General features: G+C 40.5%; 1 protein-coding gene across 3 annotated transcripts; it reads right to left on the bottom strand.

Moving 5' to 3' along the window:
• Positions 1-14347: 14347 nt before the first annotated feature.
• Positions 14348-104901, bottom strand: LOC143037863 (uncharacterized). Of its 3 annotated transcripts, none has more exons than XM_076206460.1 (4): positions 104671-104901; positions 73131-73249; positions 39070-39387; positions 14348-16459 (listed from the first exon to the last, which is right to left on the bottom strand). In XM_076206460.1, the coding sequence occupies exons 1-4, from the start codon at positions 104684-104686 to the stop codon at positions 16277-16279; spliced, it is 636 nt and encodes a 211-aa protein (XP_076062575.1). In that variant the 5' UTR covers positions 104687-104901; the 3' UTR covers positions 14348-16276. The 3 variants fall into 3 exon arrangements, with proteins under 3 accessions (XP_076062575.1, XP_076062566.1, XP_076062585.1); XM_076206451.1 differs by having other exon boundaries at positions 73122-73249; positions 104671-104900; XM_076206470.1 differs by lacking the exon at positions 14348-16459 and adding an exon at positions 38873-38911 and having other exon boundaries at positions 73122-73249; positions 104671-104900.
• Positions 104902-132468: the final 27567 nt, after the last annotated feature.

Genomic DNA, 132468 nt, shown 5'->3' with positions numbered 1-132468 from the left:
GACCTTCCCCTTTGCTGCTCCCCAGAACCAGAAATAAAGTGGATTTAAGTCAGGGCTGTGGGGGGCCCACTCATGATCTGTGTTGAGGCTGATGAGACGATTCCGGAAGAGTCCCCCGAGATGATCCAATGATGCGTGGGCTGTATGAGGTCTTGCACCATCCTGCATGAACCAAGCAAGCCTTAACTGTCCTTGGGTTAGCTTCCGAGTCAGGTCACCGTGAAACTGATCAAGAATGGCGATATAACGTTCACTGTTGATGGTAACGGTGCGCCCATTTTCCTCGAACCAGTAAGGTCCCAGCAGACCGTGCTTTGCATTGAACGCCGCAAATGCAGTGACCTTCGGACCTTTGTGGCGTTTCTCACTGATTTCTTCTGGCTTCTCTTCTCCCCAAAACACATTGTTGTGGTTATTAACAGCCCCATTAAGATGAAAGTGTGCTTCATCACTAAACCAAATGTGATTGAGCCAGTTGGGAGTTTGCTCGAGCTTTTCATTCAGCCAGTCGCACATCTCGATTCTCTTCTCTTTGTCCTGTTGCTGTAGCACATGGTGAGTTGAAATTCTAAATGGGAACAGCTTCAGGTCCTTTCTCATAACTCTCAAAAGTGTAGTTGGAGAGAGAGCCAGCTCTTGAGCGCGGATTCATTAAGATTTCTTTGGAGTGCTAACCACCGACTCATGGACTTGCTCCCTCTTCTCAGGAGTGATGATCAGTCGCCGGCCACTTCTTCCCTTGTGGACGTGATCCAGGGTTTTCTGTCTTTTCAAAATGCTGCACAATCCTCTGTATTTTCAAATTTGTAAGTGCTGCACACTCAGACTTAGATTTGTGACCCTGGTGTGTGTTGAACCGACGGCGGACTTCTGCGGGTGACTTGGTTTCATATCAGAGTTGGACGATTTTCAACTTCTGCTCTAGCGTGTACATTTTACATACAATCTGGAAAACAAGAAAAACAAAGACATGTTAACAAATCCAACCTAGTTGACTATGTAACCTATAAAGGAAAAGTCCGTGCGCGCCCCAACAGATTTATTATAGCCGATCAAAGTAGTTACATCTTTTTGGAGCTCCCTGTATTTATATATATACGATATATATATATATATATATATATATATATATATATATATTATATATTTATATAGATATATATATTTTATATATACACATATATATATTTATATAGATACATATATATATATTTATATAGATACATATATTTTATATATATATATATACATATTATTTATATATATATATTTTTATATATTTATACATATATTTATATATATATTTATTTATATATTTATATATTTATTTATATAAATATATTTATATAAAAATATATATGTATATATATAAAATATATAAATATATATATAAATATATATATATAAAATATATATTATATAAATATATATATATATAAAATATATATATATATATATATATATATATATAAAAATTTATATTAATATATATATATATATATATATATAGAAATGTATTATAATATATATATATATAAATATATATAAATATATATATATATATATATATTAATATATATGTATATTTACATATATATATATTATATATATACATTTATATATATTATATTTATATATATATATATATTATATATATATATATATTTATATTTGTATATATATATATTTATTTATATATATTTGTATATATATATATTTATTTATTTATAGGTATATTTATATATATATATACACATATACACATATATATACATTCATATATATATATATATATATATATATTTATTATATATTTATATATATATATATATATAAATATATATTTATATATATATATATATATTTATATATATTTATATATATATATATTTATATATATTTATATATATACATATATATATACATACATATATATATACACATTCATATACATATATACATATACATACACATACACACACACATATATATATATAAACACATACATAAATATATATATACATTATACAATATATATACATATTATATTTATACATATATTTATGTTCTCCATCATCCAAATAATATATACATATGTATATATACATATATATTATACATATATACATATATACACATACATATATAATACATATATATTATACATATACACTGAATGGTTCCCAGAGATCAATTAATATATTCCATGCCATCGCAGTCGAGACTGAGAATCGCTCGATGGAGTCATCCGTTGGAAATTGAAACGTGGACGAGCCAAGGATTCGAGCCCAGCTTACCCGTAGCAGTTACAGTGACGTAAACCAATACACTATCAAGATCGATATAATTTGAGTACGACTTTTATATTAGTATGCTCGATTTACGTACACCTACACGAAATATCGCGTTCAACCCATTTAATTTGCAGGTAATGATTTGCTAAGGGGATCTTCCATCAGAAAATCACGAAAAAAAAACACGAAATTCTGAAAACATTTCCTCTAAAAATGTTTCTCATGAGCTATCTCGTGACCGAGTATGGATATTGTATCTTGATTTTTACTATCTAAAAAATATATATATAATACAGTACCCCCCCCCCCTGTGTGGCTGGGTCGTGTGCGCTTCGTACTGCATATCACGTTTTGTGTTGTTACATATATTTGCTAACAAAAGAAGCTGCGTACTTTGCACAATATTTATGCTTGTGTGTGATAAATAATAGCATACGATATAGCAACAGGGAGACTGCTTAGCATACTGTCGTACAGTATGTGAACGTGACTTATTCATAGCTTGTCGTTCAAGTGAGACGTACTATTTTCTAGTTCAATTCTGTGCTAAAGTTGCAGTTCTGAACCACATCTTTGGTTATGAACTTGCATATATGCCATCAGCAAGAGGGACAATAACCAGTGCTGCCATAAAACAGCTTAGGATAGCAGATAAAGATCGTCTGTCGCCAAAGATGCATCGCGCCAAAAAAAGGAAAAGTGCACGCTTGGAACCGCAGCAATATAACCCTGGTGAATACTAACTGGATTCATCATATAAACCTGTAATTAATCAAAAGCTGGCAATAAAGAGTAGGGTGTTGCCTATGATATCCTTTCAACACCATAACATCCTAAATAATGAATGGTGACCAGTAGCCATGAACAAAAAACTATGACGCTCATTCCTGAAAAACTAGATTTTTGCACATTTAACTCGATTCATATCCAAAACGCCTTCACTTATTTTCAACTGCAAATCCTTTTTGGATTCAGCATAATTGGGAGAACATTTGGAGGCAGATTTATGTCCTTTTGTCAAGGACTAGTAGGATTTTTTCTTATATACATTTTTTTTTCTTTTTTCATCAACTTACTTTGGATTTTTTTCTCCTCATAACAGACTGATCAGATCATCATAATTTTGCCTCCGTTTCTTCATCTATCTTAGCCCATTATAAAGACAAAAAATAATCAATATCCAGTCAAAGGTCTATCCTCTGAACCAATTTCAAAATTACCCTTTGAAAAAGAAAAAGAAAAAAATCACAATAAAAAAGTATAAGCATAAATGACTTGAAAACTCGGTGGTATCTTCTCCGAGACAAGACAGTTAGGAAAAAATCTCAGCCACTTTCACCCCAAACAAAAAAGTTCGATTTTCTAATGGACAATCCCTTTAAATACAGATTAGGTTAGGTTGGGTTAGGTTAGTTTAGTTTAGGTTAGACGAATTTATCATCCTTTCATTTCTTCGACGTCGGCATCTATCATAAACGTACAATTCGTCCGGCGCGACTTCGTTACTTAGAAATCCGTTTCAGCAACTTTTTTTTTTCCGCCCACAAAACTGCATATTACGTTGATAAATTATAATTTACAAAATTAATATTTAATTTTCTATTGCTATACTGCGTCCAGGGGCGAAACTGAACATTTACCTATATATACAGTATATCAATCCGATAGCCAACCTATCGGGGATGCATCTTGATTTCACGAATTTGCACGAGATCGATTCTATTTCGAGTGTATACAACTAGTGCGTTCAAAATACTCAAATTTTTGTCGACGAGATCCAGTTGTACCCGTCAGGCCGTCACTACAGCAGAATAACCCTCCCAGTGTGAGGACAGAATGTCCAACCAATGACGCAGCCAAGGTGAAAAGAGAGGCTTTTCCTCGACCCAAAATGCGACAGAGCAACATGTGACGTCTCGCCAAATAAAGGGCAAAGTCGCAGCTGTTTAGTATCATTTATTGATCAACCTACTTCAGTACCAGGTCGAGGCACACTCGAAAAAGACGTTTGATAACGGAGTAATTATTTTGTACTGTTGATAACAACCATCACAATATCGATGAAGAGGCACCAGAAAAAGTCACTTTCGTTTCCTTGCAAAACAATCACCATCCGTTCACGTAACGCCTTCTTCGCCTATGAAGCAACAGTTTGGTCATGCAGAGATTAACCCAGTACAAAATATTTTGGTTATGTAAGGGAAGCAAAATTGTCAATCGCGGTCAAATATAGAAATACCCTCTACGGATTAGTCCCGCAGCAATATTTTATATACAAAGAAGATTGCCGACATTTTAATCTTCTACTATCATTCCGTTCTATTACCCTCCCTAAATCTCTCCCGTGACCACCTCTATGACTCTACCTTTTTGGTGTCATATCAACCCCGACGATAGCTAATAAATAAATATAATAAAATAAGATAAAATAAAGAGGCTTGTGCGCTCCAAGGGGCGTTCAGGGTGTGGCATACGTGATTTAGTACCTGCAGCACATAGTAAAAGCTGTATAGTACAACGAGTATCACTTTCTAGGAGTAACAATTATTCATCCTACCTCACCTGTGACACCTCGGCGTGGCAAAAAAAAAAAAGGCAACGTGACATACAATTTATTCAGATCGTTATAATACTGAAAATATACAGCTTCCTTTACTATGAACAGAATGGAAAAAAAAAACAGAACATAGATGGAAATTTTTAGTGAGAAGCTAGTACTAAGGTAAATTTGGCAGAATGGGAAGTAGTAAATCACATGCCACAGCCTGAACAGACACCTTGGAGTGCAGACTCTACCATCAACGAAATAGTCTCAACTGCTTTATCAACCTGGCGAAAATGCACTAAACCACCCTTTACCAGAGTAGACCGTCGGCGAACAAAGCAGACGACTCAAATCAGCGGGAGAACACACCATCAATGTGCTCTCCTTTATTGTATCCACTGCTCTGGAGCATTTGTTTTTGTGGGCCTGAATTCGCCTCCCGATGACTGATCCTTGCCCCCACAGTTAGAACAGTGTTCAAAAGCAGAGAGCTCCCAAACGTTTATCTATTTTATTCTATATTTTTAACGTGAAAACTACTGGTCCACTGCTTCGAGACCTTTGGATATTGCAGAATCCTGGCAAAGTTTTGAAAACTGAATAAAAAAGAAATTAGAAGAGATACTCGGTAATGCCCAGGTGCCAAACGGAGGGATTCCCGTCTCGGGTTTTCTTTGTTCATAGGTTGGAATGCATGTGGACTTCCGTTCCATTTTTGGTCAAGATCCGTTGAAACAATGGCGATGCTGTGTCAAACCCACAGATGTAGTCTTGCCTGGGTGCTGCCCAAAAGTTTTTTTTAGAGTGTATTACTCCAAGGGAACCAGGATCCGAGTAATATTTGACCAAATATTATTCTTGGATGCAAGTGCTTCGTGCCAAAACTCATAGCGATCCATTACAAAATGGCGACGTTGTATAAAATCTAGCAAACTTTTGCAAATATTTGACAGGATGCAATAATGAAATGATCGAATGTTTTGGGTACATAAAAGTAATTACTTCCTATCATAATAAACACGTCTGATAAGCTTTTGAACCACTCCCAAATTGGTCCACAAACTAATTTGCCTACGTCCACAAGAACAAAGGAACACCACCAGTAGTTCGTATAGCAAGAACTACATTCATTTTTTTTTTTCGGCTAGTGATCACTAACTTGAATATATTCCCTTACCTTGCGATTATTTTACATACTATTAATTCACCGTCATCCAGTTTATTAAGCAACTACCTAAACTGCCATATTCTAAAACCACCAAATTCATGTCTGTTCAAATTGAAACCTTCAATTGTCTGCATGTCACAATTACGAAAGTTATACATCGTAAAACCAATTATCATCCGTCAAGTATAATGCCTGCGGCTTGTACATCACTCCTACGTGCCCATGTCGCAATTGGTGCGACATGGCTCCATTGAGCAATATTCCTTGTTGCAAATATTCAGTTAAATTAGTTCTGGTATTTCTTCACACGGCTCGGCCCATGAAACACCTGTCAAGGTTCTTCAATGGAAACTCTCAGACGTTAGTAGCTCCCTTCGAAGCGCGTGGGCAATGTGCGGCATGCAATATCTAATCTCTGCAGGCAACTTTCCTCTAAGCTAAATAAAATAGTCTGATATCACTTGGAATAAAATATTCTGACCTGCCATATTAGACGCTAAACGCTATCCGGAGTTAGTCAAACGTTCACTACAAAAATTAAGTCCTTCAAACCAATTTGAAATTTAAAATCTCGGTCGACACGAATGGGCTCTTCGCCAGAACGGAACTGTTCTTGCAGGTGTGGCAGTAGGAGAAGCATAATAAACCAACTTCACGGATAAATTATTAGCTCGTGCTTGGGTACTCATTGCCACATGTAGTATGATTCACCACCATGGATGAGAGCTCGTGAATGGTCTTAGACATCTTGCCCATCAGATTTGGAGTGCCGGCTCGCAGTTCAGTGAAACTTTATGTTCAGCCATGGGCAGGGCATTCGTATCGACGAATTAAGCGGCCGAGAGCGATATCACTGCACAGACTTGTATTTGTGTAATTGTAATACAAAGCAAGCTTTCTTCCTAATTATCTTTTTTTCTCAAAATATATCTAGTTAAGAATTCGCTTATGGTTTTACTTTGGGCTACATCCATCACCTTCAGGGTAATCCTAACTGATGCATCTACACTATACCCTCATTATATCAACCTAGGGAAAACATGGGCAATATAGCCGGCGATTCGATAAATACGATGGTTGGATTTCTCAGCCTCCACCTCCATCGCCACTGACCGAACGTTCCGCCACATGCTATTGTTCGATATACCAGATAGATGGTCGGTAGGCCATCCCATAAATAGCTGTAACGGGGTTCGTAAGAACGACGGTTTACGGTATATGATAAGTTGATAACATAAGTGTGTCTGTGGTGTGTGTATTGTTATGGACTGTAGTTTCCAACGTCTCCATATTTGTAAACAATCGTGCAAGATAGGGTGGTAATTTCCAAAAAGGAGGACACTGCATATCGACGATTATAATATACAGCAATATATAACTGGAAGTGAATATTTTTCACTTCTAATGAAACCGACAAAAAACAAATACCTGTATTTCTTACCAAGTTACAACATAAACAAAACCTAGTTGTTTCCTCACATTGATTGCCTGGAGGTTTTCTTTTTGTATTTCTGCCCTCTTTCTTTTTGGCATTTTCAGACTCTTAACCTCATAAATTAATTCCCAAACCACACTGCACCGTGGCCACATCAGGACTGCAGCCCAATGTATGAGATGTGAATCATGCAATCACACATTCACATTGGTCCTGTGCAGTTCCTTTCTACGGCTGCAGAGTTCCGACGTTGACCTTGGGCTGGGTACTCCCACAATCTAATTTTACTGCATTATTGTATACCTAGGATTATTTACTTATTTATTTGTTTATTCATTTATTTTTGTCACCCCCCAAGAAAGGAGGACAAATGCACGTCCAGCGTGAGGTTGCGCCGGATGGAGGACAAAGTGCTCAAAAGGAGGACGTCTGGCCACCCTAGCTATAGACACGCCTTACCTTGTATTTCTTATATTGACTTAGTCGTGGGTCCCTTGTTCTCTGTTGGAAGTAGTGGCAATGACAGAGGTACTGGTGTTTTGTCGCCCAGGCTTTGTTGTTTGAGGAGTCAGATGTCAGTAGGTAGTTAACTAAGATGAAAAGAAGAATGCTGAGGACACTTCCTTGAAGAACTCTCCTGGATTCATGGTGAGGATAAGGTTGTTCCTAAGCATATTCAATACAGGAACAATTCATGGAGAATCCAGTTTCCAGGCTATGCTTTTTCCAAATGTGTGTGCATGTGTGTATATACATTATATATATATATATATATATATATATATATATATATATATATGATGATGAAGGTGGAAAAAGAAGTCACGGGTCTAGTTCAGAGTTCCTGAGTTTATTCCTGTCCGGGGTCGCTCTTGGGTTGTTATGAAGAAGCATAGAGCGAAACCGGTCAGGAATAAACTCAGGAACTCGGAACTAAACCCATGACTTCTTTTTCTACCTTCATCAACTTGTCAGGGATGACCCGTCATTCAGGAAGTGCTAAGATAAGAGGGAGGGTGGAGGGGTGTGGAGTGTATTCAGGGATGGAATGGGTGGGAATGATTTTATGCCTTATTCTTTTTGGCGACCCCCCTTGTAAGGGGGTAAAAGCCTTGGTATATGTATCAACTTGTCACAGTGTACCAGCATATATATATATATATATATATATATATATATATATATATATATACACATACAGTAAATACAGCATAGATACCATTTGTTGGGGGATGAAGTGAATATTGTTTCTCTGCATGAGAAGTGTCTGTAGTACAGCCAATTCAGAATCCTGTTTGAAGGGGTGATATGATAGCATAGCGTTCAAATTGTCATGAGTCAGAATGTTTTTTGTTTTTTTTTTTGCAGACAAATGCAATTGGACAGCACAGTTTAGTTCTATCGTTAGAGCATCTTCTTGGGTCCACATTGGTCTTCAAATTCAAATATTTCTCTTACTGGTTCATTGCTGGTAGATTTTACATACATATACCAAGGCTTTTTCCCTTCCAAGGGAGGTAGCCAAAAAGGGAAAGGCATAAAAACACTCCCACCCATTTCATCCCTAAATACACTCCACACCCCTCCCACCCTTCCTCTCATCTGAGCACCTCTTGGATGACGGGTCATCCCTGCACCCTGCCCACCGCCCTGGGTCAGAAGCAGTGTCGCAAGACACAGTACATCCACAGCAAGGCCGCTTCATTTAATCGGCGACCCCCCCTCTCCGTCCCCCTTTGCATATAAGGCGAGGACGGGGAGAAATCCCTTCGGGCTGCGTCAAAATTAACTCACACATACTACACCACCCCCCACCCCCCCGCCCATTCCTCCTCATGCAGTCACAACATCATCCATATACAACCATTCTCCACTCACCTCTGTCTTCCGTCCTCTCCCTTCCTTCCTCAACAGACATTCCCCTCTTCCCCAAAGCCCCCTTCACCCCATCCATCCACCTCATCCTAGGACGTCCCCTCATGTTCACTCCCTCCACATCTGCCTTCCATACCTCTTTTACTAGTCTTTCTTCACTCATTCTTTCCATGTGTCCAAACCATCCTAATATTCTTTCATCAACCCTATCTCCCAAATCCTTTTTCACCCCTGTTCTCCTCCTCACCTCCTCATTTCTCACTCTATCTAGCCTAGTAACCCCCACCATACTTCTCAGACACCTCATCTCAAACACATTCAAACTACTCCTCTCTTCTTCTCTTATGTTCCACGTTTCTGCCCCATACAGTGCTGTTGGCACAATCACTCCTTCATACAGTCTCCTCTTCGCATTACACTCTTTAAACCACCAAGGCATTTACTCGCTTCTCTCAATCTACATTCTACCTCCACCTTTTCCTGCTACACTTGCACCCAAGTATCTAAAACTATCCACTTCCTCCAGTCGCTCTCCCTTAATGTTCACTTCCAGTCTACTGCCACTTTCACCCCTTGTACATCTCATCACCTTACTTTTACCCACATTTATCTTTAGCTTTCTTCTATCACATACTCTCCCAAACTCTGCCACCAGCTTCCTCAATCCCTCCTCTGACCCTGCCACAAGCGCAGTGTCGTCCGCAAACAACAGCTGGCTCACCTCCCACTTTTCTCCATTTTCTTTAACCATCTCCAATCCCTGACTCACTACCCTAGCATTCACCTCTCGCACCACCCCATCCATGTATAAGTTGAACAGCCAGGGCGACATAACGCATCCTTGACGAAGTCCCACCTTTACTTCAAACCACTCACTCTCTCCATTTCCAATCCTAACACATGCTCTACTACTCACATAAAAACTCTTGACAGCTCCCAAAAGCTTTCCTCCTATCCCATAAATCTGCATAACCTCCCACAGTGCCTTTCTGTCTACCCTATCGTAAGCCTTTTCCAGATCCATAAAAGCCCAAAAAACATCCTTCCCCTTTCCTATAGCTTTCTCACATATCTGTCTTACCACAAAGATCTGATCTACACAACCTCTACCCGTCCTAAATCCACACTGTTCCTCACCAATTACTCCTTCTGTTCCTCTCCTAATCCTCTCAATTAAGATTCTCCCATAAGCCTTCCCTACTACACTCAACACACTGAAATTACTACATTCACACTTGTCCCCTTTTCCCTTGTAAAGAGGAACTATACAGGCACTACTCCAGTCCTCCGGTACTCTACCCTCTCTCCAGCAAACATTAAATAATCTCACCAACCAGTTCACCATCACTGAACCTCCCTTTTTCAGACATTCTGCATGACATCCATCCAGACCAGGTGCCTTACCTGCTTTCATCATCTTTACAACTGCCTTCACCTCATCCTTCCTTATTTCTCCTCCATTCTCCTCACTCATCACTCTCATTTTCTTCGTATTTCCCACTGCAGCTATCTTTCCTTCCCTATCCTCCTTCACATTCAGCAACTCCCTAAAATATTCTGCCCATCTTCCCCTCACTGCCTTCTCTTCCATTATCAACTCTCCATCTGTACCTTTTACCTTTTCTTCCCTACTTGATTCGCCTCCTCTTCCTCTCTTAATTTCTTTCCAAAACATCTTTTTATTACTTTCAAAATTTTCTGTCATACTCCTACCCCATTTCACATCTGCTCTCCTCTTTGCCTCCTTTACCTTTTGCTTTACTTCTCTTTTCTTTTCTTTGTACGTCTCATATGACTCCCCTGTCCTCTTTTGTAACCAATCTGTGAATGCTCGCTTCTTCTCTTCTACAACCTTCTTTGTTTCCTCATCCCACCATTCACTACCCTTTCTTCTATTTCCCCCTGTCCTTCTTGTTCCACACACCATCCTTGCACACTTTAAGACTCCCTCCTTGAACCATCCCCATTCCTCCTCCACACCCATCTCTGCTCTATCCTTTACTCCCTCCCACTCCTCCTTCAGCTTCTTTTCGTACTCCTTCTCCTTTTCCTTTTCATTCAAGGAGTTCACTCTAAGAACCTCCCTACCTTTTGTCCCTTTCCTCCTTCTCCATCTATCCTCCACTCTCAACTTACCTTCCACCAAAAAATGATCTGATATTCCCCCACCCTCTCCCCTTAGCACATGTACATCCTTAACTCTTCCTATCATAATCCTATTTACCACTACATAATCCATTAGCGCTCTATCTACCACCCTTCCCTCCACCACCCTCTCCCATGTGTACTTATGCTTGACTTTCTTCCGAAACACTGTATTTGCTATCATCAACTCTCTTTCTAGACACATTTCCACCATCAACTCTCCACTACGATTCTTTCCTGGAACTCCACACTTCCCAACCACTCCATCGATTGGACCATTTCCCCCTCTAGCATTAAGGTCTCCCAGTACTATTACATTGACATTTCTTCCTAAACCCTCTATGCACTCATTTAAATCCATCCAAAAAGCCTCCCTTTCTTCCATGCTCTTCTCACTGCCCGGCCCATATGCACTTACAAAGACCCACATCTCCTTTCCCAGTTTCACCTTCATCCACATTATCCTTGAGGAAACCTCCTTCCACTCCACTACCCCTTTACCTATCTCCTCACTTACTAGAATAGCCACCCCTTCCCTCCCTCGCCCTCTCTTCACTCCTGATAACCTCCCACTTACTCTCCCAAACATACACTCACCCTTCCCTTTCAACTTAGTTTCACTCAAAGCCAACACATCCAACTTTCTTCTCACAAACATACTACCTATCTCTTCCCTTTTACTCTCATCTGTACCACATCCACGCACATTAAAAGACCCAAACCTTAGGGTGCTGGCCCGAGGCCCGCCAGCACCCCTTATGCCTTTTCTTTTCGTTTTAGGAAATTGCCCCTTGGGGCTACAGGGAGAAGGATGCCTAGTCCCTCTCCCCGTCCCTTTCTTCTCGCCTCTTACGATCCAAGTGGGAAAACTTGGTGGCAGTATTCTTTTCCCCCACCTAGGTAGTCCAGTTCAGGCTCCACTTTGTCTTGATATGGAGTCAAATTGACAAAACCAACGGCAGCGATTATTACTCTGTTGTTAGCATTGTATTGTTCTCAGGTTTGAGGGCGGGCTTCTTTGTTTTGCTTACAGGGATTTACAACAGTGGTTTTAGTTTTGGGAGGGCTGTTGCTCCCTCCCTGCTGCTGCTGTTCCCATTATTATTATTCTTACTGCCTTATGGGTGACCATACTAAATTGGGGTGCTCAGTCAGGGAGGCTGCTCATCCCCATTCTTACACAAAGCGACCATTGAACCTACACCATCAGCAATGTGGGTTACCAAGTGCTTCCAGAGATCACAATTTCTTGCCCCCACCATCATCGGAGGACTTACAGTGGTAAGTTGGAAAAAATTAAGTTATTGTTAGTGGGAGAGACTGACTGAATATCCTGTTAGTCTCATTCACTGCCTCCTAGCAACTCCCAGGTAGAAGCAGGTCCCAAGAACACCACTTGGAAGGTGATGGGGCTGTACTTTGTCCCCTTTTTCCAAGTTTTCATTCCCCAAGTCACCTTGAGAGTCTGGTATCCACTTCTAAGCAGGGAGATGAGCTGAAGAAGGACCTCAAAATGAAATTTGTGACAAGTACAGATTTTGAGGAAGAGTTAACCTTGACTTCTCTACTATACATTTCCAACAGCCTCCAAACTCAGAACATATCCATACAAAAACATAACTCCATGATCACAAAGCATACACTCTAAGCCCAACTGAGAAATATTTTCCTTAACAAGAATAACATTTGCAGGACTGCATTTAGGCCACCACTGGATACTGATGCTATACCAGCATAGAAATGGCCTGGCTACAGACTTAAATTGACCCATATGCAGTCGCCATCCATACCTGTAAACCTCATCTTCTACTGCCCTGTTCGCTCTATCCAGACAACACATCACTTACTTGGAGTTACACCAATTGTTGCCTCAATCAATCCATTGTCCTGGTCTCTCTTGAAGATCTATAGCCTCCAGGAAACTGGCAACAGCCTCCAGTTGGGAGCATAAGAAGAGATATTGTGTTGCTGTTTGGGGAATATTAGTGTGGGGCATAGTAATACAAGGTGTTCAAGTCTTTTGTATGGTGGTTGCACCTGAGGCAGTTTGAATCTGTTGCCAAGCCTATTCTGTGTTGGTTCCATCTTCTTAATGGATGGAGTCTTGGTATCCTCAAATTTCACCAAGTTGAAAATCTACAGCTCCACAGCTGCTGGCAATGGTCCTCAGGCCCTCAAACTGATCTCTTTGGGGAAAAACTTTGGACTATTGTCTGTATTTTTGTATTGATGTGGGATAGTTTCTACGTCACTGAAATTATAGGGAAGGGAACAGTCACTGAATGTCAGCTCTCCACGTGTGAAAAGGTGTAATACTGTTGAAGTTGATGGATAAATATCTTGAGACCAATCCAGAGACAGAGTGCCCTGCATCTCCAGATGGATGTGATACAGTTGGCATGCTTTGAGAATGGGCAGTGTTGCTATCCATTTTGCAGGATACATGTGGGCCAAACCAGAGGTCATTACTAGTTACCTGACGACCATGGGTATCCTACAAGAAACTGGGCACAATGGAGTGAGTGAATATACTGTCACTCTCGTTTGCTTCTTCACTGTGGTTGATCTTCCTCCAGGTTGAAAAGTCTTGAAGTCCATCCCAAAGTATTACTGATAAGGTTCCCCACTGGTTGTCCATAATGAATCATCTTGCAGTGCACGGTTGGATTTCAAGTTAACCCTATCTATTACCCATTCCATTCCCATATTCCCTTCTTAAACTTCGAAAATCAAGCTTGAGCACATGCATCTGAACCCATTCACTAAAGACCCTGCACTTATGTGACAGCCACATCAGTACTATACTAGAAGGTGTCACATTGCCCTACAAGGTAATTTTATACTCATCACATAGCTAAAAAACACATAGGAAACGGTTACTCATATTATTGGGGTTTTCTTTATTGGTTATACTTGGTACAATGTCAAAACATTGAGAAATCAACTTAAGATTAACCTATCCTTAATGCTTTCTTCACTTTTAATCAGAATATTTAATCTAAAAACTGTGGCAGAAATTACAACTACACCTCTCTGTGTTTTAAATGAAAAAAGTAAAACAACCATCCAAGCACTTCTGAAAAAATGTGGTGTCATGCACTCTCCAAACTTGCAACTAAAATGGAGGTGCACACTCTTCAAACAGAAGAGGCATGGATTTGGAAGGCTTCAAGAAAAACTGAGCAATCGAAAAGACCATATATTTCTGAACAATTTGTATATGTATATTTATATATATGTATATATAAATATTTATATATATATATATGTATGTGTGAGGGATTATGCCATGAGCCAAGTTTGCAGATCTCATCTTTATTTACAATTTGCATCCAAACAAATTCAACTTGGAAGTATGAAAATTGGTTGACTGGTAACTGGGGGAGGTTGTTGGGGTTCAAAGAAACACTTCGATACCCCTACACCTCCCCCTCCCCCTGGTCTTGGTCCTAAAGTTCACATACACTATCCTGTTGTATACAAAAGCTGTACTACCACAGGCCATATACTTTGCATAAAAATAACCATCCTGATCTTAGAAAAGTGAAGACTCAGTTGAACATATTGCAAAATCTATTTTCATCCCTGTAGCAAACCTTAGAAATCCATTACTTTGCAAATAGAAATCAAAACTATTCATCCAGGCATGCATTTTATACAAGTGGAGACAAGAAATACCTTTGAGGATATCAGTGTTCTACAGGTGCCATATCAAATATCAATATACAAAGTGTCAACCTGGCTTAAACTTACTCCTTTACAAGGGGAAGCAGATGTGCTCACTACAAACCAGCACAGCCACTTCTTCCAACTACCTCCGTACATCTAGATATGGGCCAACTATAAAAGCCTACAAGCCAATAAATGTGGAGTAAATACACAAGTTGCACAAACTAGCCAACAGCAGCACCGTTATGTACATTCAAGCAACAACAGCTGCATTTAAGTCCGGGCCACACTCCAACAGTACCTCATCCTTATTGCCAGTATATTGTGCATCTAGTGGGTGTTGCAATAGGGCTTGATGTTCTATACGTGCATTCAAGTTTAAATTTATAAATAAAATAACAAAATATACAAGCAATGACAAACAAGGTCAACAACAATGATTATAACAATGGAAAAAATACTCAAGTCAAATCAAATGGTAAGACAAAATTTTCTTATTTCTCAACCCTAGGACACTACTACAACTGAAGTGAAAATAAATGAACAACAGCAGTAATATGCTGTGGTGCTACAGCCACCTTATCTCATTAGTTGAGCATGGGTTACTTTGTGAGAAGATCAAGCCCTGCAGCAGTAATGCCTTTGCCAGGGAAGCACAAGTCTCGAAAGACCACAAGACGACATACTTCATAGAAGTAGAAAGTCCCAGATATATACACAGGCGGAGCTTGCAACAGCAGAGCCGCTCATGTACGTACATACAGGTACATTGACACTTGGCCTATTGTTGGGGTAATGCTCCACCACAAAGATCAAATATCAAATTACAAAACAGTACAACTGGAATGGCATCATAGCTAGTATCACAAATTCCACTGACAAGATCATTACACCAAACATAAAAAGTACAGAGATATCTCCTCACCAGACATAAGAAGTACCATAGATATCTTCTGCCTTTTGCTACATAACTGTCCATCACTCATGCACATACAAGACAAATGCACTCTTTCTATGATCAACAATAACTGTCTTTCCTCCACTTCCGCAAAGCCCCACACAGATTAGGACCTGAAACAACTGAAGAACCTGAAGTACATGGAACGGTGCAGTCCGCTGGTGTGTTACCCTACTTCACCTACACATTACCAGAAGGTGTATCCACCTCCTGTACCCCCAGTGAGGAAGGAACCTTCCTTCTGAGTCAGAGAGACAGATGCACCAGCTGAAGCAGCCAGCTGGGCTGCATTGGGGGCTACACCAGGTGGTGGGGGAGGGATGCTGGGCCTGGCCACACCATCAAACCTGGCACCTGCATCAAACCCATTCTGAAAGGCAAACAATTTTGAGCATTTCTTCCTCAGTGGTACCACACAACCCATGCAAGGCTTGAAAGCATACATTCAAGCCAACAGGATCAAAATCTACCCCACCTTAATATTTAAAAGGCTGCTCACCTTCTGCCCTGCACTGATAGAGTAAAATGTGATTACACAGTCTCCCTACAACTTGGTCATCACACATTAGGAAAAATATATTTTTTTTTAACTATAGAGCAAAAGCATGACAGTACTAGAAGAGGAAGGAAGAAGAATAAAAAGGAGGAGAAACAGAAGCAGCAACAGCAGCAGAAGCACAAGAAGAAATGCATTCCCATCCTCCTCCTTCCTGACAGCAAAATAGGACTAAGAACTCCACAATAATTCCCCAAAATATCACAGGATTAATATTTCCTTATTACTTATCACCATACCATAAGCACATCTCCCTGCTATCACAATCAAATCTAACCTCTTAAAATAATTTACACATTTGATATTTCACAGCCAAGTAACCTACCTTATGACATCCATCTAAACACTTAATACCTCATTAACCTATTACAAAGCAATGAATGATGGGGGTACAGTTGGGGTAGTTGGAAGAGAATACGTGTCAATGAAAAGATTAAAAAGGATAATTTCATGATGCTCAACAATGCATGACTAATGATTTGCATATACCACTTGCATACCCAACACAGCCCCCATTTATTAGCCATACTCCAAGAGGATAATTTGGCATTGTTAATGACATTTCCCTAGTGCTTCTGTCCATATGGATGCACCACCACCAAGATATTTTAGATTCATGCCTCAACCAACCCATCAATCTATTGCCCCAGATCTCTCGCATGAGACCCATGGGTCACAGGTAACCAGCAACATCCACCAGACAGGCCCACATGTCACTCAAGGAAGAAATATAGTTTTGTTAAGATATAGTGGGGGCAGTGTAGGTGTAGGAATGATGCCATTCCAGTGTCCTCTATGTGATGGTTGCATCTAAAGTAGTTTCATTCTGTGGCCAGGCCTTTAGTGTGGGTGGATACTGCTTGTAGACCTTGTAAATCAGAGGATCATTGAGGATATGGAAGCAGGTGATGTCATGGATAATGTATGTGGTAACAACAAAAGCAAAGAGTTCTGCTGTGAAGTGAGGCATGTTTCTGTTGGGGACACTCGTGTATAACCTACTCAAAATTTTGAACAGGAGCTATTAACAGCCACTGAATATATAAATATGAGAGAGAGAGAGAGAGAGAGAGAGAGAGAGAGAGAGAGAGAGAGAGAGAGAGGAGAGAAAGAGAGAGAGAGGAGAGAAAGAGAGAGAGAGGAGAGAAAGAGAGAGAGAGGAGAGAAAGAGAGAGAGAGGAGAGAAAGAGAGAGAGAGGAGAGAAAGAGAGAGAGAGGAGAGAAAGAGAGAGAGAGGAGAGAAAGAGAGAGAGAGGAGAGAAAGAGAGAGAGAGGAGAGAAAGAGAGAGAGAGGAGAGAAAGAGAGAGAGAGGAGAGAAAGAGAGAGAGAGGAGAGAAAGAGAGAGAGAGGAGAGAGAGAGAGGAGAGAGAGAGAGAGAGGAGAGAGAGGGGAGGGAGAGAGAGGAGAGGGAGGGAGAGGAGAGGGAGTGAGAGGAGAGGGAGTGAGAGGAGAGGGAGTGAGAGGAGAGGGAGTGAGAGGAGAGGGAGTGAGAGGAGAGGGAGTGAGAGGAGAGGGAGTGAGAGGAGAGGGAGTGAGAGGAGAGGGAGTGAGAGGAGAGGGAGTGAGAGGAGAGGGAGTGAGAGGAGAGGGAGTGAGAGGGGAGTGAGAGGGGAGAGAGGAGGGAGAGATGGAGAGAGAGATTCCTGTTAAATGACTTCAGTTACCATTTTTTTCTTTCTTTTTGTAAGGGTGGCTAGAGTGAGATGGGGGAGGAAGTAGCCAGGGGCTCAAGTGGGTGCTGTCATGGGAAAGACTATGGACCATCTCCAACAATTTTTTTGAAGGTGAAAGAACTATATTTACACCAAACTTTCAGAGAACAGGCACAAGCTTCAGCCACTTCTTGGGATATATTTTAGAAATTGGCCAAATTTTCTAAATTAATTTTTGCACATTGGGTTCCCTTAAATCTCTAATCAGATGGTAGGAAGGCAAGGTGGATGAATTAGTCAGAAAAGAGTTCCTAAAGTGAGGTTTTCAGATAGGGAAAGATGTAGAAACCTGGATGGTTAGTGGGTGATATTGAAAGACTGGTTGTGATGACTTGAACTGAGGTATGAACTGTGATTGATAAGAGATACCAGGGTGAACCAGGATTGCTGCTCCTTGTCTAGCTTGAGAAAGATGAGGGGGGGGGGGGGTGTCAACAAAAATAAGTGAATGATAATGACCCGCAATATATAATATTCTGGCAATTTATCTTGTACTTTACTGAATATGTATTAGTTTAGAAGTCAGTTCATTTCTCAGCAAAAACAATCTTTTCATTGAAGATATATTAATATCTATCTATACATACATATATATATATATATATATATATATATACATACATAATGGAAGACTGCATTATACACAACCATGCACGCAAACAACACAACATACACTCTATAAAGGATTTGTGGGAAAACCCAGTTTTGGCTGTGGCATTCCTTGGGGAGACGGGACTGCTCAGACAAACAGTCAAGGGAATGAAACAACAACAACAACTCCCTTTCCAGGTCCTGGAGCCGCAGCATCTACGTCGTGGGGCCACCCCCCAACCCCAAGAGTTGGGGGCCAAACGGCGGCAACCAGCCCTGGCCACCAGCTCTATGCAGGTGGCACCGATCCCCAAGAGGAGCTACGACTGCCTTGGGGAGTACCACAATCCTTTTTCTCAACATGCAATGTTACGTTTTTTCTGCACCGAGGGGTGATTTTCCGGCGATCACCCCTCTTCTTCTACTTTTAGCCGGACATGTAGTGAGCAAAACTGGGCTCACCACAAAATACACATGCCCAACATGCTCTAAACCCATTACCTCAAGCAGACAGACAAAGGGCTCAGTTCAGTGCAATATATGCAAAAACTGGGCCCACCTCACTTGTACAACACTTGCTGACACAAACCAATACACAAACACTTGGATATGTTCTACCTGTCCTCCAGTAACCCCACTCCCATCTCCCCAACCATAGCCAGCACCCTTACCCACTCCCAATTTCCCTTTGCCCTTATCCCCAATCAGTACTCCCCTTCCTTTGTCCCCAATCTCTCCTTTCCCCCCCTCTAACCCAGTTCCTATACCTTCCCCATTAACACCCCAACCTCAACCCCAAATGGCAACATACAACACATACAGAACACACAACATCAACATATTACAACACAACATTGACGGTATTAACACGAAAAAACATGAACTCGAACACTTTCTTAAACAACACAACATACACATTGCAATTATACAAGAAACAAAACTAAGACACTCACACAAAACACCATCATTTCATAATTAAACCACCATCAGACAAGACCGGACCAACGGCAATGTCGGTGGACTCATCACCCTGATCCACCACTCCATCTGTTTTGTGGACACAAGTGCCACAACCAAAATTCTCCTCCCTACCACAGATAACACTACAGAAATCCAATCTATTCGAATCTGCACTGGCAACAAATCAACACTGACAATCATCCCCCACAGTTCCAAACACCTTCAGGCCTCAATTTACCCAACTAGCCTCAATCCCCAACCTGATCATGGGTGGTGACTTCAACGCCAAGTCGTCTGCATGGTATGTTGACAACCCTGACACAGACAGAGGGCTTGATATACAGACTCAGTTTGACTCATTGACTATCATGAACAACACACATAATCATACACATATCCCACACCAAGCCCTATACACTCCCTCCTCTCCTGATATCACCTTTTGCTCCCCCTGCCTAACCCCAACAACATCAGGGAGAGTGGTCGGAACCCTTGGTTCTGACCACCTTCCAATCATCACCACCACCAAAACAAGATGCACCCCAGTTGGCCACAGACACACACACACCAATTACAAGAGAGCTAACTGGGAAGCTTTTATTGAAGAGACAGAACAACATTTTGAAACACTTAACAGTACACCAATCAAACATAAACAATGCTGTGCACACTTTTAATACAATTACAGCAATGGTCTGAAAAGTGGCTAATGAAATTTAACACAAGTAAATGCAAGGTAATGCACATAGGTAAAAACAACAATAAGTACGATTACAAGTTATTTGGAAATTCGTTAACAAAAGTGGATAGTGAAAAAGATCTCAGCGTAATTATCAGTAACGACCTCAAATCATCCAAGCAGTGTATTTCAGCCTCTGAGAAAGCAAATAAGATTCTAGGACTGATTGCACGATCTTTTGATTTCAAAAGTCCATCGCTCATTAACGAGCTATATAAATCGTTAGTTCATCCACATTTGGAATATGCTGTTTCTGTATGGTCACCGAATCTCATTAAAGACATTGACAGACTGGAAAAAGTACAATGGTGAGCCACAAAACTGATTCCAAATAGCAAAAATAAATCATACGACAATCGACTAAAACATATGAATCTGTTTTCCCTAAAAAAGCGTAGACTCAGAGGTGACTTGATACAGGTCTTTAAGATTCTAAAGGGAATTGACAACATCAAAGTGACAAAAGTTTCACATTGAAAGAGAATCAGACAAGAAACAATGGTCTCAAACTGTCCGGAAATAGATTCAATTTGGAAGTAGGTAGAAACAACTTTGCCAACCGTGTAGTTAATGAATGGAATAAACTTCCTGCACAGGTAGTGCAATGTAGTTCAGTTCGAAACTTTAAGACTCATTTAGATAAACACCTAAGCAAGATGCTGTAATGATTATAATTTTTTTTTTTTTTTTTTTTTTATCACTTGTCTGTTTGATTTTCATTTATTATTAGTTATGTATCAATTTATTATTATTTACTGTTTACCTGTTTGTTTGTTATTCAACTATACCTATGCATTTATTTATGTATTTTGTTTGTTCCATACATTATTAGTTTTTTTTTATAATTATTATCTTATTATTAATATGATTTTTTTTTTTTCCACATCCGACCTAGATATGGACCAAAAGGTCTCCTGTCGGCATGCTCCGCCTTTGTAATCCTTTGTAATTATACAAAATGCAGACAAGAGATACATCCCTAGAGGCAACAGAAAATCACACAACCCCAACTTCACACCAGAAATCCAAAGCCTCATTAGATGAGACACATTTAAACACAATACCCCCACACCTATCCCTCAAAACATAGCAGACCAAATACAAACACTAAACACTGTGATTGCCAATAAAATACATGAACAAAAAACACACAATTGGCAAAACTTTATCAATACACTTGATCACAAACAAACACCAGCAAATTGTACAAAACACTCAACAGCATTACACTATCCAACAGTAACACAACACGCTCTCACGCAGCAATAATCACAACAACAGACAACAAGCAAACACACTCATAAATCATTTTGCAGACAAGCCATCTCACTTCTCACCCTGACGACCGACGCACTATTTGACTTAAGAAAGACTTTCCCACAGACTCAGACTATACACCCTTCATAGACAGTCAGACAAAACACATAATCTCAAGCACTCATCTGCCTGTGGCCCTGATAACATAAGTAACATCCACCTAAAACACATTGGACCACAAGGTATACACGCACTTGCAAACTACAGCTATTCACACAACACTATACCCGACATCTGGAAGCATGGTAAAATAATCACCATTCCAAAACCGAACAAAGACCCAACAATCCCAACATCGCACCACCCAATCACACTTCTCTGCACCCCCTCTAAAGTCATTGAATGCCTAATACTTCAACTTGTCACACTACATATTCCTCTTGCTGACGCACAACACGGTTTTAGGCCACTACACTCCACAAACACTCTTCTGAAAACCTCTCACAAAGAATTTTAGATGGCATCAATTCAGATAGGCCCCACCACAGAACACTTCTTATAACATTAGACATTAGTAAAGCTTTTGATGCTATCCCCCGCCACAACCTAACAAATAAAATATAACACAGACATGCACAATAACACCAAAAGATGGCTGCCCAATTATCTGGCAGGTAGGAATGCTTACGTGTCATATAATGGCCAATCATCGTACATCTGAAATATTAAGAATGGAGTACCACAGGGCTCTGTTCTATCCCCAACGCTCTTGAATCACATGCATGACTTACCCACGCCAGACACCTCAGAAATACAAATATCTTCCTACGCAGACGACATAACAATCACATGCACACATCGTAACACAGACAAAGCTGCAGAAATAATCCAGCCATACCTTGATACACTCAACACATGATTCATCACAAACAGACTCAAAATAGCTCCAACCAAATCTACAGCAACACTTCTCACCAACTGGACAAAAGAACACAAATACATACCTCATCTCTACATCAACAACACTCTAATACCACACACAAACACACCGAAAATTCTTGGTGTAACATACGATACATCCATGTCTTTCAAACAACACATCACAAACATAAAAAAACAAATGCACACCTAGACTTATCGCACATAAGTCAATCGCTGTAACAACATTTGGAGAAAACAAAGAAACTAATACAACAATAAACAAACAATGCATACGCTCAGTGATGAATTATGCGAGTCCTGCATGGGCTCCTAATCTCAGTGAGACACACCACAACACCCCTCAAATCATACAAAACAAAGCCCTAAAAACAATTACAGACTGCACAAATACAACACCTACAGACCATTTACACTATGAAACAGAAGTCCTCAAAGTCAAGGACCACCAACATGAGAGGCACACAAACACTTGCCGCAGCCACCACAAACACATCACACCCGCTACACTACATAGCAGAACACCCACACACACCAAGAAACATTAAAACAACTCCCAAAGACCTGTATCACACACAGATACTCTCTTCTCTTCCTCCACAACCACCAAATACCAGCCTCCGGAAACATATTCATAATCATATCACTCACCGCTCCATTAACACACTGAAAGACAACACACTGCTGCATGCCAGACCCCCTGATATCCACCCTTCTGAATCCTCTCTCCCACGAAAGGACAGAGTCCACCTGGCCAGACTGCGGTGCAGCCACCACCCAGCACTTCTAAGCTACCAGAAGAGGCTGGATGACCGCATTGTGAACAGCTGCCCAGGATGTAACACTTCACCCCATACCATACAACACATAATGGAAGACTGCATTATACACAATCATGCACGCAAACAACACAACATACACTCTATAAAGGATTTGTGGGAAAACCCAGTTTTGGCTGTGGCATTCCTTGGGGAGACGGGACTGCTCGGACAGACAGTCTAGGGAACAACAATAACAACAACTCCCTTTCCATGCCCATTCTCCTCCTCACCTCCTTGTTTCTCACTCTATCTAGCCTAGTAACTCCTATCATACTTCTCAGACACCTCATCTCAAACACTTTCTTATGTTCCATGTTTTTGCTCCATACAGTGCTGTCAGCACAATCACTCCTTCATACAATCTATTAGCATCCATTCACAAATGTCTTTCTCATTACACTTTTTAATCCCTCTCAATCTACATTCTACCTCCTCCTCCACTCCTCCCTTTTCTGCCACATTTGCACCCAAGAACCTAAAAATATCCACTTCAAGTCTCTCTCCCTTAATACTCACTTCCAGTCTGCTGCCACTTTCTCCCCTTGTACATTTCATCACTTTACTTTTACCTACATTTATCTTCAACTTCATTCTTTTGCACACCTTCCCAAACTCTGTCACTAACTTCCTCAATCCCTCCTCTGATTCTGCTACAAGTGCAGTGTCGTCAACAAACAACAACTGGCTTATCTCCCACTTTTCTCCATTTTCTTTAACCATTTCCAATCCCTGACCCACCTTTGCACCACCCCATCCATGTATAAATTGAACAGCCAATGCAACATAACATATCCCTGACAAAGTCCCACCTTTACCTCAAACCACTCACTCTTTCCATTTCTGATTCTAATGCCAAGCTCTACTATTGTAAAAACTCTTGACTGCTCTTAAAAGCTTTCCTCCTATCCCATACATCTGCAGTCCCTCCAACAGTACCTTCTTGTCTATCCTGTCATAAGCCTTTTCCAAATCTATAAAGGCCCAAAAAACACCCTTATCTTTTCCTAATATTTTCACATGTCTTACCACAAAAATCTGATCCATGCAACCCCTACCTGTCCTAAACCCACACTGTTTCTCACCAGTTACTCCCTGTTCCTCTCCTAATCCTCTCAATCAAGACCCTCCTATAAGCCTTTCCAACTACACTTAACAAACTGATCCCTCTGAAACTACTACACTCACACTTGTCCCCTTTTCCTTTGTAAAGTGGAACTATGCCCTCTACCCTCTCTTAAACAAACATTAATCTCACCAGCCAGTCCATCACTATACCTCCATTTTCTAGACATTCTGCATGACACCCATCCAACCCAGGTGCCTTGCCTGCTCTCGTCATCTTAACAACTGCCTTCACTTCATCTTTCCTGATTTCTCCTCCACATTCCTCACTCATCACTCATTTTCTTAGCGCTTCCCACTACACCTACATTTCCCTCCCTGCCGTCCTTCACATTTAGAAACTCCCATCTTCCTCTTACTGCCTTCTCTTCCATTATCATCTCTCCATCTGCACCTATTACTTTTTCTTCTCTACTTGATTCACCTCCTTTTCTTCTCTTAATTTCTTTCCAAAATTTTTTTATTACTTTCAAAATTTTCTGTCATACTCTTACCCCATTTCACATCTGATCTCCTCTTTGCCTCCTTTATCTTGAGCTGTACTTCCCTTTTCTTTCTACCTCTCATATGATTCTCTCATCCTATTTTGTAACCAATCTGTGAAACCTCGCTTCTTCTCTTCTACAACCTTCTTTGCTTCCTCACCCCACTACTCACTACCCTTCCTTCTATTTCTTCCCATCCTCCTTGTTCCACACACCATCTTTGCACACCTTGTGACTCCCTCCTTGAACCATCCCCATTCCTCCTCCACTCCCTCCTCTCAGTTTCTTGTACTCCTTTTCTTTCTCATTGAAACAGTTCACTTTAAGTACCATCCTACCTTCTGTCCTTTTCCTCTTTCTCCATATATCTTCCACTCTCAATTTACCTTCCACCAGAAAATTATCTGATATTCCCCCACTCTCTCCCCTTAGAACATGTACATCCTTAATGCTTCCTACTATACTCCTGGTTACCACTATATAGTCCATTAATGCTCTATCTACTGCCCTTCCATCCACCACCCTCTCCCTTGTGTATTTATGCTAGACTTTCTTCCTAAACACTGTAATTGCTATCATCAACTCTTTGACACATCTCCACCATCAATTCTCCACTGATTTTTTCCTGGAACTCCACACTTACCAACCACTCTATTGGTTCAATACCACTACAATGACATTTCTCCCTAATCCCTCTATGCACTCATTTAAATCTATCCAAAAAGCCTCCCTTTCCTCTACACTCTTCTCACTACCAGGCCCATATGCACTTACAAAAACCCACATCTCCTTTCCCAGTTTCACCTTCATCCACATTAACCTTGAAGAAACCTTCCACTCCACATGCTTACCTATCTCTTCACTTACTAATATAGCCATCCCTTCTCTCCCTCGTCATCTCTTCACTCCTGAGATCTTCCCAACTACACTCGTCCCTCCCTTTCAACTTAAGTTTCACTCAATGCCAACACATCCATCTTTCTTCTCACAAACATAATGCCTATCTCTTCTCTTTTACTCTCATCTGTACCACATCCACACACATTAAAAGACCCAAACCTTAGGGTACTGGTTGGAAAACACCTCCCACACCCTCTTATGCCTTTACTTTTTTTTAAGAATGTCTCCCTTGGGGCTACAGGGAGAATGATGCCTAGCCCTATCCCTGTCCTGTTTTTGTCACCTCATTTGACTAAGTGGAAGAACTTGGTGGCAGTATTTTTTTCCCCCACCACAGGATTCGGCAAAATGTGAAAATGAATAAGAAAAGGGGGGCGGGGGATAGCATAACGGAGGGACAGTCACAGTATAATAAATTATCATCATTTCTCTATAAATAGAGACTTCCTCTACCACAAAATGATGTGTGATTCTCATCCTTTCTTGGACACACACATCTTTAAATATGGTAACTGGAATTTAAAGTATATAGAAAATCCACTAACAGAAACGATTTAATTCATTTCTTCCCACCATGGCATTAGGACCAAGGGTAATAGGCTTTTTCCTTAGGGCACTCAGGATATGCAGTGCAAAATACTAAGAAGAGTGCAGGTTTATCAAAGAGACTTTTTTACAACTAAAATTTCTAGAATTTCTTTTGGATAATTGCAGAAAACAGGCTGCTAAGATTTGGGAAAGCCGTAGGCAGCAGGACAGCATAGAAAAACATCTCGTGTTGCCAACCAGCAACATTGCCACCAACCTGACTCATATTTTAAGAACCACCAATTTGGAAGTAGTGTGGCAGACCAGCAGGACGATAAAAGACATCACGAGGACGAGAACATACTACGACCAAACACCGGGCACCAAAGCCGGTGTTCATCATATTCCGTGCTCAGAATGTGATAAAGCTTACATCAGAGAAACGCCACACGACCTGAATACATGAACACCGTTACAACGTCAGGCATGATGTCACCACCAATGCATGTGTGACACATAGGAAGAGGGAAAACCATCTGATGGACTAGAAAAATGCAGAGCTGCTGATACGAGAACCAGACAAGATCCGCAGGAAGTGTTTGGAAGCAGCGATCATTAGAGGAACAAACACTATTGAACAAAATAGGGGCATGTTCAAAAATCTCACCCCACATAATTCCCCTAATACCCATGGCCAACAAAATTTTAAACCACTCTTTTTGAGCAATTTTCCCGTGGACATTTGGGCCAGCCTTCTCAGCCTCTCCCAGTATTCAATCCCCCTTCTCCTCTTTCCCCCTACTTCTTTCTTTCCCCATTCCCTCAATTGCTCTTATCTAATCTCAAGCATGTGTACTTGAAAAAACTGTAATAAGCGAAACGTCACACAAATAAAGGCTCCATCCTCATATGGTGTTTAACTCGTCAATCTCCTCATCTATGTAGTTGAAGGCCACTTTCATTGATCTCAATAAGTTATAAGTCTCTCTGAATAATTAATTGACATGTTTATCAGGTATCAAGTCACTTGAAGAGTGTAATGAGGAATAGACATTTGGGAATGGATGCTAAGAGGAGACTATAAGAAGGAGTGATTGTGTCAACAGCACTGTATGGGGCAGAAACATGGAACATAAGAGAGGGAGAGAGAAGGAGTTTGAATGTGTTTGAGATGAGGTGTCTGAGAAGTATGATGGGGGTTACTAGGCTAGATAGAGTGAGAAATGAGGAGGTGAGGAGAACAGGGGTGGAAAGGGAGTTGGGAGATAGGGTTGATGAAAGACTATTAGGATGGTTTGGACACATGGAAAGAATGAGTGAAGAAAGACTAGTAAAAGAGGTATGGAAGGCAGATGTGGAGGGAGTGAACATGAGGGGACATCCTAGGATGAGGTGGATGGATGGGGTGAAGGGGGCTTTGGGGAAGAGGGGAATGTCTGTTAAGGAAGGACAGGAGAGAACAGAAGACAGGGGTGAATGGAGAATGGTTGTATATGGAAGATGTTGTGATGCATGAGGTGGAATGGGGGCTGAGGTAGTATGTGTGAGCAAAATTTGACACAGCCCCAAGTGATTTCTCCCCGTCTTCTCCTTTTATGCATGGGGGCCTTGCTGTGGATGTGCTGTGTCTTGCGACACTGCTTCTGACCCAGGGCAGTGGACAGGGTGCAGGGATGACCCGTCATCCTGGAGGTGCTAAGATAAGGGGGAGGGTGGAGGGGGTGTGGAGTGTATTTAGGGATGGAATGGGTGGGAATGATTTTAGGCCTTTTCCTTTTTGCCTACCTCCCTTGTAAGGGGGAAAAAGCCTTGGTATATGTATGTATGTAAGTCACTTGTGATAATTACTCCTAGGTCCCCTTCTGAATAGACTTTTTTGACTTGTTTCCAATTCTATACTGTCCTGATACTCTGTTTTTACCCTTTTTTCCAAATTCCATTATGCTAAATTTTTTAATGTTGAAGTTCATCTCACACTGACTCCATTCCCATATTCTGTCTAGGTCATCTTGCAGCGATCTGCAATCTTCTTCTGTTCTTGAGTAATATGGCATTGTCAGCAAAGAAGTTCATGTGACAATTTACTCCCTCATCCATATATTTATATATATGGCAAACATTAATGGAGCCAATACAGAGCCTTGTGGGACGCCAATTATATCACATTTTCCCAGTTTGAATTTTTGTCACTAAGTACCACTCTCATTTTTCTCCCAGTTAAGAAATCCTTCATCCATTCCAGCTGTTTACCTTGTATTCGAATTATTTCAATTTTTCTTATTAATTTTTTATGTGGTACTTTGTCGAATGCCTTCTGCAAATCCAAGAAGGTGCAATCTGCCCAGCCATCTCTTTCTTGTATTGTCTCAACTAATCTCGAGTAAAAGCAGATTAGGTTTGTGGTGCACAATCTGCCACTTCTAAAGCCAAATTGTTTGGGGTTTATTATTTTATTTTCTTCCAAGTGTTTGGTCCATTTGTTTCTGATGACCTTTTCTCATATTTGCATCATTGTACTATGTTTGGGGTGAAAAGGGAGTTGGGAGATAGGGTTGATGAAAGACTATTGGGATGGTTTGGACACATGGAAAGAATGAGTGAAGAAAGACTAGTAAAAGAGGTATGGAAGGCAGATGTGGACATGAGGGGACGTCCTAGGATGAGGTGGATGGATGGGGTGAAGGGGGCTTTGGGAAAGAGGGGAATGTCTGTTGAGGAAGGACGAGAGTGGACAGAAGACAGGGGTGAATGGAGAATGGTTGTATATGGATGATGATGTGATGCCTGAGGTGGAATGGGTGGGGGGATGGGGGGTGAGGTAGTATGTGTGAGCAAAATTTGATGCAGCCTGAAGGGATTTCTCCACGTCTTCTCCTTTTATGCATGGGATGACGGAGAGGTGGGGGGGGGGGGTCGCCGATTTAATGAAGCGATATTACTGTCGATGTGCTGTGTCTTGCAACACTGCTTCTGACCCAGGGCAGTGGACAAGGTGCAGGGATGACCCGTCATCCAGGAGGTGCTAAGATAAGAGGGAGGGTGGAGGGGTGTGGAGTATTTTCAGGGATGGAATGGATGTGAATGATTTTATCCCTTTTCCTTTTTGACTACCTCCCTGGTACGGGGGATAAAGCCTTGGTATATGTATGTATGTTTGCATCTTTCCAATCTTGCGGCACCTTTCTCTCTTTGAGTGAGAAGTCAATTATCTTGTCTAGTTTATCTGTCAGTTTGTCTATACACTCTTTCAGTATCCAATTTGCGATTCCATCTGGTCCATGCGATTTCCTGACATCTAAGTTATCTGGTCTCTTATTTCTTTTTGTGTTACCTTTATTTTTTTTTATCATGGGTGATCTTTCTTGTTGTCCATCTTCCCAAGATTGTGAGCTCTCAAGTGTAAAAACAGATCTGAAATGTGTGATCATAACTTCTGCCATCTCTGTGTTGTCTTATATTCTTTATCTCCTTCACACAATTTCACTATTTCATGTTTATCCTTTAGTTTTGCATTTTTATACATGTAAGAGTTTAGGTTGATCCTTACATTTGTCTATATCTTTTTCATCATTTTTCTTTCCTGCATATATTCACATATTCGTTCCTAAGTTCTATATATGTTTACCATTTGGATGTTTTTTTTTTTTATCTTTTTTCCATCTTTTCCAGGCTTTGTCTCTCCTGTCTCTAGCCTCACTACACCTTTTGTTAAACCAACACTTTATGTAATCTCTTTTTTGGTTCTTTTTTGGTACATATTTGTTAATTCCTTCCTTGTACTTTTATTTGAATATGTTCCATTTGTCTTCCATCTTTGTTTCCTTTTTAGAGAATTTATCCCAGTTTGTGTTTTGGATTTTTTTTTTAACGAACCATGCCCTTGGTCCAATTCGCCAGTGGCAGGGATCAAATTGCAGTCACCTTGACCTCCAAATACACTTATGTCTCTTAAGGGAGTACGCGACACCTGGAGGTCATTTTCTAAAATATTTAGAGTAAAGAGCTGAAACTTCTCAGGTAAATAGGTATCCATATTGCCTACATTTTAGGTGAAGCAGAATGATGTATGTACACATGTACACATGTACGTATAACAGTAGCGACATTTAAAAGTGCACAGCACCATAATACGTGGACCAATTTGTTTTATATTTTGGCTATGATTAGTCAGTAGGCACACCTAGGGCCGGTCATTGAGTAATTGAACAATTTTCTTTATACTTTTGCATACAGGCATTCCAATTTTAATGTCTGGCAAAAATCGTGAAAAATACAATTTTTTTTGCTCGTTTCCAGTATTACTCCGAACTCTTTCATCCTATTCAAAATATTCGAACGATTGGCCCTAGCAGTTACTAAAAGTAATATTCCCTGTAAGTTTCATCTAAATCTGATGTATACTAGATTTTTTATGATTAAAAAAATGTAGAAAAATATCGAACGGAGATATGGCAACTTGAAATATGAATATATCTGTAACTTGCTTATAGTTTCACCAATTTGACTGATTTTTTCATGGCTTAATTCTTATTATATAATAAGTACAGTAAAAATTATCAACATATTTTAATTATAAGTACTTTAAATACTGAAAAACTAAAGTATAAGTATGTCACAGTAGTGACGACGCACAGACGACAACATCATATAATTTGCTTTTTTGCACCTTTGGCGGTTTCTTCATATGAAACCTCTCTGCTGGGGGTCTTCAGGGTATCTAAATCATTGGAAAGAGGTTTATTTTCCAGTAGTGGGCGCCTTCTCTTTCCTCATCAGATTCCCTTCGCCAATCTATGTTGGTAGGGCACCCCCTCCAGCATCATATGATGTCCCTTCTTCTTTCTTCTTCCTGTATAGCCTTGATCTTTTTCCTCTTGCTTTCTTCTTTGGATTTAATCTTCCTCTTTGAATTGTTTAGTCTAATGTTGTCCTTTACCTCTGTCACCGTCACAGAGGTGCAGGTGAGGGCGGTGGTGGAGTGAGAGGTGGTGAGATCTTTAGTCGTCTTTGACTGCTTGCCATCTTTAACTGCTGTTTTTTGTCATTGTGATGTTCTTTTGTTCTTTTTGCTACCCATGATGACTGTACTAAAGAGTAATATGTACTAGCTAAAGTAATAGATTGCAATGAGAGCTCATGAGACATGAGTACTTCCTTTTTCAGAGCTAGCCGGGAACTAACGCTTAGTTTCGCACAAAGTTGGTGAAATATTCTCCCTCCACCTTCCTCCCTTCCCCTCCACAATCGTATTGGCCGTTGATACACTGGGCGAGTGTAAATTCAATCAAATTTCAATGTTATTCGCTGCGCCTGAAGGTCCTAAGTGGCACGCCTCCCTCTGTCCCTTTAAACCTCACCCAGGACCTTTAAATTGCTTGCGGCTGGAAAATTATTTGTCGGGATTTATTTCTAAGTGGTATACGAACATTTTGAACACAGTTTTGAAAAATGCCATATCTTGACCAAATTCACCCCCCCAGGTGTCGCGTACCCCCTTAATCCAACACTCACTTGTCCAGATGTTTGGTCCCAGGACAAACTCACTTCTGGATTGGCCCAGGGCATAAAACACCAATTCCCAATGGGGGTTTTGGTGAGTGCTGAATTGAGTGACCTTGGTGTAAATAAATTTCTCTCTTTTAACTGAATAATCTATTCCCTTCAATAAAATTCACATGAGAGATAGAGCAAGACATCAAGCTGCTTTAAAGTCATAAAAAATAGTATCATACTACTGAAACATATAACAATCTACCATCAGTGCTGCAAAATACATCCACACAAAAACAAGTACATCCAGATCACTAAACAAGTTCTTCAAGATGACCAAATTCAATACTTCACCAACCCCCAGATATCACCTCCACAGAAAAAAAATCCATCTCAAAAGAATAAGAGCCACACTGGCATGCTTGCATTCAAGATGCCATCAAGCATGAAATCAGTTTCACCACCTACTTGGCTTGGCCACAGCATCAAACTATCCCAGACAACCATCACAAAGAGAACACTGAACACCTCCTATATGGCTCCATACAATCCCTAGACAACACAATATTTTTTCTTTGATCAATCTATGGGTCAACTACCTGTAGACAGTTACCTGGGAGAGACAGGTCTCCTGCAAGAGAGATGGCAATGGATTGACTATTCACCATCATCATCAACCCACCTCCCACGTGATTTTTTTCTGTCATATCTTTATTTTGTATCCACCATTTCCCAATTGTAAGTTCCTATTAATTAGTAATTTGGTCTTAACTAAGCATATAATATCTGGCTTATTACTATTGTTCCTTTCTTTGACTGACTTTGTTGGTACTTGTTCTTCCTTAGTTGCATCTCTCATGATCCAAATATCCTTAAACTTGTCCACAGCTGCTAGTTTCCATGTTCTACTGATTACAGGTAAACGTCGACTTACGATGGCCGCGACTTACGATTGTTCGACTTTACGATGACGACGACGACGACGACGATATGATAATTTAACCCCTTCCATACGGTGCCGCACACGTAGGCGTCTTGATTATATTTATTGTAGTCGCCCCTGTGTTTTTACATTCTCTCAAATGATTCATTCTCTGTGGTTTTCAAAATTCGCGGGTGAAAGAGAGAACGATCGATATAAGCGGTGACTATATTTTATGATGCGAGTATTATTACGTCACGTCGTACGGCTGGCATTGGCTGCTGCCCGCGAGATTTAAGTCCGTACTGAAAATACATATTATAGTGTTTGAATATGGTAAAAATGATAAAAATAATTAAATAAACTACTGTACATGTTTAATAGGCTATATTCAGTATCTCTGGTGGTTAATATACAGGTAAGCTAGGTACAGTGACCACGGAACAGAGTGGGGATCGACTTACGATGAGATCGTCTTACGATGGCTCTATCGAAACCTAATGCCATCGTAAGTCGACGTTTACCTGTACTTCATTTGTCATGGCTCATGACCCAAACTTAATCATTACCTAGCACTGGACTCTCTTCCTACGAGTGTAGATGTAATATTTCTAGCATTTGGCCAACTTGAATTAAAATAATCTGGAATATAATCACTACTTACAATAGTATATGGTTCCATACCACACATTTTTGTTTATGCACTGACAGTAGAAAATGGTTCCTACAATTAAATATGTAAATATATTAGATTTACAACCCACTTTCGATAAAGAAGAGACAAAAGTAGAGAGTTCCGTATATTTAGATCACTATCTGTGATCCTCTTCAGCAGATGGAATACAGAATTGAAAAGACATGTATATATACAAGGATGTGAGGTAAATATGTAGGAGCCAGGGAAGGACTCAAGTCACGTGGCCAACGCTACGCAAATATTCTCTCTTCTTTTTCGAAAGTGGGTTTCAAGTCCAATTTAACTGTGCTATGACATTACTTTGTTGTGATATAAATATATATACACTCATGCCTCGATTTAACGGACTAAAAGGGGGGAACACCGGTCCGATATACCCGATTGTCCGAAGTTTCCGATACTACTGTATTTCAATGATTATGTTACGAAGAAATGAGGAATGAATACAGTACGGTACTTTTACTTAAGCACACTATCCAATCTGTTAGTATAAATACCTGGGATCTGGCCCAAAATTTTCACCCCAAGAGTACCAAGTCCAAAATTTTCATCAACCGAATACTTCAGCGAATATTGGGTAAGTTGTTCCTTTTGTTTACGAATATCAGACACAGTTTGTTTCTTTACTCCATATCCTCTTCCATACTGTGCCGCCTACGTAGGCGGCATGAGGAGCAAGTGGATACGTGAGGCTGCCATATCGGCTTCTTGATTATATTTATTGTTGTTGTTGTTGTTGTCGTTCCCTAGACTGTCTGTCCGAGCAGTCCCGTCTCCCCAAGGAAGGCCACAGCCGAAACTGGGTTTTCCCACAAATCCTTTATAGAGTGTATGTTGTGTTGTTTGCGTGCATGATTGTGTATAATGCAGTCTTCCATTATGTGTTGTATGGTATGGGGTGAAGTGTTACATCCTGGGCAGCTGTTCACAACACGGTCGTCCAGCCTCTTCTGGTAGCTTAGAAGTGCTGGGTGGTGACCGCATCGCAGTCTGGCCAAGTGGACTCTGTCCTTTCGTGGGAGAGAGGATTCAGAAGGGTGGATATCAGGGGGTCTGGCATGCAGCAGTGTGTTGTCTTTCAGTGTGTTAATGGAGCGGTGAGTGATATGATTATGAATATGTTTCCGGAGGCTGGTATTTGGTGGTTGTGGAGGAAGAGAAGAGAGTATCTGTGCGTAATAAAGGTCTTTGGGTGTAGTTTTAATGTTTCTTGGTGTGTGTGGGTGTTCTGCTATGTAGTGTAGCGGGTGTGATGTGTTTGTGGTGGCTGCAGCAAGTGTTTGTGTACCTCTCATGTCGAGGTGGTCCTTGACTTTGAGGACTTTTGTTTCATGGTGTAAATGGTCTGTAGGTGATGTATTTGTGCAGCCTGTAATTGTTTTTAGGGCTTTGTTTTGTATGATTTGAAGGGTGTTGTGGTGTGTCTCACTGAGATTAGGAGCCCATGCAGGACTCGCATAATTCATCACTGAGCGTATGCATTGTTTGTATATTGTTATATTGGTTTCTTTGTTTTGTCCAAATGTTGTTCCAGTGATTGACTTAAGTGCGTTAAGTCTAGGTGTACATTTGTTTTTTATGTTTGTGATGTGTTGTTTGAAAGACATGGATGTATCGTATGTTACACCAAGAATCTTCGGTGTGTTTGTGTGTGGTATTAGAGTGTTGTTGATGTAGAGATGAGGTATGTATTTGTGTTCTTTTGTCCAGTTGGTGAGAAGTGTTGCTGTAGATTTGGTTGGAGCTATTTTGAGTCTGTTTGTGATGAACCATGTGTTGAGTGTGTCAAGGTAAGGCTGGATTATTTCTGCAGCTTTGTCTGTGTTACGATGTGTGCATGTGATTGTTATGTCGTCTGCGTAGGAAGAGATTTGCATTTCTGAGGTGTCTGGCGTGGGTAAGTCATGCATGTATAGATTAAATAATGTGGGGGATAGAACTGAGCCCTGTGGTAATCCGTTCTTAATGTTTCTGATGTGCGATGATTGGCCATTATATGACACATGAGCATTCCTGCCTGCCAGATAATTGGCCAGCCATCTTTTGGTGTTATTGTGCATGTCTGTGTTATATATTTTATTTGTTAGGTTGTGGCGGGGGATAGCATCAAAAGCTTTACTAATGTCCAATGTTATAAGAAGGGTTCTGTGGTGGGGCCTATCTGAATTGATGCCATCTAAAATTCTTTGTGTGAGGTTTGTCAGAAGAGTGTTTGTGGAGTGTAGTGGCCTAAAACCGTGTTGTGAGTCAGCAAGGGGAATATATGGTGTGACAAGTTTAAGTATTAGGCGTTCAATGACTTTAGAGGGGGTGCAGAGAAGTGTGATTGGGCGGTGCGATGTTGGGATTGTTGGGTCTTTGTTCGGTTTTGGAATGGTGATTATTTTACCATGCTTCCAGATGTCGGGTATAGTGTTGTGTGAATAGCTGTAGTTTGCAATGTTTGTGAGTGCGTGTATACCTTGTGGTCCAATGTGTTTTAGGTGGATGTTGCTTATGTTATCAGGGCCACAGGCAGATGAGTGCTTGAGATTATGCATTATGAGTTTTGTCTGACTGTCTATGAAGGGTGTATAGTCTGAGTCTGTGGGGAAGTCTTTCTTACGTCGAATGGTGCGTCGGTCGTCAGGGCGAGATGTAAGATGGCTCGTCTGTGCAAAATGACGTATGAGTGCGTTTGCTTGTTGTCTGTTTGAGGGTAGATTATCTGTTGTTGTGATTATTGCTGCGTGAGAGCGTGTAGTGTTAGTGTTGGATAGTGTGATGCTGTTGAGTGTTTTGTACAATTTGCTGGTGTTTGTTTTGTGATCAAGTGTATTGATAAAGTTTTGCCAATTTTGTGTTTTTTGTTCATGTATTTTATTGGCAATCACAGTGTTTAGTGTTTGTATTTGGTCTGCTATGTTTTGAGGGATAGGTGTGGGGGTATCGTGTTTAAGTGTGTCACGTTGTCTGATGAGGCCTTGGATTTCTGGTGTGAAGTTGGGGTTGTGTGATTTTCTGTTGCCTCTAGGGATGTATCTCTTGTCTGCGTTTTGTATGATTGTATTAAAAGCGTGCACAGCATTGTTTATATTTGTGATTGGTGTACTGTTAAGTGTTTCAAAATGTTGTTCTGTCTCTTCAGTAAAGGCTTCCCAGTTAGCTCTCTTGTAATTGGTGTAAGTGTGTCTGTGGCCAGCTGGGGTGCATCTTGTTTTGGTGGTGATGATGATTGGAAGGTGGTCAGAGCCAAGGGCTCCGACCACTCTCCATGATGTTGTTGGGGTTAGGCAGGGGGAGCAAAAGGTGATATCAGGAGAGGAGGGAGTGTAGAGGGCTTGGTATGGGATATGTGTATGATTATGCTTGTTGTTCATGATAGTCAATGAGTCGAATTGAGTCTGTATATCAAGCCCTCTGTCTGTGTCAGGGTTGTCGACAAACCAGGCAGACGACTTGGCGTTGAAGTCACCACCCATGATCAGGTTGGGGATTGAGGTTAGTTGGCTGAGTTGAGGTCTGAAGGTGTTTGGAACTGTGGGGGATGATTGGGGGGGAATGTACATGTTAACTATTGTTAGTGTTGAATTGTTGCCAGTGCAGATTCGAATGGATTGGGTTTCTGTTGTGTTATCTGTGGTAGGGAGGAGAATTTTGGTTGTGGCACTTGTGTCCACAAAACAGATGGAATGGTGGATCAGGGTGATGAGTCCACCGCCATTGCCGTCAGTCCGGTCTTGTCTGATGGTGGTGTAATTATGAAATGATGGTGTTTTGTGTGAGTGTCTTAATTTTGTTTCTTGTAAAATTGCATTGTGTATGTTGTGTTGTTTAAGAAAGTGTTCAAGTTCATGTTTTTTAGTGTTAATACCGTCAATGTTGTGTTGTAATATGTTGATGTTGTGTGTTTTGTATGTGTTGTATGTTGCCGTTTGGGGTTGAGGTTGGGGTGGTAGTGGGGAAGGTGTAGGATCTGGGTCAGAGGGGGGGAAAGGAGAGATCGGGGACAAAGGAAGGGGAGTACTAATCGGGGGTATGGGCAAAGGGAAATTGGAAGTGGGTAAGGGTGTTGGCTGTGGTTGGGGAGGTGGGATTGGGGTTACTGGAGGGCAGGTAGAACATGTCCAAGTGTTTGTGTATTGGTTTGTGTCAGCAAGTGTTGTACAAGTGAGGTGGGCCCAGTTTTTGCAGTTGGCCCTGTGTAATGACATACTCTCTAAACTGTCTTCATCACATTTTCTATGGTTATCAAAATTCACGGGTGAAAGAGAGAACGATCGATATAAGCGGTGACTATTTTTTATGATGCGAGTATTATGACGCAACATCGTACGTCCAGCAGCTAATGCTGTCCGCGAGATTTTGGCCCGGAGTGAAGTGGATATTCATCACACACCTGCTTCACCGACACTCCACTTTCCAACTTTTTAATCAACTCAAGCTTCTGTGATACTGTTTAATTGACTCTTTTCCTCTTTTCTACAGAATGTACAGGTGCCATGGTTAAAAAAATGTTGAATTATTTCACAAACAACACACAAAACAGGGCAAAAAAGGTCGAACAACACGGACCAAACAGCTCCACGTACAAAGCGACCATAGGTCATCTGGCGGTCAACTGCAGAAACATCGGACCGCGTCCGGTTGCTCCGGAAGCTACAGATTTTGTCCGTTGCATCCGAAATCCGTTAAAGTGAGGTCCGTTAAATCGAGGTATGAGTGTATATCATTCCACTTCCTGGACTGAATTCTTTCTAATGATAAAGTCAACCTGGTTCTCTTTACCACATCATAATTAGTTTTTCCAACATGACTAGCAGACTTTAAGTTCAAGGTCACACCTTTCCTAGATTTCCTTTCACATAAGTACTTAGGCACATCAACTGCATATAGAATGAGGAAGCCAAGACATTATACTTGTAACTACTAGAGTAAAAGATACATCCTCAACTACTGCAGAAAAAAGTACTAGCACATGCATGATAACACTTTACACCCAAGAGATGTTAGTAGGCTTGTCAACATTGGTTATTTACAAGATGACCCAAAAGCAACAACCCACATTAGCTTGTTGCCACTACCTGCTACTATCTTCGCTTATACATTCTTTCACTGTGCACCTGCAAAATAAAACCTCAGCCTTTTTTCTTTACAGTGAATTACATAACTGACTATATCTCATATCTAAGTACCATTACAAATATAATCATGGAGATATCCAATCTTCATAACATGAAGTAAATGGAATAGTAGTATTTTGAGTAATTCCCATACATACCTGTACTAAAACATGCTGACCAGGATGGAAGACAGCCTGAGGAGGAAGATACATGGCTGGAGACTGTTGAGGATATCCAGCTGGAACAGGAAAAGCAGCTCCATAGCCTGCCATCTGTGTGTAAGGACTGCTCTGTGCATACACCTGTGAAGCCTTACTGTAAGCAGCAGCAACTTGTGCCACTTGTGCTGCTTGCACATACTGTCCAGCAGCAGCTTGTTGATAAAGTTCAGCCTGTGTCAGTGCTCGGCCAGGTGGATAGGCACCAGATACTTGTGGGTACATTGCACCCTGTGGAGGGTAGGCATACGGGCCAGGCTGAAAGCAGAGAAAAGAACCATTATTTGACCAAATAAAAAATTAACTACACTTTGTTAAAACTGCAAGACTTCTCCCCATTCTATACATTTTTAACAAATTCCACAAACCTTCCATATCAACCCTAAAATAACCCTCCAAATCTCCATGAAGTATGCCGTCAATATTTTAACAACTTTAGTGGCATCCATACTGAGTCATTCAGCATCCTTTGTATCATTGCAAACTAATTTCCACTCAAAGAAAAAGAATGCTGCTTACTTTTAATTTCTATCCCTCAGTTTTTGTTACACTCCTTAATTTTCTACTTGATCACCTCTATGATTCCACCTCTATTGTGCAATAACATCCAAACACTGGCTCTCACATGCATTGAAAAAGCAAACTTGTTTAAACTTGTTTTGGAAGATGTTAGGATGTATAGCTTTCCACATAAACAAGTAAATTTATAGAACAAATTGGATAAAAATATAATCCAGACCAACAACAACAAAAATTAAGGCAATGTTTGATGAGATGAGGCACAGGTCCAACCTGTATCTGTATACAACTAGATACACACACACGAACGAACCACAAGCTGGAACAGACATCTAGAATGAGCTCTGAAGTGCAATGCTTTTTCCACAAGTTTGGAGGAAACACCTAGTTTTGTATTTGTATTTCATATTAGTGGTTAATACACAAAATGGAGAATGATGAAGAAAGACAAAAATATGTGAACCAACGAAGAGAAAACTGGATGTAAGCAGGGTGGAATTTCCATTAAGAGTTATACAAAAAATTGCAATATGGAAACCCCAAAATCGAATTACATACATACATATACCAAGGCTTTTTCCCCCCTTACAAGGGGGGTAGCCAATAAGAAAAAGGCACAAAATCATTCCCACCCATTCCATCCCTGAATACACTCCACACTCCACACCCCTCCACCCTCCCTCTTATCTTAGCACCTCCTGAATGACGGGTCATCCCTGCACCTTGTCCACTGCCCTGGGTCACAAGCAGTGTCGCAAGACACAGCACATCCACAGCAAGGCCACTTCATTAAATCGGCGACCCCCCCTCTCCGTCCCCCCATTGCATAAAATGAGAGGACGGGGAGAAATCCCTTCGGGCTGCGTCAAATTTTGCTCACACATACTACCTCACCCCCCATCCACCCGCCCATTCCACCTCATGCATTACAACATCATCCATATACAGTACAACCATTCTCCATTCACCCGTCTTCTGTCCTCTCCCGTCCTTCCTCAACAGACATTCCCCTCTTCCCCAAAGCCCCCTTCACCCCATCCATCCACCTCATCCTAGGACGCCCCCTCATGTTCACTCCCTCCACATCTGCCTTCCACACCTCTTTTACTAGTCTTTCTTCACTCATTCTTTCCATGTGTCCAAACCATCCTAATATTCTTTCATCAACCCTATATCCCGAATTACAGGTTTGAAAATAAGATTTTTTTTCAGGGTTAAAAGAAAGTGGAACACTGGGTAGAGGTTTAGAATTGGAAAGATAATCAAGGTATAAAAATATCCTAGGAAATCAGATTACAGAATTGATCAAATGAAATTATAGATCTGAAAGCTGAATACAGGGCAATGTACAGAGAAGTACAATGCTGAAAAGACAATGCTGAAACTAACAGAGCTTAATGATCTAAAAAAGGAATTATAGTCAAAAGTGAAAACAAAATAATGAAAAAGATAGTAACAAAAATGAGGCTTTATAAAAAGAAGTGAAAGAACAAATATAAGTGGTGACCGAGAAAGTTGGAGAAACAATACCAGAGACAGGTCTCCAAGAAATAAAAAATTAATGGAAAGTGGAACAAGAAAACCAAAAATAACTTTCAAAGAAAGAGTACAGCAACAAGTGGAAGAAAATGCTAAAGAAACAGTAATTAAATTAATTAAGGAGAAAGAGAATTGGGTCAGACACACAGTGGATTAAAAAAAAAAAAAAAAAAAAAAAAGGTGCAAAATAGTTTATGGTATTAAAGAAAACCATAATGTAGCTAGATACCAAAGAGAAAAAGAGAAGGATATTGCAAAAGACATTCTGAAAGAGATACAAGAGGAGGGACAAGTAATGGAAAAAGAAATTGAAGTGCATAGAATAGGAGTATACTCTAAGGAAAGAAATGAACCACTAAAAATTAAACTAAGGTCTCAAATGATAGAAATATTATCAAAAGCAGCAAAGTTGGCAAAAAGTGAAAATTACAAAAATGTATGGATAAAAAAACTGAGTAAAAAGAGAGGGAAAAGACACTAATAATAATAATAATAATAAGAATAAAAATAAAAATAAAAGAGAGAGAGAACAGACCATTTTTTTTTTTTTTTTTTTTTTTTGAGAGAGAGAGTACTGGACCTGACGCTGACAAAATGGACGGAAAAATATAAAATTACAAAGGCTGAGCATGCCGACAGGAGACCTTTTGGTCCATATCTAGGTTGGATGTGAAACAAATCATAATAATGATAAATGAATAAATAAAAAATTAATAAAGTAAACAATAAATAAAATACATAAATGCATCGGTACAGTTAATAAACAAACAGGTAAATAGTAAATAATAATGGACATTTAACTAATAATAAATGAGAATAAAGCAAATGATAATAAAGACAAATAATAACAAAACAAATAATATAAAATAAATTATATTACAGCATCTTGCTTATGTGCTTATCTAAATGATTCTTAAAGCTTCAAACTGAACTACATTACACTGCCTTTGCTGGCAGTTTATTATATTCATTAACTACATGGTTGGTGATGTTGTTTCTACCCACTTCCAAATTAAATCTATTTCCAGACAGTTGTTTTTGTTGTTGTTGTCGTTCCCTAGACTGTCTGTCCAAGCAGTCCCGTCTCCCCAAGGAAGGCCACAGCCGAAACTGGGTTTTCCCACAAATCCTTTATAGAGTGTATGTTGTGTTGTTTGCGTGCATGATTGTGTATAATGCAGTCTTCCATTATGTGTTGTATGGTATGGGGTGAAGTGTTACATCCTGGGCAGCTGTTCACAACACGGTCGTCCAGCCTCTTCTGGTAGCTTAGAAGTGCTGGGTGGTGACCGCATCGCAGTCTGGCCAAGTGGACTCTGTCCTTTCGTGGGAGAGAGGATTCAGAAGGGTGGATATCAGGGGGTCTGGCATGCAGCAGTGTGTTGTCTTTCAGTGTGTTAATGGAGCGGTGAGTGATATGATTATGAATATGTTTCCGGAGGCTGGTATTTGGTCCTGGAGCTGCAACGTCTACGTCGTGGGACCACCCCCCAACCCCAAGAGTTGGGGGCCAATCAGCAGCAACCACCCCTGGCCATCAGCTCTACGCAGATGGCACCGATCCCCAAGGAGGAGCTACGCCTACCTGGGGGAGTACCACAATCCTTTTTTCCAACATACAATGTTTCCAGACAGTTTGAGACCATTGTTTCTTGCCCGATTCTCATTCAGTGTGAAAATTTTGTAACTGTCACACACACAATAAACAAAAAAGGTGAAAGAATAAATAAAAAATCATGTATACCAACATAGATGACACGATTTCAGGACTAAACAAATTAGACGACTATCTGACATAAGAGAAAACGGATATAGTGGGAATTGTGGAGATGAAATTAAAAGGTCCACTACCACCTAATACTGTGGGACAAAGTTGATACAACCAATGGATGAAAAATAGGAAGTAGAAACAGGGTGGAGTCATGTTTTTGACTAAGAAAGGCATGTGACAAAGATAACAGAAGGAAAAAAATAATATGGAATTGGTTATGATAAAAGTTGAAAACAGTGACATGAAAAGTAGATAATTTGTAATAATATAGGTGCCCCCAAAAACATATTCTTGGACAGTGATCATTCCAAAATGTTGGAAGAAACAAAGCATGCATTAAATGAATTACTGAAAGGAGGAAACTTAGTAATTATGGGTCACTGTAACTCAAAAGAAATATGTTGGAAAGAGACGACAGTGAAAGGTGGAGAAAACCTTTGGGGAAATATACTACTGGATACGACCATTGAATACACAATGATTCACCATCGAGAATAGACTTAATTTCTATGTCAGAGCCTGAAATTGTGAATGAAATGGAATACAAGACTGTGTTGGCATGGTGTATATATATATATATATATATTGTATTATTTTATTATTTGTAACCATATTTACATTATGTATAATAGAATGTATTTTGTTTGTATAGATATGGCAGATGCGATGCACGTCTTCGCGCTCAAAATCTGTAGCTAGCGCGTCAGTATCGAAGACGGCCTTGCTGAGGGTGCACACATTTGTGTTTGTGTCAGTTTGTGTATATCTAAATATAATATTTAACTCTTAATTTTGCGCAATCATTAGCCACCCCAATACATTAAATGGTGGCAGCTCAAAAACAATCATTGTGCACGTCTCCACAGACTAAAATTAGAGTGCTGCGTGTCCGTTGTGTTCTTTTTCTCTCCCATTTTCCTTTCCACAGGCTGCAGGATTTGTTAATAGTGAGATACTAGTGTTTTCGCATTGTGGACCAGTGACTTTGTTTTTCCATAACCATAGCACCAAATACCAGCAACATTGTCAGGACCTTGGGTACAAGCCACTGTGTGATTTAATTTAGACAATGTTTTCCCCAGGAATCTTCATGGCCGGCCTTCTTTGGGACTGATATCGCTAGCTACGTTAGTGGGACGTTTGTCTCAAGTCACTTCGTGACTTGCAGTTAAATTGCTCCGTGGATGAAGAAGGATTCGTGGTTGCAGTCTCAAAATTCTCGGTCGAAGGCTCCCCAGCCTTGTGTATTGGAAGCGTACGCAGACATTGGTTACCTTGTTACCAGTTTTGTATAATTTTTGCCTTCAGCATACTTGTATTGTCCTTTTTTTTAGACTTTGTGAATATATTGTGAACATATACAAAAATTATCTATCCGGTTGTGCCTTGGGCGGCCATTTGTATGACGTTACTCTTTGTTTACCTTTTCAAATGTTATCCCGCAGTGAGTCGTGTGTACATTTACGTACGTATTAGTGCATTATACATTTTTATGTAATTTTGCTAATTACGGTCTTCCTATCAATTTTTCTTCATTATTGATATATGTATTGCATTGTTTCTGTGTTTCAATGCTTCTGTTTGTGTGAATTATATCATTTTCTTACGTTCGTGTCCCATGTCCATGTGATTTCTCTATATTTTTTTTACATTATTACATGCTTGTGCTAGTGTGTTGTATTTGCATTAATTATTGCTTGGTGTCAGTGTTTTCATATGCTCTTACGAAGTGGGTTACGATTGCCAGCTCCTATCATGTCTAAGTCAAAGAGGCCTTCGTTTATCAGTCCACTAAATTCATCTGAGACAATGGCTCACAAGTTGACGTTGCTCCATCAGAACCCGTCGGTGGTGCACTTTTCTGGTCAAGATCCTCATTATAGGGCGGCTGATTTTATCCGCCAATGTGAAGACGCCATTATCCAGTCCAATGTTTCGACGGGGCCTGAAAAGATCTCCTTTGTGAGGTCCCAGATTGTGCCAAATTCTCTAGCATTAGTTACTTTCGGCGTCGTGTTTAAATCCTAAATCTCTGGACTATAATTATGACACCTTTAGGTCTAACTTCCTTAAACTTTTTTCAGATACCCCTGGTGGTGGTGCGGTCCATTGGTGCTTCAAACTGGCTGATACTCTCGTATCCCGACTGGGCACTCTTGATTATAGACGGGCGCAAGCTCAGGCCAGTATCCTTGCTGTTGACGCTTTAGAGTCACTTTCACATTCTGATTGGGTAGATAATGGCAATATCACTTTAGATAGATTTCGTCTTATCATTGAATTTCTCTTCTATACCCTTTTTTGGTCCCTTCTGAGAGAAGAGCAGCATCTTCTCTCATGTATAAGCCTGATGAGACTCTATTGTCTTTTGCGTCACAGCTTTCTCGTAAACTGGGGGAAGTGCCATCTAGTTCCTTGTGTATTAGCAATGCTCATCAACATGGTCATGTCCCTTGTTCTCCTCAGTTCTCTCAGTCTACAGTTCCTACTCATAGTGCCACTCCAATATAAGACACCAATTGGGAAGAGTGACCACATACTAAGAGAGTTGGAACTAAAGAAATTTATTTGGGAAGAAATGAGAAACACAGAAAAGGAAGACTAATGTAAAAAAAAAAAAAAAAAAAAAAAGTCTTTCAAAAAGTAAATTGGGAAAACTTCTTAAATGAAGAAACATAGAAATGGAATATATTAAAATTCATAAAGAAGGAATAGATAAATATGTACCTAAGCAGAAGGAAAGGGTGTACATTAAGTGCTGCTAAAACAAAAAATAAGAGGGAGGGAAGAGGGTGGAAGGAAGTGAAGTATGTTCGGGATGGAATGGGTGGGAGGAGTTTTTATGCCTTTGTTTTTTGTTGGCTATCTTCCTTATAAAGGGGAAAAAGCCTTTGGTATATGTAACAACAACAAATGTAGTGAGTTTAATGATAGAAGAGACAAAGCTTGGAAAAGATGGGGGTAAAAAAGGAATGAATATGTAAAAATATGCAGGGAAGAAAAATACAAAAAAGACATAATAGACAAATGTAAGGACCAACCTAAACTGTTCTACTGGTATGAAATGGTAAATTAAAAAACAAAGAGTGAAACTGCTTCAAGGGAATGAGGAATATATAGATGATGGCTGAAATTATGAACATTTTAAATCTGTATTCACAACTGAAAATGCACAAAATTGGAATGAAAGACAGAAAGATCCCACCAATGAAATATTTGTGACACAGAAAGAAATAAGGGACCAAATACTAACCCCTTGGTGGGATTGCAAATTGGATACTAAAAGAATGTATAAACTAATGGACAAAAAATACAAGATAAATGATTATTCACTCAAAGACAGAAAGGTACCACAAGATTGGAAAAATGTAAATATAGTACCAATATATAAAAGGGGAGATGAGGAAGACCCAACAAACTATAGACCAGTGTCCCTTACAAACACAATAGCTAAAACTTGAAAAAATTATCAGAAGTAGATGGATTAATACATCTGGAAGAAGATAATATACTGAATACAAAACAATTTGAATTTAGACAAGGAAAATCATGTGCCACCAACTTGATTTATTTTAAATCAAGTCTAATAGACATAATGCAAGAAATGGATGGATGGGCTGATTGTGGTTTCCTACATTTACAAAAGGCATTTGATAAAGTACCACACAAAAGACTTAAGAAAACTCAAAATAGAAGGTGTACATGGAAAGTTATTGAAATGAATGGAAGACTTCTTGAACGGGAGAAAAATGAGGGTGGTACTTAGAGACAAAAACTAACTTGGGAAGAAATGATAAGTGGAGTCCCACTAGGTTCTGCATTAGCTCCGATAATGTCTGCCATATATGTAAATGACATGGACGAAGGAGTAGAATATTATATGAACTTCTTTGCAGATGACGCAAAACTACTACAGAAAGTAAGTACAGAAAATTACTGTGAATCACTACAGAGAAACCTGGATAAAGTCTGGGAGTGGAGTCAAAAGTCGGAAGTGAACTTCAACATCAAGAAATGTAGTATATAATGGAATTTGGAGAAAGTATATACATACATACATACCTTTACACGGGAGGTAGCCAAAACAAAAAGGCATAGAAACCACTCCCACCCATTCCATCCCCTACATACTCCACTCCCCTCCCTCTTATCTTGGCACCTCCTGGATGATGGGTCATCCCTGCATTTTGTCCACTGCCCTGGGTCAGGGGCAGTGTCACAAGACACAGCACATCCACAGCAAGGCCGCTTCATTTATTTGCCGATCCCCCCCCCCTCTCCATCCCCTCATGCAGAAAAGGAGAAGACAGGGAGAAATCCCTTCAGACTGCTTCAAATTATTTCTCATACATACTCCCTCACCCCCCATCACCCACCCACTCCCCCTCATGCATCACAGCATCCTCCATTCACTCCTATCTTCTGTCCTCTCCCATCCTTCCTCAACAGACATTCCTCTCTTTCCCAATACCCTTTTTACCCCATCCATCCATCTCATCCTAGGATGTCCCCTCATATTCACTCCTTCCACACCTCTTTTACTAATCTTTCTTCACTCATTCTTTCCACATGTCCAAACCATCCCAATACTCTTTCATCAACCCTATCTCCTAACTCCCTTTCCACCCTGTTCTCCTCCTCCTCATTTCTCACTCTACCTAGCCTAATAACCCCTATCATACTGCGTAGAGCTGATGGCCAGGGGTGGTTGCTGCTGTTTGGCCCCCAACTCGTGGGGTTGGGGGGTGGTCCCACGACGTAGACGCTGCAGCTCCAGAACAGCTGCCCAGGATGTAACACTTCACCCCATACCATACAACACATAATGGAAGACGGCATTATACACAATCATGCACGCGAACAACACAACATACACTCTATAAAGGATTTGTGGGAAAACCCAGTTTCGGCTGTAGCATTCCTTGGGGAGACGGGACTGCTCGGACAGACAGTCTAGGGAACGACAACAACAACAACCCCTATCATACTTCTCAGGCACTTCATCTCACACACATTCAAACTCTTCTCTTATGTTCCATGTTTCTGCCCCATACAGTGCTGTTGGCACAATCACTCTATACAATCTCCTCTTAACCCCTTCCATACGGTGCCGCACACGTAGGCGTCATGGACTTAGATCTCGGTGGCAGCAGCCAATGCCAGCCGTACGACGTGTCGTAATAATACTCGCATCATAAAATATAGTCACCGCTTATATTGATCGTTCTCTCTTCACCCGTGAATTTTGATAACCATAGAAAATGCGATTACAAAAGAATTAGAAAGAATGTCATTATGGAGGGGCGACTACAATAAATATAATCAAGACGCCGATATGGCAGCCTCGCGAATACACTCGCTCCCCATGACGCCTACGTGTGCGGCACCGTATGGAAGGGGTTAACATCCATTCCCAAATGTCTATTTCTCATTACACTTTTTAATCCACCAAGGCATTTACTCACTTCTCTCAATCTACATTCTACCTCCACCCCCACTCCTCCCTTTCCTGCCACATTCGCACCCAAATATCTAAAACTATCCACTTCCTCCAGTCTCTCTCCCTAAATACTCCCAGCCTGGTGCCACTCTCTCCCCTAATACATCTCATCACCTTAATTTTACCCACATTTATCTTTAGCTTCCTTCTTTCACACACCTTCTCAAACTCTGTAAAAAGTAAAAATAGAATATCAGGACTATATAAAACTGGTATAAAGGAAGCAAAAAAAAAGTTAGCTCAAAAAAGGACCTAGGAGTAATTATTAGCAAAGACATGTCACCAGGCAAGCATATTAACCTGTACCATACTTTAGAAACTTTCTTTTCCTGGAGCCGCAGCGTCTACGTCGTGGGACCACCCCCCAACCCCAAGAGTTGGGGGCCAAACGGCGGCAACCAGCCCTGGCCACCGGCTCTACGCAGGTGGCACCGATCCCCAAGAGGAGCTACAACTGCCTTAGGGAGTATCACAATCCTTTTTCTCAACATGCAATGTTACGTTTTTTCTTCACCGAGGGGTGATTTTCCGGTGATCACCCCTCTTCTTCTACTTTTAGCCGGAGATGTATAAAGCAATACTGGGCCCACCACAAAATACACATGCCCAACATGCTCTAAACCCATTACCTCGAGCAGACAAAGGGCTCAGTTCAGTGTAATATGTGCAAAAACTGGGCCCACCTCACTTGTACAACACTTGCTGACACAAACCAATACACAAACACTTGGACATGTTCTACCTGCCCTCCAGTAACCCCACTCCCACCTCCCCAACCACAGCCAGCACCCTTACCCACTCCCAATTTCCCTTTGCCCTTATCCCCAATCAGTACTCCCCTTCCTTTGTCCCCAATCTCTCCTTTCCCCCCCTCTAACCCAGATCCTATACCTTCCCCATTAACACCCCAACCTCAATCCCAAACAGCAACATACAACACATACAGAACACACAACATCAACATATTACAACACAACATTGACGGTATTAACACGAAAAAACATGAACCCGAACACTTTCTTAAACAACACAACATACACATTGCAATTATACAAGAAACAAAACTAAGACACTCGCACAAAACACCATCATTTCATAATTAAACCACCATCAGACAAGACCGGACTGACGGCAATGGCGGTGGACTCATCACCCTGATCCACCACTCCATCTGTTTTGTGGACACAAGTGCCACAACCAAAATTCTCCTCCCTACCACAGATAACACTACAGAAATCCAATCCATTCGAATCTGCACTGGCAACAAATCAACACTGACAATAGTTAACATGTACATTCCCCCCCAATCATCCCCCACAGTTCCAAACACCTTCAGGCCTCAATTTACCCAACTAGCCTCAATCCCCAACCTGATCATGGGTGGTGACTTCAACGCCAAGTCGTCTGCCTGGTATGTCGACAACCCTGACACAGACAGAGGGCTTGATATACAGACTCAGTTTGACTCATTGACTATCATGAACAACACACAATCATACACATATCCCACACCAAGCCCTCTACACTCCCTCCTCTCCTGATATCACCTTCTGCTCCCCCTGCCTAACCCCAACAACATCATGGAGAGTGGTCGGAGCCCTTGGTTCTGACCACCTTCCAATCATCATCACCACCAAAACAAGATGCACCCCAGTTGGCCACAGACACACATACACCAATTACAAGAGAGCTAACTGGGAAGCTTTTATTGAAGAGACAGAACAACATTTTGAAACACTTAACAGTACACCAATCACAAACATAAACAATGCTGTGCACACTTTTAATACAATCATACAAAACGCAGACAAGAGATACATCCCTAGAGGCAACAGAAAATCACACAACCCCAACTTCACACCAGAAATCCAAGGCCTCATCAGACAACGAGACACACTTAAACACAATACCCCCACACCTATCCCTCAAAACATAGCAGACCAAATACAAACACTGAACACTGTGATTACCAATAAAATACATGAACAAAAAACACAAAATTGGCAAAACTTTATCAATACACTTGATCACAAAACAAACACCAGCAAATTGTACAAAACACTCAACAGCATTACACTATCCAACAGTAACACAACACGCTCTCACGCAGCAATAATCACAACAGACAATCTACCCTCAAACAGACAACAAGCAAACACACTCATACGTCATTTTGCACAGACAAGCCATCTCACTTCTCACCCTGACGACCGACACACTATTCGACATAAGAAAGACTTTCCCACAGACTCAGACTATACACCCTTCATAGACAGTCAGACAAAACACATAATACATAATCTCAAGCACTCATCTGCCTGTGGCCCTGATAACATAAGTAACATCCACCTAAAACACATTGGACCACAAGGTATACACACACTCACAAACATTGCAAACTACAGCTATTCATACAACATTATACCCGACATCTGGAAGCATGGTAAAATAATCACCATTCCAAAACCGAACAAAGACCCAACAATCCCAACATCGCACCACCCAATCACACTTCTCTGCACCCCCTCTAAAGTCATTGAACGCCTAATACTTCAACTTGTCAAACTACATATTCCCCTTGCTGACTCACAACACGGTTTTAGGTCACTGCACTCCACAAACACTCTTCTGATAAACCTCACACAAAGAATTTTAGATGGCATCAATTCAGATAGGCCCCACCACAGAACACTTCTTATAACATTAGACATTAGTAAAGCTTTTGATGCTATCCCCCACCACAACCTAACAAATAAAATATATAACTCAGACATGCACAATAACACCAAAAGATGGCTGCCCAATTATCTGGCAGGTAGGAATGCTTACGTGTCATATAATGGCCAATCATCGCACATCAGAAACATTAAGAATGGAGTACCACAGGGCTCTGTTCTATCCCCCACACTCTTTAATCTATACATGCATGACTTACCCACACCAGACACCTTAGAAATACAAATCTCTTCCTACGCAGACGACATAACAATCACATGCACACATCGTAACACAAAGCTGCAGAAATAATCCAGCCATACCTTGATACACTCAACACATGGTTCATCACAGACTCAAAATAGCTCCAACCAAATCTACAGCAACACTTCTCACCAACTGGACAAAAGAACACAAATACATACCTCATCTCTACAGCAACACTTCTCACCAACTGGACAAAAGAACACAAATACATACCTCATCTCTACATCAACAACACTCTAATACCACACACAAACACACCGAAAATTCTTGGTGTAACATAAGATACATCCATGTCTTTCAAACAACACATCACAAACATAAAAAACAAATGCACACCTAGACTTAACGCACTTAAGTCAATCACTGGAACAACATTTGGACAAAACAAAGAAACTAATACAAACAATATACAAACAATGCATACACTCAGTGATGAATTATGCGAGTCCTGCATGGGCTCCTAATCTTAGTGAGACACACAACACCCTTCAAATCATACAAAACAAAGCCCTAAAAACAATTACAGGCTGCACAAATACAACACCTACAGACCATTTACACCATGAAACAAAAGTCCTCAAAGTCAAGGATCACCTCGACATGTGAGGCACACAAACATTTGCTGCAGCCACCACAAACACATCACACCCGCTACATTACATAGCAGAACACCCACACACACACCAAGAAACATTAAAACAACACCCAAAGACCTGTATCACACACAGATACTCTCTTCTCTTCCTCCACAACCACCAAATACCAGCCTCCGGAAACACTTTCATAATCATATCACTCACCGCTCCATTAACACACTGAAAGACAACACACTGCTGCATGCCAGACCCCCTGATATCCACCCTTCTGAATCCTCTCCCCCATGAAAGGACAGAGTCCACCTGGCCAGACTGCAGTGCGGCCACCACCCAGCACTTCTATGCTACCAGAAGAGGCTGGATGACCGCATTGTGAACAGCTGCCCAGGATGTAACACTTCACCCCATACCATACAACACATAATGGAAGACTGCATTATACACAATCATGCACGCAAACAACACAACATACACTCTATAAAGGATTTGTGAGAAAACCCAGTTTCGGCTTTGGCATTCCTTGGGGAGACGGGACTGCTCGGACTGACAGTCTAGGGAACGACAACAACAACAACAAAATAGTTGGAGAAACCTACAATTTACAATGGTCAATAAAGATGGCCTTTAACTACTTGGATGAGGTAATGGTAAAGAAAATATTAGTCACACTTATAAGACCAAAACTGGAGTATAGTGCAACACTATTATCACCCAGCACAAAAAAAAAAAAAAAAAAAAAAAAGAATATAAAGAAATTAGAATGAATCCAAAGAGCAACAACAAAGATGACACCAACACTTTCAAAATTGACATACAAACAGATTGTCCAAACTGGAACTACCAACCCAGGAATAAGGAAGAGAAAGAAATCTGCTGGCCATTTACAGAATCATGAAAGATATGGAAGTCATTGACAGAGATCTATTAAAGTGGGGATAAAAGAAAAACAAGAGGACATGAAAAGAAACTCATAAAAGATAGTTATATAAGAGATCTGAAAAAGAATAATTTTCCAGAGTGGTGGATGTCTGGAACAAATTGGACAAGACAACTGTGTGTGAAAAAACCATACAAGAATTTAAGAACAAACTAGATGCTGAAAGATACAAAGACAGGTCACTATATGCATAGCTCCCTTCCCGTATAATACAGCTAGGTAAATACACACATACAGACAAGTAAAAAATAAAATAAAATAAAATAAAATAAAACTGACCTTAGCTACAAAACTTCATGACATACTAAAACAGTATTATAATCAAACAGGTACACTGGTTTCTTCTGTTTTCAATATTCAATAACTTGTTCAGCTACATCTCCAAGACCTGGATTACATTTTTTTTTTTTTTTAAGGTATTTCTTCACCTTCTTGGCTATGAAGCAAGGGACATTCTCCTGAATTAAAAAAAAAAAAAAAAAAAAAAAAAAAAAAAAAAAAAAAAAAAAAAAAAAAAAAAAAAAAAACGAGCAACTGTGGATTTCAAAATCTAGACCATATGGTAACATTTCACATTTCTTGGTGTGAAAAGGCCTCTCTGTCCAACTTGATCACTGAAATATCCCCCAAATATTTACATGATTAGGGGTTTAAACTGTTTTTGCAGTCATCTTGCTGACCCCCCCCCCCCCAAGTAGTTCCTTTACCTGCCCTTGATGCTATGCAAAGGTGGCCTCAATTTGGATCACATGCATACAGACAGCAACCCTTCTACAATCAATGTGGGATGGTTGTCTGACACTTTCAATAACACTAGTATAAAATTTCTTAAGCTCTATTGCAGTCATGGGTTCTTAAACATTTCTCATCTCACAAGTTTATCAGTCACTTTATAATTTTTCTAGGCCATCTTGGGATAGGTTTCCTAGCAGGAAACCAAATGTTAGCGCTGGGAGCAGATGCAGAGTTGAGTAATTTGATGACAGCTATTCCATGTTTTGTACATTTTGCTATTTCTTCCTTTAGTATATGTATATATTCAAAAGTAAAGTTTTCACCTGTCAAGAATTAGTATTTTTTATTTTTATATATCAACAAGGTGCTTTCCTGACATCTTGAAACCTTTCAGGTAAACATATTCTGCTAGAAAGATGTGTGGGGCTAAACAGAAAATTTATGAACCAAGAGCATCAATTGCAACATCCTCCCCTGCCAAGAGTGACAAATCAGTGACAAATTTTATGTATCACAGACCCAGGGAGTGTCCATGGTGTTGCCAGATGTACAAAAAGCAACATATTCCTCTTAAATGTATTTTTCATGGCCTCCAAGGTGGCAATGAGATAATTTTCTAACATTGTGAATATCAAAGAGAAGGCACCTACATTGTGCCAGTCACATTACTGGAATGAATCGGCAGTCTACCAAAGAGGGCAATAGTGGACAGTATTGAAGGAAGAATATTTCTAGGACAATCACATACAAAATAGAAAATGTTTAAGCACTTGGGCAGTATTAGTAGTTGTCCATGAACAGATGACAGAAACACACGGCTGGAAAAACTGGAGGTGAGGGGTCAGCAAGTGGAGCCCCCTCCTTCACTGCTTGAGTGCAGCATGTTAAACATAGGTTTACACAACCCAGAAAGCAGGTATACCTTAGATAACACCTATTTGGAGAAAACTGAGTGCAAGAGAGACTTGGGAGTTCTAGTGCATACCAATCTTAAATCCAGGAAATGGTGCATTAGTGCCAGGAATAGAGCTAACAGAGCATTAGATTTCATTGCTAGGACAATTACAAATAAAAGTGCAGAGGTAGTTATCAAACTCTATCTGACATTAGTTAAACCCACCCTTGACTCTGCAGTACACTTTTGGTCTCCATCCAATACAATGGATATTAATTCACTAGAATCAGTACAGAGAAGAATAATCAAAATAATACATGGGCTCAGAAATTTACCTTATGAGGACAGGCTTAGGCACCTCAATTTAAACTTTGGAAAGATGTACAGTGTGGGGTGTTGAAATGAATCAAAGGGGATACAAAAAAAGGTCATCATATTAAGACAATTGGACAGGACTCACAATAATGGATTTAAATTGGACAATTTTAGGTTTAAGAAGGAAATAGGCAAGAACTAGTTTACCAATAGTGGTCAACAAATGGAACAGATTAGTAACCACGTAGTGAGTACTAAAACTATCATTTGTTTTAAGAATATGTTAGACAACTTTATGGATGGGTATGATAGGTGGTAATGGACATGGAACTGCCTTATGGTCTCTTCCAGTCTCCTTCATTCTTATGAGTGAATATCATTTGTTAAATACTTCTTACATAGGCACACAGTTCTATGTAAGACCCCTTAACCCATACCACCAATTCACTTCAACATCACTGAGCGTATACATTGTTTGTATATTGTTATATTAGTTTCTTTGTTTTGTCCAAATGTTGTTCCAGTGATTGACTTAAGTGCGTTAAGTCTAGGTGTGCATTTGTTTTTTATGTTTGTGAGGTGTTGTTTGAAAGACATGGATGTATCGTATGTTACACCAAGAATTTTCGGTGTGTTTGTGTGTGGTATTAGAGTGTTGTTGATGTAGAGATGAGGTATGTATTTGTGTTCTTTTGTCCAGTTGGTGAGAAGTGTTGCTGTAGATTTGGTTGGAGCTATTTTGAGTCTGTTTGTGATGAACCATGTGTTGAGTGTGTCAAGGTAAGGCTGGATTATTTCTGCAGCTTTGTCTGTGTTACGATGTGTGCATGTGATTGTTATGTCGTCTGCGTAAGAAGAGATTTGTATTTCTGAGGTGTCTGGCGTGGGTAAGTCATGCATGTATAGATTAAATAATGTGGGGGATAGAACTGAGCCCTGCGGTACTCCGTTCTTAATGTTTCTGATGTGCGATGATTGGCCATTATATGACACATGAGCATTCCTGCCTGCCAGATAATTGGCCAGCCATCTTTTGGTGTTATTGTGCATGTCTGTGTTATATATTTTATTTGTTAGGTTGTGGCGGGGGATAGCATCAAAAGCTTTACTAATGTCCAATGTTATAAGAAGTGTTCTGTGGTGGGGCCTATCTGAATTGATGCCATCAAAAATTCTTTGTGTGAGGTTTGTCAGAAGAGTGTTTGTGGAGTGTAGTGGCCTAAAACAGTGTTGTGAGTCAGCAAGGGGAATATATGGTGTGACAAGTTTAAGTGAGACACACCACAACACCCTTCAAATCATACAAAACAAAGCCCTAAAAACAATTACAGGCTGCACAAATACATCACCTACAGACCATTTACACCATGAAACAAAAGTCCTCAAAGTCAAGGAACACCTCGACATGAGAGGCACACAAACACTTGCTGCAGCCACCACAAACACATCACACCCGTTACACTACATAGCAGAACACCCACACACACCAAGAAACATTAAAACTACACCCAAAGACCTTTATTACACAAAGATACTCTCTTCTCTTCCTCCACAACCACCAAATACCAGCCTCCGGAAACATATTCATAATCATATCACTCACCGCTCCATTAACACACTGAAAGACAACACACTGCTGCATGCCAGACCCCCTGATATCCACCCTTCTGAATCCTCTCTCCCACGTAAGGACAGAGTCCACTTGGCCAGACTGCGATGCGGTCACCACCCAGCACTTCTAAGCTACCAGAGGAGGCTGGACGACCGTGTTGTGAACAGCTGCCCAGGATGTAACACTTCACCCCATACCATACAACACATAATGGAAGACTGCATTATACACAATCATGCACGCAAACAACACAACATACACTCTATAAAGGATTTGTGGGAAAACCCAGTCTCGGCTGTGGCCTTCCTTGGGGAGACGGGACTGCTCGGACAGACAGTCTAGGGAACGACAACAACAACAACAACAAATTCACTTCAACACAGTCCACTAAATGCAATTTAAGAACCTCATCAGCAATCTACTCAAATGGCTACAATAGGGCATAAGGTAAATCCCAAGCTCCAACAAAGGCATAAAAGCCTCCTTCACTGTGAGTAATTGCTGAAAAATTGGGAGGAAGAAAAAGAAACAAACACACACTGACATAAGACTTCTCCCTATTCCAGATTGCTAAGGAAGGAGAGGTGAATAATAATTTGGTTTAGAAGATATTTGTACAACTGAAGAAAATGCACTTCTTTCTTTTATCATTGGTTTGGTTTTATTATTTGGTTTGAAAGAAGGGAGGGAGGGGTGGTGAATGGAAGTGGAGTGGGTGGGGATGAAATGTGTGGTAGTGGAATTATGCCTTTCGACTTTGGCCATCTCCCTTATATGGGGGGGGGGGGAAAGCCCTTGGTATATGTATGTATCATTGGTTTGAGAAGAGCTTCAGGGGCTGATGGTATCTCAAACTACTTACTTTAAAAATATAAGGAGCAGCTGGCTGACAAGACTTAGTCTATGTATTCACTGAACAAAACAAGTTTCTGGGTCAAATCTGATCATGTTAAAGGAGCGAGACACACAGCTTCAACAGAAGAGCCCAACAACCCATGTTGGTTCACCCTTCTCCCCACCCTACTGCTTTATATGACATTCCCTCCTCATTCACATGAAATTTATGGAGGAGACTAGAACATCCTTTCAGTCCATGTAATTTCTTCATCTATTTAGTCTTTCTTCATTCACTCCTATCTTTTGCACTTCTTTGTTCAGAAGACATTTCTTATGTACCTAATGCCACCTTCACCCCATTCATCCACACCATTCTTTCTCTTCCTTTGAAGTTCACTCCATATACACTTTTTACTAGCCTGTCCACACCCTTCTTTACATGTGCCCAACTATCTCAGCACTTTGATCCACTATCTGCCAGCCCTATCTCTAACCACACTTCTATATAAATTCTCATAATACCAGCCATGCTTCTTAAGCACTTCATCTAACATATTCAGGCTCCTTCAAATTCCAAAGCTCTACTTCATAAAGTATCATGGGACCAATCAATCCCTAATACAACCTCTTGTCATCCCCAGATACTTGTTTCTCATTCCTCCCCAATATTACTTGATTCTGCTCCTTTATAATTAATCTCCACTCCTGCATTCATTGCCACATGCAACCCCACATTCTATAACTCTCCACTCACTGCTCCATCAACAAATTGAAAGACAATACACTGCAGCATGTCAGACTCCCTGATATCCATCCCATGTAATCCTCTCTCCCCCAAAAGGACAATCCACCTGGCCAGACTGCTAAGCAGCCACCATCCAGCCCTTCTAAGCTACCAGAAGAGGCTGAAATATAGCACTGTAAATAACTGTCTAGGATGTAATACGAGGCATATTTTTTTAAGTACTGTTTTGAAATAAAAATGAGACAAGTAGACTTTTCTTAATTTCATTTTTACATGAAAGCCTGTACTGTAATCTACTTTTCAACATAATTTCCACCAATATTAAGGCATTTATCATATTGTACAACCAGCTTTTGAATATCATCCTCATAGAAATCTGCCGTCGGTACACGTGATTTTCTGGGCTGAAATTGTTTGCTTCAACTTGACTTTCCTGAGTGATGATGAATGACGCTATTCCATGGATTGCTGCTTTGATTCTGGTGTAAAAATAGCCACCCATGGTTCATCGCCTGTGACAATTTGGCTTAAAAACTGGTCACCTTCCTGGCTATACCGCTCTAGGAAAGTCAAAGAACTGGCTGAACGTTTGCTTTTGTGAACCTCCGTCAGTATTTTGGTAACCAGCGTGAGCATAACTTTCGATAATTTAAGTGTTCTATCACAATTTCATAATCCACGCTTCTTGACACTTCAGGAAACTGATCAGATAATGACGAATTCGTAAAGTGTCTGTTTTCTTTCACTTTTTCATCAACTTTCTACAACAAACTATCAGTAATGAGTGAAGGTCATCCACTTCGTTCTCATCATGCACATTTGTAAGGCCATCTTTAAAAACTCTCACCCATTTTCGCACCATCCCATCACTCATAATGTTTTCTCCATACACTTCACTGATCTGACAAATTTCAGCCGCTTTCACACCTTTGGCAGTAAAAAAAATGAATCACAGCACGTATTTCACAGTTGGCGACATTCTCAATCGGAGGCATTTCAAATACTCACAAACAAACTTAAAAACGGTCAGATGATTCTGTAATGGTGGCTGTGGCTAGCCAAGAGATAGCAGTACACAATGCGCATGCGCCAAGTGCCAACCGCAGCGCCACAACAGCAGAATTTCAAAATGGTACTTACTTAAAAAACAAGCCTCGTATTTCACCCCATACTATACAACACATTGTGGAAAAATGCACTGTACACAATCATGCATGACAACAACACAATATACACTTTATAAAGGATTACAAAGAAAAAAGAAGATAAGTAAAGCAGAAGATAATGGAGGCAAAGAGGAGAGCAGATATGAAATGGGATAAGAGTATGACAGAAAATTTTGAAAGTAATAAAAAGATGTTTTGGAAGGAAATTAAAAGAGAATAAGGAGGCAAATCAAGTAAAGAAGAAAAGGTAAAAGATGCAGATGTAGAGATGATAATGGAAGAGAAGACAGTAAGAAGATGGGAAGAGTATTTTAGGGAACTGCTAAATGTGAAGGAGGATAGGGAGTTGCAGTGGGAAGCGCTAAGAAAATGACCATGATGAGTGAAGAAAATGGAGGAGAAACAAAAAAAAAGATGAGGTGAAGGCAGTTGTCAAGATGATGAAAGCAGGTAAGGCACCTGGGTTGGACGAATGTCATGAAGAATGTCTGAAAAAAAGGAGGTACAGTGATGGTGGACTGCCTGGTGAGGTTATTCAATGTTTGTTTGAGAGAAAGTGGAGTGTCAGAGGACTGGAGGAGTGTCTGTATAGTTCAATTTTACAAGAGAAAAGGGGACAAGTGTGAATGTAGTAGTTTCTGAGGGATCAATTTGTTAAATGTACTTGGGAAGGTTTATGGGAGGGTCTTGATTGAGAGGATTAGGAGAGGAACAGAGGGAGTAATTAGTGAAGAACAGTGTGGGTTTAGGACAGGTAGGGGTTGTGTAGATCAGATTTTTGTGGTAAGACATATGTGAGAAAGCTATAGGAAAAGGTAAGGATTTTTTGGGGGACTTTTTACGGATCTGGAAGAGGCTTATGACAGGGTACACAGACAGGCACTGTGGGAGGTATTGCAAATATATGGGATAGGAGGAAAGATTTTAGGAGCAGTCAAGAGTTTTTAAGAGAGTAGTAGAGCTTGTGTTAGGATTAGAAATGGAGAGAGTAAGTGGTTTGAAGTAAAGGTGGGACTTTGTCAGAGATGTGTTATGTCGCACTGGCTGTTGAGAGGTAAATGCAAGGGTAGTGGGTCAGGGATTGGAGATGGTTAAAGAAAATGGAGAAAAGTGGGAGATATGCCAGTTGTTGTTTGTGGACAACACTGCACTTGTAGCAGGATCAGAGGAGGGATTGAGGAAGTTAGTGACAGTTTAGGAAGGTGTGTGAAAGAAGGAAGCTAAAGATAAATGTGGGTAAAAGTAAGGTGATGAGATGTACAAGGGGAGAAAGCAGCAGCAGACTGGAAGTGAGTATTAAGGGAGAGACTGGAGGAAGTGGATAGTTTTAGATACTTGGGTGCAAATGTGGCAGGAAAAGGAGGGGTGGGGGTGGAGGTAGAATATAGAATGAGAGAAGTGAGTAAATGCCTTGGTGGATTAAAAAGTGTAATGAGAAATAGACATTTGGGAATGGATGCTAAGAGGAGATTGTATGAAGGAGTGATTGTGCTGACAGCACTATATGGGGCAGAAACATGGAACATAAGAGAGGAAGAGAGGAGTTTGAATATGTTTGTGATTAGGTGCCTGAGAAGTATGATAGGGGTTACTAGGCTAGATAGAGTGAGAAATGAGGAGTTCGGACATAGGGTTGATGAAAGAGTATTGGGATGATTTGGACACATGATAAGAATGAGTGAAGAAAGATTAGTAAAAGAGGTGTGGAAGGCAGAGGTGGAAGGAGTGAACATAAGGGGTCGACCTAGGATGAGATGGATGGATGGGGTAAAAGGGGCATTGGGAAAGAGGGGAATGTCTGTTGAGGAAGGATGGAAGAGGACAGAAGACAGGTGAATGGAGAATGGTTGTATGGATGATGCTGTGATGCATGAGGTGGAATGGGTGGGGGATGGGGGTTGAGGAAATATGTGTGAGAAATAATTTGACACAACCTGAAGGGATTTCTCCACGTCTTCTCCTTTTCTGCATGAGGGGAGGGAGAGGGGGATTGCTGATTTAATGAAGGAACCTTGCTGTGGATATGCTGTGTCTTGTGACACTGCTTCTGACCCAGGGCAGTGGGCAAGATGCAGAGATGACCTGTTCCCCAGGAGGTGCCAAGATAAGAGGGAGGGAGAGGGGGGGAGTATGATAGGGACGGAATGGGTGAGTGGTTTTTATGACTTTGTATTTTGGCTACCTCCCTTATATGGAGGGGAAAGCCTTTGGTATATGTATATATAAAGGATTTGTGGGAAAACACAGTTCCAGCTGTGACATTCCTCAAAGAGATGGGACTGCTTGGCTAGACAGTCCAGGGAACAACAACAAAAACAACTCTCCACTTCCACCAGCCTTTCACCCTTCAAGCTCATCTCTTCAAATATATACTACAACAATGGTCTGAAAAATGGCTAATGAAATTTAACACAAGTTATTTGGAAATTTATTAACAAACGTTGATAGTGAAAAGGATCTCGGCATAATTGTCAGCAATGATCTCAAATCGTCTAAGCAATGTATTTCAGTCTCTCAGACAGCAAATAACATTGTAGGACTGATTGCACGATCTTTTGACTTCAAAAGTCCATCTCTCATTAACAAGCTATATAAATTGTTAGTTCATCCACATTTGGAATACAGACGCTCCTCAACTTATGTTTTAGTTACGTTACGAACGGCCGAACGTAACGTGAAAATGAATGTAAGTTGTTACTGTACGTTCCAGTAATGTATGACCGTTCATACTGTCCTATACATCCATAAATTCTATTACTGTATCTTATAAAACACCCCTAAATCATTAATCATAAACATAACACTGTAAAATAATAACATTAATTTCAAATAAATTAAATTCAAGCAACATAAAGTGAGATGGTGGGGGAGAAGGAGGAGGGGGAGGAGGAGGCAAAAGCACATTCAGTCTGTCGTTTGTGCCATGTAAACAATGGACGCAGCGTCATGCATAAGTATAGTTTGAACGTCTCGTACTACGGAGAGCGCGCTAAACTCAAAAATTCACTCAAATTTTTTTTTTTTTTTTTTTTTTTTTTTTTACAAATATTTGTTTACAGTCAGTTCAAACGTAAAATCGAAAAAACGTAAGACGAATTAACGTAAGTAGAGGAGCGTCTGTATGCTGTTATATTATGGTCGAATCTCATTAATGACATTGACAGATTGAAAAAAGTACAACAGCGAGCCACAAAACCGATTCCAAATATAAAAAATAAATTATATGAAAATCGACTAAAACATATGATTCAGTTTTCCTTAAAAAAGCATAGACTCAGAGGTGACTTGATACAAGTCTTAAGATTCTAAAGGGAATTGACATCAAAATTGACAAAATTTTTATGCTGAAGGAGAATCCAACAAGAAATAATGGTCTCAAACTGTCAGGAAATAGATTTAATTTGGAAGTGGGCAGAAACAACTTTGCCAACCATGTAGTTAATGAATGGAATAAACTTCCTGCAGAGGTAGTGCAATGTACCTCAGTTTAAAGTTTAAAGATTCGTTTAAATAAACACCTAAGCAAGGTGCTGTAATGCCTGCCATTTATTTTATATAATTTTCGGTCATGTGAAATGGGGTCAGAGTATGACAGAAATTTTTGAAAGTAATAAAAAGATGTTTTGGAAGGAAATTAAAAGAGAAAAAGGAGGCGAATCAAGTAGAAGAAAAGGTGAAAGGTGTAGATGGAGAGATGATAATGGAAGAGAAGGCAGTGAGAGGAAGGTGGGCAGAGTATTTTAGGGAGTTGCTAAATGTGAAGCAGGATAGGGAGGGAAAGGTAGTTGCAATGGGAAGTGCTAAGAAAATGAGAGTGATGAGTGAGGAAAATGGAGGAGAAATGGGGAAGGATGAAGTGAAAGCAGCTGTTAAGATGATGAGAGCAGGTAAGGCACCTGGGTTGGATGGATGTCATGCAGAATGTCTGAAGAAAGGAGGTACAGTTATAGTGGACTGGCTGGTAAGATTATTTAATGTTTGTTTAAGAGAGGGTAGAGTGCCGGAGGACTGGAGGAGTGCCTGTATAGTTCCGCTTTACAAGGGAAAGGGGGACAAGTGTGAGTGTAGTAGTTTCAGAGGGATCAGCTTGTTGAGTGTAGTTGGAAAGGCTTATGGGAGGATCTTGATTGAGAGGATTAGGAGAGGAACAGAGGGAGTAATTGGTGAGTAAAAGTGTGAGTTTAGGACAGGTAGGGGTTGTGTAGATCAGATTTTTGTGGTAAGACATATGTGAGAAAACTATAGGAAAAGGTAAGGATGTTTTTTGGGCTTTTATGGATCTGGAAAAGGCTTATGACAAGGTAGACAGGAAGGCACTGTGGGAGGTACTGCAGATACATGGGATAGGAGGAAAGCTGTTAAGAGCAGTCAAGAGTTTTTACGAGAGTAGTAGAGATTCTGTTAGGATTAGAAATGGAGAGAGTGAATGGTTTGAGGTAAAGGTGGGACTTCGTCATTGATGTGTTATGTCGCCCTGGCTGTTCAATCTTTACCTGGATGGGGTGGTGCGAGAGGTGAATGCAAAAGTAGTGGGTCAGGGGTTGGTCCAGAGCAGAGTAAATGTAGTAACCCAGGTGGATGCAGAGCCAATGAGTCCAGAGCAGAAGAGATGTGTAATTACTATTCTCCAGCGACATTCTGCAGTGTTCTCTGATAAGCCTGCAGTCGCCAAGGAGGACTGGCACGAAATACAGCTGACAAGAGGCGTACCAGTCAGATTGAAGCCATACCCGATATAATTTGTCTGGTGGACGCAGTGAAGAAGGAGATCGATAACATGGAAGCTGCAGGCATCATAGAGAAGTCATCGTCTCCCTACTGCAGTCCTATAGTTATTGTACGCAAGAAGGATGGAGATGTACGAATCTGTGGAGATTACCGCAGAGTAAATGTAGTAACCCAGGTGGATGCAGAGCCAATGAGTGACCAGCAGGAAATATTTGCAAAAGTCACCAACTCCCAAGATCTTTTCCAAGATAGTTTTGGCGAAAAGATTCTTCCAGATTCCGCTGGAGGAGAGAAGCAAACAGGTCATGGCAGTTGCAACACCCAACGGACTCTACCAGTTCAAGATACTACCTTTTGGGCATACCAACTCCACAGCAGCTTTTAACCGTGCCATGCGACAAGTGCTGCATGGCATCCATGGAGTGGAAGCTTTTGTGGACGATATACTCATCCACTCTTCTACCTTCGAGGAACATCTGAAAATCCTCGAGACAGCACTTAAAAGACTTGGGTCAGTGAATATGACAGTCAAGCCGTCCAAATGTAAACTTTTCTAGCAGGAAGTACAGTTCCTGGGACATACCTTAGGCGAAGGACGATGTGGATGTTAGGATAGTAAGATAATAAAGATCAAGAATGCATCCTGGCTGACCATGAATAAGCAGGTCTGATTGTTCTTGGGACTTGCGGGCTACTGCCGCAGGTTCATTCAGAATTTCACTGTCCTCGCCTTGCCACTCACAGAGCTTCTCAAGAAGAATGCTCCTAACAAGTTGACATGGAGGCCTGATCAGGAGGAAGCATTTACGATACTTAAGAACCTCTTCTGCAAGGAGCTGATACTTCAACTACCGAACTTCATCCAGCCTTTCATCCTCTGGACCGATGCATCCCAAGAAGGCATTGGAGCTATCCTGATGCAAGAAAAGGATGGGGATATTTTTCCTGTTAGTTATCATAGTAGGAAGCTGAAGCCAACGGAGTTGAACTATAGTACGGTGGAAAAGGAGTTGCTTGCAGGTGTAGAGGGCGTCAAACAGTATTACTACTTTCTCTACGGAGATCAATTTATTTTAGAGACTGATCACATGCCCCTTTGGAGCCTCATGACCTCCAAGAACACCAACGCCCGAATCATGAGGTGGGCATTGCACCTCCAGCAGTTCAACATGGTCATCCGGTACATCAAAGGAAGGGCAAATGTTGGAACTGACCTGATGTCCCGACTGATCAAGAAGGATGTACAAGTGTAGTAAATGTACTTATTGTTGTGATATTATAGTTGTGCAATTAGATTTAAATTCAATTACATACCAGTGTCTATATGAATTTATTACTGAGGTAATTTGTTAGACATTGCGTGGAGCAATATCTTTGTGTGGGCAAGTGACACAATTTTTGCTGAATTATATATATACATAAACAGCTGATTAACTAATAAATAAATTACAGTTAGAAGGAATGGAATGGTTTGGAAGAGTATTACCAACTTGCGTAATTGAAGTTCGAAACTCTAAAGCTTCAAATACCAAGACTTAGTAACTCTGAAGCTTCAAACTCTGAAACTTCAAAACGCAAAGGGTGGAGGAAGAGAGAAGGACCACAAGCGAACAGTCAACAGTTGACAGACAGAGCTGGTGGAAATCGGGACTGCTGGAGCTAAAATATGACCTAGCCAGTATATCACTGTATCACCATCACAACTTCGTTCTACATCTGGGTGAGCTTGGACCAGTGGAAGAAGTACAGTCGGTAAGGACCTGCAGGCTGGACCAGTCATTTTGCTTCATCGTTCGACTTGACGAGTGAATCCCCCCCCTCCCCAATCCAGTGATAGGTGTTGCCTATGCAAATTTGGGATATTATGGATACTCACAGCTAGAAGAAGCTTGTGAAGTATTGACTCTCATAACAGTTGTATCTGCCAGAGTAGTGACAGTGTATTCTGTGATGGTTGTGAACAATTTGAACATTGTGGACATTGTGAAGAGCCAGTTACTCTTGCCCCGCCAATGAGATTTCGCTGTCCTAAGCAGTCGAGTGACATCGAAATCTAAACTCATTGCTAGATTGCTTGGTTAGTTATGTGTATGTGCGTGTGTGAATATATACATAATTTTGTTATTTATTGGTGTGAATGGAGTGACTGACTGCTAATTATTAGATTATAATTTAAACTTGTTTGATTGGCCCTGCTCTCCGACATTTAACATATGTACACTATATAGAAGGAAGTAGCCACACAAAATTAAGTAATTTATGCAGAGCCTTCATAGGCCAGTGAAGCTGCCAAAGTAAGCTGAATTGTGTATGTGTATATTGCAATTAACATTTAGTCAACTCCTACTAAGGTGTACAGTTCTGACAAAGTAAAGCAGAAGATAAGGGAGACAAAGAGGAGAACAGATGTGAAACGAGGTAAAATATGACAGAAAAATTTTAAAGTAATAAAAAACAATTTTTGGAAAGAAATTAAGAGAGGAAGAGGAGGTAAATCAACTAGAGAAGAAAAGGTTAAAATGTGCAGATGTAGAGATGATAATGGAAGAGAAGGCAGTAAAAGCAAGATGGGCAGAGTATTCTAGGGAGTTGCTAAATGTGGAGGAGGATAGGGAGGGAAAGGTAGTTGCAGTGGGAAGCGCTAAGAAAATGACCGTGATGAGTGAGGACAATGGAGGAGAAATAGGAAAAGATGAAATGAAGGCAGCTGTTAAGATGATAAGAGCAGGTAAGGCACCTGGGTTGGATGGATGCCATGCAGAATGTCTGAAAAAAGGAGGTACAGTGATGATGGACTGGCTGGTGAGGTTATTTAATGTTTGTTTAAGAGAAGGTACAGTGTTGGAGGACTAGGGAGGAGTACCTGTATAGTTCCACTTTAACTACTTCCATACAGTGACGCCTACGTAGGCGTCATGAGGAGCAAGTGGATACGCGATGATGCCGATGTCAGCGTCTTGATTATATTTATTGTAGTCGTACCTACGTAACCTACATTCTCTCTAAACTGGCTTCATCATATTTTCTATGGTTATCAAAATTCACGGGTGAAAGAGAACAAACGATTGAGCACTGACTTTATTTTTTATAATGCGATTATGATGATGCAACATCGCATGTCGGGCAGCTAATGCTGCCAGATGTGCGATGTGCCCCGGAGTGAAGAGGTTAAATGGGAAAGAGGAACAAGTGTGTGTGTAGTAGTTTCTGGGGGATCAGTTTGTAAAGTGTAGTTGGGAAGGCTTATGGGTCTTGATTGAGAGGATTAGGAGAGGAACAGAGGGAATAATTGGTGGGAACAATGTGGGTTTAGGAGAGGTAGGGGCTGTGTACATCACAATTTTGTGGTAAGACAGATATGTGAGAAAGCCAAAGGAAAAGGTAAGGATGTATTTTGGGCCCCGTCTGGGGTATTGGCTGCATGTTGTTGTGGCAAAGTAGCATGTAGTTGATACTTTAGGGTCTATATGGAGTGCGCCTACAGACCAGAGCCACACATCATTTTATCTGTGATAGAGGAAAACTCTGTGCATAGAGAAATGATGACACTTTTATATTATGACTATCCCTCCGTTATGCTGTCCCCCAACCCCTTCTTTCTGTCCTGTACCATTTCTCTGAATATTCATTTTCTGTTTTTGTCGACCTGTGGTGGGGGAAGAGAATGCTACCACCAAGTCTTTCCACTTGAGGCATAAAAGGCAACAAAAAATGAGACGGGGATGGGATTAGGAGCCCTACTACCTGTAGCCTCAAAAGGGGACATTCCTAAAACAAGAAGAAAAAGCATAAGAGGGTCTGGGAGTTTTCCAACCAGTACCCTAAGGTTTGGGTCTTTTAATACGCGTGGATGTGGTACAGATGTGAGTAAAAGGGAAGAGATAGGCAGTATGTTTGTGAGAAGAAGGATGTGCTGGCTTTGAAACTAAAATGAAAGGAAAGGGCAACTGTGAGTTTGGGAGTATAGCTGGGAGGTACTCAGGAGTGAAGAGGGGATGAGGGAGAGAAGGGGTGGCTATACTAGTAAGTGATGAGATAAGTAAGCGGGTAGTGGAGTGGAAGGAGGCTTCATCAAGGTTGATGTGGATGAAGATGAAGCTGGGAAGGGAGATGTGGGTTTTTGCGAGTGCGTATGGACCTGGTAGTGAGAAGGGCGTAGAGAAAAGGGAGGCTTTTTGGGTAGAATGCTACCACCAAGTCTTTCCACTTGAGTCATAAAAGGCAACAAAAAATGGGACGGGGATGGGATTAGGAGTCCTACTACCTGTAGCCTCAAAAGGGGACATTCATAAAAAGAAAAGGTTTGGGTCTTTTAATGTGCATGGATGTGGTACAGATGAGAGTAAAAGGGAAGAGATAGTCAGTATGTTTGTGAGAACAAAGATGGATGTGCTGGCATTGAGTGATGTGGATGAAGGTGAAGCTGGGAAGGGAGATGTGGGTTTTTGTAAGTGTGTATGGACCTGGTAGTGAGAAGAACGTAGAGGAAAGGGAGGCTTTTTGGGTAGATATAAATGAGTGCATAGAGGGATTAGGGAGAAATGTCAATGTAGTTGTATTGGGAGACCTTAATGCTAGGGTAGGAAATGAGCCAATAGATGGAGTGATTGGGAAGTATGGAGTTCCAGGTAAAAATTGTAGTGGAGAAATGATGGTGGTGATGTGTCTTGAAAGAGTTGATGATAGCAAATACAGTGTTTAAGAAGAAAGTCAAGCATAAGTACACATGGGAGAGGGTGGTGGATGGAAGGGTGGTAGATAGAGCGTTAATGGACTATATAGTGGTGACCAGGAGTATGGTAGGAAGAGTTAAGGATGTACATGTTCTAAGGGGGGAGAGTGGGGGAATGTCAGATCATTTTCTGGTGGAAGGTAAAATGAGAGTGGAGAATAGGTGGAGAAAGAGGAAAAGGGCAGAAGGTAGGTAGGTACTTAGAGTAAACTCCTTAAATGAGGAAGAAAAGGAGAGCAAGTTTAAGAAGAAATTGAAAGAGGAGTGGGAGGGAGTAAAGGATAGAGTAGAACTAGGAGTGGAGGAGGAATGGGGATGGTTCAAGGAGGGAGTCATAAGGTGTGCAAAGATGGTGTGTGGAACAAGGAGGGTGGGAGGAAATAGAAGGAAGGGTAGTGAGTGGTGGGATGAGGAAGCAAAGAAAGGTGTAGAAGAGAAGAAGCAGGTATTCATAGATTGGATGCAAATTAGGACGAGCAAATTGTATGAGAGGTACAAAGTAAAGGGAAGGGAAGTTAAGCATAAGATAAAGGAAGCAAAGAGGAGAGCAGATGTGAAATGGGGTAAGTGTGACATAATTTTGAAAGTAAAAAAAAGATGTTTTGGAAGGAAATTAAAAGAGAAAGAGGAGGCAAATCAAGTAGAGAAAAAAGGTATAAGGTGCAGATGGAGAGATGATAATGGAAGAGAAGGCAGTGAGAGGAAGATGGGCAGAGTATTTTAGGGAGTTGCTAAATGTGAAGGAGGATTGGGAAGGAAAGGTAGCTGCAGTGGGAAGCACTAAGAAAATGAGTGATGAGTGAGGAAAATGGAGAAGAAATAGGGAAGGATGAAGTGAAAGCAGCTGTTAAGATGATGAGAGCAGGTAAGGCACCTGGTCTGGATGGATGCCATGCTGAATGTCTGAAGAAAGGAGGTACAGTTATGGTGGACTGGCTGGTGAGGTTATTTAATGTTTGTTTAAGAGATGGTAGAGTGCCAGAGGACTGGAGGAGTGCCTGTATAGTTCCGCTTTACAAGGGAAAGGGGGACAAGTGTGAGTGTAGTAGTTTCAGATGGATCAGCTTGTTGAGTGTAGTTGGGAAGGCTTATGGGAGGGTCTTGAGAGGATTAGGAGAGGAATAGAGGGAGTAATTGGTGAGGAACAGTGTGGGTTTAGGAGAGGTAGGGGTTGTGTAGATCAGATCTTTGTGGTAAGACAGATATGTGAAAAAAATGTAGGAAAAGGTAAGGATGTTTTTGGGGCTTTTATGGATCTGGAAAAGGCTTATGACAGGGTAGACAGGAAGGCACTGTGGAAGGTACTGCAGATATATGGGATAAGAGGAAAGCTGTTAAGAGCAGTCAAGAGTTTTTACGAGAGTAGTAGAGATTGTGCTAGGATTAGAAATGAAGCGAGTGCATGGTTTGAGATAAAGGTGGGATGTGTTATGTTGCCCTGGCTGTTCAATCTTTACATGGATGGGGTGGTGTGAGAGGTGTGCAAGGGTAGTGGGTCAGGGGTTGGAGAGGATTAAAGAAAATGGATAAAAGTGGGAGGTGAGCCAGTTGTTGTTTGCTGACAACACTGCACTTGTAGCAGGATCAGAGGAGGGATTGACGAAGTTAGTGACAGAGTTTGAGAAGGTGTGTGAAAGAAGGAAGCTGTAGATAAATGTGGGTAAAAGGTGATGAGATGTACAAGGGGAGAGAGTGACAGTAGGCTGGAAGTGAGCATTAAGGGTGAAAGACTGGAGGAAGTGGATAGTTTTAGATACTTGGGTGCAAATGTGGCAGGAAAGAGTGGGGGTGGAGGTAGAATGTAGATTGAGAGAAACGAGTAAATGCCTTGGTGGATTGAAAAGCGTAACGAGAAATAGACATTTGGGAATGGATGCTAAGAGGAGGTTATACGAAGGAGTGATTGTACCAACAGCATTGTATGGGGCAGAAACTTGGAACATGAGAGAGGAAGAGAGAAGGAGTTTCAATGTGTTTGCGATGAAATGTCTGAGAAGTATGATAGGGGTTACTAGGCTAGATAGAGTGAGAGATGAGGAGGTGAGGAGAACAGGGGTGGAAAGGGAACTGGGAGATAGGGTTGATGAAAGAATATTGGGATGGTTTGGACACATGGAAAGAATGAGTGAAGAAAGATTAGTAAAAGAAGTGTGGAAGGCAGAGGTGGAAGGAGTGAATATGAGGGGGCATCCTAGGATAAGATGGATGGATGGGGTGAAAGGGGCATTACAAAAGAGAGGATTGTCTGTGGAGGAAGGATGGGAGAGGACAGAAGATTGGGGTGAATGGAGAGGGGTTGTGTATAGATGATGCTGTGATGCATGAGGGGGAGTGGGTGGGGGTTGGGGGGTGAGGAAGTATGTATGAGAAAAAAAAATTGATGCAGCCCGAAGGAATTTCTCCCCATCTCCTTTTCTGCATGAGGGGACAGGGAGGGGGGGGTCACCGAATTTATGAAGCGGCCTTGCTGTGGATGTGCTGTGTCTTGCGACACTGCTTCTGACCCAGGGCAGTGGACACGATGCAGGGATGACCCGTCATCCAGGAGGTGCAAAGATAAGAGGGAGGGAGGAGGGGAGTGCATATATAGGAAATGGAATGGGTGGGAGTGGTTTCTATGCCTTTTTCTTTTTGGCTAACCCCTGTTTAGGGGGAAAAAAGCCTTTGGTATATGTATGTATTTTGGGCTTTTACATATCTGGAAAAGGCTTATGACAGGGTAGACAGGAAGGTACTGTGGGAGGTATTACAGATATATGGGATAGGAGGAAAGCTGTTAAGGCCAGTCAAGAGTTTTTACGAGAGTAGTAGAGCTTGTGTTAGGATTAGAAATGGAAAGAGTGAATGGTTTGAGGTAAAGGTGGGACTTCGTCAGGGATGTGTTATGTCGCCCTGGATCTTCAATTTATACAAGGATGGGATGGTACAAGAGGTGAATGCAAGGGTAGTGGGTTGGGGGTTGGAGATGGCTAAAGAAAATAGAGAAAAGTGGGAGATAAGCCAGTTGTTGTTTGCGGACGACACTGTGCTTGTAGTAGAATCAGAGGAGGGATTGAGGAAGTTCGTGACAGTTTGGGAAGGTGTGCGAAAGGAAGTTGAAAATAAATGTGGGTAAAAGTAAGGTGATGAGATGTACAAGGGGTGAAAGTGGCAGCAGGTTGGAAGTGAGTGTTAAGGGAGAGAGACTGGAGGAAGTGGATAGTTTTAGATACTTGGGTGCAAATGTGGCAGGAAAAGGAGTGGGGATGGAGATAGCATGTAGACTGAGAGAAGCAAGTAAATGTCTTGGGGGATTAAAAAGTGTAATGAGAAATAGACATTTGGGAATGGATGCTAAGAGGAGATTGTATGGAGTGATTGTGCTAACAACACTGTATGGGGCACAAACATGGAACATAGGGGAGGAAGAGAGGAGTTTGAACATGTGAGATAAAATGGCTGAGAAGTATGATAGGGGTTACTAGGCTAAATAGAGTGAGAAATGAGGCAAAGAGGAGAAAAGGGGTGGAAAGGGAGTTAGGAGATAAGGTTGATGAAAGAGTATTTGGATGGTTTGGACTCGGAAAGAATGAGTGAAGAAAGATTAGTAAAAGAGGTGTGGAAGGCAGAGGTGGAAGGAGTGAACATGAGGGGTCAACCTAGGTTGAGAAGGATGGATGGGGTAAAAGTGGCATTGGGAAAGGGGAATGTCTGTTGAAAAAGGACAGGATAGGACAGAAGATGGGGGTGAATGGAGAAGGGTTGTGTATGGATGATGCTGTGATGCATGAGGGGGAGTGGGGGGGGGATGGGGGTGAGGGAGTATGTATGAGATATAAAATTGAGGGCAGGGATTTCTCCCCGTTTTCTCCTTTTCTACATGAGGGGACGGAGAGGGGGGTCACTGAATTAATGAAGCAGCCTTGCTGTCGATGTGCTGTGTCTTGTGACACTGCTTCTGACCCAGGACAGTGGACAAGATGTATCCAGGAAGTACCAAGATAGAGGGAGGGAAGAGGGTGGAGGGGAGTGGAGTATGTGGGGGATGCAATGGTTGGGAGTGGTTTCTATGCCTTTGTTTTTTGGCTACCTCCAATGTAATGGGGGAAGAGAGCCTTTGGTGTATGTATAGTATATGTATGTATTGTTTATTATTTCCTTGATCATTATTTATTACTATTTATGTCAATCTACTATTATCTACTATTTACCTATTTGTTTATTATTTACCTTTACCTATTTTTTTTTTTTTTTTTTTTTTTTTTAAATTTTTATACTTTTTGTTTGTTTATTATCATTTTTTTTCATCCAACCTAGTTATGACCCAAAAGGTCTGCTGTCGGCATGCTCCTCCTTTGTAATCTTTTGTAAATAAAATAATAATCTCATTGCTCATTGATATACCTTGCCAACCTTTGCCTGTTGTGCTTCAACCACTGGGTGCTGAAGACTTTCCCTGTATGTGGGAGGGGCTTCTCCATAAGGTCCTGGTGGGATGCCTGCTGGCAATGCACTAGGAAGTGCACTAAGGCCTGGAAAAAATAAGATCATGTAAGCCTATGACACCATACTAATCCTTAACATGTATAGGTACAAAGGTCCCTTCTCCTTTACTACGTAGAGGGGTGGCCAAGTCGAAGCACAAACTCGTATCATAATCAAATAAAACCCATCCAACCATTCCTCCCTTCTCACTACCCTGGGATTAAAGGTTTGCCATCACCCACCACAACACTTTGCTCGAAATCATTCAGTATGGCACAACTTTTCTACAACAGGGTCCCCAACTACCTGAGTTGTTTTTCCACCACTGCTTCACTATACAACAGAAGTATAACCACAATATATTTCAACCCCCAAAACACAAAAATAATTAATAACATCTTAATTTTTTGGACTAAAGAAAAGGAAACCTTTACTGAATTTGACAGTATTGCACTTTCCTACTGAATACTGAAAGTAATGAGTGTATTCTGGAGTAAGGCATGGCCAAAGATTTCTTTGGATATTACCTTGAAGGTGGTGTTAGGCTATTAGAGAAGAAACCGAAAACTATGGACACTGGAGCAATGGGCTTCAGTAATTACAGACAAATTCTGAAGAACAAAGACTTTGACCAAAATATGAAAATTCCAGCAGAAATATGGCAAAAACCACTCTTTCTGTGCTTCAGTTGTTTAGTCCATCTCACATGCTCGTATATGCACATAAGAGCTACATAATTATTTTTAAATAGTAACAATATTATATTGATACTGTACCAAGATTTAGGGCATGGTTGTATGATTACGTGTTTATTTGCACTCATACTAATGATCAACAATCCATTAGTTAAAATTGGCACAAATAAATTATTTATGCCCATAGTTTACCATTTCTGTAATTCTTGAAGCATCTGGCCCCATCCATATCAAGATAATCAAGATGGGATACACTACCAACAACTCGATAAGAGCTTTGAGATGCCATGAACTGCCTCATAGCTCGTGTTGTCTGTCAAATCAGCATATCTAAGGCATATCAGAAATCTTAATTAATATCTCTAAATTAATATGGTCATATGCTTTCAAGCTTGCAGATATGATAAAAGCTAAAAAAAAAAATATATATATATATATATATATATAAATAAAATAATAATAATGAACATTCAAGATTGGTCCATCCTCAGACTTTCATTACTTTGTTTTCCATTACAAACAAATATGGCATCTCCACACTTGTATCAAGCTGAGTTGTCGGAAACGTATCATCTTTCTTCATATTGATGCAACCAAATACATATACTTTAGAACTTACAGGTACAATAAAATATAGTGCAAATAATTTATTCATGCAAATATTAACTAAAAACAATGAATACCATTGAAATTGACGATAGTTGTCAGTAATTAGTACAGTACAACCTTTTTTATATATAGTGGTGCCTTGACATACGAGTCTCCCAACTTACGAGATTTGAGATACGAGTTGTCACTCATTCAATTTTTTGCTTTGAATTGCTATCCAAAATTTTAGGTACAAGCCGCCACTAGTTGGCACAGCTCACACCACAATACAACGCCTGCCCAGCATCCGCAGCTCACATGTGTAGTCCACTTGTTTACCTTGCTGAGAAAGCATCTGTGATAAGATGTGCTCATGTTTTGGGCTTTAATCAATTTTTATCAAATTTCTTTTTATAATTTTGGGTCCTAAGAAAATGAGTGGAAAGAACAGTGATGAGAAGAGGATGATATCCAGTGAATTAAAGCGTGGAATTACAGAATAGAAAAACATGAGTGTGGTGTGCAAGTAATGGACTTGTCGAGACAGTGCAAGCATAGTACATACATATACCAAAGGCTTTTTCCCTCTACATGGGGGGTAGCCAAAAAGAAAAAGGCATAGAAACCACTCCAGCACATTCCATTTCCTATATATTCCACTCCCCTCCACCCTCCTCCCTCTCTCTCATCTTGGCACCTCCTGGATGACAGGTCATCCCTGCATCCTGTCCACTGCCCTGGGTCAGAAGCAGTGTTGCAAGACACAGCACATCCACAGCAAGCCCACTTCATAAATTCGGCGACCCCCTCTCCCCGTCCCCCCATGCAGAAAAGGTGAAGACAGGGAGAAATCCCTCCGGGCTGCGTCAAAATTTTTCTCATACTTCCTTACCCCCATCCCCCACCCACTCCCCCTCATGCATCACAGCATCATCTATACACAACCCTTCTCCATTCACACCTATCTTCTGTCCTCTCCCATCCTTCCTCAACAGACATTCCTCTCTTTTGTAATGTCCCTTTCACCCCATCCATCCACCTCATCCTATGACGCCCTCTCATATTCACTCCTTCCACCTCTGCCTTTCACACTTCTTTTACTAATCTTTCTTCACTCATTCTTTCCATGTGTCCAAACCATCCTAATATTCTCTCCCAGCTCCTTTTCCACCCGTTTTCCTCCTCGCTTCCTCATTTCTCACTCTATCTAGCCTAGTAACCCCTATCATACTTCTCAGACATTTCATCTCAAACACACTCAAACTCCTCTCTTCCTCTCTCATGTTCCAAGTTTCTGCCCTATACAATACTGTTGGCACAATCACTCTTTCATATAACCTCCTCTTAGCATCCATTCCCAAATGTCTATTTCTCATTACACTTTTTAATCCACCAAGGCATTTACTCGCTTCTCTCAATCTACAATCTACCTCCAACTCCACTCCTTTTCCTGCAACATTCGCACCTAAGTTTCTAAAAATATCCACTTCCTCCAGTCTTTCACCCTTAATGCTCACTTCCAGCCTGCTGTCACTCTCTCTTGTACATCTCATCACCTTACTTTTACCCACATTTATCTTCAGCTTCCTTCTTTCACACACCTTCTCAAACTCTGTCACTAACTTCCTCAATCCCTCCTCTGATCCTGCTACAAGTGCAGTGTCATCAACAAACAACTGGCTCACCTCCCACTTTTCTCCATTTTCTTTAATCATCTCCAATCCCTGACCCACTACCCTTGCATTCACCTCTCACACCACCCCATCCAGGTAAAGATTGAACAGCCAGGGCGACATAACACATCCCTGAATAACACATCCCATCTTTACCTCAAACCATTCACTCTCTCCATTTCTAATCCTAACGCAAGCTCTACTACTCTCATAAAAACTCTTGACTGCTCTTAACAGCTTTCCTCCTATCCCATATATCTGCTGTACCTCCCACAGTGCCTTCCTGTCTACCCTGTCATAAGCCTTTTCCAGATCCATAAAAGCCCCAAAAACATCCTTACCTTTTCCTAGTTTTTTCACATATCTGTCTTACCACAAAAATCTGATCTACACAACCCCTACCTCTCCTATACTCACACTGTTCCTCACCAATTACTCCCTCTATTCCTCTCCTAATCCTCTCAATCAAGACCCTTCCATAAGCCTTCCCAACTACACTCAACAAGCTGATCCATCTGAAACTACTACACACACACGTCCCCCTTTCCCTTGTAAAGCGGAACTATACAGGCATTCCTCCAGTCCTCTGGCACTCTACCATCTCTTAAACAAACATTAAATAACCTCACCAGCCAGTCCACCATAACTGTACCTCCTTCCTTCAGACATTCAGCATGGCATCCATCCAGACCAGGTGCCTTACCTGCTCTCATCATCTTAACAGCTGCTTTCACTTCATCCTTCCCTATTTCTTCTCCTTTTTCCTCACTCATCACTCATTTTCTTAGTGCTTCCCACTGCAGCTACCTTTCCTTCCCTATCCTCCTTCACATTTAGCAACTCCCTAAAATACTCTGCCCATCTTCCTCTCACTGCCTTCTCTTGCATTATCATCTCTCCATCTGCACCTTTTACCTTTTCTTCTCTACTTGATTCACCTCCTCTCTCTTTTAATTTCCTTCCAAAACATCTTTTTATTACTTTCAAAAATTTCTGTCATACTCTTACCCCATTTCACATCTGCTTTCTTCTTTGCTTCCTTTATCTTATGCTTAACTTCCCTTCTCTTTACTTTGTACCTCTCATATGATTCCCTTGTCCTAATTTGTACCCAATCTATGAATGCCTATTGGCTTCACCCTAGCACAAAGGTCTCCCAATACAACTACATTGACATTTCTCCCTAATCCCTCTATGCACTCATTTATATCTACCCAAAAAGCCTCCCTTTCCTCTACGCTCTTCTCATTACCAGGTCCATACGCACTTACAAAAACCCACATCTCCCTTCCCAGTTTCACCTTTATCCACATCAACCTTGATGAAACCTCCTTCCATTCCACTACATGCTTACTTATCTCTTCACTTACTAGTATAGCCACCCCTTCTCTACCTCATCCCCTCTTCACTCCTGAGTACCTCCCAGCTACACTTCCAAAGTCACAGTTGCCCTTTCCTTTCATTTTATTTTCACTCAATGTCAGCACATCCATCTTTGTTCTCACAAACATACTGCCTATCTCTTCCCTTTTACTCTCATCTGTACCACATCCATGCACATTAAAAGACCCAAACCTTAGGGTACTGGTTGGAAAACTCCCAGACCCTCGTATGCCTTTACTTTTTTTTTTTTTTTTTCTCCTTTTTTTTTATGAATGACCCCTTTTGGGGCTACAGGTAGCAGGACTCCCAATCCCATCCCCCGTTCCATTTTTTGTTGCCTTTTACGACTCAAGTGGAAAGACTGGGTGGTAGCATTCTCTTCCCCCACCACAGGGTAGGCAAAAAAAGGAAATGAATATTTATAGAAATGGTAAAGGATAGTAACAAGGGGTTGGGGGACAGCATAACAGAGGGATAGTCATTGTATAAAAGTGTCATCATTTCTCTATGAACAGAGTTTTCCTCTATCACAGACAAAATGATGTGAGGCTCTGGTCCATAGGGGCACCCCATATAGATCCTAAAGTATCAACTGCATGCTACTTTGCCACAATAACATGCAGCCAATACCCCAGACGGGGCAACCATAGTACCTCTACAATATGTTCCATACTAAAGCCGAAAAAAATAGATAATGGCTATAATACCAGTCAAGGACATTAAAATAATTTCTAAGCTCTGGAAAAGATGGAAAATCTGCTATTAGTGTGGCTAACAGAGAAGCAGCTTGCAGGAAATATCATGATTTGAGGCTTGTCTGTGAAAAGGCAAGAGCCATTTATGCTGATTTGCTACAGATTATCCAAGGCACTTCAGTGAACAAAACATTGAAAGAGTGGTTTAAAGCCAGTTGGGGCTGGTTCAATAATTTTACAAAAAGGACCGGCATTTACTACGTCGTCAGGCATGGTGAGGCAGCAAGTTCAGATGCAAAGGTAGCTAGGGCTTACTGCAAAACTTGTGGTGAACTGATAGCAACCAAAGTCTTCAACTGTGACAAGACAGGGCTCTTCTGGAAGAACATGCTGAGGAGGACTTGAATATCAGCAGAGATAATGCTAGGCCACAAACCCATAAAGAGTTTACTCTTGTACTATGCGCCAATGCACGTGGCGACTGTAAGATCAAGCTATTGCTTGTGTATCATTCAGAACACTCCAGAGCCTTAACTCAAATAAAATTATAAAAGAAAAACTGAAGGCAAACCCAAAGGCATGGGCCACCAGGCAATTCTTTGTGGAGTGGGTAAACTTGATCTTTGGTCCCTCTATTAAGAAGTATCTCCAGGAAAATAACCTAGCTATGCGAGCCCTTCTTGTCCTCGACAATACTCCTGCTCACCCATTGAACCTGGAAGATGACATCATCAGAGTTGAAGTTTATTAAGGTTCTCTACCTTCCACCCAACACCACTCTTGTCCTGCAGCCCATGAACCAGCAGGTGATTTCTAATATCAAAAAGCTCTACACCAAGCACCTATTCCACTGCCATTTTGGTGTCAGGGAGAACACAAATCTCACCCTTCAAGAGTTATGAAAGGACCACTACAACATTGTGATATGCCTCAAAATTTATATGGCCTGGCAGTGTTACAATGAGGACTTTGACCTCTGCATGGAAGAAGCTGTGGCCTGAGGTTGTGATGGAATGGTATTTTGAAGAATTCCAACCCAAACCCAAAGTGCCAGTGGAGGAGATTGTCCTTCGGAAAGACCTTGGGCCTGGAGGTGAATGAAAGAAACATGAATGAGCTCATTGAGGAGCACTCCAAGGAACTGATAATGGAGGAGTTAAAGGAGCTACAAGAGCAGCACCATACAAAAGTTTCGAGTGAAATTGATTCCGAGGAGCCAAGAGAAGAATGTTATCTCTACAAGCAAGACTGAGGAAATGTTGGGAATATGGGAGAGACTTTCAGTTCATTGAAAGGAAGCACCCAGAAAAATTTGCAACTGGTCGTGCATCAGAGCTATTTAATTACACTTGCCTAACTCGTTTCTGAAACATTCTGGAAGGGAAGAGAAAAACTTCCTTAGACAAGTTTTTTTCTTGAAACTACCTGCAGGTGTAGATGAGTAAAGCGTGGCAAAAAAGAAAATCAGTGAAGAAAATTAAGTTAAAATTAAAAAAGATAATGTATTGTAGCAATTAAGTTCAGGGATAAAATGTAGCATTAAGTGTAGCAAGTGAATGAAAGTGACCAAAAGAGCACAAAACAAAATGTTTCTAACCTCCTCCATCGCTCTCCACCCTCCACCTCCACCAATATCTATCTAAAGTTAGCCAAGTCATCCAATATCCAAGATACACTTTATAAAACCAGTTTATTTTTTTACATTGTCTTTTAGTTACATTCATTTTTATTATACTTCTATGCAATATTATTCTATAAACACTTTCTTATCTAAAGATACTTAAAAAAATACTGGGGTGGCATTTTGAGCACTGGAACATATTAATGGCATTTCAATTAATTTCAACGAGAAAAAGTTATTTGATATACAGGAGTCCCTCAAATAACGCAGGGGTAAGGTTCCTGAAATTACCGTGTATGACCAAATCCGCGTATGCTGACATTCCATATTAAATACCGAGAACCGTATATATGTATTTACCTAGTTGTATTTTACGGGAAGGGGAGCTATGCTCGTGGGGTCCCGTCTTCATATCTCATTTTATCTAAACTATTTTTAAATTCATGTATTGTTTTTGCACACACCACTTTCTCATCTAACTTGTTCCAACTGTCTATTACTCTGTGAGGAAAGCTGTTCTTTTTCAAATCTCTTCTATAGCTGTCTTTTTTTATTTTCTTTCCGTGTCCTCTTGTATTTCTGTCATCCCATTTTATCAGATTCTCTCTATCAGTAATTTCTATGCCTTTCATGATTCTGTAAATAGCTATCAAATCTCCTCTCTCTCTTCTTTGCTCTAGTGTCTGTAGTTTAAGTTTTTGTAGTCTCTCTTCATATGATAGTTTTGAGAGTGTTGGTGCCAATTTTGTAATTGCTCTTTGTATTCTTTCAAGTTTTTTTTTACATTTTTTTGTACATGGTGACCATATCGTTGCTGCATATTCCAATCTTGGTCTTATCAGGGTGATTAGGATTTTCCTCACCATTTCTTCATCCAGGTATGTAAATGCCACTTTGATTGTTCTTATTAAATTATAAGTTTCTCCAAAAATCTTATTTATATGTTTCTCAGGTGACATATTATTCAAAACAATGACTCCCAGGTCCTTCTCATTTTCTACTTTTTTTTATTCCTTCTTCTCCCAATTTATATGCTCCTGTTATTCTGTTTTTGCTTTTTCCAAATTCCATTATACTACACTTTTTTGTATTGAACTCCATCTCCCACTTCCTACTCCATTCCTTTACTTTATTTAGATCTCTCTGTAGTGATTCACAATCTTCTTCAGTTTTCACTCTTTTCAGTAGTTTTGCATCATCTGCAAAGAAGCTCATATAGCTTTCAATTCCTTCATCCATATCATTAATATATATAGCAAACATTATTGGGGCCAGAACTGTTCCCTGCGGAACACCGCTTATTACTTCATCCCATTTTGAGTGCTGGTTTCTTATCACTACTCTCATTTTTCTTTCTTGCAAAAAGTCTTCCATCCAATTTAGTAGTTTGCCCTGTATTCCTCCTTCAGTTTCTAATTTCTTAAGCAACTTCTTATGTGGTACTTTGTCAAAAGCTTTCTTTAGGTCTAAAAATGCACAGTCCGCCCATCCATCTCTTTCTTGTATTATATCTATTAGCCTTGAATAGAAACATTAAATTGGTGACGCATGATCGTCCTTGTCTGAATCCAAATTGCCTTGGATTTAACACTTTTTTTCTAAATATTTTACCCATCTACTTTTGATCATTCTTTCACAAATTTTTGCTATTGTACTTGTTAGAGAGACTGGTCTATAGTTGGTAGGTTCTTCTTTATTTCCTCCTTTATATATGGGTACTATATTTGCTTTTTTCCAATCTTCTGGAACTTTTCCTTCTTTCAAGGAACTATTTAGTATGCTATGTATTTTGTCAGCCAGTTCATTCATTCTTTCAGTATCCAGTTTGCTATTTCATCTGGTCCATGCAATTTTGACATCAAGATTACTCAAGTGTGATAATATTTCATTCTTTGTTACTTCTATTTCTTCCATAGGGGGGACTTTCTCTTTCCATTCGTTCTCTTCAGGTTGTATGTTCTCCCTTGTAAACACTGATTTAAAATGTTTGTTCATAATTTCTGCCATTTCCATTTCCTCAGTGTATTCAACTCCCTCTTGTCTTAATTTCTCCAAGTCTTGTTTGTTTTTCAGTTTATTGTTTACAAATCTGTAGAATAGATTTGGTTGATCTTTACATTTTTCTATGATGATATCTTTTTCATATTTTCTCTTTTCCTCTCTGCACGTTTGTACATATTCATTTCTATAACAGGTATATATTTTCCATTTTTCAGGTCTGTCTTTTTTCCATATGGTCCAGGCTTTGTCTCTTTTGTCTTTTAACTCCCTACAACTTTTGTTGTACCAGCATTTTACATATTCTTTTTCTTGTTTTTGTCTTGGGACATACTTTTCCACTCCTTTTTTGTAAATTTTTGTCAAAATATTCCATTTCTCTTCTACTGTTGTTTCTTCTTTGTATATTTCTTCCCAGTTTTCCTTTTGAAAGAATTCTCTTATTTTATCAAAGTTTGTTTTTTCATACATCATTCTTCCTTTTCTATATTGTTCATTTCTTTTCATATATTTTTCTTCATTAAGTTCCAGTTCAATCAATATGTGGTCACTTTTACTTATTGGTGTTTTATATTCAATTTTGTCCACTATTCTAGGTTCGGATGTAATTATTAGGGCTAGTCTCGATGGCTCTTCTTCATTTCTATACCTAGTGTTCTCCTGTATCCATTGTCATTGTATGGTCAGTAACCATCTCAAGTAGAGCGTTTCCCCATGAGCCGTCTCCACCCTTTACTGTCATTTCTTCCCAGCAGATTGCTTTGCAATTAAAGTCGCCCATCATAACTATTTTTCCTCCCTCTTCCATTATCTTGTTTAATGTTATCTTTGTGTCCTCTAACATACTTTTATGTTCACTCTCTTCCCTTGAGGCTGTTTTCGGGGGCACATAATTTATTACAAACTTTCTGCTCTTCTTATCTCTGTCTTCTACTTCCATCATTATCATCTCTACTGTATTCTTTCCATATGTGACACACTTCACGTTTATATCCTTCTTAGTCAGGAACATAACTCCACCCCCTTCCTTTTTCACTCTGTTTCTAATCCAATAATTATATGCATCATGTCCTACACTGTTGGGTGGTAGTGGACCTTTTAATTTTGTTTCTACAATTCCCATTATGTCTGGTTCTTTTTCTTTCAAATAATCATTCAGCTCATTCAATCCTGTTATTAATCCATCTATATTTGTGTAAGACACTCTTAGTTTTCTGCCACTTCCATTATGTTCTCGGTTTCCCTTTTGTTTTTCTCTTGTATGTCGACTTTCTTTAGTTTCATATTCACTACTCTCCAATAGAATCTCTCTTTTTCTGACTCCGTTCTTATCTCGTTTTTTTCCTTAGCTTCAAGTCTTTTCTGTTTTTCTTCCTCTTTCCTCTTTATTCATTTCCCTTTTTATCCATACCTTTTTATATTGTTCACTTGTTGCTAGTTTCCCTGTTTTGGATAAGATATTCTCAGCCGTAGTTTGTGACCTGAATTTAATCTTAATTGGTCTGGTCTTGTCTGTACTATATTTCCCGAGCCTGAATTTCTCTTCGATTTGTTTCATTATTTCTGGTTCATCTTCCTTAACTAATTCTAGTAAATTTCTTACTTTTTCATTTTCCTCTTTGATTCTTGTGGTTCTATCTGGGTTATGTTTCTCTTCCATTCCTAATATAATTACAGGCACACCTCGACTTACGTCGTTTCGACTTACGTCGTTTTCGAAGATACGTTGGTTTTCAAAAATAATATGGAAAAAAATTCAAGTTGTCGTTTTACTTGACTTTACGTCGGTCAGCCAATAATGGAATCGCATAAACACCAAAAAACGTTTCAAGCAATTCATGTTACAATAAATAAGAATAAAAGCATGTAAAATTATATAAAGATTCAGTAACTGCTAAAATATATACCATAAAGTAGTATGGCCTAGTCCACTAGAACATGAAATCGCAACGGTACTTCCAATACGTATTTACCGTAAGCGGCGTCTCGACTCCCGCAATTCTTTTGGATTATTATCTGTTTACTGAAGTTTTGTAAATTTTCTCATTAACATTCACTTGTAACTGTAATATTTGCCCCCATGCCTCCTAAGAAAAGTTCTAGTGAAAGTGCTAAGCGTCATGCTATTTCGCTGGAGGAGAAAATGGCGATGATAAAACGTCATTGTAATGGTGAAAAAGTTGTATCGATTGCACAATGTTTTGGAGTAAGTCGGACAACTGTATCAACGATTGTGCATAATAAAGACAAGATTTTAACACGTCACATCTGAAGCCCCATTGATGAAGAACACGATCATCAACAAGAAAAGAGGTAAGATGTTTGAAGAAATGGAAAATCTTCTTTCGATTTGGGTTGATAGGAGGAATCGTCAGAATGCGAATCTTAGTCAAGAGCTCATTCAGGAAAAAGCGTCGTCTTTCTTTGAGGACCTAAAGGAAAAATATCCAGATGAGAAAGATGTAGATTTCAAAGCAAGTCCTGGATGGTTTATGAGATATAAAAACAGGAGAAATTATCACTTCCTTAAAAGACAAGGTGAAATCGCATCAGCTGATGAACAAGCAGCAGCGGAATTTCCTGCTACACTGAAGAAAATCATCTTAGAAAACGGGTTTCTTCCTGAGCAAATTTTCAACGTAGACGAAACAGGATTATATTGGAAGAAATTACCAGATCGTTCATTTGTTTCCAAGGAAGAGAAAACGATTCCAGGTTACAAGGTCTCAAAAGAACGTGTGACCATGTTGGGAGGTAACTGTGCAGGAGATTTTAAATTAAAGCCTCTGTTTGTTTATCATGCACACAACCCCCGTGCCCTGAAGAATATACCCAAAGCATCTCTCCCTGTTATATGGATGGCTAACTCAAAAGCTTGGGTCACTGTTATTTTCGAAGATTGGTTTTTTCAATAATTTTGTCCCAGCAGCAGAGAAGTATTGTAAGGAGAAGGGGTTTCCTTTTAAGGTTTTACTTATCTTAGATAATGCTCCTGGCCACCCACAAAACATCGCAGATTTTCACCCCAACATTACCGTCATATACCTCCCCCCAAACACTACGTCTATTCTCCAGCCAATGGATCAGGGGATAATTGCTATCTTCAAACGTTATTATATGAAGTGTACGCTACGGCAAGCAATAGCTGCAATTGAAATGGATGAGTCTATCACACTTCGCGACTTTTGGAAGGGATATGACATCTACAAAGCTTTACAGAATGTAGCAGCAGCATGGAATGATGTTCAGAGCACTGCTATGAATGGTGTATGTAAAAAGCTATGCCCGCAATTTGTGCACGAGTTTAAGGGCTTCGATACTGTTGTTGTCAACAAAGATTTGGTTACAATGAGCAAAGAGCTGGATATGAATTTGGAGGAAGAGGATTTCACAGATTTATTTGAAAAAGACAAGGAGTTACTGACGAACAAGGATTTGATGGAACTTCAGGAGCAACAAAAGAAAGAAGAAGAAGAGGATGATGAATCTGAGCCACGCCACTTCACCATTAAGAAAATGGAGGAAGCATTTGCACACATCGAAAAAGGTCTTGCTATGTTTGAGGATATGGATCCAAATGCTCAACGCTTTTCCAAGATAATGGGGGCTTGTTATGAAGCTTTTGCTCCTTATAATCTAATCCTTGAAGAAAAGAACAAGAAGACGGTTCAAGGCACTCGACCAGTTTTTACGCGTCGAACGACGAGAATCAGCTGATGTTGATGTCGACAATCCCCAGCCATCTACGTCTACAACGTAAACATCAACATATTGTATCTACTGTTTTGGTAAACTGAAAATACATTAAAGTTTTTCACTTATTACAATATGATTATATGTAAGCTTGAAATAGTTTTTATTTCTTTGTTTTTTGTTTTGTTTTACCGTATGTTATTGACAATGCATTCATAGTGTACAGCACCGCGAAATAGCAACGCGTAAACATCGACATAATGTATGTACTGCATTGGTAAATTAAAAATACTTTATTCAATTTTTCACTTATTACAAAATGATTGTAAGCTTAAACTAGTTTTTATTTTTGTTTTTTGTTTTGTTTCACCGTATGTAATTGACAATGCATTCATAAAGTACAGCAAATTGTACGTATTGATGAATAAGTACAGGTACTTTTTTATACTTTATTACAAAATGACAAATAAATGTTCTGTTTGGAAACTTAAAATAGATTTTTATTAACCTTGTTTAATAAAAAATGCAATCAAAAGTAAAATAAAGTACTGAAAAATGGCTATTGGCAGTTTAGCCTAGGCTACACCAGGCCTACCTAGCCTACTTGTAAGCAAATTCAACTTACGTCGTTTTTCGACTTACGTCGTGTCTCCTGGAACCAATTAACGACGTAAGGTGAGGTGTACCTGTATACATTTCTTTCTGTCTGCAAAGTCTCTTACTATATTCTCCTTCTGTCTCATCACTTTAATAACTGAGTTTTCAGTTTGTTCATTCATTTGCTGTCTGATTATGTCAGTGAATGCAACTTTGCTATTTTCTTGGATTTTTTTCCAATCCTCCTTGTTCTTATTATTCTCCTTTAACTCCTTCCATACGGTGCCGCACACGTAGGCGTCATGAGGAGCAAGTGGATTCACGACGCTGCCATATCGGCGTCTTGATTATATTTATTGTAGTCGCCCCTGTGTTTTTACATTCTCTCAAATGTGCCCTGAATCCCATTCTCTGTGGTTTTCAAAATTCGCGGGTGAGAGAACAATCGATATAAGCGGTGACTATATTTGATGTGAGTATTATTACGACACGTCGTACGGCTGGCATTGGCTGCTGCCCGCGAGATTTAAGTTCCGTACTGAAGTGGTTAAGACTTTATTCTCTTCTTTTACTTCTTTTAACTGTTTTTTTAATTCTTCAATTTCCTTAGTTGTTTTTGTTCGCCTTCTCTAGTTCTTCCAATTTTTCAACCCTCCGTACAATGTTGTTAACATGACCGAACCTACGCTCCAAGTCCTCGATCATCTTATCGACCTTCTCTTCTAGTCTTGTCAGTCGGGGGGGGGGGGGGTTTGTGTCCCCCCACCCTCTTTAAATCCCTGGAAAATATTCTCATCACTTTATACTGTATTGCTCTTATCTATACTTCTAATCTTTACATTTTTCTTAGACATTTCATCGTCGCTCAGCTGGTCGGGGGGCCGTTTGTTTACCTTTCGCCTGTCTGCCTGGGCCAAGTCCTCTCCTTCCTCATTTCCTTCCATTTCCCTCAGCAATCCCTCCCCTTCTCCTCTTTCCCTACTTTCCCACTACCCCACGAGCAATTTCCCCCCCACCCTGTAAATACAATAGGCACTTCTCTTTGTGTTGGGATCCACGAAACTTCAATTTTCTTCAGAACGTCTTCTAAGCTGTCCGTTCGTTGAAGTGTGTGTGTGTGTGTGTGTGTGTGTGTGTGTGTGTGTGTGTGTGTGTGTGTGTGTGTGTGTGCGTGCATGTATGTGTCTGTGTTCACATGTACAGGGTCTAACAGATAAATCCGTACAAACTTTGAAGAGGTTTTAAGCACTTAAAAAGTAACATATGGCAATTCTGATTGTTTCCAGATACTTCCATTTGTCTAATAATTTAGCCAGTTGTATACTAGCACCGGTGCAATAAACATTAAGCAATGGAACAAGCCAAACGTTCAGCCATATGCGAACTTCGTCGCGCGGGTCACACTCCTAGCGCCATAATAAGGATGCTAAAATACTCCAGACAAACTGTTTACGATGTTTGTAAACGTTTTGATGAGACCGGCAAAGACCAACGAGCTGCTCACAAGCCCAGAAGGGGCAGAATTCTAACACCTCGCTTTTTAGCTGGTCTCAAGAGAAGTGTCAATGCAAATCCAGCCTTACCATTATCGACATTGGCAAAGAAGAGAGGTGTCAACACAATGACAGTTCACAGAGCATTAAAGAAATTGGGATTAACCTCATTCTCACAAGGAAAAAGACATCTTTTGACACGAAAAATGAAAGAAATCCGCTTGACCAGGTGCCAAAAGCTGTTGAACTGGATGAAGTCGAATGGCTCAGTCATCTAGTTTTTTTCCGACGAGAAGATTTTCACGGTTGATGCGACTTTCAATAAGCGGAATGATCGCTGGATAGCCTCCTCATCCTCAGAGGTTCAACACAAGACAACGACGAAGAAACCAGCAAGTGTTATGGTGCTCTGTGTGGTGTCAACTGAGGGGGACGTCTTCACTCACTTCTTCAACAACAAGGAGAAAGTCAATGCCGTTGTCTATTGCAAAGTTCTAGAAGAGAAAATAATACCCTGGATGAAAGATAAGGCTAGTGGCAACCAGTTTGTCTTCCAACAAGACTCGGCTCCAGCCCACACAGCGAAGAGGACCACCAACCTTCTCGAAGGGTCAAATGTGCAGTTCTGGAACAAAGAGTTGTGGCCCTCAAATTCGCCAGACCTAAACCCTTTACATTATTATTTTTGGGCGCGAATTGAGGCCAAGGCATGTGACAAGCCACACAGAAGTATAACAACCCTGAAGACAGACATCAAGAAGGCTGTGGGTTCATTATCAAAGTCTGAGATCATCAACGCTGTATCCAAGTTTCGTAAATGCGTTGAAAGCGTCATAACAGCTGAAGGTGGTTACATTGAATGAAATCATTGTTCTTATTGCCTTTTCTAAATATACTGAAAATTTCATAACTCTGTTTATTATAACCCGAGATATTAATCTTAAAACATGTGATAAGAAGTTGTACGGATTATCTGTTAGACCCTGTATAGTCCATTAATGCCCTATCTACCACCCTTCCATCCATCACCCCCTCCCATGTGTACTTTTGCTTGACTTTCTTCCTAAACACTGCATTTGCTATCACCAAATCTCTAGCCACATCTCCACCATCAACTCTCCACTACAATTTTTTCCTGTAACTACACACTCCCCAACCACTCTCAACTGGTTCATTTCCTACATAAAGCACATACACCAATGTCTATTTCTCCCTTACAAGAGAGGTAGCCAAAATACAAAGGCATAGAAATCACTCCCATTCATTCCATCCCCACATACTCCACTCCCATTCACCCCACTTCCTCCCTCTTATTTTGCCTCCTCCTGGATGACAGGTCATCCCTGCAACTTGCCCACTGCACATCCACATCAAGGCCACCTCTTTTAATCGGCAAGGCCACCTCTTTTAATCGGCAATCCCCCTCTCCATCCCCTCATGTAGAAAAAGAGAAGACAGGGAGAAATCCCTTTGGGCTGCATCAAAATATTATTCATACATACTCCCTCACCCAATCTCCTATCCACTCCCTTTTTTCAATCACAGCATTATCCATACACAACTATTCTCCATTCACCCTTATCTTCTGTCTTCTAATTTCCTTCCTCAACAGACATTCCCCTCTTTCACAATGAGCCTTTTACCACATCCATCCATCTTATCCTTGGTTGCCCCTCATGTTCACTTCTTCCACACCTTTCACTAATCTTTCTTCACTCATTCTTTCCATGTGTCCAAACCATCCCAATACTCTTTCATCAACACTATCTCCCAACTCTCTTTCCACCCCCATTCTCCTTCTCACCTCCTCATTTCTCACTCTATCTAGCCTAGTAGCCCCCGTCATACTTCTCAGGCACCTCGTCCCAAACACATTCAAACTCCTCCTCTCTGATGTTCCATGTTTCTGCCCCATACAGTGCTGCTGACACAATCACTCCTTCATTTAATCTCCTCTTAGCTCCATTCCCAATTGTCTATTACTAATTACCCTTTTTAATCCCCCAAGGCATTTACTTGTTTCTTTCAATCTACAATGTACTTCCATCTCCACTCCCTTTTTTACCACATTCACATCCAAGTATCTAAAACTATCCACTTCCTCCTCTGTCTCTCCCTTAACACTCGCCTCCAATTTGCTGCCACATTCTCCCCCTGTACATCTCATCACCTTACTTTTACCCACATTTATCTTCAACTTCCTTCTTTCACACACCTTCCCAAACTCTGTCACCAACTTCCTTAACCACTTCCACTTAAGTATGACTCAAATTCTCACTCACAGCATCAGTTGCCATACATACAATTCCCACTACATGCATTATAAAATATAGTCACTGCTGTATTACTTATTCTCTTTTACTGAGTAATAATAAACACAGAAAACATGATCAAACCAGTTCACAGAATCTGGGAGTAACTCATGTACAACTACAAATATATATATACTGCATATATATATATATATATATATATATATATCAAGACACCAACGCTGGCTTCATCGTACAGAAGTGGTTAATCCCTCCTCTGATCTTGCTACAAGCAGTGTCGTCAGTAAACAACAACTGGCTTATCTCCCACTTTTCTCCATTTTCTTTAACCATCTGCAATCCCCAGCCCATTTCTCTATGTTCACCTCTTGTATCCCCCCATCCATGTATAAATTGAACATCTCTGGCAAAGTCCCACTTTTACCTCAAACTACTCACTCTCTCCATTTCTGATCATAACACATGCTCTACTACTCTTGTAAAAATTCCTGACCACTCTTAACAGCTTCCCTCCTATCCCATATATATTAATCATCCCACAGTACCTTCCTATCTACCCTAAGCCTTTTCGAAATCCATAAAGGCCCAAAAAACATCCTTACCTTTCCTAAAACTTTCTCACATATCTGCCTCACCATAAAAACCTGATTCACATAACCCTTACCTGTCATAAACCCACACTGCTCTTCACCAATTACTACTCCTGGTCCTCTCCTAATCCTCTCAATCAAAAACCTCCCATAAGCCTTCCCAACTACTCAACAAACTGATCCCTCTGAAGCTACTACACTCACACTTGTCCCCTTTTCCCTTGTTAAGTGGAACTATACATGCACTCCTTCAGTCCTCGGTCACTCTACTCTCCTTTCAACAAACATTAAACAACCTAACCAGCAAACGATCCCTGAGCTACCACTCACACTGTCCCCTTTTTTTTAGACACTCATGACCCTTCAGTCCAACTCTAGTGCCTCTCATCAATTAAACAACTGCTTTCACCTCAGCTTTCCTTTTTTAGACACTCATGACCCCTATCCAACCCAAGTGCCTCTCATCAATTAAACAACTGCTTTCACCTCAGCTTTCCTTATTTCTCCTCCATTTATCTCACTCATCACTGTCATTTTCTTTGCGCTTCCCACTGCAACTACCTTTCCCTCCCTATCCTCCTTCACACCAAGCAACTCCCTAAAATACTCTGCCCATCTTCCTCTTACTGCCGTTTCTTTCATCACCAACTCTCCATCTGCACCTTTTACTTTTCCTTCTCTACTTGATTTACCTCCTCTTCCTCTCTTAATTCATTTTCAAAACATCTTATTACTTTCAAAATTTTCTGTCATACTCTTACCCCATTTCATATCTGATCTCCGCTTTGCCTCCTTTATCTTATGATTTCTCTTTTCTTTGTACCTCTCATATGATTTTCTTGTCCTATTTTGCAACCAATCTGTGATTGCTTGTTTATCTTCTACAACCTCCTTCACTTCCTCATCCAAACACTCACTACCCTTCCTTCTTTCCTCCCATCCTCCTTGTTCCACACACCAACTTTGCACACCTTGTGACTCCCTCCTTGAACCATCCCCATTCCTCCTTCACTCCTAGTTTTTGTCTATCCTTCACTCCCACTCCTCTCTCAGCTTCTTGTACTCATCCTACCCTAGCATTAAGACCTCCCAATACCACTACATTGTTATTTCTCCCTAAACCATCTATGCACTCATTTATATCTATCCAAAAAGCTTCACTTTCCTCTACACTTTTCTTGCTACCAGGCCCATATGCACTTACAAAAACCCACATCTCCCTTCCTAGTTTCACCTTCATCCACATTAACCTTGAAGAAACTTGTTCCACTCCACCACACATTTACTTATCTCCTTCATCCTCTCTTCACTCCTGACACCATCCCAATCACATTCCCAAACTCAAACTCGCCCCTTCCTTTCAACTGTTTCACTCAATCCCATCACATTCATCATTCTTCTCAAATATCTCTTCCCTTTTACTCTCATCTGTACCACACCCACACACATTAAAAGACCCAAACTTTAGGGTTCTGGTTGAAAAATGCCTCCCAGACCCCCTTATGCCCCCCCCCCTTTTTTTGTGCTGTCCCCATTTGGGGCTACAGAGAGAATGCCTAGTCCTACCCCTGTCCCATTTTTGGTTGCCTTTTACAACTTATTGGGAACACTTGGTGACAGTATTCTTCTCCCCACCACAGGATTTGAAAAAAAAAAAAAAAAAAAAAAATCCCGAGAAGTGGTACAGGACAGTATCAAGAGTGGGGGGATAGCATAATGGAGGGATACTCGCAGTATAATAAAATATTTCTCTATAGAGATTCGCTCTATCACAGACAAAATGTGTGGATCTGGTCCATATGGGTGCCCCATATTAGTCCTACCCCTGTCCCATTTTTGGTTGCCTTTTACAACTTATTGGGAACACTTGGTGACAGTATTCTTCTCCCCACCACAGGATTTGAAAAAAAAAAAAAAAAAAAAAAAAAAAATCCCAAGAAGTGGTACAGGACAGTATCAAGAGTGGGGGGATAGCATAATGGAGGGATACTCGCAGTATAATAAAATATCATTTCTCTATAGAGATTCGCTCTATCACAGACAAAATGTGTGGATCTGGTCCATATGGGTGCCCCATATGGACCATAAAGTATCAGCTGCATGCTACTGAGCAGCTTTTACCCCACAATTACATGCAGCCAATTAAATTATGATCCAACACTATAGTAACACTTCAATTTCAAATCTGACTATGCTTTATGTAAAAGTACTAATGTGATTGGCTGAAAAAAAAAAAAGTTTCAAATCTATCTGGTTTATCTGAAACAAATGTACCCACATAAAACTCAAGTTACATCATAATAGCTAACCACTGTCATGCATGTTATCAGCAATTACAAACCTTCAAAAGCTCCAGAAAGTTGTATGTAATATCTCATTTGGATATTTCTTTAAGTCCAAAGTAAAAATCTAAAATGTAAACTCCGTTATAAGGAGTAATTTGCAACAATTATTCATTTTTTGTAAAGATGGAAATCAGATGACTAAACATGATCTCATTCTCTATTCATGCACCCTTTGGTCACCACACCACCTTGTCTCAAATTGTTTGTATTTGGCAATTATATATATATATACAGATGCTCCTCTACTTACGTTCATTCGTTTTACGTTTTTTTATTTTACGTTTGAACTGACTGTAAAAAAAATTGTAAAAAAAAATGTTTTGAGTAAATTTTTTAGTTTAGCGCACTCTCCGTAGTACGAGACGTTGAAACGATACTTTCACATGATGCTGCGTCCATTGTTTACATGGCACAAACGACAGACTGAACGTGCCTTGTCTCCTCCTCCTCCCCCTCCTCCTTCTCCACCATCTCACTTTATGTTGCTTGAATTTAATTTATTTGAAATTAATGTTATTATTTTACAATGTTATGTTTATAATTAATGATTTAGGGGTGTTTTATAAGATACAGTAATAGAATTTATGGATGTATAGGACAGTATGAACAGTCATACATTACTGGAATGTACAGTAACAACTTACATTCATTTTCATGTTACGTTCGGCCGTTCGGAACATAACTAAAACGTAAGTTGAGGAGCGTCTGTGTATATATATATATATATATATATATATATATATATACACACACACACACACAGTATCCCCCCGCTATTTGCGGGGGTTACATTCCTTCCCCTCCCGCGAATCCCAAAAATCCGCGAATTATAGATGCAATTTTAAAACGCCTATGTATGATATTATATACACTAAAATATACTTCCCAAACACATACTAAAGACAGTCTTACTCATTAATACAGTAATAATGTAGTATAATATGTACATAGTAATGATAAACACACCAAAAACTTGAATTCAAACAATCACTTTGAAAACCCGCACACGACTTAGAGAGCTGTTTAGCCTTTCGCACATGAAGATGCTTGTGACGTCACATCGTCTGCAGCCAATCAGCAGGAAGGAGAAACAAAAGCTCATAACTGACATTGTTATTTTGAAATTATTTACCAGTTATACTGTATCATATCTCTTTTCTAATTCTTTATTTTATATTTACTGACATTTTAAAGTTATTTACCAGTTATACTTTATCATCTCTCTTATCTAATTTTTTATTTTATATTTACTGACATTATTTTAAAATTATTTACCAGTTACACTGTATCATCTCTTTTCTAATTTTTCATTTTATATCAACTGACATTGTTATTTTACAATTATTTACCAGTTAGGGTGAATGAGTGTTTTTCTGCTAAAAAAAATACGTACATACATATACCAAGGCTCCCCCTTACAAGGGAGGTAGTCAAAAAGGAAAAGGCATAAAATCATTCCCACCCATTCCATCCCTGAATACACCCCACACCCCTCTACCCTCCCTCTTATCTTAGCACCTCCTGGATGACAGGTCATCCCTGCACCTTGTCCACTGCCCTGGGTCAGAAGCAGTGTCGCAAGACATAGCACATCCACAGCAAGGCCGCTTCATATATTCGGCGATCCCCCCTCTCCGTCCCCCCATGCATAAAAGGAGAAGACAGGTCGAGATCTTTTCGGGCTGCGTCAAATTTTGCTCTCACATACTACCTCACCCCATCCCACCTCATGCATCACAACATCATCCATATACAACCATTCTCCATTCACCCGTCTTCTGTCCTCTCCCGTCCTTCCTCAACAGACATTCCCCTCTTCTCCAAAGCCCCCTTCACCCCATCCATCCACCTCATCCTAGAACGCCCCCTCATGTTCACTACCTCCACATCTGCCTTCCATGCCTCTTTTACTAGTCTTTCTTCACTCATTCTTTCCATGTGTCCAAAAATGGCTAAAAATCATTAAATTGCTTAAATTATGGAAAAAAAAAAAAAAAAAAAAAAAATTGAGCAAAATCCGCAAGTATGTGGGGCCGCAAACGGTGAACCGCGTGATAACAATACTTCCAGATGCCACTTGGTAAATAAAAGAATTGAATACCGAACATTTTCGTCTATTCAAGACATCAATCTCAAAAGCAAAAGTGAAAATATTTTCATCTATATCAAAATAATTACCCACTGTTCAAAGGGTACCTGGCAGCATTTGTTTACCATTATCAATTTTACATACATATATTAAAGGCTTTTTTCACCCTTACAAGGGAAGTAGGGAAAAAAACTCGCCCCACTTCCTCACTCTTGGTTACTACTGGATGACAAGTCATCACTGCATCTCATCCACTGCCTTGGGTCAGAAGCCATGTCACAAGACAGCTCACCCACAGCAAGGCCGCTTCATTTAATCAGTGCCCCCCACCCTCCATGTCCCCTCGTGCAGAAAAAAAAAGAGAGGGAAAGAATTCCTTCAGGCTGCATCAAATTATATTTCACCCTCACCTACCAACCTTTACCCACTACCTTTCAGGCATCACAGCATCATCCATACACAGCCATTCTCCATTCATCCCTATCTTCTGTCTTCTCTTTTCCTTCCTCAACAGACATTCCCTCTTTCCCAATGCCCCTTTTACCCCATCCATCTCATCCTTGGTCACCCCCTCAGCCTTCCACACCTCTTTTTACTAATCTCTCTTCACTCATTCTTTCCATGTGTCCAAACCATCCCTATACTCTTTCATCAACCCTATCTCTCAACTCCCTTTCCACCCCCCATTCTTCTCCTCACCTCTTCAGTTATCACTCTATCCAGCCTAGTAACCCCTATCATACTTCTCAAGCACCTCACCTCAAACACATTCAAACTCCTACTCTCTTATGTTCCATGTTTCTGCCACACAAAGTGCTGTTGGTACAATCACTCTTATCATCCATTCCCAACTGTCTATCTCATTACACTTTTTAATCCCCCCAAGGCATTTACTTGTTTCTCTCAATCTACATTCTACCTCCACCTCCACTCCCTTTCCCGCCACATTCCCATCCAAGTATCTCTCTCCCTTAATACTCGTTTCCAGTCTACCGATACTTTCTCCCCTTATACATCTCATCACCTTACTTTTACCTACATTTATCAATTCTATATGCTGGAATTCATTATCTATAACTTCACTTCTAGCTTGGATCTGCAGATGAAAATTATTGGTACAAAAGATATCTGTTCAGACAGGCACAGAATTCTGGAGGTCTCGTACACAATCTCCTTTCCCCCTCTAGTGCTAATCACAGTAAAAATAACTTCTGTGATGAGAGCATTATAGAAAAGAAATGGATGATAAACAAGTGTCAACACGTCACACATTTCTTCCTTTACATGTCACATTTTGACAAGTACAACAATCTTCACCTCTAAACCATTGTCACAAACGATTAATTTTTTAGGAAAATTACAAATTCTCCTTGGGAGCAACTGAAATTATACACCTAGTCCCATGAGGTCCTCTCATTGTCAAAATGGATAAATAATGCATGCACCTGAATGTGTGTACTGCACATGGAGGAAACATGTGGACACATTAAAAATCCACCCACATGATGGACACATTAAAAATCCACCCACATGATGGACACATTAAAAATCCACCCACATGATAACTGGGTGATGGCAAGTCCCTTTTTTTTTGTCATATGGGGTTATCTTTTACACAAACCATATACATATACCAAAGGCTTCCCCCCCCCTTACATGGGGGGGGGAGCCAAAAAGAAAAAGGCATAGAAACCACTCCCATCCATTCCATTCCCCCTACATATTCCACTCCCTTCCACTTTCCCTCTTATCTTGGCACCTCCTGGATGACGGGTCATCCTTGCATCCTGTCCACTGCCCTGGGTCAGAAGCAGTGTCGCAAGACACAGCACATCCACATCAAGGCCGCTTCATAAATTCAGCAACCCCCCCTCCCTCTCCATCCCCTCATGCAGAAAAGGAGAAGACGGGGAGAAATCCCTCCGGGCTGCGTCAATTTTTTTTTCATACATAATTCATCACCCCGCATCCCCCACCCACTCCCCCTCATGCATCACAGCATCATCCATACACAACCCTTCTCCATTCACCCCTATCTTCTGTCCTCTCCCATCCTTCCTCGACAGACATTCCTCTCTTTTGTAATGCCCCTTTCACCCCATCCATCCATCTCATCCTAGGACGCCTCCTCATATACATTTGAATATTCATTGGTACTCCAATTCAGCCTATCAGATTTGTATTTTCACATGCTGTAAATCAAATTCACATTTCCAGCTGTAAATCGAATTCATATTTCCAGTTATACATAAAAATAGATTCTTGCACAAGACAACAGACATCAAGCTCAAGGTACCTCAAAGAATGTTCACCAGCAGGATACGGGGCAAAAGCACCTCCAATACCAAGAATGACTTGTAAATTTCAACCAATTCCCTACTCAAAGAAGGCAGGAAAGGGACATAGTCATCTATAAATGGAATATCATAGAGAAATTCAAAAAACAGGACTTGTGAAGGCGAGTCCAAGGTGAGGAAGATTGTTTAGTTCAAGACACAGAGGCCTTGTAGCAAAGGACAAAAACACTTGCACACCAGTTTCAACTTCACAGGAGTATGATTAACCCCTTCCCTACGGTGACACCTACATGGGCGTCATGAGGAGCAAGTGGGTACGCGAGGATGCCGATGTCGGCGTTTTCATTATAATTATTGTAGTTGTACCTGCATGACCCCCATACTCTGTAAACTGTCTTCATCATATTTTCTATGGTTATCAAAATTCACAGGTGAAAGAGAGAACGGTCGATACAGCGGTGACTTAATTTTTTATAATGCGAGTATTATGACGCAACATCGTACGTCTGGCAGCTAATGCTGCCCGCGAGATTTTGGCCCGGTGTGAAGTGGTTAATCAATTGCATCCTAAGAAAGATACAAGATTAAAACCAGAATCACCAGTGACACATTCAAGTTTTGTTTGGACAAGTGGCTTGCTAGCATATCTGATCAGCCACCAACTCGAGGCTGTCAGTGTTCCAACACAAATTCTCTACCTGAGGTCATTCTATAAGCCACAAGAGAGTAGCTGTTTGGTCCTGGAGTAAAGACCTACCTCAGCTCTGCCAATGTGTGATTCTTCAAATGCATTCAAGGTAAAACTAAAAGCATTCACACAGGACCATCAGTCTGATCTTTCTCTTCACTGGTGCATTTCATACCAGAAATCAATGGTATTATTTTAGTTGTGCACACCTACACGATATAGCATTAAAAAACTTAATATTAATTTTCTAAATTATGATACATGAACATATGCAATTTTCTTGGTGAAAAAAAAAAAAAAAAAATTGGTACAAGTAAATTTACTAACAAACGAAGCCACTAGGATACGGTCCAGACGCCATGCCAGTCCAGTCACTATCAGACAATGGCTTTCACATTGTGGACCAGGTGAACTACTGGGGACATTAATAAGTGCTTCCTTAGACTTTAGGAGAAAACATGGGGTTCTGCTGTCATCTGTAAATTGCCAGAGGTACAATAATAATCAGGCCATCAGCATCAGTGATGACAACAACAACCTGGATGATCTTTAGAATTTGAGGTACCGAATTACTTAATATAATTAGGTTAGGTTAGAATAGACTAATTTACCATCCTTTCATTTCTTTTCATCTATCAAAACAAACATGGTGTATCATTCAACTGCCGCAACTTTGTTAGTAAATAGGTTTTAGCAACTGTTATTGTTTCCATCAAGAAAATTGCATATTACATTGATTTATTATAATTTACAAAATTAATAAGTGCTTCCTTAGACTTTATGAGAGAACATGGGGTTCTGTTGTCGTCTGCACAACTATAAATTTTCTGAAATAAATAATTTTGTGCATTTCTTTCATCACAACCCTGATTCTCCTAGACTGGGTAGCGAGGAAAGATATTTTCGCATCATTTCCTCATACACACTCCTGTGGTGTAGTCTCTTCATTAATTAAAAGGGTAAAGTGTCCCCATTTGCCCCCCATGCATAACACTAGGAAAAAGATCTTGGAGCAAAGACATGACACCAGACAAGCACATTAATAAAATAGTCAGAGAAACCTACAATTTATTGTGGTCAATAAAAGTGGCATTTGTCTATTTGGACGAAGAAATGATCAAAATTCTAACTACACTAATAAGACCAAAACTCGAGTACGCAGCAACATTATGGACACCCAGTACCAAAAATATAAAAAAAAAATAGAAAGAATACAAAGAGCAACAACAAAACTGGCACCAACTCTTTCCAAAATAACATATGAACAATGACTGTCCAAATTAGAATTACCAACTCTGAACAAAGAAGGGAAAGAGGAGACCCACTATCTATAGAATTATGAAAGGAATGGAAACCTTAGATAAGAATGATTTATTGAAATGGGACAATGGAAAAACAAGAGGACACGAAAAGAAACTCAAAAAAGAAAATTATAAAAGAAATCTGAAAAAATAGCTTCCCACACAGTGTGATAGATACCTGGAACAAATTAGACAAAGAAACAGTGTGTGCAAACACTATTCAAGATTTTAAGAAAAAACTTGATGCTGTAAATACAAAGATGGTCACCATGAGCATAGCTCCCTTCCCGTATAATACAATTAGGTAAATACTAGGGGATATCTGTTTAGGCAACATTCAACTCATTGGGGAATCCAGGGAAGGCATCGCCCCCAAGCAAAACAATATGCATGCCACAGGGTGGGTTTTGTAAAGCTTACCTTAGCAAAAATAATAGTTAAGTCATAAATGGTGCCTCTTCTCAACTGTCTTTCAGTCTCATACTGGTCATACCTATTTTTAAATATATTAACACCTGTGCTATTGATTACATACTCAGTGAGACTTCCACTTATTCACTACTATTGAACTATAAAACCTATTTCTCCTCACTGTCCTGTGGTGCAGGTTCATTAACTTGAGGCTATGTTCTCTTGTTTCTAGGTGGCAATCTCTGGAAACCAACTAAAAATAATCTCCATTCCCCACCTTTTCCAAACCTTTTGGGATTTTGAGTGTTTTGATCATGTCACCTTGGATCCTTCATTCTTCAAGTGTGAGTCCAGTCTAGCTAATAGTTCCTCGAAGGGATAGTATTTCAATTTCAAGACAAGTTTGGCGGCCCTTCTTTCTACCTATTCAAGCTTCTTTATATCACCTCTCATATATGGAGACCATGCTTGAGCACAATACTTAAAGTATAACCTTACCATTGACTTTCAGAGACATCAGCATAACTCCATCAAGATATGTCAGACTTTTATATTAGCTTCAGCATTGAATTTGCCTTTGCTACCTGTCTCGATGGCTTGAAGGTCACTAGCAATAATGAATCAAGATCTTTTTCCTCTTGTGTTTCCTCCAGTAGTCAGTCCCAAATAGTATTCAAGGTAAATCGCCAGACGAGATAATCAATAGAAAAATATATATTAATTTTTTATAATACATCAATGTAACATGCATTTTTTGAAGTGGAAATCAGTACCAAAAAAATTACTAAAAGCAATACATTAGCTACAACTTGGACATCAGTGAGCTTCCAGACACAATGTTTTCTGTTGTCGAAGACAAACTAATGGAAGTCTAATAAATTGGTCTTGTCTAATCAAACCTAATCTAGAGGTCATCAAACTAGACTAGACCTATTTATTAGACTTCCAGTTCTTCAACAATAAACAAAAACAAACATGCATTGGGAAACTCTCCGATGTCCGAATCGTTGCCACTGCATAGATTCTAGCAATTTTTTTGTTATTGATTTCTGCCAAGAAAGATATACTGTGTTGATTTATTTTAACTTACAAAATTAATATCTAAATCTTTATTGATATATTGCTCAGGTGTGAACTTCAGGAGTAATACTGTATTCAAACCCTGGGTTGTTTCTTCTGATATGCATAACCTTACACTGAGTAAAATTTTAGCTGTGCACACCTATGTAATATAGCAATAGAAAATTAATTATTAATTTTATAAATTATAATTCATCAAAGTAATATGTGATTTTCTTGACGGAAATCAATAACAAAAAAGTTGCTAAAACCTATTTTCTAATGAACGAAGTCATGGCGGTTGAATGATACACCATGTTTGTTTAGATAAATGCCAAAGTCGAAGAAATGAAAGGATGATAAATTAGTTTATTCTAACCTAACCAATGTTTAGTAATTTGGTACCTCAAATTCTAAAGATCATCCAGGTCGTCGTCGTCATGGATGCTGATGGCCTGATTATTATTGTACCTCTGGCAATTAACAGATGACAGCAGAACTTCATGTTCTCTCATAAAGCCCAAGAAACCCGTTGTCTTTGTAACACCACTTATTAATGTCACCTGGAGTTGGAGAACACCCGGCCCACGATGTGAAAGCCGTTGTCTGACAGTGACTGGACTGGCATGGCGTCTGTACTGTATCCTAGCAGCTTTGTTCATTAGTAAATCTGCTTGTAGCAAGGTTTGTTCTTTTTTATTTCCACCAAGAAAATCTCATATTGCATTCATGTATTATACCGTATTTGATGGCTCATAAGACACACCTTAAAAAAGTGTCAGGAAATAAGCCTGCGTCCTATGAGGCCAGTGGTTGGTGGTAAGTCTATGTTAACACAGGCCCTAAAATCAAACCCCCAGACATTTTGGCACACGTAAACAAAGAAATGATTTGAACTTGAATATAAAGTAGGTAAACTACAAAAATTTGTGTTTGATTTCAAAATGAATATAATGAATTTATTTTCACTTATCTGAATTTGAATAAAAAAAAATACAATTGTACTAATTTCATGATGAATAGAAAACATTTTTTTTGTAGTGGAAATGTAATGAATATTTCAAAATTAATAAAGTATGTTTTAGAAAATAAGGTTGGTAAATCTGCTTTCACACATCCTTTAGCTTTGAAAATGTACTAAAATACTACATTGGAATTATGTGTAGAATGATGATAAAAAATATATATATATATTATGAACAAAACTTTACTATGTAGTCGCTCACAGTCACTCATGATGCCATATGCCAGGTACATGTTTACATCTCAACAGGATTGGTATGTAGGCTAATAATGATCTAAAGGCATGCGAGTCTCCAAATGTCAGGTGAAATCCATTACTTCATATTCAAGAGCTTAAATCCATTCATTTAGCTTTTTTCATTTCAATGACTGCCAAAATTGGGTGTGTCTTGTGAGCCATCAAATACAGTAATTTACAAAATTAATATTTCATTTTCTAATGCTATATCACATAGGTGTGCACAACTAAAATAATACCTTACACTCTTCACTGTATTGGAGCAGCCACTTTTGGCTCCATTCCTTCAATATATTCAGATTCTGTTGTAGGGTCATGCCATCTTCTGCAGTTCTTATCCGATAATTTATCTTTGCATCATCAGCATTTGCCTGAATGTTATCTAGCACAGTCATTTATGAAGACTAGGAACAGTACCAGACACTACACCATACCTGCAACCATTCTGAGGAAGTTCCCCTGACACACATCCTTTATTGTCCATTTCCAAGAAAACACTGTATCCACCTGTATATTTCTCCTCTCACTCCTAGAGATTCCAATTTTGCTAGAGGTCGGCTGTGGGGTGTTGTTGGCTTTGCTTACCTGACTTGGTATTATGCACACCACTAGGGCATCTTTTGGCTTTGTCTAGATATGTAACCCACAGGAGAATCCAGGGGGCAAAATGACCCCCCCCCTTCCCCCAAGCTAGGTAGCACACACCCTCTGTTAGGTTAGGATAAGTTGGTGGTCCTTCTCCAGTATCACTTTTTTTTTTTTTTAATAATATATATATATTTTTTTTATGGAATGGTATGATAGGTTAGGTCAGGAGCTATTGGACAACATAAGTTTCATACTAAATATCCATGTCTGCTTGATTATGAATATTTCCACATTTTCTTGCTTTTGAATGAATCAGACATACGTTTCTATCTGAAATCACTTTTGTACACACCTTCCCAACCCTGTCCCAACAATCTGTAGACCTTACTGGGAAATTGGATGTTGGATAGCAAAGTATATTCATATAAATCATTTTGGGTAAAATTATAATTGTGCACACCTACGCAATATAACAATAGAAAATGAATTATTAATTTTGTAAATTATAATAGATCAATGCAATATGCGATTTTCTTGGCAGAAATCAATAACAAAAAAGTTGCTTAAACCTATTTTCTAACGAAGTCATGGCGGTTGAATGATACACCATGTTTGTTTTGATAGGTGCCGAGGTCGAAATGAAATGATGATAAATTAGTCTATTCTAACCTAACCTATGTAACCTAACAATTGTTTAGTAATTCAGTACCTCAAATTCTAAAGATCCAGGTCGTTGTCGTCATGGATCCTGACATCCTGATTACCACTGTACCTCAGCCAATTAACAGACAACGGCAGAACTCTGTGTTCTCTCAAAGTCCAAGGAAGCCCTATCGTCCTTATAGTAGTGCTTATTAATGTCACCTGGAGTTAAGAGAACACCCGGTCCACAATGTGAAAGCAGTTGTCCGATAGTGACTGGACTGGCATGGCATCCATATCATATCCTAGCGACTTCATTCATCAGTAAATTTACTTGTAGCAAGGTTTTGTCTTTTATTTCTCGCAAGAAAATTGCATATTACGTTCATGTGCTATAATTTACAAATATTTAATTTTCTAATGCTATATCGCTTAGGTGTGCACAACTTAAATCCCTAATTTTGCCTCTACTTTAACTAGAACTAACCAAATATTACTTTTACTTTTTTCAAACAAAATAGCTTGGAGGTTATTTCCTAGATTTATGCCAAAGATCTTTCTTAATTCAGCATAACATATATATTTGGAAGAACACATGTACTCATGAAAATAAGTTTGTCCTATTTCTCAAATTTTCATACATGCCCAGATTGCACCATCTTTTTTGTCATTTACCCACTAACAACATTTTTATATAAAATGTACTTTTATCAGATACTAAGGCAAATATCTCTGACCATGAGTCACAACACATCCTGTCAACTTTAGTCATGTGATCATACAAGTAAATTAAATTACTCAAATTTTACTTTCAATCACTTATCTTGCAATCTTCCATTTGAAATTGCAGTTTGTAAATATGTAATTACAGCTGTCCAGTAGTATATATTGCTTGGCTCATGGCTCTTACATTTTTGGGTTAAAGTGTCTAATCACTTGCTCAGCTTAACCAAAAATTGTAATGGAATAAATTTGCATTAACCTTAACGACTACCAACTCCATGACGAAGAACTCCTTCGTCATTGCTACAAACTGCTCACTTCCAATATCTCTCTAAATTGCTTGATTACTCATCCCAAACATTTAAATTCCTTGACTTTTTAATCGACCTCGGTCAAAGATTTAAATTGTGGTTAAATTCCTGGAGCGATTTTGTAACCTCGTAATATATTGCCATGTCTCATCTATTCCCTTTACGGATACAGGCACTTCCCATTAAAGCAACATAAATATTTCGTAAAATACACAATATTAAGATACAATAAGTACTTTACCTTGTATATATTCGTAAAGTATATACCGCTGATAAGATAGTTTACTTCAGCTACTTCGGTTAACTGTCCACCATTGCCGAGTACCTGATATTTTTTATAATCCCTTCCATTTGTCTTATAAATTCAAAATAACAATGCACACTTATATGAGAATGTTACATGCGTGGTGGTGAATTCGACATGGTATATATAATCACTCCCAATAACACATACCCCTTTTGTCAGTCATTATTTGATATGCCGCACGTCCTGTCCTTCAGTATTAGCAACAACTGATGCCAGAGAACGTTGCCAAATTCTGATTTCGCAAACTACTGTTGACCGATAAGTAAAAATATCTATACAGATATTTATTTATGGTGATGAACTTCAGATTTATATACAAATTAATAGATACGCTAAGAATGGAGGCTCACAAGTTTATAATAAACCTTGTATGAAGAGGGAAATACAAGTATCTAGCGAATTATATTTTTCCCCATGTTAGCAACACTAAGTGCAATGTTTAAGGCAATTTCTCTTTCATTTAATTTATTCTATTGTATTTGTTATATTCGTTCCAAATTTTTGTAAATCTCATCAATTTCATATTTAATATTTCATAATGATTATTAGTTAAATTACTACCACACAATATGTGGAGAAAAATATAACTTTGTAGCAAAGACAAGTACACCTGTCGCTGCCTTCGAAGGTCAGAAAAAATACTTCGACACCTACAGAGTAAGCAGAAAGTTGTAATCAGAGTTCTTGAACAAAGGAAACAATTGGCAGCGAGATCCAAAGAGCATATTGGTTTCATACTTGTCTCCCTACCGTGGTGTTGGTGGGGGGGGGGGAGAAGAACGCCGTCAAACGTCAATATAATTCTATGCGTGTCGAAATGAGCGACCTATTGAGACGAATACCAAGGTTATGCATTGTCCTCCATCGAAAAGTCAAGGTATAAGAGGGTCTGATAGGAGGACTCACCAGAACCCTAGTAATTTGGTCTTGTGTACGTGGATAAGAATAAGGGCGAAAAGATTGATCGCATGCTTTTGAGAAGAAATGTGGATATATAAGCGTTGAATGAAACAAAACTGAAAGAGAATGGTGAGTTGAATTTGGGAGCGTGGCGGGATGTCAGGAGGGTGAGGGGGGAGAGTAACATTGTTGGTAAATAATGAAATCGGAAGTATGGAGTTTTTTTTTCGGGGATAATGCAAGCGAAGGTGAGATTGAGATGTGAGATATTTGTGAGTGATTATGACCCTGAGAACGAGAAAAATAAAGAGTAGAGTGAAGCATTTTGGATCTAACGGAGTGCGTAGAGAATTCTGTGATTAATTAAACTGTGGTGTTTGGGGATCATAATGTTAGATTAGGAGATGAGCCTATGGACAATGGTAGAGAGGTACGATGTGACAGGAAGAAACCATAGTGGGGTAAAGAGTAAGGATGTCGAGTTTTTGTGGTTTTCGAAAAGACGCAAGACAGAGAGACATTATAGGATTTGCTGGTATAGGGGAGAATGAATAGTCTGGGGTGAAGGTCGGGCTGCGCCTGGGTTTTGCAATATCACCATGGTTGAGAACGTACACATAGATGAGATGGGGCAGGAGATAAATACAGATGTGATGGGCAGGAGTTTGGATCTGGTGAGAGTTTGAGAAGGTAGAAGATGAACCAGTTGTAAGAGGATGACACTGCACTTGTAGCTGAGTTGGGGCGACTGAAACAATTGGTGGACGGGTATTTGAGAGGAAAAACTGAAAGTGTGGAAAAAATTAAAAGGTGAGATGTACAAGGGAGAGATTGGCAGTAACTTGGAGGTGAGTTTAAGGGCTGGAGAAAGTGAAGATATTTAAATATTTAAAGTCACATGTAGCAGGGAATGGAGTAGGGATGGAAGTAACTTATAGGGTAAGGGATAGAAGTAAATGTCCGGGAGAAATGAAAAATGTCATGATATATCGTTATAGGTATCAGGGGATTTACACAGAAAAGACTGTGCATTGTATCCACGGTAGTGTATGTGACAGAGACTTGTATGTTAAAGTAGGCAGAGGGAAATTTTTAAATGTGTTTAAGATGAAGTGTTTAGGAGTATGGTGGGCTTACGAGGATGAATATAGAGAGAAATTAGGGGAGGCAGAGAACGGAGGTGGAAAGAGAGCTGGTAGACGGAGTTGATCGAAGAATACTGTGTTGTTTGGGGAATATGGGAAGAATGATTGAAGGAAGACTGTCAAAAAACAAAGAATACGAGAGACGGAAGTAGATGGAGTAGATTTTAGGGGAGAAATGAGGTGGATGAACGGGGTGAAAGGAGTCTTGGGTACAAGAGGAATGTCTCTTGAGCAGGGAAGGGGGGGGGGCAAAAAGTAAGTGTGAATGGACATTGGTTGTGAATAGATAAGAAAATGACGCAGTCCGGGGGATTTTCTTTTTTGTCTGCATTGTATTTTTCTCGGGTGGGTGAGGGGAGGGAGTCGTCATGTAATGAATAGTTGGGAGTATGGGAGTAAAGCAGCTTCAGCTGCTGGGCCCTGCTGTGGAGGTGTTGTGTCCTACTGCGTTGCCTCTGAACTGAGCAGTATAGCTGGGGAGGAATGACCTTTAATCCACAAGAAGTAAAGACAAAAGGGAAAACAAATAGGTATTACATGGGTATTGGATGGATGAAAGGTGGGTGTATGGTTTAACTTGGACGCACACGCACACACACACACACACACAGAGAGAGAGAGAGAGAGAGGAAGGATCCCCCAAAATGGAAGAAATAAGGGACCAAATAAAGAAACTCGATGTCAGAAAGTCACATGGCCCAGACGGAATAGCGAACTGGATACTAAAAGAATGCATAGACGAACTCACGGACAAATACACAAGATAATTGACTTCTCACTCAAAGAAGGAAAAGTATCACAAGACTGGAAGAATGTTAATATTGTACCAATACATAAGGGAGGAGACAGAGAAAATCCAACAAATTATAGACCAGTATCTCTGACAAGCACAATTGCTAAAATATGCGAAAGAGTTATTAAAAACAAATGGACTAAACACTTGGAAAAGAACAAAATATTAAACCCCAACCAATTTGGATTTAGAAGTGAAAGACCATGTACTACAAACTTAGTATGCTTTTACTCAAGATTACTAGACATAATACAAGAAAGATATGGCTGGGCAGATTGTGCCTTCCTGAACCTACAGAAGGCTTTCGACAAAGTACCACACAAAAAACTACTAAGAAAAATAGAACTAATAGGTGGAATACAAAGAAAAATATTGGAATGAATGGGGGACTTCTTGAAAGGAAGAAAAATGAGAGTGATACTTAGAGAAAAGAACTCAAAATGGGTAGACATGATAGGTGGAGTACCCCAAGGCTCTGTATTGGCTCCGATAATGTTTGCTATTTATATAAATGACATGGATGAAGGAATTAATTGCTACATAAACTTCTTTACAGATGATGCAAAACTATTGAAGAAAGTGAGTAACGAAGAGGACTGTAAATCTTTTCAGGGAGATCTGGACAAAGTCTGGAACTGGAGTAAAATAATGAAGTGAATTTCAACATTAAAAAATGTAGTATAATGGAATTTGGAAAAAGCAAAAATAGAATATCCGGCAAATACAAAATTGGAACAAAAGAAGTTACAAAAGTAAATTCAGAAAGAGACCTAGGAGTGATCATTTCAAATGACATGACACCAGACAAACATGTAAATAAAATAGTTGGAGAAACCTACAACTTAATAAGATCAATGAAAGTGGCCTTTGACTACATGGACGAGGAGATGGTGAAGAAAATCCTAGTTACACTGATAAAACCAGAATTAGAGTATGCAGCGACACTATGGTCACCCAGTAAAAAAAAAATACATAAAGAAACTAGAAAGAATTCAAAGAGCACTAACAAAGATGGCACCAACACTCACTATGCTGACACATGAACAAAGATTAGAAAAACTAAAAATATTAACTCTGGAGCAAAGAAGAGAAAGAGGCGATTTGATATCCATGTATAGAATTATGAAAGGAATGGAAATCCTTGACAGGGATGATATACTTAAATGGGACAATAGAAATACAAGGGGACACAAGAAGAAACTTAGAAGGACAGTTATAGAAGAGATCTGAAAAAGAATAGCTTTCCACATAGAGTGATAGATACATGGAATGAATTAAAAGAGAAAACAGTGAGTGCAAAAACTATACACGACTTTAAGAAAGAACTGGATGCTGAAAGATACAACTGTGGGCCCCTACGAGCATAGCTCTTCTCCCACAAAATACAAATACAACTAGGTAAATACACACACATACAGACACACACGGAGACGGAGACAGAAAGCAAGGATTCCATTGGAGAGTAATCGACATGAGACTGAGGAAATGGTACATCAGAATGGGCGAACCAAAGACAGAAAACAAAAAATGGAGAGAGAAGAAAATTGAAAGTGGCTTATACCAACTGAACTAACTTAATGATTACCTGCTAGAAGAAAAGCCAGACATAATGGGAATTGTAGAGACTAAACAAAGGGGTGAAATACCATCCATCGATGTTGGAAATGAACTATGTATATAATTCCTGGATTAAAAACAGAGACAAGAAACAGGTAGGAGGAATCATGTTCTTGGCCAAGAAAAACTTGAATGTGACAAAAATAGCGGAGGGTAAAGGTAATGTAGAACTGATCATGATAAAAGTCGAAGACAAGAACATGAAAAGTAGAAAGTTTGTGGTGACTTATTTGCTCCCAAAAACGAACGCTTGAAAAGAGAACGAACACACGAAAATGTTAGAAGATACAAGGCAATCATTAAACGATATACTAATGGGTGGCGGGGGGGGGGGTAATCTGGTAATTATGGGGGACTTCAATTGCAAAGAAATTTGTTGGGAAAACATGACAGTGCGAGGAGGAGACGACTTGTGGGGTAATGTACTACTAGATATGATCATGGAATGCACAATGACTCAGTGGGTCAGTGAAAACACCAGATACAGAAACAACGAAGAGCTGTCGAAACTAGATTTAATATTTACAACAGAACCTGAAATTGTGGATAAAATCCAATACAAGACACCAATTGGAAAGAGTGACCATATACTCATTGAAACGGAACTAAAGGAAGAAATATACATGGAGAGAAATGAAAAGCATAGGAAAGGAAGATTGATGTACAACAAAACGGACTTTGCAAAACTAAATAAATTCTTCCAGAATGTAAACTGGGAAAAAAATTACATGGAAGAGACAAAAATGGAAGAGAAATGGAATATCTTGATGGATAATTACAATGAAGGGGTAAGCAAGCACGTGCCAAGACAGAAGAGAGAGAGAGTGTACACTAAATGCTGGTTTAACAAAAGATGCAGTGAGGCAAAAGACAGAAGGGACAGAGCTTGGAAAAGGAGAAAAAAAAACTGGACAATGGCAACTATAGAAATGAGTATGTTAAAGTGAGAAGAGAGGAAAAAAGGAACCATGAAAAGGATATTATAGATAAATGCAAAGAGCAACCCAAACTATTCTATCGATACGTGAATGGTAAACTAAACAAGCAAGAAATGGTGAAACTACGCCAAGGAAATATAGAATACACAGAAGATTTAGAAATGGCCGAAATTATGAAAAATCACTTTAATTCTGTCTTCACTAAAGAGAAAACACAATATTGGAACGAAGGTAATGAAAGGCGATCTCCCGCCATGAACGACATAACAATAGCACAAAAATAAATATTAGAACACGTATCAAACCTTGACGTCAGGAAATCACATGGCCCGGATGGAATTGCAAATTGGATTCTAAAGGAATGCAAAGAAGAACTAACGGACAAAATACATAAAATGATAAATTGCTCACTCAAAGAAGGAAAAATACCAAAAGACTGGAAAAATGCTTACATTGTACCAATATATAAAGGAGGAAACAAAGAAGAACCAACTAACTATAGGCCAGTCTCACTAACAAGCACGATAGCCAAAATTTGTGAGAAAATTATCAAGAATAGATGGGTAAAACACCTGGAAGACAACAAGATTAATAGACATAGTGCAAGAAAGGAATGGATGGGCTGACTGTGCCTTCCTGGACTTACAAAAAGCTTTTGACAAAGTACCACACAAAAAATTATTAAAGAAACTCGAACATATAAGGGAACCTACTAAAATGGATGGAGGACTTCCTGACTGGTAGAAAGATGAGAGTAGTGCTCAGAGAAATATATTCAGATTGGAAAGAGGTGATCATTGGAGTACCGCAAGGATCTGTACTAGCTCCATCAATGTTTGCTATTTATGTGAATGACATGGATGAGGATGGGAAATGTTACATGAACTTCTTTGCTGACGGCGCCAAACTGTCAATGAAAGTAAAAACTGAAGAGGATTGCGAATCACTGCAGGAAGACCTGAATAAAGTATGGAACTGGAGTCAGAAATGGGAAGTGGATTTCAATATTAAGAAGTGTAGCATAATGGAGTTTGGAAAAAGCAAAAAACAGAATATCAGGACAAAATAAAATTGGAACCAAGGAGGTAAAGAAGGAGAGATCCGAAAACGATTTGGGTGTAATTATCTCAAACTACTTGTCTTATGACAAACAGATAAACAAAATTGTTGGAGAATCCTACAGCTTGCTAAGATCAATAAAAGTGGCATTTACATATTTGGACGAAGAAATCATTTGAAAAATATTGGTCACACTGACAAGGCCTAGACTAGAGTATGCGGCGACATTGTGGTCACCCAGTACCAAAAAGAATATGAAGAAAATAGAAAGAATCCAGAGAGCAGCAACAAAAATGGCATCTGCACTCGCAAACTTGTCATATGAGGAGAGATTGGCTAAACTAGATTTACCGACGCTGGAACAAAGAAGAGAGAGAGGTGACCTACTGACCATCTACAGAATCATGAAAGGCACAGAAATACTTGATAGAGAGGACTTGATAAACTGGGACAGGAGAAGCACAAGAGGACATGGAAAGAAAAAAAAAACATAGTTACAGAAGAGAACTGAAGAAAAACAGTTTTCCACATAGAGTGGTGGACACTTGGAACAAACTGGACAAGGAAATAGTGTGCGCAAAGACCATTCATGAGTTTAAAAGCAAACTAGACACTGCGAGATACAAAGGCGGGACACTACGAGCGTAGCTTCCCTTCCCGCAAAATACAACTAGGTAAATACACACACACACACACACACACACACACACACACACACACACACACACACACACACACACACACACACACACACACACATGACTCGGTGGCGCAATGGTAGAGTTCCTGGCTGCCATTACGGCGCTCCGGGTTCAAATCTCGCCCAGGGCTGAAACAATTTCAGTGTAGCTGCGCTGCGAGTCGTTACTCCAATTCTCGTGGGCGGGGAATTGGGTATTTGTGTGCGCGTAAGGTCACAGCATTACCTACAGATCGGTCATATATGAACTCTGACCTCTCTACCGGGAGGGTAATAACTGTCGATCACGAGTCCAACACGTGATTCAAGACCATGGTGAACTATGGCGAACCACACCATCGAACCGTCAACAAGTGCTCCAGTGGGCCGCATCAAAAAGACGAAATTTCTCAATAGTGCAAGGAGAGCAGGAGGACTGGTATGTATTGACTGGGAAGGGGAATGCTTGTGGTTGTCTGAGATGGTCTTGTGCAGTTTTAGTAGTATCTACCGAGTGAAAATGGAAGGGAATCAGGCGGTGAGATCGAGCCAATCATCGATACGAACGCAGTTCTCTAGCGGCGCAAGTCCGAAGCTTAATATAAACAGAGGCCTTGAAACCCCAAGATGTTTCCGGAAAATAAGTGATGATGAACCTTTTTCTGGATTTGGTAAGTACGAGAGAAAAATCTTGAGTCGAGTCATAGACATAGAAAAATATATGAATTTCAGCAAAAGTTCATGGGACAAGAAATCATGAATTTAAAGAAAGAGATTATGAATCTAAGAATGGAATACCACGAAGTAAACCAAGAGGAGGTGTGTGATTTAAATAAAGACAACGCTGAAATAAATAATGAGCTAAGTGAATTAGAAAATAACTAATTGAAGTAAAATGTGGAAATGAAAGGATGAAAAACAAAGATATCACCAATACTGTGACTTTAAAAAAAGTAAATTATAAAATATAGGCAATGAAAAATTGAAAATAATTTAGGAAAAGAGAATTTGCTAAAAAAAAAAACAATGAAAAAAACAATAACGAAAAAATAGCTTTTAAAGAAATAGTACAACAGCAAATGCAGGAAAATGCAAAAGACAAGTTATTCAAGTAATCAAAGAAAAAGCAAATTGTGTTAGAGATACAGTGGATAAGAAAAAGTGTATTATGGTATATCGACTAAAGGAAAAACATGGTCTGGTTAGGTACTTGAGAGAAAAAGAGAAGGAAATAGCAAAAACAATCATAAAAGAAGTGTAAGATGGAGATAAAAAAAATAGAAAAGGAAACAGATGAAGTGTATAGAATGGGACAATACACTAAATATAGAAATTGACATCTAAAGATAAAATTAAGGTCACAAATGGTAGCAGAAGACATATTAGCAAAACCAGGAAAGTTAGCAAAGAGTGAACATTATCAAAATATATGGATAAAAAGAGAAGTGAATGTTGAGGAAAATGAAAGCGAGAAGACACTAAGAGGTGAAGCTAAAGAAAAAATGCGAAAAGAATGGAGGTCGAAAAACAGGAGTTCTATTGGAGAGTGTTACGCATGAGGCTGAGAAAATGGTATATTCAAATAAGGGAAATGAAAGAAACAGAAAATGAGATGGAGAAGGAAAAATTAAAAGTGGTTTATACTAACATTGACGGATTGATCTCAGGATTAAATGAACTAAATTATTACCTGTCAGAAGAAAAACAGACATAATGGGAATTGTAGAAACGAAATTAAGGGGTCCAATACGACCAAATAGAGTTGGACATGGATCATATAATCGCTGGATTAAAAATAGAGACGAGAAACAGGGTGGAAGAGTCATGTTCCTGACTAAGAAAAACTTAAATGTACCGAAGGTTACAGATGGTAAAAAACAGTGTGGAAATGATCATGGTGAAAGTTGAAGATAGTGACATAAAAAGTAGAAAGTTTGTGGTGGTTTATGTGCCCCCAAAAACGGGCTCTTGGAAAGAGAACGAGTATTCTAAAATGTTAGAATATACAAGGCATTCATTAAATAAGATACTGAAGAATGGAGGAAGCTTGGTAATTATGGGAAACTTTAACTGCAAAGAAATCTATTGGGAAGAGATGACAGTGAAAAGTAGAGAGGATCCATGGGGAAATGTATTACTTGACATGGCTATAGAACATACAATGACACAATGGGTAAAAAATACCAGATATAGAAGTAATGAAGAACCGTCGAGACTAAATTTAATATTTACATCAGAACCTGAAATTGTGGATAAAATTTAATATAAGACACTGTGGAGGTGATGAAGTCACGCGGTATGAGAAGAAGAGGAAGGTGATTGAATATGACGGAAAAGTGTCTTGGGACGCATACCAGGCACATTACGATGTGGTTGCAGCCCGTCAAAATTGGTCGCAGGAAGAGAAGGCCTTTCAGCTGGTGAGTGTGCTGAAAAGGCAGGCGTTGGAAGTGCTGGAGCACTTAACCCCCGCCCAACTGCGATGTTACGACAGTGTGGCTGGGGCTCTCCGGCGTCACTTCGGCAGGAGGCGGCAACTGGAGGTGTTCTGGGATCAACTGATGACGATGAGGCGAGGGAAGGACGAGGCCCTTCCCTTACTAGCGCAGGACGTGAAGGCGCTAGTGAGGGGCGCTTACCCCATGGCCACGGAGGACACCATGGACATGTTGGCCAAGGACTGCTTCGTGGACGCCCTTCACGACCGGCAGTTACAGATACACGTTAAGCAGGCTGCGCCCAAGAATGTGCGAGAGGCTTTAGCAAGGGCAGCGGGGTTTGAAGCCTTTCTCATGAGCGTCAGCCCTGCTGCTCCACCACCTCCCAGCGACGCGCCGGGGTGGAAGCGTCGCCCGAGCCGTGCTTGGGCCTGGCGTGCGCTGGCAAGTGACAAGGCGCCCCAACCTGGTGGGAAGGCGAGCTCCAAGCTTTTCAAAGGGTCGTGCTTCAACTGTGGTCAGTTAGGTCACAAAAAGTACGACTGCAAGAGGAGGGCACGGTCGCTGGAGGACGGACAGCGACCGGTATTCGAGCCCTGTTGCTGGAGTTGTGGAATGCGAGGGCACAATTCCTCTGAGTGCCGCCAGCCCAAGGGGGTGACGCCATCGGCGGGAAACTTGAAGCAGCTGGGGGCCGGGGCACCTTCCCAGCAGAGCACTCGGGCGCCCCAAGCCATCTAAGGTGTCGTCAGGTGGCGGCGTCCGACGCCATCAAGGTGGCGGGAAGTATAAATGGACGCCAGGTGGAGATGGTAGTGGATACGGGGGCAGAGAGGACCTTCGTACGAGAGGGAGTCCTACCGGAACGTGGTGTGAAGTGCGTGGGTCAGCAACTGTGCGGAGTTACAGGAGACTGTGTACCTATGAAGGGACCGGTGTGGGTGAATCTGGCCGTAGGCAGGGTGACTGAACGTCTGCCTGTGCTTGTGGCGGAGATGGAAGATGAATGCCTGTTGGGGTTGGATTTCCTTAATCGCGTGGGGGCGTGTGTTGATCTCCAGGAGGGTAGGGTGTCAGTGAGAGGCTATGAAGTGCCTTTAAATCCTAATGGAGAGCTCGCCACGATGGATGAGGTAAGGGAACCTAGAAGGCAGAGATCCCAGGCCGTCAAGGCACCCAGCCAAGGTAAAGCGCGGAAGGGAAGAGTGGCCCGCACCTCCGCTACTACGACCTTGCACCACACCGCATCCACCACTATCACCACCGCTAACAGCAAGATGGAACCACTGAAAGAGGAGAAGAAACAGAAGGACCGACCAGAGGGCCTGCCTGAGTACTTGGAAGACTTGACGGGGAGGAGCATCACGCAGCTGACAGCTGAGCAGGCAAGCAGAGTGAAGGCATTACTTGCACAGTAATGTGACGTGTTCAGTACTGGAGACATGGACTTGGGCCCCACGTCATTGGTTCAACACAGCATCTATACTAGAGATAATCCTCCCATCAAGCAGGTGCCTCGTTGGGTCCCACCAGCGAAGAGAGAAGAAATGGAGAAGCTGGTCCGAGAGTCGGCAGCAACGGGAGTGATTGAGCGGCCAGACAGCCCGTGGTGCTCGCCGGTAGTCCTAGTGACGAAGAAGGACGGAAGCCGGAGGTTCTGCGTAGATTACCGGGCGCTGAACGCCGTCACTGTCCCTGACGCTTACCCTCTCCCCCGCATCGACGAGACGCTAGACGCTCTCAAAGGGGTCCAGTGGTTCTCCTTGCTGGACTTGAAGTCAGGCTATCATCAAGTTGAGATGGCGCCTGAGGACAAAAAGAAGACAGCCTTCTCGACTGGGCAAGGACTGTGGCACTGGAACGTGATGCCCTTTTGTCAGAGAGAAAAGATATATTTGGCCTCATGAACGCCCCTGGAGTCTTCGAGCGTCTTATGGAGCGCGTACTCGACGGTATGCAATGGAAGGCGGCAGTCGTGTACCTAGACGACGTGCTGGTGTTTGGAAACGGCTTCGAGGAGGAGCTGGCCAGGCTCACAGAAGTGTTCAGCCGCATGAGGAAGGCTGACCTGAAGCTGAACCCAAAGAAGTGTACTCTGTTCAAGTCAGAAGTGCCGTTCTTGGGACATGTCGTCGGCAGGGAAGGTGTGAGGACTGACTCACACAAGGTCACCGCTGTGGAAGGATGGCCAGTCCCTCAGAATGTCTCGGAGCTGCGCAGTTTCCTGGGCCTGTGCACGTATTATCGGAGGTTTGTGGCATGGTTCGCCACCATCGCCGCCCCACTGCACCATCTGACGAGGAAGGGAGTAGCCTTCGAGTGGAGCGATGAGTGCCATCAGGCTTTCGTGGCACTGAAGCGAGCGTTGGTGGAAGCGCCAGTGCTTCCCTACCCCCAGTTGGGCTTGGCGTACATTGTGGACACGGACGCGAGCCAAGAGGGTGTGGGAGCCGTGTTGCCACAGCTTCGTTATGGAAAGGAATATGTCGTGGGCTACTACATTGCCAAGTTTAACAAGGCGGAAAGAAACTACTGCGTCAAACGGAAGGAGCTGGCAGCAGTGATGAAAGCACTCGCCCACTTCCATCACTACCTGTATGGCACGCGCTTCATCATTCGTACGGATCATGCCGCCCTGAGATGGTTGAAGACGATGAAAGAACCGAAAGGACAGCTGGCCAGGTGGATTGGAAAACTGGAGCAGTACAACAATGAGATCGAGCACCGACCTGGCCGGGTGCATAACAACGCCGACAGCCTAAGTCACCGTCCCTGCCCACCTGAGTGTGTGCATTGCTCACGGTGGGAGCCTGAGGTGGCTGTGCGGAAAGTGACCGTCGCTCACAACACCACCGAGGCAGACGAGAAGTGGAAGAGGGACCAACGAGAAGACTCTGACCTGTCTCTGGTGATTGGATGGTTAGAGGCCAGCAATGAAAGGCCTCCCAAAGGGACAGTGTCACCCGAGAGTCCTGCTACCAAGTGCCTTGTTGACCAGTGGGAGGCACTGAGTCTACGAAGAGGAATCCTACACCGGCGTTGGACGCACGCACGAACAGGAGAGGTAAGCTGGCTGGTAGTAGTGCCATGCTCTCGGCGATAGGAGCTGCTGAGAGAGATGCATGAGGGGATTACCAGCGGCCACCTGGGAGTGAAACGCACTCTCGAAAAGTTGAGGCAGCGAGTCTACTGGGTGAGCCTGCGACGAGACGTTCAGGAGTGGTGCAAGACTTGCCGTGTGTGCGCTGCCAAGAAAGGCCCCGCCCACAAGACTCGCGCCTCCCTGCAGTTATATCACACCGGGGCCCCGATGGGGCGCCTGGCTGTGGATATAGCCGGCCCTTTTCCGTACACAGAGAGGGGAAACAAGTACCTGTGCGTGGTAATGGACTACTTCTCGAAGTGGCCGGAAGTCTGTGCTCTACCTAACCATGAGGCAGAGACTGTGGCTCAGTTCCTCGTGGAGGGGGTGTTCGTGCGCTATGGAGTCCCAGGGGAACTGCACTCAGGCCAAGGACGAGAGTTTGAGTCGTGGGTCTTTAAGGAACGCTGCAGTCTGCTTGGCATCGATAAGACTCGTACTTCTCCCCTAAGGCCCCAAAGCGACGGTATGGTGGAGAGATTTAACGCGACGATTGTCTAGCAGCTGGCCAAGTACTGTCAGGAGGACCAACGCGATTGGGACGTGTGGGTGCCGTACGTTCTCATGGCCTATCGTTCAGTTGAGCATAAGGCCACGGGATTTACGCCAGCCAAGTTAATGTTTGGCAGGTAAATTCGTCGGCCAGTCGACCTCTCTACCGGCCGACCACCGGGAGCAGAACTCCTACATACCTATAGTGATTACGTGATGACGATGCAGCGGCTTCTGGAGGAGGCTTCCCGCTGGGCAAGGCAGCACCTGCGAGTGTCAGGTCAGGCTATGAGGAGGCAGTACCAAGGTCGCGCCAGAAATGCAGATCATCAGCCCGGTGACTTGGTCTGGCTGCATAATCCACAGAGGAAGCCTGGCAAGTCACCGAAACTCCAATCTGACTGGGAAGGACCATATAAGGTGACGGAAGTAATATCCGCAGTGAATTACCGAGTAGAAATGCTCGGCAGAAAACGGGTAAGTAAAATCGTTCACGTGGATAGGCTGTGGAAACACCCAGGCGAGGGAAAATTTACTTGGGGTGAACGTGGTGATGTAGAGTCGAGAAACAGTGCCAGTAGGGGTAGTAGTTGTGATGATGGTGATCATAGTCCTGGTATTGAACGTGAATATGATAGTGATAGTGACACTGAGTGTGATGAAGGTGTAGCACATAAAGACTCGAAGAAAGAAAGTGAAAATGAAGTAGAGAGAGATCAGAGATCTGGTCGACTTCCCAAAAGTAGGAAATTACCAGCGTGGTTAACGGACTACGTGATTGACATTTTATGTGATTAATGTGTTCTTTGGGATATGACATTTGATGTGATTAATGTGTTCTTTGGATATGACATTGGATGTGATTATTGTGTTTTTTGGATATGACATTGGATGTGATTTTTGTGTTCTTTGGATATGACATTGGATGTGATTAATGTGTACTTTGGATGTAATGTTTTCCTAATGAAGAAGTGATTTTTTTATACAAAAATGTTTTGTTTAAGTTCTTTTGTAAGTTTTTGTTTGTAGATGAAAGCTGATGGGTCGTCAAGCTTTGTAGAGGGGGATAATGTGGCGAAGGAGCATGAATGAATGTTGCATAGTGCGCCTGGATGGTTGGTCTGGACGTGACGTGATTTGTAACGTGTGAGTGATGCGTGATTCGGAGAGGAAGTAGGGGTATGTAGCGAGGTTATGCGTGGGGGAACGCAGGGGGGGTGATCCCTGCGTCGCCCGTCATACCCACCTGAGCCAGCAGTGCAAGCCTAGACCCGGTGTGAACAAGTGTCAATCCTCCTCTTGTTGGAACTAATAAAGTGAAGAAAGTGACACTTCTGCCTTTCCCTGACCCGAACAATTGCATGCACGATTTTACCATTTACTCGTGGATTCCGGATCGCGGTCCATGCGCCATAGAACTGGTAAGTGTGGAGAAGGTTTGTTGCAAGATCCGTAACAATTATAACACGAAAAGAAATAATGGGTCACTTAACGAATCTTGACGTCAAGAAATCACACGGCCCAGACGGAATTGCAAATTGAATATTAAAAGAATGTAAAGAACTAATGGATAAAATATATGATATAATGAGTTGCTCACTCAAAGAAGAAAAAATACCAAAAGGACTGGAAAAATGCCAATATCGTACCAATACCGGTATATGAAGGAGGAGACAAGGAAGACCCAACAAATTACAGACAGGTTTCCCTTACTAGCACTGTAGCTAAAATTTGTGAAAAGTTATTAAGAACAGATATATAAAACACCTGGAAGAAATCAATATATTAAATCCGAGACAATTTGGATTTAGACAAGCAAGATCATGTGCCACAAATTTGATTGGTTTCTACTCAAGACTGATAAATACAATACAGGAAAGGGACGGATGGGCTGATTGTGCTTTCCTAGACTTATAAAAAAGCTTCGACAAAGTACCACATAAAAATTATTAAGAAAACTGGAAACAATAGGAGGGATACAAGGTAAATTACTGAACTAGATGGAGGATTTTTCGCATGGGAGGAAAATGAGGGTAATGCTCAGAGAAAAGAGTTTAAATTAGGAAGACGTGATTAGTGGAATTTCACAGGGATCAATATTGGTTCCAGTAAAGTTTGCTATTTATGTGAATGTCATGGATGAAGATGTGGAATGTAACAAGAGCTTCATTGCAGATGACGCTAAATTGCTGAGGAAAGTGAACACTGAAAAGGATTGTGAATAGTTACAGAGATCTGAACAAGGTTTGGAAATGGAGTTAAAAGTGGGAAGTGGACTTCAACACCAAGAAATGTATCATAATGGAATTGGAAAAAAAAACAATAAAAATCGGCATAAAAGAAGTAAAGAAAGTGGAATCTGAAAAAGACCTGAGAGTAATCATCACAAATTACATGCCTCCTGATAAACAGATACACAAAACTGTCGGAGAATCCTACAACTTGCTAAGATCAATAAAGGTGGCTTTTACTTACTTGGACGAAGAAATTGTGAAGAAAATACCAGTCACACTGATAGGGCTTAGACTGGAGTATGCTGTGACATTATGGTCACCCAGTACCAAAAAAAAAAAAAAAAAAAAAAAAAAAAAAAATCCAGAGAGTAACCACAAAGATGGCCCAACACTTTCAAAACTCTCATATAAGGAGAGACTGCAAAAAATGAAATTACCAACTCTGAAACAAAGAAGAGAAAGACAGGACTTGCTAATGATCTATAGAATTATGAAAGGCGTGGAAGTCCTTGACAGAGAGGACTTAAATTGGAACAGTTGTAGAAGAGATCTGAAAAAAAAATCAGCTTTTCACTCAGGGTGGTGGATGTCTGGAACAAACTGAACGAAACAATGGTGTGTGCAAAAATTATACACGAATTTAAGGACAAACTAGACACTGTCAGTTACAAAGACGGGATACCACGAGTGTAGCTCCCCTTCCCGTAAGATACAACTAGGTAAATACAACTAGGTAAAATACACAATCACATACAATATTATTACTCAGGGGGACCTGTAACGGTTTTTAGTATCAGTGAAATCTTTCCAAGCGAGAAGCTGAGTTCACGCTCGGGACCTTAAGCATCGTGTGTGTGTTGGGTGGATGCACTATGTTCTTGTTAGTTAGTTAGAGGGCAGGATAGATAAGATGGGGAGAGGGAGGAAGGGGGATTTGGGGGTTTAGTGTAAGAAAAGAATGAAATGGAAGGAAGTTAGAGTTATGAAAGATGTGGGGCAGACTCACTTGCTCGGTTATTGTATAGTCTTGACTGTTTTTTTTTTTTTTTTTTTTTTTTTGTGAAGCTTTACGAGTGCATTTATATGATTCCCTTGTGTGGATTGCCATTTTAATCCTACCGGTAAATACAAAATTCACAAGTTGAACAAAATAGCCTGGTGGCAGCCAGAACGAATATAAACACCTGTGGTGCAGTTAAAGGTTGGAAATAATGATGCCTCATATTGGTTTGTTTTCAGTAGAGAGTTTTAAGATGTACTTGACCTCCTACACCCCCTCACCCCGCTCCACATTCATCGCATGGACACTGGGTTAGGAGAAATAGAGCAGCGTCGGTGGTTTGGAGTAGGTTCCAAGTGAGGAAAGAATGGTAAATTTATATCTCACTTGAATATCACGCCAGTATTTTTAGTCCATCGACTTGGAAATACTGTATCAAAAGATAGAGACCACCTCTCTACAATGAGTGAAAAGTCCATGGAAAGGGTGCAATGGAAGTGGAAAATGCATCCTGGCGGCCATCCGCTGTGAAAGGCGTTTAACGATAGATTACAGGGAAGAGATCTGGAACATACGCATGGATCGATACCAGCAAATCCATCCCAGCGCTCGTGACCCAGAAGAAAGGTCTCATTCCGTTCACCACAGCGTCACGTAGATCTGTGTAATCGGGTGTATTACGTTACATATTCAACATGTCAATTACTTTGAAAGCGCTCGCGATTTACATGGACGGCGTTATGACGTCAAGTTGTCATCAGGTATTCATTTTGAATGAACCTGTACTCTTTGCCGTTACGACGAGTAAGATGAAAAAATAATTGAATCTACAGTGGCGTTCGGGTGATCGTTGAAGACTATCACCACAGAGAGAATAAGAAAAAAAACAAATATAAATCGTTTGACGAGGAATTAGGAATGCCACATTGACTTGAATAATCATCTGCTGCATGCGTAGAATGATCATTGACGCTTTAATACTCATGAAGTTTGTTTCTTTGTGTTCTGTGATTGTTCGCAGCGTCGGACTTACGGTATACTGTACCAGTAACTGCGTACATCTGAGTGTGTGCGCGCGCGCACACACACACACACACACACACACACACACACACACACACACACACACACACACACACACACACACACACACACACACACACACACACACACACACACACACACACACACACACACACACACACACACACACACGTCGGTCGGAGTGACAGCGAAGTTCGGACTCCGGAGTTATCTAAGAATTTCGAGAATCACAACGACAAGGAAGTACCTGTGTTGTATCTATAGGGAAGGGGGAAAGCTCGTGGTGTAGTGGGAAGGTGATGAAAAAGGAAAAGGGGAGGGATTACTGAGGGAAATGGAAGGAAATGAGGAAGGGGAGGACTTGGTCCAGCCAGGCAGACGCCATGTAAACTAGGTAAATACACACACACACACACACACACACACACACACACACACACACACACACACACACACACACACACACACACACACACACACACACACACACACACAGTATCTAAATTCTGATACTTAAAAAGAATACAATGATCAGTTGGCGTACAAAATTCAAATCATATGCAAATTGAAGGAAATCTATTATAGTACCACGAGACTGGAAAACTAAACTCGTATAATGCCAATTCATAAAGAAAGAAGTTATCATTAAACTACAGATCGGTATCACTGGCCAGTATGATAGCTATAGTAAATTACAGGGAGAACTGTAAAAGAGAGCGTGCCGGGTTTGATCAGAGATAGAGACAGATTTATTGCAATATTTAGGAAAAGTAGAAAACAGGAGGACTATAATGGCAATCCATACTATAGGAATCAGGTGAAACATTGGAAGGAAAAAGCCAAAGCTGATTATTGTACTAACATGGTGAACCAGAACAAACACGATCCAAAGAAGCTTTGGCAAACTCTGAAGACCCTAGAAGTTCACTCTAAGCCTTGTAACAAAGCAAACAGGATAGGACTCATGATAAACGGCGAGCTTAACTCTGATAAGAACACCATAGCTAACCACTTCAAATCCTTTTTCACAACCATAGCCACTAAACTAGTAAAATCCCTCCCTACGGATTCTGGGAAGTTTGGGCTGAAGTACGTTCAGGAGTACTATAAAGATAAGTCCACAAAGTGTTTCCAACTACATAAGACCACTTAGAAGTGTTTAAATTACTGGCTAATATAAGTGCCATTAAGGCTATAGGGTTAGATGATATTCCTGCGAGGTTTGTTAAGGATGGGGCCACAATCATAACTCCCCAATAACTCACATAATAAATTTGTCTATCAGTTCAGGATTTATCCCAAGCGACATGAAAAGGGCTCGGGTAACACCTCTTTATAAGAAAAACGCAAAAATTGAGGCAGGAAACTACAGGCCTGTTTCAATTCTGGGTATTATCTCCAAAGTTTTGGAACGTATCGTATACAATCAGTTTGATACCTACCTCAGGGAACGTAACCTACTATACGCCATGCAATCTGGTTTAAGATCGAATTACTCAACAGAAACCAGCTATATTTTTACGATCTGACACAACAGGAATTCGACAGAGGTAACTACATGGGTTTAGTTTTGCTGGATCTACAAAAAGCATTTGACACAGTGGACCATAATATTTTATTAAAAAAAAAAAAACTGTAGGCATTGGGAGTGGTGAATATTGACTGGTTGAAGTCCTACTTCACAGGTCGCAAACAACTTGTACAGGTAAATGGAGCCTGCTCAGGTGACAGAGAGATAACTTGTGGTGTACCACAAGGTTCGATTCTAGGACCGCTTCTGTTCCTGGTCTATATTAACGACATACCAGGTGCGGTGAACTGTAAGTTACTGCTCTATGCGGACGACTCCGCACTAATCGTCTCAGGTAGGGATCCAGTTGAAGTAGAGGAGGCCCTGAGTTTTGAACTGTCATCATTTCAGGACTGACTCATAGACAACAAGCTGTCTTTACACCTTGGTAAAACGGAAAGTATTGTCTTCGCATCAAAACCCAACCTCAAGAAACACCGCGGTGTACAGGTCAGATGTGGGGATAATGTCTTGGAGTCAAAACAAGAGATAACTTATTTTGGAATACCTTTAGATCAGTCCCTCTCAGGGAATGCCTTAACGGATAAGACTGTATCCAAGTGCTCACATAAAGCCAAATTTTTGTACAGAAAAGCCAGAAATTTTGATATGGAAACAAAGAAGCTTCTGGTCTCAGCCTTGATACAGCATCACTTTGATTACGCTTGTAGCTCTTGGTACAGTAGTCTGAGCAGAAAAAAAAGTCTCGGCTACAGGTTGCACAAAATAAGATCATTAGATTCATGCTAAATTTACCTCAACGTAGTCATATTGGTATAGAAGAATTTAGCAAAGTAGGAATGTTACCTGTAAAATATCGTGTCCAGCAGCTGAAACTAAATCATGTTTACAATGTCGTTCATAATTCTGCTCCTTCATATGTGAGCTGTAATTTTACGTTATCTGCTGAGAACCGAACCCGGAACAGTCAAGGGTCTTTTATTGTAACTCATGCAGGTTCCTTCACCAAAAACAGCTTTCACTTCACAGGTGTTCAACTATGGAACTCACTACCTATGTCCATTAAGCAGTCAAATAGCAAGGTTACTTTTAAGAAAAAAGTCAAGGACTACTATATGTCTCAGCTATGGACCGAGAACAGCCTTGATTTTATGTACTACTAGCCTAGTGAGGGGTACCAGACTCCATGAGTAATACCATCCAAATCTGCGTTCACTCATAACTGTTCTGACCTCCCCTTTTGTCCTTCAGAGGTTTAGCTTAGTATAACAATGTTTGATGTTCAAAACTGGTTTCCACCTTTGTTTTGATTGGTATATGTCTCAGGTATGGTCCGAGAACAGTTATGATCTGATCATAATACAAGCCTGATGAATCAGGGCACTAGGCAACAAGGTAATTGGACCTTTCCCTCGATCTCCTTGTTGTTTTACTCATACGAGTACTGGTTTCCTGTACCCTACCTCTGGTGCTTCAGGTTATAATGCACTACTTCCTAGTGCTCATACTAATGTGTAATTGCCCACTCCGTTCTGAAGTACAGGTAAACTTTTGAATTAATTAATAGGTGACCCTAGCTGCCATGTCCATTCACTATAACAACATGTTGATATTGTTGATGGCCTGCTACCTTCTGTCCCGTGGTACTTGATATTTACTCTTACCCTGGGATGGACCCCTCCCCCTTTATTGTCCTACGCTTGCTGCTACAGCTGTAGAATAATGTAGTATATCATTAATGGTACTAAACGGATCTGGTACTCGCTCATACTGTTTTGGTACTTTTTAGCAATATACTGTATATATATATATATATATACAGTATATATATATATATATATATATATATATATATATATATATATATGTATATATATATATATACACATATATATATATATATACATATATATATATATATATACATACATATGTTTATATATATAATATATATATATATATATATATATATATATATATATATTTTTTTCCTGATGCATAATGCAATGTTCCTTATTGTGATGGTGCTCAAGTTTTTGTCTCAATATCCTACATGTTACGAACATCTTAGTAGCATTAGCAAATCTATAATAATGTTTATATGTCATATGTGTACTGATTGGTATTACTCATGACTGTCTCTGGTGTGTTTTGGTCGGTCGCACTACTTAGCGACAACTAGCAAGAACCAGCGACAACTAACAAGAACTAGCGTCAACTGCATTGATTAAACCGACAACTAATATTTTTGGGCATAAAATGTATCTTGCAATGATTTATGATGTATTCGAACCTAATTTGATACGATATACACAACCTAAATTTAATTTATATGCCGATGAATTTAGCGTCAACTAATCTCAGTGCACTACTTAGCGACAACTAGCAAGAACCAGCGACAACTAACAAGAACTAGCGTCAACTGCATTAATTAAACCGACAACTAATATTTTTGGGTATAAAATGTATCTTGCAATGATTTATGATGTATTCGAACCTAATTTGATACGATATACACGACCTAAATTTAATTTATATGCCGATGAATTTAGCGTCAACTAATCTCAGTGCACTACTTAGCGACAACTAGCAAGAACCAGCGACAACTAACAAGAACTAGCGTCAACTGCATTAATTAAACCGACAACTAATATTTTTGGGTATAAAATGTATCTTGCAATGATTTATGATGTATTCGAACCTAATTTGATACGATATACACGACCTAAATTTAATCTATTTGCCGATGAATTTAGCGTCAACTAATCTCAGTGCACTACTTAGCGACAACTAGCAAGAACCAGCGACAACTAACAAGAACTAGCGTCAACTGCATTAATTAAACCGACAACTAATATTTTTGGGCATAAAATGTATCTTGCAATGATTTATGATGTATTCGAACCAATTTGATACGATATACACGACCTAAATTTAATTCATTTGCCGATGAATTTAGCGTCAACTCAGTATACGCTGGCGGACATATTGCTCTGCCAGCACAGGGGTTGGTGTAAATTACCAACTCGCAATAGTTAGGCGCGTATGTTGTCTGTGCAACTTAGCGTAGAAAATCAGTCTAATGAGGACCAAGGTAAAACGAATACTGTAAGGTACGTTAGCGGGGGGGGGGGGGGTGAGGGAGAGCCAGAAAACCTCTCCACTGCGCAGGTAGATGATGACGTCAACGGAAATATCGAGACCAGGGTTCCGCGGGTCGAGAGCTGTCAGTCACTCACACACCAGTGTGTGGAGCGAAGCTCCATCTTCTGATTAAAGGGGTAGCTAAGGCAGACAAATAACATATAAAAATGCCAACAGTTTGTATAGTGCAGAAGTGCAATGCCGTTAGACTGAAAGGTGATAAAAATATACATTTCTTTTCACTACCCAAAGATAAAGAACTTAGAAAGAAATGGATTGAATTATGTGGCACACACAATACTCGGTCATCTGGATATGTATGCAGCCGTCATTTTGAAAGTAACTATTTATTAGCAACATTTCCTGAAATTTTCATTCAATTGCAAATAAACAGACTAAAGAATCCGGTTAAAACATAACTGAGCTTGGTGGAGATAAAGGTCTACATATAAAATCCACGCTTGACATGTCATCCCATCTAATAACTCGTCATATTAATATAATCCACCTAATGTGAAAGCATGGAATTTTTTTTTATAACTTTTCTGGCGGTCATATCTCAGATACTGATAATTTGAGGATAAGAAAGTGATACTGAGTAATTTCAGTATTATGTGAACATCATAGTGTAATTTTAAAGTCTACCATACATACAGATGGTTTTCTTTAAAGTTTACATTTTCTTCCACCTCTCACTCTCCCCCTCTGGATTTCCTATGACGTCACGGTGGAGGTGCGCGGAGGGGGGGTGCTCAACGTACTTTATAGTATTCGTTTTACCTTGATGAGGACCACAATGGAAATAAGCTTAAATGCTTTTTTGTGTTATCCTCGGAAATTGTAATTGTTATTTTGAACTATGTGTTCTTTTCATTATCTGCACTTCATGTATATTGATGCAATGCCAAATGAACTTACCAACACACCATTTTATTGTACAATGCTAATCAGATTTTACAAGTTTCAAAGAGCATTTAAAATTATCTAATTTGATAACTATTTTGTTGTTTTATCTTGCCTCATGGAAAAAACATGTCTTCAGGTTAGTAAAAAAAGTAAATATTTTAAACAATTTCGTATCTGTTAAAAGTCACGGGGAAAATTAATCAATTCTAACGGTTGATATATGTAGAGTAGATCCTGTTCATTCATTTGGTACCTAATTTGTTCCTCTATGTTGGATATATAAAGAATTGTACCACTAAATATACTTAGAAATGCCTCTAAATTGAACCTTTTGCTAATATATATATATATATATATATATATATATATCTATATATATATATATATATATATATATATATACAAACACGCACACACACAGACACACACACACACACACACACACACACACACACACATATATATATATATATATATATATATATATATATATATATATATATATATATATATAATCAGCCTTCATGCGGCAATGCTTCCATACCCCGTCTGGGGTATTGGCTGCATGTTATTGTGGCAAAGTAACATGCAGTTGATACTTTAGGGTCTATATGGGGCGCCCCTACGGACCAGAGACACACATAATTTTTTCGGTGATAGAGGAAGCTTTGTCCATAGAGAAATGATGACACTTTTATTATACTGCGACTGTCCCTCCGTTATGCTGTCCCCCAACCCCTTGTTACTGTCCTGTACAATTTCTCTGAATATTCAATTTTTTTTTCGCCTACCCTGTGGTGGGGGAAAAGAGTGCTACCACCAAGTCTTCCCATTTGAGTCGTAAAAGGCGACAGAAAATGGGACGGGGAATAGGACTAGGAATCCTTCTACCTGTAGCCCCACAGGGGACACTCCTAAAAAAAGTAAGGACATAAGAGGGTCTAGGAGTTTCCCAACAAGCACCCTAAGGTTTGGGTCTTTTAATGTGCGTGGATGTGGTACAGATGAGAGTAAAAGGGAAGAGATAGGCAGTATGTTTGTGAGAAGAAAGATGGATGTGTTGGCATTGAGTGAAAATAAATTGAAGGGGAGGGGCGAGTGTGAGTTTGGGAGTGTAGTTGGGAGGTTCTCGGGAGTGAAGAAGGGACGAGGGAGAGAAGGGGTGGCTATACTAGTAAGTGAAGAGATAGGTAAGCGTGTAGTGGAGTGGAATGAGGTTTCTTCAAGGTTGATGTGGATGAAGGTGAATCTGGGAAGGGAGATGTGGGTTTTTGTAAATGTGTATGGGCCTGGTAGTGAGAAGAGCATAGAGGAAAGGGAGGCTTTTTGGATAGATTTAAATGAGTGCGCAGAGGGATTGGGAAGAAATATCAATGTAGTTGTATTGGAAGACCTTAATGCTAGGGTAGGAAATGAACCAATAGACGGAGTGATTGGGAAGTATTGGGTTCCAGGAAAAAATCGTAGTGGAGAGTTGATGGTGGAGATGTGTCTAGAGAGTTGATGATAGCAAATACAGTGTTTAAGAAGAAATTCAAGCATAAGTACACATGGGAGAGGGTGGTGGATGAAAGGGTGGTAGATAGAGCGTTGATGGACTATATAGTGGTGACCAGGAGTATGGTAGGAAGAGTTAAGGATGTACATATTCTAAGGGGAGAGAGTGGGGAATATCAGATAATTTTCTGAGTGTGGAGAGTGGAGAATAGGTGGAGAAAGAGGAAAAGGGCAGAAAGTAGGGAGACACTTAAAGTGAACTGCTTAAATGAGAAAGGAAAGGAGAATGAGTATAAGAAGAAGTTGAGAGAGGAGTGTGAGGTAGTGAAGGATAGAGTAGAACTAGGAGTGGAGGAGAAATGGGGATGGTTCAATGAGGGAATCACAAGGTGTGCAAAGATGGTGTGTGGAACAAGAAGGATGGGAGGAAATAGAAGGAAGGGTAGTGAGTGGTGGGATGAGGAAGCAAAGAAGGGTGTAGAAGAGAAGAAGCAGGCATTCATACATTGGTTACAAATTAGGACGAAGGAATCGTATGAGAGGTACAAAGTAAAGAGAAGAGAGGTAAAGCATAAGATTAAGGAGGCAGAGAGGAGAGCAGATGTAAAATGAGGTAAGAGTATGACAGAAAATTTTGAAAGTAATAAAAAGATGTTTTGGAAAGAAATTAAAAGAGAAAGAGGAGGCGAACCAAGTAGAGAAGAAAAGGTAAAAGGTGCAGATGGAGAGATGATAATGGAAGAGAAGACAGTGAGAGGAAGGTGGGCAGAGCGTTTTAGGGAGTTGTTAAATGTGAAGGAGGATACGGAGGGAAAGGTAATTGCAGTGGGAAATGCTAAGAAAATGACAGAGATGAGTGAGGAAAATGGAGGAGAAATAAGAAAAGATGAAGTGAAAGCAGCTGTTAAGATGATGAAAGCAGGTAAGACACCTGGGTTGGATGGATGCCATGCAGAATGTCTGAAAAAGGGAGGTACAGTGATGGTGGACTGCCTGGTGAGGTTATTCAATGTTTGTTTAAGAAAGGGTAGAGTGCCGGAGGACTGAAGGAGTGCCTGTATAGTTCCACTTTACATGGGGAAGGGGGGCAATTGTGAGTGTAGTAGTTTCCGAGGGATCAGCTTGTTGAGTGTAGTTGGGAAGGCTTATGGGAGGGTCTTGATTGAGAGGATTAGGAGAGGAACAGAGGGAGTAATTGGTGAGGAACAGTGTGGGTTTAGGACAGGTAGGGGTTGTGTAGATCAGATTTTTGTAGTAAGACAGATATGTGAGAAAGCTATAGGAAAGGGGAAGGATGTTTTTTTGGCTTTTATGGATCTGGAAAAGGCTTTCGGCAGGGTAGACAGGAAGGCACTGTGGGAGGCACTGTAGATATATGGGATAGGAGGAAAGCTGTTAAGAGCAGTCAGGAGTTTTTACGAGAGTAGTAGAGATTGTGTTAGGATTAGAAATGGAGAGAGTGAATGGTTTGAGGTAAAGATGGAACTTCGTCAGGGATGTGTTATGTCGCCCTGGCTGTTCAATTTATACATGGATGGGGTGGTGCGAGAGGTGAATGCAAGGGTAGTGGGTAGGGGGTTGGAGATAGTTAAAGAAAATGGAGAAAAGAGGGAGATAAGTCAGTTGTTGTTTGCTGATGACACTGCGCTTATAGCAGGATTAGAGGAGGGATTGAGGAAGTTAGTGACAGAGTTTGAGAAGGTGTGTGAAAGAAAGAAGCTGAAGATAAATGTGGGTAAAAGTAAGGTGATGAGATGTACAAGAGGAGAGAGTGACAGCAGGCTGGAAGTGAGTATTAAGGGGGAGAGACTGGAGGAAGTGGATAGTTTTAGATACTTGGGTGCAAATGTGGCAGGAAAGGGAGGAGTGGGGTTCGAGGTAGAATATAGATTGAGAGAAGCGAGTAAATGCCTTGGGGTATTAAAAATGTAATAAGAAATAGACATTTGGGAATGGATGCTAAAAGGAGGTTGTGTGAAGGAGTGATTGTGCCGACAGCACTGTACGGGGCAGAAACATGGAACATAAGAGAGGAAGAGAGAAGGAGTTTGGATGTGTTTGAGATGAAATGCCTGAGAAGTATGATAGGGGTTACTAGGCTAGATAGAGTGAGAAATGAAGAGGTGAGGAGGATAACAGGGGTGTAAAGGGATTTGGGAGATAGGGTAGATGAAAGAGTATTAGGATGGTTTGGACACATGGAAAGAATGAGTGAAGAAAGATTAGTAAAAGATGTGTGGAAAGCAGAGGTGGGAGGAGTGAACATGAGGGGGCGTCCTAGGATAAGATGGATGGACGGGGTAAAAGGGGGTATTGGGAAAGAGGAGAATGTCTGTTGAGGAAGGACGGGAGAGGACAGAAGATAGGGGTGAATGGAGAAGGGTTGTGTATGGATGATGCTGTGATGCGTGAGGGGGAGTGGGTGGGGGATGGGGGGTGAGGGAGTGTGTATGAGAAGTAGATTGATGCAGCCTGAAGGGATTTCTCCCTGTCTTCTCCTTTTCTGCATGAGGGGACGAAGAGGAGGGTCGCCGAATTAATGAAGCGGCCTTGCTGTGGATGTGCTGTGTCTTGCGACACTGCTTCTGACCCAGGGCAGTGGACAAGATGCAGGGATGACCCGTCATCCAGGAGGTGCTAAGATAAGAGGGAGGGAAGAGGGTGGAGGAGAGTGGAGTATGTAGGGGATGGAATGGGTGGTAGTGGTTTCTATGCCTTTTTCTTTTGGCTACCTCCCGTGTATGGGGGAAAAAGCCTTTGGTATATGTATCTATATAATTTTTTGCATTTTCAGGTCAAAAGGTATGAGGAAAAATACAGTAACGTGTGAAAATATTCGTAACAGGTCTAATGGGGTAGTGTAAGACGTTCGGTGTCCTCTGTGTGATGGTTGCTTCTGAAGCAGTTTGTTTCTGTAGCCAGACCTGAACACAAGCGTACTTGTATGGTTCTTGCTTCCCCTGGGAAGGATCTTTCTGTGTGACTGATGTCTTGAAGGGAGTAGTCAATGGAGTAGAGAGATTGGTGGTCGGTGTTAATGAGATTGTTTTGTGATTTGAATGTGAGGGTGCGCCGCAGCTCAGTAGATATCGTGTCGAAATCGTGGACAGGTGGTCGTGAGTTCGATTCCCGGGGCCCGTTGCATGCTTCTTGCATTTGTTCCCGACAGCAATGGCCAGGCGGGGAGGCAATCCAAATATCGCCCCCCCCCAAAAAAAAAAAAAAAAAAAAAAAAATGGTGCAATTAAAAGGGTTTGTCCAACCAGCGGGTTTCTCACTTCCCACTTCGTGGGAGTGGGATGGTGAACTATTTCAGTATGAATGTGCTTATGTGTGGATGTATTGTGTGGTACAGATGGTAGGTTGTAGTTGTTCAAACAGTATGC

The sequence above is a fragment of the Oratosquilla oratoria genome, chromosome 2, assembly GCF_046742065.1.
Source record: "Oratosquilla oratoria isolate Oo_2021 chromosome 2, ASM4674206v1, whole genome shotgun sequence".
Lineage (NCBI taxonomy): Eukaryota > Metazoa > Arthropoda > Malacostraca > Stomatopoda > Squillidae > Oratosquilla > Oratosquilla oratoria.
Note: the sequence above shows the minus strand (reverse complement) of the source record. Positions and strands in the feature narration are given on the sequence as shown.

Coding starts and splice junctions, on each gene's coding strand:
- LOC143037863 (XM_076206451.1), bottom strand. Junction 39,388..73,121: donor AACAGGCAAAGGTTGGCAAG/GTATATCAATGA, acceptor CTCTGCTTTCAG/CCTGGCCCGTATGCCTACCC. Junction 16,460..39,069: donor GTCAGCATGTTTTAGTACAG/GTATGTATGGGA, acceptor TTTGCCTTTCAG/AATGGGTTTGATGCAGGTGC.